Below are 144,179 nucleotides of genomic sequence, written 5' to 3' on the forward strand. Positions count from 1 at the left end.
TCTTCCCAATATTTTCCTTGAAGTGCTAACAGAGAAAAAATATTTAAGGTTAGCCCAAATGCTTTGCTTTGACTTTGAAAATTTTCAAGTGCTTGAATTAAAATATATTTTGAAATTAAAATAAAAATGTAACATCTTTAATTTGATCACATTATTTTTCACATTTTTCTTGTAATCAGATTTCAAAGCGTTAACATTTTCCATATAAAATTTTCCTGAAAAGTTCCTGACAGGCAGGGAAAATAACTGGGCACAAGTACCACAGAGTTTTTAAAATACACCCCACTGCAGCAGGTAGCTGCATGTACAGTAAGGCTTTGACTGTGCTGTTCTAACCTGCTCTCAGCACAGAGTTTCTTTACCTGCCTTTGTTGCTCCAAATGTTCTTTCAGACCACTGATCTGAAGGAAGGGTCCTTGTGGTCCTGTAATGATGCTCCTTTATTTATAAAGAGATGTCTACTGGGGGGAAAAAAACAACTAAAAAAAAAAAAAAAGGGTGACTTCAATGTCTCCCTGCAGTTGGGGGAAGCTGGAGATCAGAAGTTAGGTTTCCCATTTCAGTAACACATTGTACTAACTTACAGTGGCTCTTCTGTTAGCTGAGAGCATCACCCAGCTTCCAGCACGGCTACAGCTGCAGGAAAGGGCTGGCAGCTGACACAGTAATGAGTAAGGATCTATTGAGATTCACTCATTACTATTAATTTCCCCATTGCTTCCAACTGATTCAGGAGCTACTTATGGAAATTCTTCTTCTTCTGTCTCGCTGAAATCCAGCACTGTTACTGTCAAACCTGCCAACACGCGCAGCAATGCTACTGTGATAAAATAAGTCCAATTCTATCCCAATCTTGCTTTCCTAGGGAAGAACAGAACTCATTAAATAATTATCAACTGTGACAAGAAAGTAGCTGGCCAAACACTTGCTGCTAATCTAGGCATGACAGCAGGACTATACCTTTCAAAGAAGTAATTAGTTAGATGAACAACAACATAAGTACCAGACAATGACACGGAAAGGACTGTCCCTAAAGGACAGATCCATTATTCGTAGGGTTCAGTGTTTGTGTGACTTATGAATGTTATTTTGCAGTATAAAATTACATTTCTCCTCTGCTGCCTTTCTCTTTGTTTTCTGCACAGTTTATGGAAGGGGGCGAGAGAAAATCTGGAGCTGAAGCCATGAGAGAGCAGGTGGCAGAAGCTCTGCAAGACCTTCCTTACATGAAATGAGGGTGGCTGGATAGATCTCAGAGTAGAGCAACACCATCAGCCTGCACCCCCTGTCCTGCATGGATAAGAAATCTGGTAATTGCACCCTGCCCTTGTTTTATGCTTAGACTGATACTCACCCAGTGTAGATTTGTAGATTTGTAGATTAGATCTGGTGGTGCTCATGACTTTCCTTTCTCAACAGGTCAGATTCTTAGGCGGTGTAAATTGGTGTAACACAATTGAAGCCAGTGGAATAATACAGATTTATCCTCAGCACACACCAAAGCAGCAGTAAGTGCCAGAGGTGTTGTCCTACCAGCTAAAAGGAATCACAAGCCCAGACTGCTACCAGTGAATGTAGAAAGCAGGATTACGACTGCACGTAGAGTCGAAGCTGAAATTACACCCAGCCAAACTTGTTTTCAACGGGACTGTTCCAGTGCTTAAAGTTAAGTATACACATAAGTGTTTACAGGATTAAAGCCTTGGTTTGTAATGACAGAGCAAATCCAAATAGAGATGGATTAGCTGGCAGGGGGCAGGTGAGGTGGTCAAAGGCACGTGCAGTTCATCATATGGCTCTGTAATTTACTACGCGATTATCACAACTACGTATTTGGTGTGGGGATATAGATATACATGCACAAATGTATACACAGAGCCAAACTTTATTGGCACAGAGGCCCCACAGTCATTTCAAATTTAGACTCTGGGCTGCACTTGTTCCAGGACTGTGTGTCTATTGCCAACACGCTGAAGCGCCTCAGGCTTCAGTCTGATTCTTTGTTTGCTTGCCCATTAAAGTTCTTATCCCACACTCCCTTTTGGCAGAAAATTTTGTTATTTCTGCTTTATGCTGGCCTAGGCCCTTCTCTTGCCTCTGTTCCTATTAACCTATAGCAGTGACAGCCAGGAGCAAACTGAAGCAGCTGGTTGGAGATGCTACTATCAGACTGAGAAACAGCTGTTGTGCAGAGGGGCCACCCTGAAAAACTTCTATTGCAGCATTGCTGGGCTCTAGTTTGGCCATTGCAGTTGGGGAATTGGGGAAAGAGAGAGCTTTCATTTTCAGACATTTAATTGCTGAAAAATGTGGGGGTGTGTGCAGCATCTTTATTGGATGTCACACAGAAGTAATGTTTTCCAGGTATTTTTTGGCACTTCGCATCATTATCCTCTTACTGCCAGCATGGAATGGCCCCATGTTGCAACTCAGTGTGCAACCGACTTCCAATTTTTCTGTTTAAATTAATATTTACCAGTTGGTTATTTTTGGCAGACTTTTATTGATAGCACTGATTCAAAACAAATAGCCAAATTCTGCCCTTGGTTACAGCCCATGACATTTGGAGTTAACTCCACTTTTACCAATGCCACCACGGGCAGCCATGGTCTTTTTCCTGCCTTTTTGTAGCATGACCTTTGCTCTGTCCTTACCTTTAGATGAGAGTCAGGCTGCAGTTTGAATAAGCTGGGATACAGCATTGAGTAGAGCTCCAAAATGTATTGATTGGGCACTTCTCTAAGATATTTTATAGTCCCTGTATCTTACCCTTGAGAATACCATCATGTATGTGCAGAAGAAACTTGCAAAAGCACTATAAATTAGACCTTTGCTATCAGCCAAAAAACATTAATTACTGGAGTAGTTTTGTATCCAACCAAAATCAGGTGGATTAATCACTTCAGACTTATTTTAGTTATTTCTAAACTAAAGATGTAGCAGAATCATTGACCAGGGCATAGGACCCACACTTGAATAGACTCAGAGCAGGTGAGGTACTCAAAGAAGCTGCACAGAATTTTGTGCATGTCCTGCTGTATGTTTGCCTCCTGACTCCAGGATGTTGATACGAGTAAAAACCTCAGCTATGTCTCTGGAAAAGCTGTGAAATGGCACAGCAGTGCCTGTGTAGCTGGCCTGTGGGCCCAAGGGCTGTTGCACTGGGATCACATTAAGAGCTGTGCTTTGAACCACATTCCTGTTTGTCATCTCAAGGGTGGGAAATCGCCGAAAGAACAAAGTCAGCCACCAAGGCTGCCAAGCTAAGTTTGCTGTGACATTGATAAATATTCAAGCCAATGTCTTTCAAATGTTATTGTGAATCACCTTTCCCTCCTTCCTTCCCCTGCTTCAGTCATCTTGCTGGCTCAGAATATTCACCTTTGTCTCAGGCCTCAGCTGCCTTCACTTTATTGCATATGATTGCTATTGTCTTTGTCTCTTTTATCCGCTTCACTGTGTCTCATTTTCCTAAAGTATCTGGCACCCACTTTTCCATAACACTGTTCCTTTGTTTCAGGAAAACATAATTTCAGGAGGCAGCAGAAATACAGCTCCAAAGGCCACAGGGTGACATCCTCTCTCACCTGATCTTTATTCATATCGGGGTTTAATGGTACTTTTTTTTCCATTTCTCAAGCACCCTGCAACACCCTTCCTCCCTGACAGGAAGGCACATTTTAATTCTCATAAAAATGCTTTCCTACCAATCTTCTGTTCTTCAGAAGTTTCAGAGACCTCTCTGTTAAATGCTGGTTTTCTCATGTGGATGGACCTGTTGACCTGGTTGTGGTTTATTACTGTTTTCACATTTTATTCTCCTTCCTAGATTTGGAAGAACTTAGACCCTTTTGTCACTTCCAATTCCTGTCTTCCCAAATTCTGTTTTGAATACTGTGGTAGGAACAATTGAGAATTCCAAATATCTGACTTGTTTGGCTTTCTAAAAGTAATATTTTTAAGATAATACCACTAATCTTATGTTTGCGCCTCATACATAATCAACTTGCCCCGGATATCATCAACAACACCAAAAAAAAAAGTTTGTCTCATTTCTACCAACTCAGGCAAGGATGCTGTTATGCTGTCCTTTATGTACACTTTCTTAGCTCCCTAGTGCACTAAAAAAGGGCCCTCAGTCCATTGAAATAATACAAAACCTCAGTTGCTGATGGTAGTGGTATGTGATTTCCTGTGTACGTTTTACACCAGAAGGTACAGTGCCTATTGTACGTCCCCATTTAGAACTCAAACACAATGGCTCATGCAGCTGCATGGTGACCTGCCAACAAAGTTTAAGACAGCATAGACTTCCACATGAATCTGCAGATTAATGAGACAGAGAACTATCTTCTTTTTTCCCCACAAAAGGCTACTCGCGCATTCAGAATGTGCTGCAGACTAACACCAAAGTTCAGCTCGCCACAGGAGTAGAGAGAGAAGAAACACGCTCAGGATACACTCAGAAACAGCCCAGCCCTCATGAAAACTCCTGTGGAATCTAACACAAAACCATAACGATTTCTACAGCTTTTTTTTTTTTTTTCCCCTACCATCCTATAGCTCAGATACCTCTACTGTTAAATTCGATACAATGGCTCAAAAAACTTCATATAAAAGATATAATGCTCCATAGGTTTTAGAGTAATTTTATAATGTTCTGTTACATTTCTATAGGACCCCCTTGTTTCTATTCCAATTATGTTATCCAGAACTTTTCATAAAAGGCCTATCTTATAACAGGCCCTTTCCCTCTCTTTCTGTTTTCCTTTATCAAAATGTGTAGAGAGATATACATTACAAGGTGTGTTCTTACAACTCCATGATTTTAGGCATATTAAATTCCCATAGGTGGCAAAAGCATTATTTGTCTTTTGGCGAGGAAGCTTAGTAAATTAGTGAGAAAACTCTCAAAGCCAGACAAATACAAATTTACAACTAACTTCTCATCTTGATTAGGCCAATGAAACAACACTGGTGTGGAAGAGGGAGAAAAACATGAGCTCAATCTTTTTTTCCTATAATTTTGAAGCAAAGCCCAAACTATAAACACTTACAGAAACCTTTCTTGGCAACTGTCCTCTCAGGACTTTATGTTAAAAGGTGAAGTAAGTAGAGCAAGGGTAAATTTATCTCCCAGATAAAAGAAGTAAGGAAGTATGTGGCACATCACAGTCCTAAAATTATGATGCAATTTTTACATATCTGTCTTTTTGGAATATAGTGGTTTTGTCTTAACTGTTAATCCATTTCCATTTCCAAAATAATTTCCATGAATTTTAGGCTACTTAATATTTATCAGTGGACAAAACCAGCAGGTACTTCAATGGTGATCTGATACCTTCATAATCTGAAGGCACTAATCCACTGTGGAAAGATAGCTCAGAATATTGTTTGAGCTAATAATTAGAGGCCAGATTATTCCAAAATGGACTGGAAAAGTATAAATAGAGCAATATAAATAGAATTTTTTATTCAAAAGGTCACCAAGTTAACTGTGTTATAACAGCACTAGTCCCTGTTTGGCATGTCCATGGCTCCAGACACAAAATTATCTTCACATACATTGTTCAGAGATATAAGAAATAACTTTCATTACTCACTTTTTGCATTTATGGAGTTAGTGATCAAAAGAAGTAATTCCACATCTATGCAGGCAAATGCTGGCTATATTAAGAAATGTATAGAAGACTAAAAGTTAAGGTAATTGATCCAATGAAGGTCACATGGTCTATTATTTTTTTCTCTTCCATAAATTTCACAGAGTAACTGTGTTTTGATCCCAAAGAGGCAGGAGAGGGAAGCTTAAAGCAAAGTGGCAAGATTTAGCTTATCAATTTGAGACAAGTATTTTTAGTCACTGATCCTTGACACAAGGATACCCTTGCCAGTTTTTATGGCTTGAAGAGAAGGGACCCCAGAAAGGTTTGATAAAATGAGAATGTCTTTAAAAAGGACATGTAGAAAATATAAAAGTAAGAGCAATTCTCCTTGAGTTAACTTAATTTATTAAACAAAAATTTTGTGTCAGTTTTGACTCATCAAGAGCTTATTTTGTTCATAAGAATGCCTTTGATGGTATAAAAAGGTTTCTGAATACATGAATCACAATTCAATACCATCCAAAGCATCATCAGATGTCATAAAAAAGGGATAAGTTCAAATTCCCTAAGTGTTAATATGGATTGTGTATCCACTTATTTTTATTATGAAATCTTTATTTCATTCCTGAGATGGCTATATTATGTCTTACTGCTTTCATGATTGTTTCAATTCATCTAGTTCCTGCATACATTTCAGAACTTTTCCTTTTTTACATAACTCCCTTGACAAGCAGCTTTGCATCGACTCGTTTTCTTTCTTTTCCCTCTTTAAGAAAGTTTTGTCCCTGTGGATTTTCTCTGAAGATGCTTTAACTGATGAGCTGTGATTTCAACACTGTTTCCCAGACTGACTGAGCAGTGGAGTCTCATTCTCTTTGTGAGTGTGTTTGCTGAAGCTGGTACTGTGGTCCAGCTGAACACAGTTCTCAGGACTGCAGTCCCAATGCATCTCCTGTTCTCTGTCTTTCTTTTGTTCCTTAAGATATTTCTTGAAGTATGGAGAATCCCTGCTCCCCTTCTAGAACTGGAGGAAAAGTGTCATATTAATCTTTGGGAATGCAGACTTCTGTTCCTAGTTTTCCAGTGTTTGAAAAAATCCTGACTTTGTTAAGTCATTTTCTGGGACAGAATATTTTTGTCCATGAGTGCTGTTTTTATTTATTATTATTTTGATGAAACAGAGTAAAATAACATGTAAATACATCCACAAAGTTCAATGAGAGCAAGATCCTGCACATGGGTCAGGGTGATCCCAAGCACAAGTACAAGCTGGGGATGAAGGGATTGAGAGCAGTCCTTCAGAGGACATGGGGGTATTGGTGGGTGAGAAGCTCAACACAACCTGACAAAAAAATGCATCCTGGCAGCCCAGAAAGCCAGCTGTGCACTGGGCTGGATCAAAGCAATGTGGGCAGCAGGTCCAGGGGGGTGACTGCCCCACTGCTCTGCTCTGCTCTGCTCTGCTCTGGTGACACCCCACTGAGGTGTTGTGTCCAGGCCCCAACAGAGGAAGGACATGGATCTGCTGTAATGAGTCCACAGCAATGATCTCAGGGCTGGAGCACCTCTGTCATGCAAAGACAGACTGAGAGAACAACAATCTGGGTTGTTCATCTTGGAGAAGAGAAAGCTCCAGGGAGACCTTACAGAAGCCTTTATGGATCGAAAGGGACCTACAAGAGAGATGGAGAGCAACTTTGTGTAAGGGTAGGTAGAGATAGGACCATCTAACAGATTGGGATTCTCCAAATTGCTGTCTTAAAGAACATTTGCTTTTCCATCTGGTCAATCATATCTTTACATGCTTGGGCCCTGACGTTCATTTACAGGTGTTCCCACTGCATATGTAGATTCTGACAACTCCAAGTCCCACACAGCCTTTCTTTCTCACCCCATTGAGAGGCCTGTCAGTGATATAAACCTGCAAGGCAGTCACACAAGATAAAAGTTCTTAGAGTTTTATCACTATTTCTATTATTGCTGTTGCCATTCTCTTAACCCTGAAAGCTAATAGGCACTGACAATGGACAAGGGAGATGTATTTATCTAAAATGTACTTTTCTGTATCTAAAATAACTTTCACAGCACAATTCTCCATAGTGCTGAATACCTGAAATCCCTGATCAGTTCACACTTATACTGCCTCCACTCTGGATCTTTCCAAGAGCATCCCCAGAAGAGTGCAATGGCCATGTGACAGATGGTTTCCTCCAGAAAGCATTCCCAAAGGCAACACGGACAAGACTGCACCATATTATGGGGTGCACATACAACATCCAGCTCTTCAAGTATTCCCAGTGCCACATCCCTGAGCCCACAGAACTCTGCCCCATGGAACCACACCACAGGGGCTGCAGGGACACGTTATTCCATAAACATTGAGCAAACACCACAAATCAAGAGTGCTCTCCATGGGCCAAAGGCTCACTAGCCCAGGCCCAGAGCAAAACTCCCAAGTCTTTACTACATTTTTTTTCTCCCATCTGCTAAATGAGCTCCAAAAAATTTTTTTTCCAAGTAATGAGAATTCCCAAAGCCACTGATTGTAAGAAAAATACTCTATATTTGACTTAATTTCCAAATGCACTCTGGTACCTAATGCAGAGGTGGGAGAACACCACATTTCTGTATAAACACATCTGGAAGCTTCCAGCTGCTGCTGGTGTGATACTTCTCACCACAGTGTCCCTCTACAAATATTTAGTACTCTGCTGGACCAGGTTTCCTCTTTCAAGAAGTAGAAGTACCTGTCATCTGATGATGGATCGTGGCTCTTGTCTCAGCAAAATATGTGTGTTCTCTGCTGCTGTCCATGAAGAAAAGCAGGCACAGAAGGAAAAGCAGAAGAGGGGGTTGACAGAGAAAACACCTGTGGACACAAATCAGCCTGCTGGAAGATGGGCTCCTCAGACAACAGGGAATCACACCCTGAAAGAGGGAGCTGGTATACTCAAAGGATGCTCTTTGGTTTCCAGAATCCATCCACTCAATGCCTTTTTTTTTTTTTCATTCATGAAATTAAACCAGGACAGTGAGGGAGGAAGGTAAGAACAATATTAGTTACAGTTCTCCCTCCTTCCTGCTGTTACTTCATTTTGTTGGAGAAGAGATTAGAAGGAGGAGTAGTAGTCTGCAGTAAAAAGGAAGATAAAGGAAAATTATGACACAGAGGACACTGAAGATTAAGATAGCTGTATATGCAGCAGGGGGAGAAAACGAGTGTGTGAAGTACATGATACACAGAAGAAATCCCAGCAATGGAATTTGCCAGGAACTACATGAAGGCGGTAAAATCATTAATAATGAAGAAAGTCATATTCAGTAAACATGTCTCTCCTTGATTTGGAAAAAGCAGGATAACAGCAGTATCATATCAGGCAGCCAAAGCCTTTTTCAGTCCATTAGTAACCAAATAGGATGTTAAATATCTACTTGTGATAAAAACCTGTAATTCATCAGGCCCAGATAACTTGCACCTGAGGAGTCTCAAATAGTTGGGGGAGGAGATTCTTCCTTCCACATGTTAATTTTTAATGGGTCTTGAAATAACACAGAAATTCCAGAAGACTGGAAGAAGACTGATGTTTTGCCAGTGTTCAGCAAGGACGAACATGACGACCTTGGTAAATACAAGCCAGTGAACCTAACTTCAAACTGGAGAGGAGGTGAGGGGGGAGCAAAAGAATAGAATATGGGATTCAAGTGATAAAGAATGAAAGGACAGGAAGTAATTAATGCCAGTCAGCATGGTTTTATGGAAAATAGGTCTTGTCAGAAAAACCTGATTAGATTACAAATTTGGTTGAAAAGATAACTGCCTCAGTCATATACTGCCTCAGTGATATACTGAGACATTTGTAAGGCATTTGATTTAATTTTGCAAAACATTCTGATTTAAAAAAAATATTGTACAGCCCTGGTGGAATACCCCTTAGCAGAACAATGCTTTTATTAAGCAGCAAATCTCAAAAATGTTTTATCTCTGGGAAGTCATCACTGAATATAGATATTTTTAGCATGGCTGGGAAAGGGTCATTCTTAGGCATAGCATTTGAATACTTTTGTAGCTGAGTTATATATAAATTACTGTTGATTGTATTGCTAATGCAATCTTTGCAAAAACAAATAGAAAAGTAACCAATATGTACATAGATGTGATGTTACATCTTTATACAGCATTGGTGTGGCTACTGAAACACTTCACATTTTCAGTGATCCTATGTTCCACAATGCTGAAAAAAACCCCAGAGGTTTAAAGAATAGCTGCAAAAATCATTTTTAAAGCTGAAGAAAATGCCTTACCGTGAGAACTTTATAGAATATGGAGCTATTGCTTGGTTGCAGTGAGTAAATACCTCCATCAGCAGAAAAGCAGCTCACATACTTTCCTTTTTCAGCATCCCAGTGTGCTTGGAAAAAAGAGTTAGGCAGTGTTAGGACCCAGGTCACCCTGAAGGGCTTCTGTTTCCACATCAGTAGCAGAATAGGTTAAATACAGCCTGGTGGCAATGGGGTGTCCCTCATGTCAGGAGGGGTGCCTGACCTACTACACACGGCAGCACTCGTGTAGGTCGTCTGCATCTGTGAAGGCTCCAAGATTTTTCTCTTGCTTGTAATCCGTCTCCAAGTAAAAGGGCAAGATAAAATGACCCTGGATAATTCAGAAAGTGTCCTGGCCAATTATCCTAGGGAGCCTCAAGGAGTTATCAGAGGATCAAAGACCCTTCTCTAGTCTTCAACTCAGAAAAGTTGCAGCTAGACAACAAAAGGAGAGGCAGGGGAAGAATGTGACAACTTAATGATGCTACAGGAGCACTGGGTATGATCCTCAACTTGAGCAAGCAGGTGCTGCTCCTTCAAAGTCGGTGGAGAGATGCTAATTTACACCAATGGAGAATCTGACATAATATGTTTTTTTATTTGCTTGAGTCCTGCCGTGGCTCCATAAGCAAAGGTTAATGCAGGTTTGCCAGGGGCAGGCTGGAGTGAGCACAGAAAGGCAGTTGTGAGGTTGCTGATTCTGATAAAAGCAAATTGTGAACTGCAAGCATCTGAGTGTTGAGTGTCACATTCACACCTAACTGCTGCCCTTGCCTGTTCCCCACAGTCATCCAGCTCTGTCGTCATGATATGTTCCTGGAACCACATTTGTGCTGCTGTCACTTTTTTGTCTTTGGACATTTGTGTACAGGCTTTCTATAATGACATACTAAAAATGCTTGTTAACTTCAAATGAGTGGATTACAATATGTTTAACCCAGGAAAGTCACTTCCATATATTAGGCAGAAACTTGAGTCTTTACTTCTTCTAGTTCTGCACTTGCAGTAGGGATGTAATACTGATAAAACTGCAGGAGGCACCTGATAGGTGAGGGCAGTGAGGAGTTATTTTCAGAAAAAAAAAAAAAATAGGAACCTCTCTCTAGATCTCTGGGTCTTTAATCTCACAATGTCTCTAAAGAGAAATCAGCCATCTCCATAGGGCTGGGGTTGCCGATCTTCTCCACTTCCACCGGTCCTCTCTGACTGGGAACAGAGTTCTGACTATCAACAGATCAACGGCATCTCCGGAGTATTTTTGTTTGTGTTTCAGAAGTGGGCAATGTCAACACTGTCAACATGTCAACAATTAGTGGCACAGATGTAGAAGATAACATGAGGACAGATTTTGAATGTCACACCAGGCCCCTCCAGGGCTGGGAGCACATCTGCCTAGAGATGCATGGGTGATGTACCATCCTTGCAGCCCCACTGAATTCTGAACTCACTGCCATCCCTGAACTCCCTCCCACCTCGCAGGTTATTTCCTAAAAGTGATCAACTGCATTTTTCTTCTTTGAAAGGCAGCATTTCCCAGCTCCTGCTAGGTTTTTACATTCACACTGAATCTCTGATTCAAAACTAATAATGCACTCACTGGCTAAAAAGGTGCAAATCTGAACCCAAACTACCCATAAATTGCAAAAATACCAGAAACAGCTGCCTAGCTACAGCAGGACAGAGTTTAGGACAAGCCATGACATCTACCCACAAAACTTACTAAACCAGCTTATGCTGAGTTTTTCATTACTTATGCTGTACTGTGGGATAAGCTTCCAGCTGCCCCTGTTGTGAGTACCTGTACTGGTGAGCTGAAAGCAGCTAATGGTACCAAGAGGTTCAGGGGGAAAAAAATTACAAAGGATGAAAAAGACAAGGTTACTATACCAGATCTCTCTGGAAATAATTGTATTAAATATAGAAAAGGTTATGTACCATTTCCACTGTCCTTTCTCTCCCCATAGGCTGCTAGCCTATGATTGTTTCTTGTACCTACCCTGTAGCTGATTTTATTGTTTATTCCTAGCTCCCCCTCCAGTTTGCTCGGGGCCCTGTGTCTTAGCCAGTGACTCGGCGCTCCCTTTCCAAGTTCAGAACCTTTCTGGCTAAAGTCTGTGGTGACACGAACACAAAAAGACAGCTCTGGGCACGGGGCATGCAGCCGTTCCTGGAGAGAGCAGCCTGCGCTGCGGCCGTACCCTTTCTGCAAGATTAAGTGATTAAGCCTAACTAAAAGTGACTAACAGGGATACATCTTTCCCTGTCAAACACAGAAGGTTTTCCATAGAGCAGCTCCAAGGTTGTGAGTGAAGGTGAACAGCTCTGCTTCTAAAGACTCCTTAATTTTAAGAAATTCAAAGACCCGGCACGACACTTTGTTCTGTGACTTTCTTAAACCTACACCCTACTTCACATCCTTTCATGAGCCATTATCTTTCTTATTTAAAGCAGACACAACGGAAGTTGAAAAAAGACAGAAGAGATGAGAAGTACAAGTCTCTGCAGATGTAAGGAATAATTTAGCAAAGTATTTTATCATCCAATCCTGCCAGGTCTTCAACACATTCTGCAAGCACGGACTCCTCCACTCATCTTGTGAACAGTGGGGAGAGAGAGCACTCCAGCCTTTTTCTGGTTGCAGGAAACTCCCTGGTGTTGACTGTTCATTCAGCTTTTGCATGCATATTTATATGGCTAAAGCCTTGAGAGTCTTCATGGATTGATTACTAAATCTGTGTTTTGCAATAAAACATAATTTATTTACGCATTCATACTGATTCATAAAAACCCACGTTCAGATTTTCTGATGAACATGGTATAAAAACACATAAAATAGGGAGATCCAAAAGAATATGTTTTATTTACAGGTTTTGTATAAATACAGAAAACAGGGGATGGGATAAATAACAAAGTAGTCACCAAACTGTTTTCATTAATAACTTATCAAACCAGTTTTATTTTTGAAAACTTCCAAAGGAAGCAAAAAGCTATGCAGGCAGCTGGTTGAATTTCTCCTGGAGGGTTTGAATGGGACTGCAGGCCGGTGCTGAATTTCACTCTTGTGAATAAATCCAGGCATTATCTTTTGGAAAGCAATATCTTTCAGGGTGGAATAGAGCCTGTTTAGTAAATTATTATTATTGTTTTTAAAACTAAATGACTCTTTATTAAAAAAGAGACCTACTGAAATCTGAATTTTTCCTCATTACCTGAGGCATAATCAAATTGTCAGCTGTTTTACAAGGGTGATAATGTGGAACAGAAGTGTGATAACATTTGCCATCATTCCAGCTGGTTCCCCCCAAAAGACACCTTCTCACAACCTTCTCATCAGTGAACCCACACGATCTTAGAGAAGCACAAGTTATTGTTTAGAACTGGTCTGATAATGAACATCAGAGAACCATTAAAGTTGGGAAACACCTCCAAGATCATCGTGTTGATAGATACAAGTGGTTGTAGACCTGTTTTATTTGGACACAGTGTAATTTGAAACACAAATTAAATGCTGGCTTCCGGAAAAGGTAGGAATTTGTCACTGATTTCACACTGTCAGCGTGACCAGGATTTCACTACTGGAGTATATCATGCTGTTTTCAGATTTCAGAAGCAAATGCTCAACCATTTCATTTTACTGATGTACAGAGAAATTGAGAATATTTCAAAGTAGTTTATAATGCTATGACAAGATACACCAGGTAAAGGTGTGGCTTAAGGGTGAAAATAAAGTATATATTTTTACAAGGGTTTTGGGGTTTTTTTAGACCATTTATTAAGAACATTTAAAAATCAAGACTAGTTATTTCCTAGAAGTTTTGCTCTACTTTGACCAAGAATTAGTTCAAGGGATTTACTAGCTTGTGCAGTGTAAGTCAGAGTAGATGGGTTTAGGAGCTGCGACTCTATTAGTCTAACTACAATGGATCTATAAATTAATCAAACTGGATTGACCATAAGGGCAGTTTCCCAGTTAATGTTAATTCATTCTTTAAGTGCGTACATAATCAATCACTATTTTAAAATATACTTGGATATGGAATAGTCTGTAATTAAGAGTCCAGACCTTTGAGCTTGACATCCTCAATCTACATTGAACTGGGATGTAAATGGCAGTCCTCATGCACTAGCTGAGGTACTTGGTTAGATACTGCTCCTATTACTTTAGCTGCATACCCTAATTCCATCCCTGCAGGTCTGCAATTGGGCATGATCATCAACATCCAGCTGAGTTGTTGAGGGTGATAGGATGATTTTCAAGGACTGGGCCTATTTTCATTGCTTAGTCTTTCCTTGTGAAACAGTAATGTTTTAACTAATTCAAATAACAACGCTGGTCCAGGAAGATACATTATTTTTGCAGTGAATCCACTAATGTCATCATGTTACGATGGATAAGAATATCAGAGAAGTTAAAGATATGCAACTGGATATAAATGATTATATGGAATAGTGTAGTGGTAGGGCCCTAGGGCACAACTATACCTTAATCTTCCTGTCCAGTTTCCCTGGAGATTCCCACCCACCTTGTCTCCTGCTGCCCCTGGGACGTGGCTCATCCCTGAGCATGCCTGGGGCTCTCAATTAACCTGCAGGGAGAGCCTGGGCTTGCCATGTTCTCTCCCTGCCCTGGTTGTCTATCCAGGAGGCCTCAACACCTGAGCTCCCTGTGACCTGAGCTGCAAACCTGCTCATGACAGAGGTGCCTTGGTCTGGGAGGCCTTGCTGCTCCTCTCAGTGGCACTTCATCACCCTGGTGTGAAATAAGTTTCAGATTACCCCACTAACTATTCTGCTAATGCAGTCAGTATATTCTATGCTCCCTGTGTTCCTCCAGAGCTCCAAAGGAGAAGCTTGCATGGATAACAAGCAGCTGATCCTGAAGATACTTAAAAGCTATTTCCTGAGATAACTATGATTTTCACAATATTAGTGCATAGCAATGGGGCATGGAAGTATTCCTTGGTCTTCTGGCAGACAGAAATCTTCCGAATGTGATAAAACAAAACCAGCCACTTTCTATGGCACAAGAAAACTTGTGGTAAGGCATATAAGTTTTAAAAAAGCCCAAAACCTAAAAAGCAAAACCAACAGCAAATCTTAGAGGTTGGGAAAAGCCACAGATGTGCAGGAGGAGAGTGAAAACACCTCGGTTGTACCTTTCTTTACATGAATAGGACTCGCTTCACTGACTTCGCTGGGAGCTTTATAAGGGGCTAACATTAACGTGAGGCCAGCGGGAGAGGCCCCCTCTGCCCGAGATCCGGGTGGGTCCGCGGGCACCGCACACAGCGTGCCGTGGGCAGCGGAGCGGGCGGGCAGGGCTCGGGGCCGGAGCTGGGGCAGGGCGCGGGGCCGGAGACGGGGCAGGGCTCGGCGGGCAGGGGTCAGGGCCGGTGCCGGTTCCGGAGCAGGCCTCGGCGAGCAGCGCTCCCGGCGCCGGGGCAGGGCAGCGCTCCCGGTGCCGGGGCAGGGCTCAGCGGGCAGGGCTCGGTGCCGGAGCAGGGGCAGGGCAGCGCTCCCGGTGCGCAGCCGCCGGCGGGCCCAGCGCCGCCTGGAGGAGGCGCTTCCCGCGGCGGCGGCGGCGGCCCCGGCTCCCAGAGCAGCGCTGCGAGCCCGCCCGGCTCCCAGCCCTCGGCGGGATGCGCTCGGAGGCGGCGCCGCAGCTGGACGGGCTGGAGAGGTTCGCCAGCGCCGGCAAGGGCCGGGGGCTGCGGGCGCGGCGGCGCTTCGCCGTGGGCGAGCTGCTGCTGAGCTGCCCGGCCTACGCGGCCGTGCTGACGGTCAGCGAGCGCGGCAGCCACTGCGACGGCTGCTTCGCCAGGTAGGGCCCGGCCGAGCCCGGCTGCTGTGGGCGGCGGCACAGCTTTACCCCTGCTCGGCTCGTGTGCTGCCGTGGCAGCGCGGAGGTCTAAAGTCAAAGCTGGTTTTCCCTGCTCAGCAGCTCAGGAGAGAGAGAGGAAAAGGAAAAAAAAAAAAGTTTTGCTCTTCCCGTGCTCTGGCGGCCGCGTAGACACGTGCGTAACCATCCTCTGGCAGGAAGTTTCATTGATCCGTCTGGTTTTGTAAGAACTTGGTGTTAGCTGGTTTTAATGAAGGTTTGATGAGGGAGAACGGGTCTGCAATCGCCTAATTCACACCTCACATTCCCTAGTGCGGAGCGAATATCTGTGAATGAAATGTATATATCTCCGTATTGAAATATACACAAATACTTGTATGTTACCTCTGTCTGAAACCTTAGTCTGCAAATTACTTTTACTGGGGCGGAGCGCAGGCAACGCAAGAACTTGTTTGTGTCCTGGCTGGGAATAGTGGAACTGGAGTGCTGCCTGCTCCTGAGCGCTTCGGGATTCCTGGTGCTGGAGGGATGCGGGCGCTCGGGTTTGCCGGGGCCTCTGCAGCTCCTCCTCACCTGTGGGAAGGGTGAGGAGGTTTTCAGTGTTTGCCTCAAGCCTCTCAATGTGAGCTGCTGCAGGGTGTATTAAAAGGTGTATTGGGGTTAGCAAATTCAGCATGGATATGACACTCTGGCACGGCACACCACGCCATATTTTTAGAAAGTGTAGTACTTTTGTGGCTTCTGACAGCTTGCTGAGGAATTAAGTGCTTACCTGGTTATAACTCAGAGCAAATGTTAATAGTTGCCTCAGCAAAGAAAAACAACTGTTGCAATTGTGCTATTTTTATCCACACATCCCTTTTCTTTCCTCATTACCTTATCTGCCTATGACTTGGTCACTTGATTCACCCCGCTCTTTGCATATGAGCACCTAATATAGTTCTAGTGAAGCTGGTGAAGCGAGTTCCATTAATTTGAAGAAGGGTACAGCTGGGGTGATTTTCCTCACTCCCTTTACACCTTTTCCCAGCCTGTAAGGTTTGCATTGAAGTCATGTGTTTGGTTTAAGAATTTTTTGGTTGTTTTTTTTTTTTTTTTTTAAACTCTTGTACCTAACCACAAGTTTCCTTGTGCCAGAGAAGCTGTCTGGTTTTGTTTGTCATATTCAGATTTGTCTGCCAAAGGACCAGGGAATACTTCCATGCCTCACTGATGTGAAGTAATACTGTAAGGATAATAGTTATCTCATGGAATAGCTTTTAGTAGTTATCTTCGGGAGCAGCTGCTTGTTATCCATGCAGGCTTCTCCTTTGGAGCTCTGGGGGAGCACAGCAGTCAAGGAACCCTGACTGCAGCAGGACAGCAGTTAGTGCGGTAACCTGAGACTTATTTCACACCAGGGTGATGAAGTGCCACTAAGAGGAACGATGTCTGGGTGCGGTAAGCCGAGCCGGCAGTGCTCAGACATGTGTTCTGCGTCTGTGACTGTTGCATTAGCGCTGAACTAGCACGTACAGATTCCAGTCGGTGCTGCTGGGACTTCCAAAGAGCCCTAGCACGGAGGCTGTGGGCTCCACACCGGCCGTGGGAAGGGAAACTCGGCCAAGTTGTCCTGAGCGCTTTTGTGGCGACATGGGCAAAATGAGGCCGGGACATTGTATTTGCATGAGATAGTGGTTGTTACTTTAAATACGCGGTTGTAATGTCGCAAGAGGAGTCGTGGTGTTAGCTGGGCTCGCTCAGGTTGCACCTTGTGTGCCTTGCAGATACAATCAGAGGATGCCAGGCTCGCTGGGTTTTATGGGCTCCAAATGCCAATGATCACCCAAATGTTGTACACTGTCACATCACGTAAGGACCCTCGCCCTTGATTTGCTCCAGTGAGCTTACCTCAGTGTAAGGCTATTTATTTTATTTTTTCCTGCAGACATTTTAAAAGCATTCAGTACTGCTGAGAGATCCCTATTGCTGTCATACCAAAATGTCACTTGTTGGGTAACACATGTTCTATTTTTGGTGGGATCTCTTGCAACACATGCACTTTAAAGCAGAAAAGGACCTTCCTCGTGGCAGTTCCCTCTGGTGGGGTATATACAAATATAAAAAAGGAGAGTGTGAGCCCTAGGTCTGCTCAGAATACACAGATATCAGAGCAGACAGGGTGGGGCAGTAAGGGGCTCTCAGGTGACAGGAGGTCAAACAGTATATTTAATAACACAGTATTTTTTCTTGGCTTTTGGAGGCACTTATTCAACAAAGGTCATGCATTCTATAACCAAAGAAGCAGTACAGTTGTCAGAGCAGAACCAAAGGGTTAATATTGGTGAACAGAACAATTTTAAAGTTTGCAAAACACAATAACTTTCGCTCATTATTCTTTGTATGGTGGCAAAAAATGATGCTGTCTGTCAAAGAGCATAGAGTAACATGTCTTCAAACCCAGCAATTTATCAAGAAAGCAGAGTGCTTTTGCATCATGAGAGTTGCTTGGAAAAATGTGCTTTTGAAAGTCTAATACAGTTTTCATTGTGAAATGCAAAATAGTGTGCAAAAAGTGATCCACTATATGCTTTCATTTCATTCAGGTTTCTAGAACAGAATAACATCTGTTTTCTTTTTAAGGAAAGAAGGATTGTCCAAGTGTGGAAGATGCAAGCAGGCCTTTTATTGCAATGTGGAATGTCAGGTACGGGCATGCAATTTGTGAGGGTGGGAGAAGGAGGGTGGGGGTGCAGAACTCCAATTTTTGTTTGTGTGGCATTGATATGCTCTGATTGTAGCTCTGGTTAATAGCAGTCCAGTCAGTTCCAGTATCCCACAGATGCTGACCATGGAGTTGTGCATTGGACAATTACGGGATTTCGACATGGTCTGCATGAGTCTTTCAAGATCAGTAGCTTCAGGGCTTGGTACCACTGAGACTTTGATTAGAGCTGCCTGTCAACCCACTAATTATGTCTGTATTACTTCTTCCTTTAAGGACAGACCTGATAATTTAGCATTAGCTCACTAAACTGGTAAGAGATCCTGTGTCTAATGGACAAAAATCAAATCACTAAATAGCCGTCTAAGGAGAGAGAGAGAGTTCTTTTAGAATTTTTTTTTTTTTTTAGAATATTTGAAATATTTTGAGTATTGAGACTACCACAGCTGATGGTAGACATGACCATTTGAAACCTATCAGGCTTTCTCCTGAGCTTACTCAGTGTAGCAACTTTTATTCTATTTTGTTTTTAAAGGATGTAGAATGTAAGTTCATACTAATAAAGTACAGCAATACAAAGATGTCCAAAACATTTGCATGCAGTTTTAACTCTGTTTTTAATTCAAATTAGAATAAGCATCTTTAAAGAAAAGAGAGGAAAGAAAGACAGGATTAGACTATTAGAATCTAGCCTTTTTGGGCCCTCAGCCTGATGGGGAAGAATGATCCAGTTTCTGTGTGGAAAAACCCATCTGGGTTGCTGGTTGGATAACGTGAGCTGTGCCAGGTCTGTGCTGCTGGGCACAGAGTGTGGAACAATGCTTATGAGGGATTTGAGTGACCCAAGGCCTGGCATGCCACTGTGTGCTGGCTATAAATAATCCCAACCTTGTCCCACATGTTAACGTGCTCCTGGGTGCATGGGGCCGTGCCAAGTGGTCCCTGTTGTCATTACCTGGTCAGAGATGTCCTGGTTTGTGCTGCCCAGTTCCCAGGCACTTTGGACATGGCTGTTGCTTTTATTTCGAGGATGTCTCTTGTTCTCCTGTTGCACAAGTTTCAAAAGAAGCCTGATCTCTCCTCAGTTTTCCTTCTATTCCCTCCCCTACTTCCTGCTTTCCCACAGAATCCTAGTCAGTTGTGGGTGAATCAAATAGCCTTTTGGTTTTGAGGCACCCGGAGAACTCAAAAGGCTTAACAGAAATGAGGTTTTTACAAAACTTGCAGTAGTTCATAGAATTTCCAAAGTGCAAGCTTATTGTATGAGCATCTTTAAGGTTTTTGAGAGAAATCTGGATGAGCTTTAAAGTCAGTGTAGAGAAAGCCTGTGATTCGTTCATGAAAAATGCTTGTTTCTAAGAAATGTTTCTTCATGTCATTATTTCTTGCAAGCTTTTAACTAGATGAGGTAAGGAAATCCTTGAACAAAGCAGCTGTTTAGCAGCTTTTTTCTGAAACAGTTTTCTTCTCTTACTATGTAAAATGTACAACAGTTTATGAAACAGCTGTGCAAGATTTTCTGAAGTAGGAAAGCTCAGTAATTTGTGCTGGGAAAAACAGCAAATAGATGTCATGTTGGAAGTAGAAGAACTTATTTCTTCTCATCCATGATCCTTTGCTTTCATCACCAAGTGGCCCTTCCTCAGTGTCCTGACTTCCAGCCTTGACAAAGTTTATACTTTTATGTTTACAAACAAAGAAGGATTGATTGATTTTATTTTATTTTTTTTCCCTGTAAAGTTTTGTACATGTATTGCCTTTTTTTTAGATTGATTTTTTTTTTAGTCTTTATGTTTTGGTGGTCAGAATTCTCTTTCTCTAGAGGGACATGTTCCTAGAGTAAAAACCTGAACTGCTTGAACTGTGTCCTTAAGTCTGCTAAAGCTGATGCTCAGCAAAAGCTTGGCTGTCTGATAAGTTAGTGAATTAGAATTTTTCCTCCTGTTGCTGTGTGGTATGATTCTCTAGATATATTTTTTTAGATTTTGTTCATGTCTAAACTAGTATGACATGCACAGGTACTAGTACCTCATCCTTGCTGGTAATATACAAATGGCTTTTGATTCTCTAGTTTATATAACACTGTCTTCCATCTTTTGGGCCCTTCTGAGTCAGTCTGATGAAATTTATGAATGTTGCTGAGATTGAATTCTTTGACATTCTTTCAAAATTACCTTCAAGCACAATATTCTCTAGAAACTGGTCTCCACTGACTGTATGTGCTACACAGACAGCCTGCACTGCATCTTCATCCCTGTCTTGTTCAAAGGCACTTTTCAGCAGTTCAGCAATTCTTTGGGAAAGCTAAAAAGGATATCTGTGCCTTGATACTGAATTTGTAATGCTGGAATGTACAGGAAATGTGTCCCTTTTGCCTGCATGGATGTGAGACATCATGAGACACTCATAAAAGGCCAGGGCTGTACTTGAGAGCTGTCATGGTATTGTTAATTTCATTTTCATTTTATAAGTTAATTTTTCCCTGTAAATCCATTTTTTTTTTGTCAATTCAGCTAAAAATTGTATGCACCCAGCAAGGACACGGTATGATTTCATATGTTGGTTGGTACCTTGTTAGTCAGCACAATGCAGGTAAACAAATGTTTACCACATGAGGCATAGTGGGATAAAAACCCAAAGCTTTCGAGCTTGCTCTTTTCTTACATAAAGATGTCCTATAACACAACTCATTGGAATTCCTGCTCATTGTGGGGAGAGGTGGATCTAGAGGATTGGATCTGTGCACACACACACAGGCTTTGGCACAGCTCCTTAATGTTCCTGGTTTGGTCTCTTATTTTGCTTTTGGGATGGATAACCACATGTTTCACCGACATTAAGCTGCACGCTTGCATAGGTGTGGATTCAGGGCACATAAGAGTGGAAGTTGCCTTCACTGCCTGTCCTTGCTGCTCTTAATGTTTGGTGGGTGGAATCTAGTCTGGGTTTGCTGGGTCTTTCTCTCCCCAAGCCCTAATCCAGATCTCCTTTAAAAGGGATTGTGATTTCCAGCAGATTCACACCGTCCCACTCTCCAGTTTCACCTCCTTGGAGCACAGGCCTGTTATTATAATAGTGGCTTTCAGCCCCCATCTGCAGCTGTTTGGGTCTTGACTTCTTAAATCATAATAATTTTAGTCAAGCAGGAGGAGACTTGTGCTCATTTTTTCTCTTTAGTAATTAGCTGCTGGAACACCCTGAAGGGAAATGTTTTAAGAGGGTTGTGTGGTTGCAATTTTGGACCTGGTGAACATGAACCAGCTACTGGAACTCCTCTTGCTGTTATTTACACATGGCTAACATTTATCCCAAAGAGAGTGGAGATAGCTAGCCAGTGTGCAGAAGGAGATGTTTCTGTGGTGAATTTTAGCATTTGAAATATGTTTTGAACAAACCACTTATGGGTTTTTTTTAACATGTCACATTAAAGGCTGCTGTAGTTGGTATTGCTGGAGTGAGTGAAACAGGTATTTTTACCAGCTAGCAAGCCTCAAAATGTAGTTGCACACCTGTAATTAGGATTAAGCAGATGTGTTTTAAATGGGACCTTGTAGAAATTGCCTGCTCCTCTTTGTTAAGATGTAGAAAAAAATTCAAAATTTTTTGCTGTGATGATTCTGCACAAAAGGATTTTGACACTGCAAGATTGTGTTGGATGTTTGTCCCCCCTATAAAAAACTTTCCCAGTGTATTTTTCTTTGGTAAATATCTCTGTGAGCATGTTAAATGTTAGCCCATGAAAGTCAAATACCCTCTATAGCCCAGTGCTTGGGAAATGATGATGGGGAGGGATGGCTGTGAAGATATATAAAACTTCTGCCTTCACTGCTTGCTGAAAGGCTGTATCAGAGAACTTTACCAATTAATATCAGACCTCAGAAGTTGCCTCACTGAAATTCAGTTGAGGAGTTTGATGCCATTTGATCACAATTGGGCCTTAAGATTCTGAAGAAGTGAGTTAACCCCTGCACTGGCTTGTCCATCATTTCTCTCTGGTATTTATCTGTGTTTCTTTTTAATTGAGTGAAATCTAACAGAGTTCTTATTTAGTATTGAAAAAGCCCATGTGAAAAAGGAGATATGAGGACATTTGTTTGGACTTGTTTTTTTTTTTTTTAATATTACATTTTGTCACTTGTTGTTTTTCTCCTATGGTGAGATATAAGACAGTGTTCTGGGAATCAATCCAGTAGTCCTGGATGGCAGAATCTTTTTGAAGAACTTGGTGAAGAGGACTGTTCCCATGCTTTGATGTAAAAGGCATAAGCTTTAAAGAACTTCCCTTCCAAAAATGTTGTCACTCCTAAATGAAGGGGAAAATATTGTGGATGTAATGAAAATAGGAAGAAAATATCATTAATGTAGCATTAGGGATTCAGCTAGAACAATGCTACTTGTTATAATTCAAACTACCTGGAGGAAAACGTGGAAAAGAATGCAAAATACAGTCCTGCTGTGATCGCAGGGAAAGCTGCTGTCATGGTGCTTCTATCCCAGGTATTACTCAGTCATCAGAACTCCCTTTTTTTTGTGGTGTTTCAGGCTTTTATCTCATTTTGCACAATTCAGCCATATCTTGTCCCTTTAACCTCCCTACCAGTTCATATAACTCAGTGTGGTTCTGCCTGGGGAAAGATTTTAATTAACGATGTGTAAAGAATAAAGGGACAAATGGATTTTTTTAAAAAACACTGCTTCAAGACAGGCACGTGATTTTGCATTTTGATTTTTTATTTTATCAGGGAATTTCTCTTGTTTATTTAATGGGTGTGTATGGATGAGAGTCCTGCAAAGCTTCAGGTTCAGTGCCTTCACTTTTTGAACAAGCATGCTAAAGTTAGTGGATGTCCTGGGTAAGCAAGAAGAGGTGAGAAATGAGATTTCCCTCTGTGTCTTTTTAGCCTTTAGCCTGTAGATTCCTAAGCAAAGGCTGTCAGGAATTTTCCAGAAAAGATTTTGGGGCATACATGGGAAATGGGTCTCTCTGGGGTCATTTTGTAGTGTGACAGCTGTAGGAGAGTTGAGAGTGTAATTTCACATGACATGATTACAGTGTAATATACTATTTTGGTTCTGGTCTGTATTGCCCCATCCTCTTAGAATATTTACACTGGAGCTTATTTCAAGCAGGCTGTATGTAGGTTTTTTTGGAAGTACCATACAGGGATATTGAGGACAGCAAAGTTGACATTGTGAGGGCTTGAATACCCTTGCAGTGTTGCACTGCTTCAAACCCTACCCAAGGCCAGGGCAGGTGCTGACCTTTCTTTTCCTAATAAAATAACCTCCTAAAGCTGTCTGTGCCCAGCACACTTAAAATAACTGTTTTCAGTGGAAGAAATTTTCGTGTAGTAACTCTGAAATAAGTAATTTTGGCTTTTGTTTTGATCTGCAAAACCTGTAAATAAGCTGAGCAGCTGAGGCAGGAGGCGCTGAGGGTCCTGATTCCCCTGAGTATTCCCTGCTTTGGGATGCTGTGTGTAGTTCCCACAAGGAATCCATCTCCCAGCAGACCTGTGGTTAGGCAGATGAGGGAAATTGTTTCTTCTGTGTGACTCAGTCACTGTGATGAGCCGTATTGTTGGAATTTTTAAATGCCTATTAATTATCTAAAATAGTAATTATTTATTTATTATTTAATAAATTATTTAATTATTGTTGGGTTTTTTTAAAAACTGGGTCTGAGTGGGCCAACTCAGGGTCTGCCATACTGAGTGAATCGCAGTAATGGGATTTCAGAACATTCTGGTAGGTGCTAAAGTTTTTTCAAGTTTTCACTTACAGATTTGTAGGGTTTGTTGTGAGTATTTTTCTCTTCTCATGTTTTCCACCAGTTTGAATCTGGTATGAAAGCAAATTTTGATGCTTCCTAAGCAGACAGAAAACTGTAGGTCTGTTCTAATGTAGTGATATAAATGTGTGTTTGGGAGGAGACATAGCAGTAAATAACTGCATTGCTTGAATATTTCCATGTTTAAATGAATGAATAAAATGAAATTTGATGCAGTCTGAGGACAGCCTGGGCTAGTGCAGATTGTTTGTATGTGATTCTGTGCTGTTGTTTGGAAGATTCTGTGGCCTTGGGTGAAATTTGTTGAGTGACAAAAGCCAGGGAGTGCCTTTTGCCATCACTCCTGTGTGTTGTTACTGTCTGTTGAGCTAGAAATATGCTATGCATTACCTAAGTTATATTCTATACATTTAACTAAAATGTTTGTCTGTACTAGTGTTTTTCATTCTCTAGCTGTATTTTTATTCTTCTACATTTAAGGAAAAAAATCTGATAATTCCATCAGAATGTTTGTGTTTGACCTTACAGTCAAAGGATTGTTAGTGATTGTGAATCCATTGACTTCAGACACATTACTCCTGATTACAGCAGGGTCACCTCATAGTGAGGGGCCAAGGTATTAAATGGAAATGAACCCAATAAAGTCATCAAGCTCAGACCTACTGCGTCCTCACATGCTTGATCTGAACAATAAGAACTGGTGATTTATAAATCATGTTGTCTGTTTGCTCCTCTGTCATTTAATACTTTTTTTCCGTTGAGCAAATGAAGATGTTCTGACCTCAGCTCATCCCTTGTGGATTTGTTTGGGAAAAAGCAGGATAGCTCTGCCCCTTAAATGTGACTCAAGCTTTTGTTCCCATTTACTGAGCATCACCTTCTTTTTTAAAGGAAACACATTTCACTTGACCTCTAGGATCTGGCAGGACTTGCTTCATCCCCTTTTTCATAAGTTGATCTCCATGGCTCTTTTTTTTAAAATTATTTTTTCCTCTGTTTTTTCCTCAGAAGGAAGACTGGCCAATGCACAAGCTGGAATGTGCCTCCATGTGCACTTTTGGGCAGAACTGGCAACCCTCAGAGACTGTGAGGCTAACAGCAAGGATCCTTGCCAAACAGGTGAGCAGAAGGCAAGGCTTGGCTTGGGAGGTTTGCTCCTGCTCTGGGTGCCAGGGGAGGCAGGAAAATGAAAATTGACTGACAGTAACTGTCCCTGCAGAGCACATATGGACACACAGACACCAGTTTCCTGTGTACAGACAGTGTGACACAGAGCTCGAGCAGCTGAATGAGCTGACCAGCACACCACTGCAGCAGGGTCAGGGCCAGCATGGTCCAGCTGGAGACTTTTGTGGGGAGCTAGAGAAAGGCTAGTGAGGTCTTCAGCTGTAACCTGAGGCCAAGGTGCTGCTGAACAGAGCCTGGGAATCTTTACTGATGATTTCACATTGGTGTTTCAGCCTCTGTTCTGGTAGATTTGAGGTCTTGCTTACACATGTGGGCAAGCACCAAGACCACACTGATAAAAAGAAAGAATAAGATTTGCTATTTGGGTTTAATTCCAAGGAATGCTTCTGGAGTTATCTGGCTGCAGGCACTGATACCTTTATGAAGCAGTTGTCTGTTATAGTATTTTTGAGCTGCAGTTGTACAGCATTTTGTGACATATAACTCTCAGTACGTTTATTAGTCAAAACACCTCTGAGGTATTCAGGTATAAACATTTATGATTCTGAGTTAGCTGGTGAAAACCAGAGTTTGAGAGAGAAATCTCAGACCCTTTGTGTTTGGAAAAAAAATATTGTGAGTAAGGAAAGAAGATTGCAATGTCAGTCTCTATTTGAGTGTTCCTTAACTCTGGGGATAACACACATGCTTACAGGGATGGGATGGGATGGGATTCACGAGTTTCAAGGTTATTGTGCTGTGTATCTTTGTATAGCTCTAAACTCTCTCTGCAAAAACAAATCCTCTTTGAAGCATATTTTTATGATTGAGGTCTGCTTATGTGACAAGGGCAACCTGGATATTGTATGTAGGGAGGATTTTGGTGGCCTGCTGGGAAGGTAGCTGCATCCCTGCTGTGTGTGTAGATGTGTGTGCATGAATGTACACGTGTGTGACTTAATTAAAGCCATTTGGGGGTGATCCACAAACAAAATCCAATGTTTAATGACAAAAAGTCATTGGAGTAAATTTTTGCTTTCATCGCTTACAGGGAGGGGGGAGAACTCTACATGTCATATAAAAGCTAAATATGCAAACCATAGTCCCTGAACCTCAGCTGCTGGGCCACCTGCAAAGCCATATTTAATGGCCAAGATTACAAAGAAGTGGCCTTAGGCCAGCAGTGGAGCATTGCTTTTGAACTCTGTCAACAGTCAGTTTATTCACTTTCCTCAAAGCAAAGCCTGTCTTCTGCCTGCTTGCTATTGTTAGCAGCTTTCTGGGTGTCTAGAACAAAGCAAATGACATATTTAAAATACCGTTCAGTTTATGTATATAAATTTGAGAGGAGTTCATCTTTGGCTGCCTAATTTCGTGTGGAGAGAATATTTCTATGCCTTTACTTAGGGCAGTCAGTTTAACTCATTGCTGTTCATCAACTCTTATAAATTCCACAGACTGTGGGTAGGTAGGAGTTTCCAAATTCTGAATGAGTACACAAAACTGCTGAAGTGAAACATTAAAGTATTTTCTTTTTTTTTTTCCCCTTGTTCTTAGAAAACTCACCCTGAAAGAACACAGTCAGAGAAGCTGCTTGCTGTAAGAGAGTTTGAATCACGTAAGTAAAAAAGGCTTGCAGGTAAACAGAGGTTTTGACTTAACTATATTAATGAATTGTTTCCCCATGGCTCCCCTCCATCAACACCTTTCAGAACATGGTGCTCCTGAGGAAAGGAGTAAACAAAGAGAATGGAGGTTCTTCATTTTCTTCTTTCTTTTTTTTTTCTTGGCTGTTTGTGGGAGCTGTGAAACAAGGATGAAAACCTTGACAGAGTTAATTATGTAGTATACATCCATCTCTTGCTTCTCTGCTATTCTAGTGTCTTTTGAGAATTGTAATGTTGCAAAATTAAAATAGCTGGTATTTGTTACCAGGAGGCACAAAATCAGAGACAGCACACTTGCTTGATGGTGACAGTGACTAAGGGGCTAATTGCAGAACCCTCTGGACTGTGCTTCAGTATCTGTCACTGCCAGTCAAATCTGACATGTTATATATGATTCCATGTCCTAAATGCTCTAAAATAATCCAAAGAAGGAGATAAGGCAATGGCTTGTTTTAACTGGAAAGCTGCTGTTTACATCCAGTAAGGCCGAGTTAGAAACTGACCATTAGTGCCCATCCTGGCACAGTTTTCACCAGCCTGTTGTTTTCTGTCTTGGTGCTGAGCATGATATACACAGGGGCAATGGGTTGTGTGTTCACATTTCTCACTCTGGTGGCTTCCAAAACCATTTGCAAAATGTTGAATGAATGTACTCATTGCTAGGACTTGAGGTAGCAGGGTAACCAAGCACAGTTGTCTTCTTTGCTTCCTGAACAAAAGCTCCTGTCGTTGCTCTTGGGACAAGTGGGGGAACAAGGGGGAAAAATGCCAACATTTAACTTTGCCTATGGCAAGGATAGTTCTACAGGTGAGTTGGCAGGATTGGGGTTGAGGAGAATGGGCAAGTTTCTGTGTATTCTTCTGCATTGCAGCTTGTATTCAGTAATTTATTAATTTGAGAGATAAAAGGCTGAAATGTTTTTTTCTGTTGCGGTGTCCTATTTGTCCTCTAGAAGCCTTTGTTTTGTTAGCAAGCACCTCTGTTCCTGCTGCTTTTTGACTCACCTCACTGCTTAGCACACCTTCATCAGTTGTCTTATGCTTTGCAACACCATACACAGGACAGGAAAAGGCACCTGGCTCTCAGTTGGAAGCTCAGAGTTTCTTATTTCTGATTTGTCTTCATTCTCATCAAATGTCCCATTTCATTATTTCATTTTCTTTAGTGTTTTTGTGACTCCCCTATCATTCACATCTGCTCTTACAAATAATTTCCTCCTTCTTTGACTGTTGTGTGCAGCCTTTTCTCTCCATTATTATTTTGAGTTGGAGAGAGCAGGAGAGAATTAGTAAAACTGCCACTGTGAGAGAGTGGATTAGGAAAAAACTTCCAAACATTCTGCTCTTGAGAGGGGACCAGGAGTCTATGGCTGATCATCTAGCTTACTCTGCATGGACCAGGTAGGGAAAGGTTCAGTGGCCATGGCTTCGGCTAGAGCTTGTCGTGGGCCTGAGGGTTAATCTCTGGAGAAACCCATAATGGAATACAGTTGGCAGGTGTGTCAGGGCATTTCCACTGATGTTCCTGCTGTCTCCTGTCAGTAGATGTCTAAACACATCTCTGTTGGTGGTCACCCCCAGCCCAGGGGGATGTGGGCACTCTGAGGCACTGTTTGCTGCCTCCTGAGCAGGTACCTGCAGCAGGTCAGGTGGATTGCATTCCTGAGCAATCATCCTCATGTTATCCTGCTCTTGCTGCAAAGGAGCCCCTGTAGCCAGCCCCAGTGCTGTTGCTAGATCCCTACCACGTCTGGCTGCAGAGATTTGGGGCTTCTGTGCTAGGAAAGACCACATCTTTCAAAAGCAGCAGGGATAAACAGCTTTAGCAGCAGCTTGAGCTGGTTGTGCTGGTAAGGAATAGGTCTGGATGAGAAAGTTTCCTTACATAAAGCATGCTTCCAGGTGGGTGATGTTCAGTGTGAGCTCATGCCACAGTGGGTGGGACCATGTGTAGCTGGTGAGGTGGTGTCACACAGCTGAGGACAGCTGTCCCCAGCTGAGAGGCTTCCAGAGGGCCAGGGCTGCTGGGCTGACTGCTGGAGTGAACAAATGTGCTCTAAAGACTACAGCCCTTCTCCCAAGGAGGTGGTCTGTGTCCAATTATCTGCTAACCTAAAGATGTCAGAAAATGCTTTTTAATCCTTCATATTGTGCATGTGCTGGACTTGGTGATCTTGTAGGTCTCTTGCAACCTGGGGATTCTGTGATTTTGTGATTTTGTGTTCTTGTAGCGCACGTGTGGCTTTAGCAGAAGCAACATTATGTTTGTGGAAGAGCAGGCACTTCTTGCAGTATTTCCAAGCAGCTTGTCCCTCAGGGGTTTCTGTTAAAGTCTGGGCCTCTTCTAACCTAAGGCTACCTGGAGGGGTGTTCCTGTTACTGAAATGAAATGTATTTTTTGTCCACAGACCTTGACAAACTAGACAATGAAAAGAGAGAGCTGATTCAGAACGACATTGCTGCTCTGCATCACTTTTACTCAAAGCACTTGGACTACCCTGACAATGCTGCCCTTGTAGTTCTCTTTGCACAAGTAAGTTGGCTAGAACACAGCCTGCTTAGGTGGATGGTGCTTAGGAGTTTAGCCTTCCTGGAAGGGGGAGGATGTAAATGGCAATGGAAATGGTAGCTCTTTGCTCATCTTAGGGACAGATGGAGATCTGCTTCATTGTGCAGTAGTGGCTGGATGTGCCCCACTTCCATCCTGAGGGGAGAGACTTTTGCCTGCAGACTTTCCATGAGCTGCTTCTCAAACGCTGAAGAAAAGGGGAAACAGCCTTTAATAAACCCTGCCAAAGTGAAGCTTCTTGTGGGCCAAACATAGTGTGGCTGTTGTTGAACTAACATGGAAGGCTGCTGGCCTGAGACCCTGCAGAGGCAAATCCTTCATTCAGGCTTCAAACTTGTGGAAATCCTTGCTGGTCAGGTCATCATTGTGTTTGACCTTCACAGGGAGTAAACTTCAGAGACGTAGAAAGAGCTGCAGAAAGCGCAGCCTAAAACTTTTATCTGCTGTGTGGCTTTTAAATGTAGTCAGGTGGTTTGGCCATCTGGAGAGATGAAGGAAAGACAGGATGTCTTGTTAGATAACTTCTGATATGTCACTTCTTTTTTCTCACCTACTTTTCATATGCATCTGAATTGGATGTATTGTAGTGGATGGAATAATACACCAGTGGAATACTGAAAGATCCATTTTCTTCTTTTCCCTCTTTTGCTTCATGTGAACTACTTTTGTACTTAAAATTCTGAGTAAAATAATATCTTGAGATGGGGGCAAATGTTGACTTCTGTGATGACAATTGAGTTGAAAATATCCTGTTTTTAGAGCTGAGCATCTACCAACAAGGAGGCACAGTTACTATTTCCTTAGTACAGTGGTACTCTTATTCTGTAGGGGAATTATTCCTTAGGATGTTTAGCATCTGCTTATCATACCTGTGTTGTTTCTAATTACACATTTCCTTTCAATGATGAGGAGTTTTTTCTCTTTTGAAGACTTTAAAATTTATATTTGTCAGAGGGATGCTTTGAAGATGTTAGTACAACCAGTTTCTTGTGGTATTTCAGAATATTTTTTGTTAGAATGTAGCCAGAATTCTTCAAAGATTTCAGTATTTTGGCTATAATGACTTTTGTTTCATGTCCTGTCCAAGAGCAGCTCCACCGGATTGTGGTACTTTACCTGACTTCTGAGAGCTGCTGGCTCCCAGATCTCATATTCCATCCAGTCTTCTCTATGGATGTCATCTGTAGGTGTTATCTTGAGCTCATCCTGATCATCAGGTAACTATCTGCCACTGTGAACATTAGAATTTTTTGAACTAAAATCTCCAGAATTCATCTGGATGCTTCTCAGAAACGTCTTACAGGATGCAGCCTCCTGACGTGTTAGTCCCAGGATAAATCTTTCCAGAAGAATGGGAAGTATTCTTGTACCTGAGCTGTGCAAACATATTTCCTAATAATTAGTTCACTTGACCTGAAACCAGTAATATGGATATTCCTGTTGCTCCTTTGTTTCCTTCAACACTTACTTTGGCCTCACGTGGTCTGTTTTCCTTCTCCATTCCCCATTGTTTCTCCTGTGGTTCAGGCCAGTCATTGGGACTCAAACACCTCTGACTCCTCATTGCTTTTAGTGAACTTTGCCTGATGCTGTTCCCTACACAGCTAAAGTGTAAGTGCTTCTTTTGAGTGGAATAGAATTCTTTTGTCCAAAGTCCTTGCTGTGTTCACCAGCTGTTGGCATCATTCTGTTCTCTTTTATCCCTGTGGAATATAGCTCTTGAGGCTGGAGCTTTTCTTCCTCAGTCTCACCTTTCATACTCTTTGAACAGTTTCTGTCTTGCCTCGAGTTCCAGCATCTCAGCCTTTTCTTGAAGACGTTGCATTTTGTGCCTCCTTTTGAACATTCTCTTTTCCACCATTGGGAATAACCTTGAACTCCACTTTTATTGCTGTTGTCTCTTCACTCCCTCCACTTTGCCTGTTTTTAGTCATGCATTCATCTGGTGAAACCAGTGTTATCTCGTCCCTTCTAATCATTCCTCTTGTGTCATTTCTGATATACTTCCATGAAGTGTGTTGTCTCTGGCTCAGTGGAGGTGAGTTGATGATAACTCACTATGTATTTTTAAATATTTCCCTGTGATTCAGAACCATCAAGCTGTTCTTTGTCAGCCTTTGTATCCTTATGTTCTTACTTGCTGTTGATATTATCTTTCCCTTCTATTGTTTTAGCATTCAGCAATTACATTTTGGGTTCTGTTCTGGTATGCTCTTACATTGGCCAGTGCAGCAGCCTGCCCATCTTGAGAGACTGGGAAGCTTTGGGTGCTATATTGCTAAAAATAACAGGATAAAGATCAAGCAAAGATAGCAGAGGTACTGATGAGTGCATCAGGATACTTGCCTTAATTGTGAACTCACCCTGCACAGTTCTTACCTGAGGAGTGGAATAGAATTTTTTTGGTATTTGGTATTTGTGTGTTTCTAAAAGCCAGTCCAGGCTGCATTCCAGCTTGTAGGGCACATCACTTTGCCAGGTGAGCAGCCTGGTCTACTGGAAGGTGTCCCTGCCTCTGAGGATTGGAGAAAAAACAAGAGATTGGAACTTGATCTTTACAGTCCCTTCCAACCCAAACTATTCAATGGTTCTGTGATTATTGCTGGTAGTATTTTTTGTCAGCTCTTACCCTTTCCAAAACAAATTCTGTACTGCACTTGATTGACTGTTCTTGTGCCCTTTCTAGCTTTAACTGGACTTGGCCCTGTTGTTTTAGTGAGTAGTTGTTTCAGTGTGTTACTGGTGCTTTTTTCATGTTTGTGGGGAGATAATGGTGAATGTGGAGAGGGTTCTCTTTGTGTCAGTATGTGTGGGATTTGAAGTGGAAGTGGAATAAAGTACTTGACTGAGGTGCATTTTGGCCACTTAAAGTAATACAAACCACATGAAAAAGCTGAAACTTCTGTAAGATTCCTTTGACTTGGATGAGAACAAAAGTGAGAAGGTTTTAAAACCTGCTTGAATCTATTCTATAAGAGAGTTTTGTGAACAAGTTCTTTTGATCCTGTGTCTGCTTAAATTAGGAATACACTTCCTCTCATACTCTGTCCTTCTTCTGTCCCCTCCTATTCTATGTCTTTATGAGGTTCAAGTCTTTCTCAGTGCTTTTGTTGTTTTCAGATGTGCTTCAGCTGTAGCTGATATGTGCAGGCTTTGATGACAGGGCCATTGAGGCAGGTCCCTGTGACATGTGCTCCATCAAAGCTCTGCACTGCCCCAGTCTGGCTGAGTTGGCTGCCCTTTCTCCCACACTGCTCCTTGCACGTGTAGCTCTGCTTTGGCCCTTTCTTGTCATGGCCCAATGAAGTCTCCTTGGCCCATGCTGGGGTGAGGTTTTGTGTGCTCTTTTTGAGCCCTACTTCTCTTGGTTGGCCCTCCAAAGAGCAATTCAGTAAGTGTGTCCTGAGCAGGTGCAAGTGTTGGACTTTAGAACCAAAACCAAAATGTAATTGTTGAATGCAAAAAGTTCTTTAGTGTCATGCGCATTCCTTTGGAGTGAGACTTTGTCCTCACTTCACTTGCTGGGATGTCATGGAGCTCCCTGTGAGTCCTGGGGAGGTGGATGAAAATTGTCACCAAATTTCTGTAAGTGTGTTTGATGTGTGAGAATGTGATATGTAAGTACATAGGGAGTACTCAGCTGACCAGAAGCTGATCCATCACCTTTCTCTTTTTTCTTAGGTTAACTGTAATGGCTTCACAATTGAAGATGAAGAACTCTCTCATCTGGGGTCAGCCATATTTCCTGAGTAGGTTGATTTTAATATTTACAAATATAAAATTAATTTATTTAAAAACAAATAGAGGAAGTAGATATCTACCAAAATAATTCATTTATCTTGTTTTTAAGATCTTTTTTTGGCAAATAAAATGTGGCAAATTATTTGATGCAGTTTTTCTTTAAAATCCAGTAATTTTGGTAAAATTGCACATATAATTTGTTTTGAAACATAGATTGTGAACTATATTCAGGTTGGTAAAAAACATTTATTTGGGTAGCAGGTTCTGAACAGAGACAGTAATTAATAATCCAGTCCAAATGAAAAGGATTGCAGGTGACTTGCTCTGTTTTGGCTGGGTACAATCCTTCTCCTGGTGCTCTCTGAACAATATCCTTTTTACCTTTGTTCCTTGGCAAATAGTAAATCCCTTTCACAGCTTCTTTGAGCCTCCTTGCTATGACAGTGGGGAAAAAAATATGTACAAGCTTCTTAGCTTTACAAATAAACTGCACATGTTAAGTGTTAACTGCAGTTTGTGAATGGGGAACTACAGCTTTCTTCAGGGCCAAAAAACAATTCTTGCATTTTTAAATCTGTCCTTCCCATTTAATATTGTGGCAGAGGAGGGTATTTTCTGCCCCTGATCTTTGCACAGCCTGTATGAAGGTATTAGCACTGAGGCTTAGTTTGACTTCCTGGTAAGGCTTGGATTACTCGTAGCTTATCTGTGTCAAAGTAACCTGAAACTCACAGATGCCCACTCAAAGCTGGATGTGATTTTGCCAAGTGCTGCAGACAAGCAGGAGCAGCTAGTCCTTGCTCCACAGATTATTCTTCTTCTTCAGGCAGGTCTGTCTGATGTTCATATCCCTGATCTGCAGATTGGAAATTAATGCCTTGAAATGCCCAGGATCAGAGTCATTGTGGGGAGAGGAGAGCATTAAACCAGGATGTTCTGGAAAAATGTCCAGCACCGTCACTTTGTAAATGCTCAGTCAGATCTTTCCTACTTAACAGTTATGCCTGAGCTAAAAATACTGAAGAGACAGTTGTTATTTTGCTGGATTGGAAGACAAATAATTAAAATTTTAAAAAAATTATCTCAGATAAACAGGGAACTGCGCTTTTTCCAGACTTGGTAATAAAGGGTTTACTTTTCTCTATCCATCCAGGTTTTTGTCCAAGTCATGTGCTTGTATAACAGACAGAGATGTCCTCCCTCCCACTTCAAACATGGAGGCAGTTTACATTTGAATAGAAGCCAGCTCAAATTTTAAAACCTATGTCAACTTGCAGTGCAGTGAAGACTTTTGTTTTCCTGTATTTACTTGTTTCCTTTTAGGTTTAACATGTTTTTCTTTCTCCTCTGAGGAAAATAGTCTGTCTATCATGTTGATAGTGAAGCTGAATGAACATACCTGTCAGCTGTCCTGTAGCACTGTAAGAAGGGGAAAATAATAACTTGCCTAGTTCTGCAATAATAGGATTTAAAAAATGTAATGATTCATTAGCAGAGCCATTCTCCATATCATTAGAATAAATAACAGTACAAGAGATTTTCCCAAGGTTACCTTCATGTTAAGCCTCAGAATAAAAACAGCTTAGAGAGACAGACTGACTCAATCTTTCAGACTTATTTATTTTGTGAAGTGGTGCTTAACTTTTTACGTGTTGCTTGTGGTGATGGTTGGGGAAAACATTTACTTTTCTACTTTTACAGTGTTGCATTGATGAACCATAGCTGTTGCCCAAACGTGATTGTGACTTACAAGGGAACCTTGGCTGAAGTCAGAGCTGTCAGAGAGATTGAGCCTGGAGAGGAGGTAAATGTGGTGTTTGAATGTGCTCTGTTCCCCTGCAGCCCAACAGGATTCATTCTGCTTCTCAGGGATCATTTCAGTTAGGTGGCAATTTAACAACAGGAAGGAAGGATCTCTTGTTTCTCAGACAAATGCAAGATGATGCTTTGGAAAAATTAGGGTGGCTCTGGAGGACTGAAGGGGTTTTTGGAGGCAGTACCCTATTTTTTGCTAATGGGAAGGGCACCTGCAGCAGTCACTGTGTATCTGCCAGCCTCTCTCTCAGTTTACCCATCTGTAAAATGAGGCTGAGTTTACTGATGTTTGGCTGGTGCTTTGAAATTCCAAGATCAAAGCAAATTATTACTGCTATAATAGTTCCCAGTATAATAGTAATGTGTTGAAATTGAAGCCAGAATAAACAAGGTAAATGGGTACAGATAAATCCTCTGACTTCTGTTTGGACAGAGATCCACAAAATATGGGACTTGGTCATATCACCTCAGTGGCATTTGCTGGGAAATCACAGAAGAACAAATGTGTGGTTTTAGGTGGAGTGAAACTGAACAGAGAGGAATAAAAATCTGTGAAATTGAGTAAGGCTCTAGGTTTACTTTGAAACTTTCTCAGTCAAATAATGGATTTGGCAGGGAGTTTTAAACAGTAGAGCTGCACTTTACTAAAAAAAAAAAAAAAACCAAAAAAAAAACCAACCCAAAAAAAAAGTTAAATAGAGCTGGGGAGGATGTTCAAATACCTGTAGGGGATGAAGATACTGAACATCCTCTCTGGGGATGGAGTTTGCACAGAATTTCAATGGCTCGTTTGTAAATGTTTATTTAATCGGCAAAGTTCATACTGATAAGCTCAGATTTGATTTTTGATAACATCTGCTGTTTTCTGAGGTGTGTAATAGCAGCCTGGAAGAAAGATAGAGAGGTTATTTTTGTGGATTATACCTGATCCCCCTTGTGAACAAGATGAGTTTAGTTGCTGTAGCCAAGGATGAATGATTCAGGTGAGCAACTTGTTTTGGTACCATTTGGGAGCAATGATTTCTGTCTGTGATTTTGGCACTCACTGCAAATGCATTGTGGTAACCAACAGGACTGATTCTGGCTTCAGAATTTTGGTGTGGAATCCCAGACATTTTCAGCATTTTGGGGGAAGGTGTATCATTAGAGCTAGATGATGTTGCTCAGCATCATCTTCAGGTTGAATTCTGCCTTAGAATTTCATCAGCTCTCCAGGACCTCACAGGTTTTGCACATTTGCTTCTCTGACCCTTCAGAATTTTCCAAACGTGAGCTGTGCCTCTGTGTGGTCGCTGTGCAGTCTCCCAGCCTGTGTCTCCATCTTCAGGCTCCGTGTAGCCATTGCAGGGCAACGTTTTAAAGTTTTTTTTTGCTGTGAATGTGGTTCCTGCATTGCACATGCTTTGAAAATATCGAAGGGAGGAGAGGATTGTGAGGGAAAGTGTGAGATGACACACTCAACTTAAGAAGAAGGTGCACTGTATGAAATTACATGTAATTTTACATTTGAAGAAAAGAGAAACTTTAAGTATAAAGACTGAGCAAAGCATTTCAAATATCTGTAAATGAGGAAATGGAGCTAAAGCTGTTCCTTGGTCTGCAGAATGATCAACTGCACTGAGCATAGGACGTGTTTCTTGGGGGAGATCTCGTTTTAGAACACAGCATTAAAGCTACTTGCAGGGGTTCTTTTCTGAAGACCATTGAAATAGAGGAAAACTTAAGAATAGTGTATATGAAGGGCCTTGAAAATGTTCAAAAGCAGGTTTTCTTTGCTTTAAAATATTGCTGCTGAAGTAAATCTGATATTCATTCTCCTTGAACTGGAGCACTGGGCCTCTCTTCTTTTCAGAGATCTAAAGGTCTTGTCCTAAGTTTCTAAAGCTGCTAGTGACTGCTGTTGCCCCAATTTTTGTAGGTTTTCAGAAAGAAAAATTTGAGATTCCAGCCTCCAAAAAAACCAGGCCACTGTAATTTATCCTAGGCTGGATACCTGAAATCATTATTTTACTTCTGAAAAGGAAGCTTCTCTTTGTAGTCGGACAGGAGCCTGAGATTTATGCTGTAATAAGTTTCCTTATCCACACCTGAATCTTGCTGTCCTGGGTGCAGGCCAGGGTAATATTTGAGGGAAATTCCATAACGAATAGGAAAGGAACATTTCTCTGTCGGGTTGCTTTCACAAGTGACAGCTCCTGGTGCTGCCAAGGGGCTTGGAATGTGAGGCAGCAGGCAGGTGATGTGGCTGCAGGGGTCCACAAGCTGCAGGAATATGCAGTTGTCATGCTGCACATATCAGAACAAGTGTAATAAATATGTTTAGTGATGCTGCTTCTTGCTGACTGTTGTTTGTTTGGGTTTTTTTACCATTTTTAGATTTTTAGCAGCTATATTGACCTGCTGTATCCCACAGAAGACAGAAATGACCGGTTAAGAGACTCCTATTTCTTTAGCTGTGATTGCAGGGAGTGCACTACAAAAGAAAAGGTAATGGAATTGGTGGGAAATGTACTGCTGACTATCAAGGCACCTACCCATGTCCTGAGATGTAATATCCTGTGTGGCTTAATTACATTTTGGAAAATAGGATAATGGGGATGGGGGAATGTGGGTGTGTTTTTCTGTCTTTTCTGTCCAGAATGCTTTCTGATACTCATTCTTTCCACTGTAATCATGACACACCAGGAAATTTCCAGGTAGAGGCCTATTTAAAGCTGAGCTACAAAGCAAAGATGAAAACATTGTTAAAAGTAGATGATTATACTGTGTCTAAGCTATTTAGCCAAACAAATTTAGCTCAAAACTTTTTTCTTTTTTTTTTTTTTTTTTTTTAATTTCATGCTTTCTACCAACTCCTAGCAAATCTTGCTTGGGGCATTTCTGGGATAGAGTGCTGCTGCAATTCTTGGGTGGGACATTTCAGTCAGTTCTAGGGGACATTGTATGGCATGTCTGGATGGTTTGGGGACACAGCAGGATCTGAGGAATGATCTTTTCTACAACAGCCTCATACTGTTCTGCTCAGGGACAGTGTGGTCCTGGGTCACAGACCCTTGTGATGTGCAGGCCAGAGCTGTGGTCATTAAACATGAGCTGGTGCCCCTCAAAGGACAAAGGAAGGTCCAGTGTTCCCGACAACAAGGTGTTAGGTGTTTTAAAGAAAAGCACTTCTTGGAGGGAAGAGGTACCCAAACCCAACAGATACTGAGACAGCTATGCCTGTGCAGCCATTTGGACCTCTTTCACTGAAGATCCTACATGAATCGAGCTCTGTGTCATTTATTGTCATTCCAGACAACATCAGTGTGTCTGGCATAATCTAATCCTTAAGTTCCAGATAATTTTTCCTCCCATTTTCACCAGGTTTCCCAAAGTGACCAGACAACCATTTCCTTCCCCTAAATGGTGTAATTTTTTGTGATTTTTTTTTTCAAATAGTACCTAGTATTGTTGCTTGAGGCCCTTCTGTTGATACCATATCATTTCTGGTTTTCCCCTCAGTTACCTTGATAATTTTGCCACTGAATTTAATGAAGCCAGGATTTCATCTGTGATTTTCAGCAATGTGCTACTCTGGGAGTCCCCTGTCACTCAGCCTCCTTCAGTTTTGGAAGGAGTCCCTGTACCTCTCTCAGCTGGCAGATTAAATAATGAAATAAAAAAATCTTGCAACAATGTGAAGCTTAAACAGCAAAAAATTGTCTCTAGATTGTAGCTGGCTCCTCATGAAATATATATTAGATAGAGAGATAATAGAAAGTGGAGCTGTCCAGCAGAAAAAATATATGGAAATGTGGTTTTGTCTATAGATCTGAAGGATCCTTTTCTGTGTTTAAGATCATGTTGTTTTCCACAGAGATATCATTTGGTAGTCAGCCTAAGTTACTTGAGCTGATACAGCCTTAAAACTAAGCCTAAATTTATTTTAAACCCTAATCTTTTGGAAGCAGTGACATTTCTTATGTAAAACCACTTGCAACACAAAATCAAAAAGCTCTTCAATCTTTCAAAAGACACTTCATGGAAGTAGAGAATGGCAGATGAACTGGAAGGCCAGGGGATCCTAGGATTTCTAGCCAAGGCTTTGGAGAAAAATTGCAGGTGCACATTCTACCTTTGTTTTTTCATTCTTTGAAGAGCTTAAGTTCACATCTGCGTCTTTTTATTAGAGAAATTTTGTATAGCAGGTGCACTTTTATTTGTAGGGCTTGGAACCTGCCTTTGTAAGGTCCATTGTGTTTCCTTCAGGATAAAGAGAAACTGGAAATCTGCAAGCTGAATGATCCTCCGTCAGCAGAGACAGTAAAGGACATGATCAAATATGCCAGGAACGTGATTGAGGAATTCAGGCGAGCCAAACACTACAAATATATCCTTTGTCTTACCCTGACTCCACTGGTGTGTGACCTAAAAATCTTGCCTGCTGGGCTTCAGAAGTGCATGCAGGAGAAATACTGTGACCAGTAGAAATTAAACCTGTCTCTGTGTTCTCTGTGGCTGAAGGCATTATCAGCTAATTGTATAATGAGAGGCCATTGAGTTATTGCATTCCTTGACTTCTTCCTACCCCCCAGTGAATTACTGGAGATCTGTGAGCTCAGCCTGGACAAGATGGGTGCAGTGTTTGAGGACAGTAATGTTTATATGTTACATATGATGTACCAGGCCATGGGTGTCTGTCTTTACGTGCAGGACTGGGAAGGTGCGCTGTGTTACGGGCAAAAAATTATCAGACCCTACAGGTAAATATGACAGACTATTTTTTTAATGCTCTAATCAATAATCTGAACAATTAAGACAAGTTTATATATTGTATAAACATTCTACCCATGATACCACTACTCAGAAAGGAATATTTAAATGCCAGGACAGTGTCTGTTACTGTCAGAATGTGGTCTGCAATATACAGCAGGACTGACTTTGAAATCTTGCTTTGGGTTCTCAAAATAATTTTGTGCCACCTTGGGTTCCGTGATAATTCTGCTTAGCTGGATAAATGCTGGTTTCTAAAATAGCATCATTTTTTTCTAAGGAAAGGCTTCAAACTTCATCTGCAGCCAGTGTTTTGTACAAGGCAATGGAGGCACAGCCTGTGTTGCTGTCAGCTCCCTGCAGTCTCTCCCAGTGCTCTCTGTCTGCAGCAGCCCGGTATGCACGGCTGCAGGAGAGCAGAGCCGAGTCCCAGCGCTGGGGCTGAGCACCAGAGGGAGCTGGAGCAGAGCTCTGGAGCCAAGCTCAGAGCTCCAGGTTCCCCATATCCCTGATGCCACTCCTGAGCTCTGGGTGCCCCATGTCCCTGATCCCACTCCTGAGCACCAAGTGCCCCATGTCCCTGATCCCACTCCTGAGCTCCTGGTGCCCCATGTCCCTGATCCCACTCAGAGCTCCTGGTGCCCCATGTCCCTGATCCTACTCCTGAGCTCTGGGTGCCCCATGTCCCTGATCCCACTCCTGAGCTCCGGGTGCCCCATGTCCCTGATCCCGCTGCCCTAGAGGCGGGGGACAAGGCAGCACACAGCCCCTGCAGGAGCCATGAACACTGTTTCTGATCACATTCCCTGTTTTTGCAGTGGAAGCCCGTTGGTGAGAGCCAGGCAGTTACACTGGCTGTGTCTGGTCCTGCCGTGGATCTCCCAGAGTCTCGTCTTGAGACGTGACTCTCTTGCCAGCTGGGGGGAGCGCAAGAAAAGCTCTCCCTTTGGAACAGATGCCAACATAAAGTCACAGATCACTTGGCAGAGAGCAGTGATACAAAGAAGGAGCCAACATTCCCCCCCTGGGGGCTCAGTACTATTTATCTTCCCTGGGACTTGCCCAGCTCCTCTGGCTCTGAGCCTGGCATTCCAGGCCAGCTCTGCCGAGGCGGGCTGTGCCACTCAGTGTGTGTGAGCACAGGTTGCCATGTGTGCCCTGCACACTGCACAGGGCCCCTCGCTTTCCAGCCCACCAACCATTGTGGAACACACAGAGCCGCTGCTGCGGGTGCAGGGTGGCTCCAAAAACTCATCACAATGCAGGCTCTCTCTGTAGCTGGCTAGATTAAAACTAGTGGCAGAAAGTCATTGCCATCTGACAGCTGTTCAGAGGCATATGGTAGTTTCAGTCCAATTCCCAGCTGACAGGCGTCCCCATCCCAGACACAATTGGCACGGGCTCTTGGCAGTCACGGCAGAGAGGATGAGTGCTGAATGGGCAGGGGCACCGAGAGGCAGCTTCCTGCCCCATGAGAGGGGGACAGAACTGGGAAAATGCTGTGAAACTGCCAGAGTTGATGAAGCTGAATTTCTTTCTCTCTTGCAGTAAACATTATCCCTCCTACTCGCTGAATGTTGCCTCCATGTGGCTGAAGTTAGGGAGACTGTACATGACGCTGAAGAACAGGACGGCTGGAGTTAAAGCCCTGAAGAGGGTATTTACTGCCTGGTTTCTCCATTAATAACACCAGCCATTGAAACACTGTGTGCCTCTCTGTCAGTGAGCGGGCGTGGTAGGAAATGCACCATGTGTTAATATATTTGGTCACGGGAATTTTGGCTCAGATTTGGTTTTTCTAGAGATGGAGGATAGGTCTGCTCTTGGGTGCCTTTTCACAGTGGGCTCATACTGCAGCAGCTGGAGTGAGAATTATGCTTAAACATTTGCTCTGAGTTCTTCACTGAGCTAGAGCTGCACTAGTGTAAATGAAGCAGAACCCTATCTTCCCTTCATTTGCTGGGTAAGGACAGGAAAAATGTTTGGCTCTTCTAAAAGGCACATAGTGTTTCATTGAAGTCTGTGATTTCTATATCCAACTTAAACTAGGCACGCTTTTGATGGTTATTTGTTCTGGAACCAATCGATTTTTACATAGCTGAAGGGAATTCAGTGCATCTGGTAATGCTGAAATTGGCAAATACAGCATTTTGGTTTTATGTTTTTCTTCACCCCTTTTTTTTAGTCTTTAGTTTTTTATTCTGCTATTTTTTATTAGTCTATACTATGTTTCTTGACTGTTTTCCCCTATTGTTGTTGGATGCCAACTACTGAACTAAAAATTTATTTTAGTTTCTTAAGCATCAGTGACTATTGTAGCATATAATGACTCAGTGTGGAATGTCACGATGTATTTATTTCTTCTTGCATTTTAGATGCTGGCAAGTTTTAGCCAGCAAATAACAGCACCAGCCAACCATGGTGAAAGATGCTAAAAGAATATATGCTCTAAAATTTAACTGTTACCTAGTTTGAAGTTGGCATAGGTTTTCCTTCACTGTCATGTTAAACCCTTGAGTAGAAATGGGAATTGTGCCAGTAGGAGCATGGGATGGGGGGTAGGGAACTGTGAGGTAAATTTGTTGGCATAGTTAGTTTCCTTACACAAACATTTTCTAGTGACTCACTTCCAAAAGCTGTCTACAGGAACTGCCCAAAGTTATCCCAGCCTCTGATGTTTGGGATTTAGTGGAAAAGCAAGCCCATTGTTCCCTGTCAGTTTGTGAGCAGCTCATCCAGAAGGTCCTCCTTTCTTTTTCAGGCAGGAGGAGGGGTGGGGTCATTTCTCACTGCTGAGGTGGAACCAAAAGCCCTTGCTGTACTGGCTTAGCAAATACAAGAGCATAAAAGTTTCCCAAGGATGAAATGACCAAATGCTCAGAGGGCCAGGACACTGCAATTCCTTGCTCTGTCTTAGCTCTCTTGCTTTTTAACCATTCTCAGACTTACAGTGAACTTTCTTCTCAGTTCTGTCTAGTGTAGCCTTTTATCACTTCTTTTCTCAAGTGGAAACCTTGCCCTGGCACACACTCCAGGGCAGGAAAGGTGCCAGTCAGGGGTTTGGCTGCCTGCAGCATTCCCCCTCGGGCCTGGAGCAGGTGAAACACCAGGGAGTTGTTTGGCACAGCAGTGTCTGTCCGAATCTTACGGGAAATCACTTCTGCCTAAGTTGTTGCTTCCTGCCTAAAGCACTGGCAGCCCCTGGAAGGAGCAGAGGGTTTACAGACTCAAGTTTGAAATGCCTCAGCATTACTCCTGCACTAGGCCTGTATGTCTGGGACAGCTCAAGGATAAATTGGTAGGAGCAGAGCTGGCTCTGATACTGGCTAAGTCCTCTGCTGGAATATTACCCACCACACTTGCAGTTTTCTGTCCTGGAGCTGGTGGCATTCAAAGTAGTTTTGTCAGGAATATAATTTTGAAAGGTGCTTTGGGCTCCTTTAAGATCAAAGATGTATTCTCTGAATATAAAACCTTTATTACTTAGTTTTGAATTTCATTTTATTTCCTACTGGGTTTATGACTACAAGGGGACAAAAAGTAGCTAGAGGTGTCAGACTGCTTCAAACCTCTAAAGAGAGTATTTATAGCCTGGTGTTATATATGAATCAATTGTGTGAATATTTTTTTTTTTTCTTTTCATAGGCAATTGCTATCATGGAAGTAGCACATGGGAAGGATCATCCATACATTTCAGAGATCAAAAAGGAATTAGAGGACCACTGAGCCTTTGAATCTATGCAATCCTTCAAACCTTTATTTAAAAAGCCTTGTTATGGAAACCTTCAGGAGCGCTTTGAAAAGCGGTAGAGTATGAACACAGTTCTGTCCTATAATTGGAATGACAAACACACGTAGGCCTAGCTTCCACACATCTACAATTGCCTTTTTTTTTTTAAGGAAGCAGCCATGGTTTCTTGAAGGTTATGCCTTTTGATGGCTCATGTGTAGAAATGGCCATTTTTTTTCTTTAGGGGTATTGGTGTGGATCTTATTTGAGTAAAGTAAATAAAGTGGTCTTGGCCCCTCTTGATTCCTGTTGTACACTTAAATGGGTAGAATGGTTTTGTGATATGTACTTTTGCCCAAATAGTTTTGCTTAATCCAACAAAGCAAAAGCCCTGCTTTTTCTGTTGTGGTTTGGTACACCTTTCCTTTTTTTCTTGCATCATTTTTATTTGCAGTGGCTTAACTGAAAGAAAGGGGAAATGGGGTGATAAATTATGTACATTTTACAGCAATGCCACCAATATTCCCTCAGCCAGTTAATCTGCAGGTCCATCACTGCTCCTGGCAGGTGAGGATTCATCACACCAAAGACCTAGACAGAGCTCAATTTGTCTTGCTCAGAAAATACTGACACCTGTGTTGGAGCTTGAAGGCTTGCACAAGACATGAACTATGCAACTTCTGGCTTTTTACACTCCTTTACAAGTTAAAGTGAGTTATTGCAGAGGACAGCTCATATTTCCTTACAGCCATACCTTCACCTCCAGTGGATTACAACTATTGTAAATAACATGTTGGCAATTATTTTTAAGAGAGGGACAGGAACACTTTCTGAGGAAAAACTCCAGGACTTAACTTTCTCTACCCATATACTAAACAAAAGGATTTTTTACTCCTCCATTTAGATCAATGGCAAGAGTGTGCTTTTAAGGATGGGGAAAAAAGAGTGTAGCTATAAACTTCTAGCATCAAAATTGAAATATGGTGCACAATAAAATTACCTGCATCTTTTCACAGTTTATAAAGTATGATGAGAAAGAACACATCACCCTTAAGAACTTCATTGTATTTTCTTTCTTGTAAGCACTGCTCTGAAAATAAAACTGCTAGAACAAGGGGTTGTCAGCTCATTTTGCTGAAATCTTTCATTGCTCTCTAGCCAGCAGTTGTTGCTGGAGTATATAAAACTGCACCACATCTACAGTTCCAGAAAGCCAAAGCCTATTAACTACAGCCAAGCCTAGGAAGAGGGCACTAGCTGACGATTTTTGTCCTAACTTTGTCTTGTCAAATAAACTCTTGTCCTGGGAAATAATACCTTTATTTCAGCAAGTCTGTCCGGAGCCCATACCACACTTCAACACCAAAGAACTGGATTAGCTGAACATGAGGCACCAGTGGGAGCCTTGCCCCTGTGAAACTTGGATTACTATTTGCAGAGGTTATTCAAAGCTCACTGTGGCCCTGGCTGTGCCCATCAGTTTAACATGGGAAACCAACTCAAGCAGTGTAGGTGCAAATACAAAATCCTTAAGCTGATACAGAAAAGAACACAAACATTGTTTTCCTTGAAAAAAATGGTTTATTGTATACTGTGAATATGAGGGACAGCCTTACCAAAAAAACCTTAGTGACTGAAGACATTCTCACATTTGCAAAAGCATATAAGAAACTATTTACACAAAGGCAGTGAAAGGGGTAAAAAAATTATTGCAATCAATTAATGCTGATAGAACTTTTTATAATAAAAAGAGAAAGAAAAGAAACAGTGCAAAAATACTGTCAAAAGTAATCAGTTCTATACACAAGATAAAACTGACAAGCATAAGCTTATGTACTGATATGAATAATACATTAGAATATAAAATAGCATGCATAGATTTTTATTTTTTTAAAGGCTTTCAATAGCATAGAATAATTCTGCCATTCAGCCCTAACGGAGGGGTTGGGGACAGGAAGGGCACGTAACTGATGTCTCATTTTTCTACAAAATGTGTACATACAATGAGGTGGTGAGATCAGATCACTGTTTTGTGCTAAACTGTCAGGTACAGAATTACAGAAGAAATAAAAGCAGAGGCATCACAATACTGCAGTAAAACAGGACAGTAAAATCCAGTGACATAAAACTTAAACATGTTAACTCATTTACCACATTCCACACAATAACATATGGGAATTTTACAGTCATCTGCATGTGTAAACTTTTTCCTTTGTAAAATTACGAAAGAAAGGTACTTTACTAGTGAGGAAAAAATGTTATTTGTATGCAGCAACCTCAACAGGATAAACATCCTGTTACTAGTGTTTCTGGTACTACAGATTTGCTTTCTTTTAAAGACCAAGCAGAAGCAAGAAAATACTTTTATTTAACATACACAAAAAGGAACTTCTCATGCAATCAGTCTATAAGTTATGGAACTCACCAGCACAGGACATTGTGAAGGCCAGAGATGGCTTCTAAAGAGAAGGTAATGTGATTCAAGGAAGATGGATCCACCAGGAGGTACTACACAGGGAGCAGGATACAGCTTTGGCCTCAGGAAACCCATAAAGTTTGCTGCCAGGTGCACCAGAGGGGCTGAGCACCCTTTTCTAGACACATCCCTACTTCTTCCTCAACTACCAGCCACTGTCTAAGTCGGGAGTGCCCCACAGCCTGACATGGAAACAGTTTGTGGGAAGCATTGCTTTTCTGCCTGCCTAATCAAGGAGCACTACCCCTGAAATACCTGGAACTGACTGCCCAGCCACTGAGAATCAGTGGCAGTCCTTCCCTTGCTGCTATATAGTGCTGGAATTCTCCAGAGGAAGCTCCTATTTTCAGTGATTTCCAGTTCACTCTCTGCAGGCAAAGTCCTGTTGTTAAAGCATGTGGGAAACTCTCAGTGAGAGTGTACAGAAAGCACAGGCAACAAAACTTCAAAGAAATGCCAGCCAAAAAACAGCTGAGAGAAGCCAATGGAACTGTAATCTGAGATACTCCAAAAACACTAAATTTATTTACTTTAAATATTTATATAAACACTGCTATTTTTTGACCTGTGCACTGTTTTGTTTCACAATCTAACAATAGTTTATTTATGGTTAATACCTCTGTCTTGTTTTGCCCCACAGCAATCTGTTCCCTTCCTCAAATCCCCAATCCCTGGAAGCAGCTGCATGTATAATGTCCTTCTCTCTAAAGATGTAGACGGCATCTAAAGCTCCCTTAGCACCAGATCCTACAAGAAAACCACTCTAGAAGGCTAAGAGTGAGCTGGGGGCAACTGCTTTTGGGGTTTGGACTTGCAGCCTTTCTCTTACTGCCATCAAAACCTAGCCCAAACTCTATATGCCTTGAAGTACACATCAGCAGCTTTATATTCATTTTGCAGAAGGGTGGTCAAAGGCTGTTTTCATGCAGTCCTTCCTCTCATGGTCAGCTCAGGAATTTGCTCCTGCAATGTGATGCAGGCCTTTATTACCTGCAGTGGCTGCCACCTTAGCATTTTTTTACCCACTAAGACAAGCAGCAAAATTTAACTCAGACCTCCCCAGTGATGCACAAGAGCTGCTACAGCAGAGATCAGCCTGATGATTCCACTTTGTGAGCACACAGAGCACAAACTGTTAGCAAGGCTGACAACAGCTAATTCAGTCATCATCTCCTCCAAGGAGACCAGTGGGAAGTTGGCTGTTGGAAATGCAGCATTATCAGAGTTAGCTCTGCTGAATTTTCCCTACAGATTTCTGTGCTATATCCAAGTACAAGATTGCCCAGCAACATTTCTTTTAGAGTTGCTTGTGGACTACACAGACATAGCAGGTATTGGATCAAAAACTAACATCCTGGCTGACATGACAAGCACTATTGAAGCACTTAGGTTGGAAAAGAATGAGCAAGTCCATGTTTTGCCATTTGCATTTCTGTTTGTTTACAAGAAAGTAATTTTAAAACCCCCAGCTTTTGAAATCATGCAAATATTTACTAATATTTGTAGCTGAGGCAGGTGATTTAAATAAGTAGTACAGAAATGCACTTCAATATACTTCAAGGACTGTGCTGGCAATAGGTTGAGTAAGCTCTCAGAGATGTGTCTTTTGCCAGCTAAAATTAGTTTCAGGGACTTCTGATAAGACTGAGCATTTAGGATCCCTGTATGCCTACACAGGAAAATGTTTGTGGGCACAAGCTTCATCTTTCCTCAGGTAGTCAAGGACAAGAGGTGCCTAAACAAGCCTTTGTAGGACCTGAAACAAGTAGGACCTGAGCAGCTGATGTCCACCATCCTCCAGTGTGACTGATGGGGGACAGAAACAAGATCCCCAGAGCACTGAGCAGCGCTACAGCTCAGCTGTCTTCTCTCCCATCCCTGCTCTAACAATGGGAAGCATGAAATGCTCAGACCATAACTGTAACCAAAAAGCTGATGCCAGCACCTCAATACTATAGTTGATAAGAGTTTAAATTAAAAAGGCAAAGGTTGTTAAATACAGATGAAGAGTGTACTGAAAGAAAAACAGACACAATGGATGCCCAAGTCAGACTTACTCATCCGCTGCAAGTTCTCTCTGGGAAAGCATCAGGGAATGTAGGCTGAACATGCCAGACTGCAAGGTGGGTGCTCTGGGAGAAGACTGCCCGTGTCAAACTTCTGTTCATTGATGAATCATGGTGAGATTTTCAATCCAGACTTTACTCCAAATGGATGAAACTGGTCTCAAGCCACTGTCAGGCTTTGATGTTAAAAAACATGCAACACAACAAACAGCAACTCCAAACTGTCCTTTTCTCAAACTCAAGGGTTCTGCTGTTTGAAAGTCTGCAGGACAGAAACTTAGAGCACTGTTGCTTTAAGGCCCATGTGTTCATTCCTGCTATGACTAAGAAAACTGGATGCAAAATGCATTTTCCTGTCACTCCCTAAAGGTTAGGAAATACTGCCCAAGCAATTTTGGCCTGATAAAACTACAACAGGTTCAAAGTGAGAAGGTTCATTTTTTCCCTTACAAAACTGTACCACGTTTCAACCATAAAACATCAGCATGCTGAGGGCTGCTTGTAAGCTGGGGTGGAAAAGAACCTCTGAAGACATGCACCAGCCCAATTCACTTAGGATATTAACAGATCTAGTCAAGATAAAATCTAGCAGGGAAAAATACATTGAAGTCAGATGAAAGGAAAAGTTTAAAATTACCATTCTTTGACAATGAAAAGGAAAAAGTGACTCACATTGGCCTCTATCTACCATCCCAGCCACATTAGGAGTTAATTGGAAATGACTGCTTACCACATGGCCACTTATTTGGCTCATTAATAGGCACTGACTTAATTTGGAAAGGATTTTTAGTGCCTTTTTCTAATTAATGTTTTTCTAAGACACCTATGATGCATCTTTGCATAAAAAAACATTTGCTTAATTTTCTTCCCTTCAAACACAGTTCTTCACACTCTCTTATGCAATAACTTTCCTGTGCTCACTGTAGCAGCAGAAACACACATTGCAGCCAAGAGCAGCTGAATAATAAGACACAGGAACAGATTCTTTTCCCTCCTGATTTTCTACTTCTCACATCCAAGTGGTGCAATGGGACTTGACAGCTCTGAGTTCAAACTTAATTCATCATTAGGAAATTATTCAAAAAGTTATAACGAGATAACTAATTTAATACTCTTTGCTTCAAGGTTTATTCCTTGGCTTTTTTCCCAGATATAAAGCATCTCTCTGCAATTATCATGCAGATGCTGCTGAAAAGACTTTAAATGGTTGCTGCTAATTTAACAAGAGATATGTTGGCACTGGCAGAAAAAAAATTAGAGGAAAACTGAAGTTGACTGAAAGCTCAACTGATCCCTAAAAAGAACATGGTCAAGCTATTACAGCAAAATAATTCCTCTCCATTTGTTGATGGTTACAAGTCTTCACCAGAGACTTTGTCATCATGTTAGGCCTGTATTGCACAGCACCAATTCAACACAGTGCAGTTTTAAATACATTCAAGAAACATTCTGGTACAGAACCTTGGCTTAAGCTCCCATTAATTTTAGTTCCTTTAGTGCTGAAATTAAGAGTGCTTGCAGGCTCAGGCCCTTGTACATTGACCAGGGTTTGGAGGTGGGGATGCAACAGAAAAGCAACAGTAGGATTAAAATATTAGAAGCATCTGGGGAAGGGATACCAAGAAAGGTGATTTCACCACAACAAAGTAACTGCATTGCATCACATGCCCTGAGAGGCTTTGAAATCGTCACCCTTGAGAATTCTGAAACTGGATGTGACCCTGCACAAGCCTATCCAAGTTTCAAGTCAGCAGAGGGGTGAGTGTGGCTGGGTCCAGAGACCTCCAAGGCACCTCTCTAGCCTGACTCCTTCTCTAACCACCCAACAATAGTTTGCACGTGAAGACTAAGGCAACTGAGGATGCCTAATGTAAATGAGATTCCTTGTCTGCAGAGGGTGAGCCTCAAGGAAATAATACTTTCAATGTAATTTGTGAGTAGGTGCTTGATTTGGCTTTTTTTCCAGATGCGTTTGGTTGAAAATGCTCTGCTGTTAAACTTTCAGATCACCAGAGTTATTGGAAAGAGTCATTCACTGACTTCAGCCTGCTGGAGGTCACTGCACTTCACCCTACATTGCTTCTTATGATTCCCTTCAAGGGTTGCACACAGCCAGCAAAAAGCTTCCTTAAAAAGATACAATATTGATTTTTTTCAAGGACTAATCTAAAACCATAATTCTTGTGGAATTTGAAGAGTTCAGCACCCAAAAGTCTGTGTCCTCACAATGTCCTGTGCTCGAGCCCTCTGTAACATGCCCGGCTGCATGTGCAGAGCTCAGGTCTCCGTGCTGTGCACCCTCAGCTTCCACTCACACACAGCTGTAGCTGACATCTAGCAGGTCTTGCTTTCACCAGAGAAGCCACACACTGGGTCCAGAAGATCCTTACATGAAAAAAGCCCACTGCCAAATAACTGTGGGTTTCAGAAGCCATGTAGGAAAACAAAAGCCAGCAAACTACCTTTACAAAGGATTGCTTTCCTTACAGACATGTTACAATGCAGACCAGTCATGTCAAATGTGGTTCACTTTGAAGGTCACTATAAGTTTTATGAGTTATGAAAGTAATTCAAAAGTTATTCCAAGAAAAATAAATTATATCTTGTATAAAATAATCCATGGGAGACTAGTAAAGAACCATCATTCCTTACTTTCAAGACAACTTTTAAAAGTGCAATATATGCACACAGTGTTGTCAAGGCAGTTCCCCTTGTTCATCAGTAAGGTTCAGTCAGATCCACAATGCTGGGTCTGGGATGTTTGAAAAGATTAAATAAGTCTTGAGTTTTGCAGGAATTGTATGAGCACTTGGTAGACAAATTTGTACTGGGCTATGGTCTGGATCATAAACACCCTCTGCTCCCGCAGGTGTCTCAGCATCACAGGAACGTCCATTTTCTGTAAAGCAAAGGGGGAAAAAAAAGCAGAAGAATGTGTATTCATTAAATCAAACAATCACAAATATCAGTTATCTGACACAGGGAAATATACTATAGTTATAGAAGACAAAGTTTCTGTGGACAAAATTAAATGTGCAGGCAAAGATACAGATCCTTTCACTGAAGGGCAAGGGAACTCATTGCCACCAAGAGATCCAGAAACTCCAACGTCTGGTTTGCCACAGCCAAGTGTATGTTAGCAAATAATGCTCAAGGAGAAATAGGTCTGTGAAGTGAAACAAGGACCCAATATCCACAATGTGTGTTTTGCACACTCCAGGCCAGCATCAGTTTGTTGCCATCTACTGAATATCCACTGAGACATATTAAGGTATAGTCCAGCTTCGTTTCACCCAAAAGAAACTCATGTGTGTGCCCTGAAAATGCTCTGCAGCAGGAAGTAAAGTCCAGTAAGTAGGCACAGATAAGGAAATCCACTGGGAAGGCACAGCACCCATTAAGCAGGCACAGGCAGCCTATAATGGTCTGAACTCAAAACCAAATGTGAAACAGAGGCCCATGAGCTGAAGCGTTAGAAATCACTGCACATTTCATTAGGATGCTATCATCAGATTTCTGTCATTTAGGAAGCCAAAAACCTATGATGCTGCTGTGTTTTATCTGTTACAACAGGTACACAAGGAGCTATTGAGAAGTTGTTGAGCCATGAAGCTCAGCCTGGCAGGCTCAAATTCAAGCAGCATGTAATGTGAGCCAAGCTGAGGAACACAAACCTTCTATGGCAGCAGTAAACGTGAGCACTGAGACACACAACTGGTTTTGGGGAAGTTCTTAAGGAGTTCAAGATACAAAACTGAAGAGCGGCGAGCCTATCAGGCAACATAAACTGCACTTTGTAATGCCTGCTTGCAGAAACACCAAGAGGAGCTTAGCAAGTCTTTTGACTGAGATTGCTGCTAAGCCTTGGAGGCCCAAATGAGCATGGAATCTGCTTCCAGGCACATCTGAAGTTTCCTGGAAAGTTTAAAATAAAAGTCACGCTGCATATCCATTTCTGTCCATGTATATAAAACTCAGAATCTCCATTCCATGTAAACAAGTATTAACTCATAGGCTATCACTTTCTGAAAACAAGGCCAAATATTCTGCCACATACCCCAACAAGCTGTTATAAAAGGACATCTCTAGAGAGTTAACGAGTGTAAATATTTGAGATGAGTAATATCATATTATTATCAAACAGGTGCAAAGAAAAATGGAAGCCTTTCCAGTTAACTTGGCTAACTTGGAGAAGGCCTCCCTGTGAACTCTGATGCTTATGAAATGGTCTTTGCTGATCAGAGTCATGTGGAACCTGATCTCACCTGAACAACTATAACAAAAATGCAGGCCAGCCTTGACCTGCACATAATGTTCTTCTCTCAGGTTTTCATTAGCTTTTAGTGGGCACACAGTGTTCCTGCATCTCCTCAAAATGGAGATGGCTTTGCCTTACCTCAGAAATGGAAGAAAACCCCATCCTGCCTATTTAGTGTCACTATTTATAGCCAGCTTAGTATTTGCTGATTCCAGGTAAGGAGAATCCCTAAATTCACCTTCATTACCATGTACATGTCAAAAAAAAAAAAAAAAAATACACCTAATACTTTGCTAAGCTGGGACTTGCAAACAGAACTAAAATGCTCCTTATTTCTGCCTCCCAAACCAAAGCTCTCCCATGTGAAAGCATGCTGCAGATGCACTCATGAGTTAATGTCCCAGTGCCAAGTCTGGACTAAAAGTTGATAGAGCAGGTTCTCAATTACTTTCTCGTACTATGTGTCTACAGCAGTAAGGATGTAATGATGTGACATTTACTTGCCATGCAGCAGTTACTGAAACTCTATCCCTGCAATGAGATACAGCTTTAGACTCAACCAGCCATTGCCCAGAAGCCACAGTGACTGAAGCTGGACAGAATTTGATTAAACATGGCATTTTACCTGAACCTGAAACCTCAGGCTCAAGAGTTCTGGTTTCTGTTCCAGGACTGCTGCAGGCTTTCCAAAATGCTCTTCTTCAAAATTTTCAAACTCCCTCATGGTTTTTCTTCACTTCACTAAAATGTTAATGAATTTACTTGCTAGGACTCTTCTGTGAAAACCAGTTCCTAAGACTAAAACATTATAAGTGATAAGTAATTTTATTTCAGAAAAAACCCCAACAAATTCTAGTAAAAAAATAAACAAATGAAAAGGAAGTCCTCTGTGCAAAATCTGTCAGAAACTGAAAACATATTGTCAAAATTAGGTTTTAACAAACCAAAAGCATTAACTTGGTACAATCTAGAGAAACAAGGCCCTTAATAAAAATTGTATTTATTGTTAATGATGATTTTCATTATTAATCAAGACAAAAGAATGCTTTAATTAAGGGACATCAGAGAAATGCCTTATTATTGAGCACTACCATCAGGTCCTAGTGAAGTTGATGAAAGCTCATATGAACGATGAGCTTAGATGCTGAGGTGCCAGAGCTACTCTTTGCCTAAGGGGTGACTTCTGTAAACCAGAGATTCACTTCTGTAAACAGAGGTGGCCAGACCCTGTTGCACAGCCCTTAGAGTTTGCTTCTGTGCACATGCAGAGGGTGCTGTAAAGCTACACTGATGCTCACAAATAATCCAGTATGGCTCTTTTAACTCTCCAGCTTTCCTCTGGAGAAGAAAGCAGAAATTTTGTGGCTGCCATGTGAACAACAGAAGCAGTCACTTCCATGTGTCAGTGCATAAGGAAAAGTCAAGCAGGATCAAGAGCTGGAGCCATTGCCCCACTCTGGAGCAGCTACTGAGCAGCAGTCAGCACTGGAAGGCTGCTGGATTCCCAAAACACATCCCCATGGGCCCTTTCTTGGCCAGGATACCTCCTCTTTTCCCTTTCTTCCACAAATAAAAAGCAAAAGAACAAAGTGTCACCTGTGACACATATCTACAGGACAGCTTCACCTTCAGTGGGGCCCAAGCAGAGTTGGAGATTTGTCCCAGCTGATCTGAGCCCAGGATCTGTGGGGATCTTGTAACTCCAGAATGATGAGCTGCTGTAGTCCTCAGTCTTTCCTGAACTCACCAGTGGCTGATTATTGGAAGGGGCAGATGATACATGTCTTTTTGTCACTCTTGCTGCATTCTTATCTCTACAAGCAGCTTTGGTCTTTGAGCATTTTCTTTGGCAAGAGAAACCCCTGGATTCCACAGTTGTCATGCAAACTGTGTGGCACATTGCTAGTAAAGATGTGACATTCCTCCTAGACAGTTTCCCAGTGACAGATGAAAATTAGGTTGTTACTCATGGCTGCTCTACTGGGGCACTTGTTCCTAACTCCAGACTGTGTTACTCATAATGCTGGCTGCAACCCTAAAGCCCTATTCCCCACAGGAATACATAAATACACTTATTCTTAAAACACAGCTAAATTTCATTCCAGGTGAGATTACAAGAGAGTGGAAAGAGCCCAAGGAGAGAATTTAGAGAGCAGAAAACTTCAGTTAAAAGAGCAAGGACATTATTCTCTAGCCTCTCTCAGGTAGTGCTCATAAACACACTGTATTTAATTAAATACAGGTATGGATTAGACTAAATTCTCAAAAGAGGGAAGAAGGTCCTAACTTTGAACATATTAAAATAATAAAAAAATAATAGCAACTATACAGAAAACTACAGCAAGTAATCTGCCATGGGGATCTTTGCCCATCACATTTAAAGTCCTTGTCTTGCTCACAGAGGTAATAGAAAGAAATCACTTCAATGCCTTTTAATTTCAACCTGAGGAACGCAGCCAGTTAGCCAAGGGATAAGCTGGGGGTTTGCAAAGGAAGCTGACTTACCTCATTATGCTCCAAGCAGCCAATCATGAGCTCTGTGAGGATGACCACGCCAGTCCTGCCCACGCCTGCACTGCAGTGCACCACGATGGGAGGGTTGCAGGTGTTGCTGCTGTCCAGCACGCTGTTGGTGTGCCGACGCACCGACTGGATCTCCTCCAGGTAAGCTGCAAGGGGAAAAGCAGGCAAGGCTGCAAACATCTACATCTCTACATGGCAAAATTAGGAGGGGAGGGGGAAAGAGTGTGGAAGCATCATTCTCTGTCAAAGTGGCAATAACTTACGTTTTTTACAACATAATAATTATCTTGGCCAGAGTGCGGTGAGCAGCACTGAATCCAGCAAGTACCAGCTGGGTGTCAATTATTACCTGGGAGTCTGCTCCTTTAAATTAAATAGTTCTTTTAAAAAATTAAATTCTGTTTTCCCCCTTGGAAATCTCCAGGTCCCATAAGCAGATGATTCTAGACATTACTTACAGCAATTCCTGCTATTAACAGGCTGGGATCAAAACAACAGCTAAGTCCCATTGAAAGTACTGCCTGTCAAAGCCAGTATCACATGGGAAGCAAGCATCCATCTGCCCTGTTTCCTGTCTTCCTTCTCCCTTCTAGACTCTGACAGAATCTCCCCCCCTCCCTCTCTGCTCAGGGTTTGTTCCTCAATAGCTACAAGCCCTTCTGGGAGATCACTGCTTTGTTTTCCCTGAAGCCATTTGTAGAAAGCTAGGGGCTCAGGAACAGCTGCCTTTTGTGGCTGTCCTAGCATCGTTCAACACATCCTGCTGTCACACCATGCTGAGAACCTCCCATGCTGAAAGCTCACTTGGCTTCCCAGCCCTCCAAGTGGGAAGTGAGACCTGAGCCGAGCTCTCCTGCTCTGGGATCAGGGCACTGCAGCCCCAGCTGTCCTCTCCCCACAGGCAGGATGGGGCTACCAACATCAGAAAAGCTGCATTTCAGCGCACACAGGGAAATGGGACTCTAAGTGGTGGCAAACAATGGGCGAGAGGAAATGGGGACAATCAGGTTCCAATTACTGCCATGCCCAAACACAGCTACAGGGTATGAGAAACAAAGTGAAAAACAAAGTATGATACAAACGAGGAATTGGGCAATAGCTTTTTCTTGAAGACAGATTCCCTGGTACTCCTTTGCTGAAGCTGAAATGTCATTTTTTATTTTTTGCTTTGGTGACAGACCTGGGGAAAGGAGGATGCACTATTTACATGCAGTGTGTACCATGCAAAGGAGAATGCATCACTAAAGGACTGGAGCTGTGGCAAGACTGAAGAAGAAATAATGGATCTTCCTGAGAGAGGACTTAGCTGCCACAGAGCGACACTGCAGCTGCAAAGCTTTCAGGAGCTAAGGTGACAGGCATCTCCAACACATCAGTACACCATGTACAGATGTCCTTTAGTGGTAATTTAAAGATTTCTGCATCATTCCCCACTGCACTGCCAGAGATGTGTCTTAAGTTAAATAATGGTTGAATTCCTATTACTTAATATGGGAGTGCTTATTACTTGGTAAGAATCAGGAAGTGTTATTGACACATTACAGATGAATATAATTGCTGTATTTTCAGAAAAGCACAAGCCATATGTAATTGGGGAGGCCCTTGAGCATTGCCTGGGTACCTGCAGTTACAAGGGTGGCACTGCATGTGGGATAGAGCCCTCTGCTCTTTTGCAAAACGTAAAACTGAAGGAGATGCACTTTATTTCAATAGCAACTGATCCTCTCACCCAGACCTTTCTAATCACATTTGTGTACAGGCTATTATCTCCTGAATCATTAAATAGTTGGGAAATGTCAGTCAGTTACACCAACAGATCAGCCAACTGAAGTACCCTATTAATTAAAATCTCCTGAGTTTTTGGCACTGCTGCTGCCTTGGATTTTTCCTCCTGCTAATCACTTTAGCTCCTACCTCTGGAATGCCACCTTTTTTTTTTTCCTCCAAATTGCAGCAAAGTATAACCTAATTGAGGCCTGTGTACACCACAGCAACCACCTGATATCAGTCCCAGCTGTAAGTAGGTACAGTGAACTGAATCCAGTGTGAGCAATCTTTTTCTTGATTTATCATGCAAAATAAAAGAATCTTACATAAAAAGCCTTGGACTTCTTCTGGACACCCATGGTCTGGCCAGTCAGTGTACTGCAAATGCCACACTGTCCTCTCCTGCCCAGAGAGAAGATGCTTGACCTTCAGACCAGTAGTTGCAAAGCAGCCAGAGTCCGTGCGGAACTTGGTTGTCACCTTGAACTTCCCGTAGGTGGCTGAGCTGTGCTTAGAGCCCAGCTTAGGCCAGTAACGATGGCTCTTGCTTCTTCCTCCCTCCTTGACAACAAAACAAGACAAAAAGCCATTAGTTTCTGCAATTCTCTACAAAGGGCATAAATCTCTCTGGATAAGCCAAGTTTTCTTATTTTAAAGCATTGGAAGAGTAAGGAGCATCCCACAAAGTTAAGGAAATAACCATTAAAACTTAAACTTCTCAGCCATATAGTATGTTTAAGTGTAAAACTACTTGAAGACTCTTGTCTCGTGACAAAAGACAGCTACTGCCTAAAACACCTTGGTAAGTATTCTCCTCCTGGGGAAGACTCTCCTTTAATTAGAAGAATCTCTCCAGCAGCTTGTAAGTGTCTGTTCTTGATCAGCCTTGGGAACTGGACAGTGACTTGATGTGCTCTGCTACTCCCTGTATTTGTTGAAAGCAGCCAGGCACGGAGCCGAATTCGGTGTTAGTTAACAACATGTGCCAGTTTTTACAACATAGCACATAGTTCTTGGATTACAATAGGAATAACTGCTTTGCTTGGCATAAGAATAAAAACTTGTGGAGTGCTTTTATTTGGGGGTTTTTGCCTTTTTTTATGGACACTTCTATGGAAACAACAGCTTCTGGTCTCTTTTCAGTTGATAAGAGTGATGGTATACAGAATTGGCTTTGGATGGTGTGGAAATCTCTGTCATTTTAACCAGGAGCAAGTTCAGAGCTCTCACATTCCAATGGAAACATCTTTGTTTGGCTTGGCCCGAGCAGAGGGAAGGAGGGCTCCTGCTTGTTTCACTTCAGCATTTGCCAAACTGAGTGTCAGGAAGTTGGGAAGTATAGTATGAGAGCAGTGCAGGCATATGTTCAAACAGAGCCAGAGGAAAAGGGGATGTTGATAGGAAAAACAGGTTACTGGAGTGGGAAGTGATGATAACAGGAGATTGGCTCACATCAGAAAGAACTATTCTGTGATTTCACATACCTCCTCAGCTGTGACCATGGCTATAACATTCACCCCCTGTTCCCACACCATCTGCCAGAAGTCATGGCATGTGTGTGGCAGGGGCCCTTGGGTAGCAATGTAGTGCCACTCCTCTCCACCTACAGTCACCTGGGAGAAAGGCAAAAAGAAACAACCAGTCAGTGCCTGAGTTCTCAGCAGTGTCTGTGCCAGAACTGCCTTTTAAACAAAAGGAACTACACTGAAATCTTTGTTCTTCTACTTTTGGTTAAAATTGTGAACAAAAATCCTCCTTTTGATAAGAGCAATTCTGACAAAACATAACCTTCAGTGCTAACATGTCCTGTCTTGATAATCATAACCATAAAGCTTTGGTCTAAATGCCCTCTTTCTTGCTATTGCATCTGGATCATACAGGCAAAAAAAACCCCAATAATCAACCAAATAAAACACCAATGGATTTTACTCACCTTGGGTTTTTCAGTTCAGAACCTGAAAACTACCACAGAGTAAATGCAGCACATCAAATGGCTTTCAAACACCATGAGAAATTTAAAATTACCCAAAGCTGTAGCCATGTAAATCTATTTCCCAATACACAACGGGTTTACCAACCACATCTTACAGAAGTATTTGTGTATTTGCATGACAGGTAATGAAATTCTTTTCAAAGCATTAACATACAGATTTAGACTGTAAATTCTGAATTGCCCTGAACAGAGCCAGCATTACTTGCAGTTAACCAGTATAAAACACTGCTTCATTTAACTGACAGAGGCAGTTAAAAAAAAATCACTTGTGTATTAAAAAATCGTAATTTTATGACACATTTGCTATACATCAGAAAAAGCTTAGGGAATCTTTTTTCAAACATTTTAGGTAAAAAAACAAAGTGTTTTTAGAACTACTACATATCATTTCAAAAATATGCTTACCAGAAGAACCAGCCAAACTCATTATTTGGAAAGTTGAAATATTTTTCCTTCTCAGGCTAAGGTCTCCTAATTCTGCTTATTAGCCCAGAGCCACTTCTCCCAAAGTTATACATCCCAGAGAAGAAGATTTACAACAAAAATGCTGACACATCCATAAATATCAATGTACTGGCAGACAACGCTATGAGGAACAATCAATAACTCTGACAGGTTCAACCACATACTGTGTTTGAGGTACAAGCCTTTGAATACATTCTCAGAAATAAAATCAATTTATTTATTAGTCAAACAACTGTTTATTAATCTGAGATGCTTGGGGGTTTACACCTGTAAATAACATTGGTTTTGTATGATAACAAGTTTCTCAATTCACTGAAAACTGTTTGACCCTGTACAACAGCTCCTTTTCTTTATTTCATACTCTGCAGCATTTTCTTTTTTGAACAATGGTTAAAAACACCAAGACCAAGGCTGGTAGACTTTTTAAGTTCTTGTACTAGAGCAGAATTAATACAGACTGCACAGCCCCAAGGAGCATCCTGCACTTGGACTGATGGTCTGCAGCCATGAGTGCTGGTACAGCCCTACTGAGCTCTTTAAGTCAATACTGACCTGACACAGTCTGATGAAGTGCTCTGAAGAACCTTTGTGCTTAATCTTCATAAATTTAATTACAATTTTTCTCTTTGGTATAGATTATGATCTTTGTATCTTAACAGCAATGATGCATGGTAAATCTGCAGAGAATTATTGTTAAACTGTGGGGCTTGCAGACCAAGCAGTGGGAGCTGGAATCCTCCAGGCATGGATCTTATCAGGATGACAGAGGAGTTTTCTTTGTCTACTGACTCCTGGTCCAAGCCTCCTGGCACATGACATGAAAGGCCCATAAATAGTCTGAAGGGAATGGGATGCCTGGAATGTTTACTGCATTCTAATGTCCTAACTGCAGGAAATTAAAAATTAAATATTGGGCTGAAAACACAGGCACACACTGTGCTGCTGAGGTAAATTTCACAGATGCAATTTCACCTTCGAAAAGCACATCTGCTTGGCTTCTGAAAGCGCTGCTCCAAGTGCAGGAGGGAAACCCTGCCAAGGCCCTGCGTCTGTCAGGCACCAAAGCACTGCTGCCTGGTCCTGGGTGCTCCAAGATGTGTCTGTGTCCAACAGCGACACACAACAGGAAATGTGGGCTCAAAGCTAGCCAGGGAAAATAGCATCCTTTAGGAATTTCTTCTTTTTCTCCACCTACTTCGTAGGTAGAAAATTTGGGGCTCAGAAATTCATCATCATAGCAATGTCTGATTATGCAAAAACTCAGTATTTGGTTCCTACCAGGCTATGCAGAGAAGTGACAAACTGCCAGGATCCTGGTTCAGAAATTATTCAGATAAAAAATTCAGAGTTGAATCATCAGGATTTAACACAGTAAATCACAGCCAAGGCCAGCAAGTCTCTTTAAACTTTTAAAACACTTTTACTCCAGGAAAATATTAATTTAACGGGATGTTTTATTCATTATTTTTGAATTATTTCTTTTTAATTTGGATTTTGACAATGAGAAAACGAAGAAAATCCTCTCTAACAACAATATCTGTCATCTGATGCAAAGGATTTATGTTACTTCTCTCAGGGTACAGTAAAAGCCAACATAGGGCTTTGCAAATACTGCTGGAAGCTTAAAGAAAAACTAGCATCTGCAGTCACTGGAGCATAGTTCACTGTTAAAACTGACCATGCTTGTAAAAACAGTCAGGTTGTATCTTTAATTATTTCTACACTGAATTAACAAGAAATCTGAAGTTTCTCGTCAAAACATAATCTGAAACATGAAGTTCAATGCAGTTACCAGTCAGAGATGCAGGGACCTTGTTGGTAAGGTGGTAAGGTCAGTATGGTCACCATACCTTAAAACATTGCTTTATCACACTGCAGGTACTGGGGCTGATCTAATGCATTCTCATGATGGTTGAGAAACATGGCACCTCTTTCTACACTAACCAGTAGAATCATTCCACAACAAGCTGGCAGAGGTGGGCACAAAAAAGCCAGGATGCCTCTCTAAAATAACTTCCCAGTCTCCAGCAATTAAATCAACTTATGCATGTTAGTTGATAGCAGACTTTAGAGATGCCCACGGTGACACAAAAAGGCATAACAATGCACCCTAAACCTTTTCAGAAACTCCTGAGGTACAGAAGATGCTGCTGTGCAGCCAGAAATGCAAACAAAGCTTTAGCACACCTTCATTTGGCAATCAAGACTCAAGCAAGCCTTCACCTTTATGTGTGAAGCATTGATGTAGCCTGTGTTGTTTTCTTTGGTCGGCACCAGCTCCACGCGGTTCTCCTCGTAAGGAACGACCTCCCTGATGCGGTTGCGCTCCGTGTTCTCCGGCAGGGCAGCTGTGGTGAAGGTCCCATCTGCCTTCTTCTTTGGAATCTGCTCGTATTCTGTAAACACCATCCCCTCCTCCAGCTTCCTCCTCAGGATTTTGCACTAGGATTTAACAGAAAGGAGAACCGACCCATTAATGCTTCTGGGAGCAACATTCACCACTAGACCCATCCATCCATTCTTTGAATTCCAATACACAGCCATAGCATCCTCTCACTCACTCCTCCTGCAGTTATTTGAGGAAATATGGCACACTTATTTCTACCAAGTGCAACCACTGGCAAATTTTACAGTTTTACGTTCCACCTCCACATTTTTGAAGACTGAGAGCATAAAAGGCAAACCTGTGCTAAATAATCTTGGTTCAGTAAGAATTTCGGTATGAATATACGATTTCAACATAATAGATATTTTAATTTTTTTCCATGAAGAATATCATACTACAAGAAGTGTGATGTGGCCCACATTTTCAAAATACTGCCTAACTCACAAGGATGCAATGCCTGTGGTTGAACACAATCCCACATACAGACAAGGTGGAGGTGAAGTTCTGCTCCCTGGGTGCCAGAAAACACAAGGCTGCAAATTTACATCCAGAAAACCAGAAAGGTTCTTTGCAAATTTGCTTCTCAAATCTTAACAGCAGCAACTGCTTTTAATATCTGAAATTCCATACACACACACACCCGTGTGTGCAAACATCAGGAGGCAAACAACTTCATTTTTTAAAATTTAATCCCATTAGAGACATTAACCAAAATCCTTATCAGTATCAGAACATGAAAGACAGTTTCTGTGAGTGAGCACTGCAGAACTTTGCCCGATCAAGTGAAAAATGTGCAGTGTTTAGATTTACAGATTGATCTTGTATGACATTGTATAGTCAGGTGAAACACAACAGACTCCATTTTCACGGACTTCACTAAATGCTCAAGACATTTGATTCTTTGCCTGCATTCAAAGACATACAGTATTAGCCACAGACCTTTTGCATTAATCTGAAAACTTAAAAGAGAAATTTGTTTTTCACATTTTAAATCAGATTTTAGTATTTTAGATACTTCATGCTGCTGGGAACAAAGAACAAGCAACATTTCGTGAGGCTCCATCTTACCCTCTCATCCATTGGCACCTTGGTGACTTCATCCTGGCTGTCCTCCGGCACTGGAACCCTAGCAACTGAGAGTCCGTTCAGTGCTGCCAACATCAAGGGCCTCTTCTGGGCCTCCAGGCCTGCCATCTTCTGCTTTTCTAGATTCTTTTGGCAAGAAAAGGCACGTTTTCATCTCTGTGTGATTATTTATAATGCCAGTAAAATGCTGGAATGTTTTTTTAATCTCCAAAATCTGCAACTCTCTGGCCAAGGAATGCAGATGATCACCATTAGCATCGTAAATTCAAATACAACCTCTATTCTTCCTGTTATTCCTCAAAGGCCTGCTCCTACATGAGCACCGAATTTTAATTTCAAAGAAGCAATCCCAGCATGTAACACAGTTTACATGCCATCAAAAGACACACAAATACAATCTCAAGCATTTTCCTGCAGACATTTTGCTGGATGCAGGACATACAAAGCATCACCCTGTTACGTTAAAGTAGCACTACCAAAGCCAAGATACCTGGGGCATCTTTTGAAAAGCAATAATTTCAATCTATAACAACAAACACTAAAGCACAGGCCATTGTTGCTCTTCTGTGATGATAATGCCCAAAATGAGAAGTCTTCTGATGCACTTAGCTTTTATGGTGATTCAAACAGCACCCATGATAAATTCTGCACTAAAAACTGAGCTCGCATGTCCCAGAAACTGAACGTAATAGCAGCCAGGGAGGGATATTATTTATCATATTCATGAATTATATTATGGTATGACATGGAGAACCAGAGCATGAATTTTAAATTCATCCTGCTGCCTCCTCCTTATGCCACTGGGAGTTGAAGCATCAAAAAAGACAGAGCATCCCCAGAAGTGCCCAAATTAGGAATATTTTATTCCATTTCCTTAACAGCTCTTTCTGTTGGATTTGGAAGGAGGAATAAGCAGAAGGGGTGCCTGGTTCTCAGCACACATGTGGAAGCTGTGGTCACCAGATGAGCCAAGCTCAGCTCCTAGAAACACACAATGAAACCTGCATGCTCTCCTGCATGCTCTCCTTGACTTTTCAAAAGCTTGTGAGCTTTTTCCTCACCACTGGGTTCCTCCAGAGCACTAAGCAAAAAAACAAACACCCAAACCCACTCTAGCTTCTTTTTATGCTTTGTGAAAGCAGGGAAATGCAAGTATTTTCCCTTTGCTTGGGAACTTGATTTAATTTTTACTACTTCAAAGGTGAAACGGAAGAAATCTGTGCTGAACAGATCAAGGTCACCAAATTACCATTAATATCACACCTGATTCCTGTGACAGAAGGAATGTCCACACTTGTCAAGATTCCTGATCTAGGCTGAAAACACCTTAAAAGCTTAATGCCGAGGCTGCCCCTTTACTTCCCTTTTTTCCTTTTTACTTTCTGTTTTACATTTAGGAGTTGTCAAGGGCTAAATTCAGTCTCCGTATTGCAATTTAGTTGCTCAGGTTGTATTGCTAACAGTTACATCAGCATAAGGATTCCCAATGGACAAGAACAGCAATGGATATGTTTAGAAAATGTCTTTGAATACACAGTAGTATTTAAATATAGCAAGTTATTGATCTAGTAAACTACAAACTCTTTTCTGCTTTGGACTATTTAGGTGCTTTACTAATTTGTTTCAGAAATTGTTTTGTTTCAGACTTCGGTGCTGAAAATGAGAGCTACAGCATATGCTTGGGTTTCAGTGACTGCAGTTGCACTGCTTATAGCAGTACACCAGGTATATGTGTAGGTAACTAAGGGAAAAGCACCCCTCATATTGCTGTCATTGCCTTGAAATAGTTCTTATTTTAAATTTGGTGCAAGTTTAACAGAGCCCTACTTCTCATACTTGAGTGCACTTTTAACAAAATAAACAATCCAGATGCTCAACCACACAGCCTCTACATCTGCTGCTTCTCTATTTAGATATCCGGTTCCTCAGTTATGGGCAAAACCAACAATCCATATTCTTGGGCTACCAGGGTTTTATTCAGAGAACTATGTTACATAAATTGGCAGGAAGGGAATTAAAGATCATTTGAAAAAAATCCTGAGTTGCCATTATGTTATGTGATACTTCACCTGACACGCTTGCAAAGGAGGAATAAAACACCAGCGCCAAAAACACAACCTCCCACCCATCTCAGCAAACACATTCCAGACTCGCCCTGCCCTCAAATCCTAAAGGGAAGCAGGCATCAAGGAGGGATTTGCCATCAGTCTCCTCATCCCCAGATGCCTGCACTGCCATCCACCCATCTCCAGCCAGCACTGCTGCCAGGGCAGTGGCATCCTCAGCTGGGTCAGACACAGGTCTGGCCACCAGCCAAAGAGCCACAGCTGAGACAACACACAAGCCCAAGCAGGGCATGGGATCAACTCCCTTGACAGCCCACAAAACCAAATTGTATGTGGCACTTAATATCACATTTCCCAACTTTAAGCAAATCCACAGCTTCCCACCCACACATTCCCTACAGTTTACTGACCCAACAGATTTCTGGGATGGAAGTTGACCTGTGTGATTACTAATTTCCAAGAAGCCACCGCAACAGAGGAAGGCACTTACCCTCATCATGATCTCTCTTTCTATAATGCTGTCCTCGATAGAAAACATTTCAGACACAGGCCTCTCCTTGACCGGCTCTTTCTTGACCCGCTCCTTCACACTGGTAAGGTCAGGCTCCGAGATAGAGGGCCCCAGTGAAGACCCATTTATTGCCACTTGATCAGTTCGAGAGACACTGACGGCTTTGGAAGGCCCCGGCCTCATGGCCTTGGCCCTGGCCACAGCCACAGAAATGCTAACGTGGTCCTGCCTCAGCGCTCCGTTGCTGACACTTTTACGAGGGCCAGGGTACTCTGGAGGAGGTTTATTTGGTATTCTAGCCAAGGCAGCTTGCAGCTGAGCACTGTACTCCATGTTCTCGTGCAGGGCTGCTATCCGGGACACAGATTCCTGCGTTTCCTCTTCCTCTTCGCTTTCACTGCTGTGTATCAGCATTGTGGCATCGGAAAACGTCTTTTTGTGGTGGTAGTGAGGGACCTGCTGAACTTCATGGCCCATCTGAACCGCCTCTTCCGGCTGCACCTGCTCCCGCAGTGTGTTCCTGCGCGGCAGAGGGGCGTTCAAAGTCTTCAGGGCCATGGCTTCTATGCCACGCACCATATTGCTGATGACCTCCAGGCTGTGGCGCTTGTTGACGGCCGCGTGGTGCTTCACGGCCATGAGGGGCTCGCTGACCTCCTGCAGCGACTGGCGCACCACGGGCGAGCTGTCCTCCTGGAAGGTCTTCACCGAGAGCTGCACCTTGCGGGTGACCAGGTCGGGGCTGCTGCCGCTGACGTACTTGTGCCGGTGGCTGGCCAGGTCGGGCGTGCTGGTGGCGGGGCGCGGGCGCGGGTACGGAGGCGGGGGCCTGAAGAGATAGTTCTTGAGCATGTGCGTGGTGTTGTAGCTCTGGCCGCTCTGCAGCTGCACGTTGGCCAGCTCTGGGGTGCTGACCGTGTGGGATATGGCACTGGCTGCCGTCTTGTTCTGGGCAGCGTTGTTGGGGTTCATTTGGTCAGACGGGGCCACGGGCTTGTTATAGGCACCCCCCTGGGGCCCGTAGGTGATCGTGTAAGGGTGCCTCTCTCGAATCTCAGGCTGGCTGTAAACTAGGTCCTCTGGCTGGTTGTAAGCATGTGTGTTTCCAATATTGAGATTCCTCAAGGACTGGCTTTGGCTGTCCATCTGGATCACCCCTCTCTTCATTTGCCTCATGACGGTTTCGTAATCTGGAGTTGGCCTGTAAGATGGGACGATGATTGCACTGTGTCTGTGGCTGGGGATATAGTCTGCTCTCATGATGTCACTGCCCGGGATGCTCAGATTTGAGGACATTGGAGATGCCTGGATGAAGTTCTGTGAGCGATTGAGGGAGTTCATGCTGTGGGCACTGCATACACTCCCATTGGGTCCATTACCATTCAAGTAGCTGAAGTCCATTGGACACCTATCCAAACTGGTCTGAGACCTACAGTAGAAAGTTTCTTCATTTCCATGGAAAATACTATCTGTGTAGAGCAGAGAGAGAAATGTTCATAATTTTAACCCACGAGGATTTATTCACTGCTAGAAAAGCTTCAAATGCAGTCTGCACCAGTGAGTACAGAGACAGTTGTGCTTAGTGCACAAACGCAGGGAATGTTTGGTCTTGGGAGCATCCTTGAACCATCAAAACATAACTAAAGCAAAGCTACCAACGCAAACATTCCCAACACTTAGCAAAACATGGTAGTAGTTCAGATCCTTGTGGGAAACATGAAAGGGGAAAGAGAGGAAGTGTTTTTGCCTGAGGTGGCAAGGAGGAATAAAGGGGCATCTCCTCCCTTAGCACTGTGAAAGGGTTCACTGATGCTGGCACCTTAAAACTCCAGCACTGCAGGCATATGGTTAACCTGAAAAATTCTCTTGTCTCTTCTGTTGATACATGGCTGTCTGAGATTTAGAGTAGCAGAGGACTGTGAAATTGGAAATCCTACTTTAGACCAATCAACAGTTTTGAGGATCTGAAGAAAGACACATTTGGGTGATCAAAGCTCAGTGAACAAAAAAATAGGGAAAAAAAACCCAAACAACAAACCACCCTGCAGATGCACTATAGAATGATAAATGCTTCAGCAAAGCCCTGAGAGGAAATCAAGACAATAAAGACCATATCACAACTTTACTGCCTGTCTGTCCCTGTTGAAAATCTTGTAAGAGAAGGGTAGAACTCCCAAACTCTGAAATCAGCTAGTTCTTTGAAAATGTAGAAAAGTCTGTAGTAAAACTAAAAGAATTTTACAATTTTTCTAAAATTGATATTACTCTTCACAGCCTCATCTCCACAGCAGAACAGCAGTAGCCACTAAGTCAAATATACTGTATGCAAGGAACTCTACTAAATGGCTCTTTTCAAAACTTACCAAATTCTGCCTTAAAAATAGTCAGACCCCACAATCCAAAACACTAACAGGTATGATTACAGTTCCTCTGCTGCTGAGAGTACTTCAGGTGTACCTCTCATGAATTGCAAAGAACAGCAGCCTAACAGACCTGGCTACGTGTATTCCAAAAGGCGGGGCGGTTAAGGGTGTGAGACTCAAGCTGTTTAGGGGCTGGGCTCCATTCCCAGACTTGATCAAAGTAACCTGGCACAACCTCTTAAAGAATTTATTTGTCAAATATGGGCGTGAAAACAGTTAACCCTCCTTGTGTCTGTAAGGCTAACAATGCAGGCAGATGGTGGTGAAAAATCAGCAGAAAAGGTTGTGCACAGATACAGTTTCATGGACAGGACAGCATGATTTCTCCTACAGCAAAAGCTTTTTGCTGTCGCCTTTTCCCTCACTCGGTTTCTCTCCCTGGCCCCAGCTGGCACTGCCTTTGAGTACAGCCATCATACTCCCTTTAGAAATTATTTTTGCAGTTCACTGAACTGGAATACCAAGTTTAAGGTCCATACAATCACACGCAGATATTTTAGGGAAATTTGAAAACTGGAATTGGACTTCAAACAGAAGACTTACTGCAACATTAACTATAAAACTGCTAGTTCTCCTGCAGCAGCAGCTCCCATCTGACCATGATGGCATTATAAATCTGGATATAAAGCTTAGGAGCTTCTTTGCATACACATAAAATTGAAGTACATTAAAGGGAACATATATGCTCTGAGTACCTTGTGAATTATGTGTTTCAGTGTAGTGTTCTCCACACTGGACATGCATAGGAGGCAGTATAAAAGGATGTTGTCTTGGCTGAAATAAAAGCACAAGGAAATAAAAAAGCATTAGCCACAATTTTTGCAACTGAAACAGGAAAAATGGTTCTGTGCCCTTTCCACTGAATACTGCTCCTTCTTACCCAGCCAAAAGCACATCTTGGCAGCTCCTTATAGAACAGAGAATAACTTTTTGTAAATTGCTTACAAAATTTTGTTACAGAGTCCAAAACTGACCAGTTTATATTCTTTTAAGCTCAACAACTTCAGAAAACAACATCCCCAATTTCAGTTCTTTTAAAATTCTTCATATTTTTATTAAAAGCCCTTGCCCTTGAAGAATTAAACCCAAACAAAACAGACACCTAATCAGGACAAAAGCAGACATGGAACAAATTCAAGGACTTAGGACAATGTTATACATGCAATTAGACCACATATGGACTTAAAATAACTCTGTAAATTACACAAACATTGAATTCCTTAGATAATGAATTCAAGTTTACTCCAGTAACCTGCACTGAAAGAATTTTTTTAATGCAAATCTTAGAGGGGGCAATTCAGCATTAAATCAGCAGGATCATTTACAGAAAATAAATCAGAACTGATGCCGTATTCCCCAGGTTTGTCCCTTGGTAAACCAACGTGTTTTGCAATTCTACTTTGCCACCTGCACTGCAATGTCCTGTCTGGTGTCACTGAGCAAAGTTTATGAAAACATATTTCAATATATGAAGTAAGCAGAAGGACAAGGAAGACACTCCTGTCTCATGAATGTGTCCTCCTCAGCAGCAGAATAAGGGCTTTTCATCCAGGCTGATTCATGTAGCTCAAACTATTAAGGAATACTGTGGATGCCCAAGGCAAAAAACCCCACATAATCTGCCTTTGTGTGCACATGCACCAAATAAGCACCCTGCAAGTTTGCTAGCAAAGAGGGGGTGGGGAAGGGGTAAGATTTACATTTTCCATGTAAATGGTGAGAAGGAATAAGAATCAAAGATACTGAGCTCGGTATGAATTCTTGCATACAAAATAGGTGTGTTAAGCCAGAGCTGGAAAACAGCAAGAAGTATTTTTGCCACAAGAACTACTTCCAAAGGTACAAAACCCTAGTTTCACTGAACAACCTGGGCCAAGGAGACTGCTGTTGACAATTTTAGTAGAGGAACTGAGGCTGGAGCTGATGCTGGAAAGCCTAACAAATGGAGGGCAGAGGAAAGAGAAGTGACTTTTGCTAAGAATGCATACATCTGCAGCAGACAGTTTTCTTTGTGATAGATGTTATGAAAGCTATCTGCAAGAAATCTGGAATTTTTATTTCTAAGGTCCATCTGCCTCTTCTGAAAAAAAGAGAACCCTGGGGCCTGTAGAACAACAATAGCCAAATTAATGATGACTTGGATTTTTTTTAAAATCAGGTAATTAAACATACCATTATATTAAGATCTCCTACACTGAGGGTTTTTTTTCTGGAAAACCAACATTGCTGGGTGGTCTGACAGGAAAAAGAGACAGCAGAAACCATGCCAAAACCATATAAAGGGTCTTGATCTGAAAGCAAAGAACATGATCCCTAGTGAAGTGGCAGAGCCTCACCCCAAAGATTCCACTTCACTTCCCATTTCTGCCTACTGATTTATTGCTACACAAGACAAATGAATAGGTAGGTGTATGAAGGTATGTGCAGTTCAGACAACAGTCAGGAGGGCTTTTTTTTCCTCCCGAAGAGAACTGTTCCAACAAGTTAGCAGAACAATTATGAAAAAGGCAGCTGAAAGTTCACTGTGAGCAGTCAGCAGCCCAGTGCACTTTTTTCAGTTGATGAGCCCACATTCTTCCTCTTGATCTTCCTGAGATTCTGGGGATTTAAAGCTTGTTGTATGCTTATGCTTAAAAAAAAAAGTGTGAGCACATTTGTTTTTTCTTTTGAAAGAGCAGATTTCCATTTTTCATATATAATTTAGAAAGGAGCTCACTTTTCCCCCTCATGATATTACAGAGGCTGTAGCATAAAAATGCAAAGCACCATTCATTTTTTCACCTTCAGTTTTTCATAGTCATTTCCAGGGTTCTAACTCATAAATACCAAAAATATTGTAAATATGCTACAGAGAATGCAATACACAGCCTGTATATTGCATCGTGACACCTTAGAAACACCTTGACAAAGGAAAGACAAAGAAATTTGGAGGCAGCTACAGCAGCTTTCCTGCCAGCCCCTGGGACACAAAGAGTGCAACTTTTAGATCTAATGGATTCTATACACTCACACAGGAAAATAACCTGTGTTGAAATCTGCAAGGATAAAGCTATCTTAAAATCAGTACCTGCTTAAGCCTAGTTTTGGAACATTTTCACAAACTGTAACCACACTGTGGGGAAATGTCAAGAAAACCCTTGCCCACATCACCTTTCTGCCAGGCAGCAACGGGGTAATGGACTTTTCACTCTGGAAAGGTCTACAAAGTAGATATAACCTATACCACACATGAAAACTGCACAGAGATAATATTGCCCTCTGTCCAAGGAACCAGCAGTGCAACTGTTACAGAAATTCAGAATCTGTTAAATAAGATTAAAAAATACTGACATGCTAGATGTTAAAATTTATTCCAAAAAGAGTTTCTTTAGAACAGACAGGAGAAAAGAAAAAAAAAGACTAACAAATGATATTTTTTGGTAAATATTTCAGGAAAAAACACCCAGTTTTGTCACTTTGAGTGTTTCTTGGGATTAGTTAAATAGAAATAAAAACTATTTAAGAAAAACTCTGAATCACAATCCTGACTGATTCTAATAGTTTAACTTCAATTAATGGTAACTTCAGACATAAAATAGGGTCCTAACCCAAGAAGCTGCTAAATTGTAAGTAGTCTTTATACAAAACCATGAGGATTGAAAAACTGCGAAATGTAACATTTTGTAATGACTAGATTTGATGCACAGAGAACAAGATGCTTCAAATCCTTTCTAGAGGATTATTTTCTCTACATATTGAAATAACCTCAATGCAGCAGAAAAGATGCTCAATTTCTGCAGAGCAAATAAATATATAATGCCTTGAAGACTGTAATTTTTACTACTCAGTGGTGATATTATCCAGTTAATCAATCTGGGCAGTCACACCCTTGAAACTCATTCCAATCATATTGCCAACAAGAAATGAGTTAATGGGCTTAGTTGAAATTTAGAGAGTCGTTCATCTTACACAATGCCTCATCCCATCAGAAATGGTATAGATACTCATAAAGACCTCACAGTGGCACGTACCAAAGATGACCTACTCCAGGTTGGCCGCCGTCGGATAGGGGGAGGAGAATTTGATTGTCTGTGGAAGAAAAAGAGAAATTATAGAAACCACAATATCTCAATTCTGAGTCAAGAATGAATGGGAAAAACAAGATGTGAAGAATCTGTTCATATTGCTCATTACTGAGATTTTCAGATATATGAATAAATGAAAATAATTCAGGTTCTCCTTTAAATACAGGAAATGTTCCCATTCCAAACTATACATGCCTTTTGATCATTATCCTATTTGGCTCATTTGGAAACACAAGAAAGAAAAATTCTGGTTCAAAATGAATTCAACATGTCTCTTAAGTAAAAAAAAACCTGAACATGGCAGACAGGTACAGTCTCAGGTGACTTAATGTGAACATAAACACAAGGACAATGTTATGAATCTGATAGCAATCACTCCAAAGCAATGCACACAGATCAGGAAGAAAAGGAAAAAAACCATCTGGTTAGACAATACTAGCAGAGCCACATACAATATTAGCGTAGCCAGGTGCAGTGGAAGGAACAAGGAGTGGAGATAAAAAAAATACGAGAAAGAGAAAGAAACGAGTTGAAAGGAGGTAGAAATATAGTGCTTACGTGAAGAGAGGAAAGGTGGAATTTGTCCTCTTACAGTTTCTGATCTGGTGAATGATGTTATGTGCAATTAGAGGAAAGGCACACAGGAAAACAAACAATTATCACTTTAACACAGAGGGCAGGAAAATTATTTGGCTAGAAAACACACACTGGCATATGCTGTCATCAATATCTGAAGCTCTAGCACACAAGCTTGTAGCACATGAGACCATGGTCAGGAGAGCAGTTCTAATGACCAAAATACATTGAAACTTGTTATTTCACTCTTTGACTTCATGACATCCCCTACCTTTATTAGTCCAAATATCTGCAAGTGGCCTGTGAATCTGCTACATACAACACTTTCATAGGACCCACATACTTATGGTTCAGTGTTTAGGAAGAAACATGATCAAAAGCTATGGCTTCTGCAGTCTGGATTGTGAATGGTAACAGAAAGTTTCTCTCTGTTGACCCCAACACAGATTCAAAGGGGAAATATCCCAAGGTGACACACTATGGTATTTTGTTTTCTTTCTAGACTGTCACAGGGAAAACAATCAGGAGCTCCCTTTGAATTCAATTCCTCTGGAACCTTTAAAATTGAATTTAGTATTGGACTATTGAAATCCATTACATGCTGCTAAGAAATGTCTTTTCCAGTCTTTCATTCACTTCCCAGGAACTGTAAGCAAATGTAAAGTCTAACCAACATCCCTTTTCTGTAAGTGAAAAGATCACTCAAAGCAGTTCACCTCTCTGGACTCTCCTGTGCTCTAACTCACCATATGTCAATATAATGTGTGCACACGTGAAAGACCTTCCAATCTTCCCCTCACCATTTTGGCTTTATTTTCCAACAGATGGCATTACCCAGCTGAACAGATGGGATGTCCAGCTCTAACTAGAGTTGTTGATAGAGAGGAGACTTCTTCATGGTAAGTTTTGCAAGAATTTAATGTTCTCTGTTATACACGCCCAGCACACCACGAAGATGTCTCAAAACTCTAACCTTTTGAAAGGCAAATTTATCTCAATCTGAAAATGTGTGCTGGTGTAAATCAAACATCTCAGCTAGGAAACAGACTTTTGAATTAAAGCTAAAGCCTAATGAATTCCTCCTTCAGTTAGAAGGAATCCACCTGTGCGAGAGGACTAGCTCAAGGCCAGTTTCTAAGAAAGTGCTCAAACCAGAGCCTAAAGGAGACTTCAGGTTTAGATTTACAGTCTCTGCTGTGTTGTGGCAGCACAGCGACGCAGATTAACACACCCAGGTGTCCTCCCTCGTTCAGCATGCATAAGAGGCAGATAAATTATCCTGCCCAAACTAGAAGATGACAGCCTCCACTCTCCAGCACCTTTAGCTGCTGCATGGGCAGTGCATCTGCTGCTACAGCTCACATTTTGACATGCTGACCTATGTCACCTTTCACTCCAGTTTAGGATAATACTCTGGGCTATCAGCAGCAGACACCAAGACCTTCAATTCAAGACTCCCTGTAGGATTTGGCCTCATGGGGAGCACCAAAGCTCAGAAGGCTCAGAATGAAATTGCATTCTCAACTGTCTGTTCTTGCTGTTGATTAAAACAAAACCAGAAAAAAGGGAAAGAGGAGAAGAATAACTGACAAACATGACTAGAAAAAAACAAAAAAACACCAGACCAACTCCCCCCACCCCAAAAAAAAAAAATCCCAAAAACCAAACCAAACCAGTCATGGCAAAACTCAGATCAATTCCAAAGCAAGGCGTCAGAAAGCAAATGTGAATCAAAAGTACTCACTCTGTGCAGATTTTGTTCTGTTTGTAGAACTTGTGTCTTGATGCAAAGAGACGTGAAATATATTTAGCATTTTCAAGATCATCCTTTAAAAATGAGAAAAAAATAGGAAAAATAATTATTTTGTTATTTTTACTGAGAAGTGACAAAAGTTTTTTAAAAATCCAGTTGCAGGAATGCTGGGTGAGGTCTCCCATGGGCTATTCCATGGTCTACCATGGAATTTGGCTCCCAAGAGCACATCTAGTGGTCTCAAGAGCACTGAAGGCATAGGATTACTGAAACCCAGTGGTGTGCATTGCCACTTCACTGCTAAGGCACAGTAGGGGGGGACTGCAGCAATAAAATGGCTCAAGCTTGCTGGTCCAGTTTCTGTACAGGCCTTGGTTCAGGGAGATGTGAAGTGATTTTAAACAGCACAGAACAGCACCGTGGCCCTCTGAGTTCCAGTATGTGCCCACAGGGTAGCTCATGCCCAGTTTCTACTTATGCTGCTGTATTTATGCCATTCTAAAGGCACTTCAGTTTTTTTGCAGACTTCCCAGCATAGGACATTTCAGGATGCTGGGAAGAAAACACAGAAATTAGCAGCCAAATGAAGTTAATTTCTCTTTTTGCATGAAGCACAACAGGAATGTGAGGGGGGTGGTGTTATGCAAGTGAGCTTCTCTGGGAAAAAAGAATTTTAAAGGTTTATTTTTACATAAGTAGCTTTCATGATGACACTGATCAGATCTTTTTCTTACTGTGTGAAAGAGTACATTCTCTTCTTTGTTGATCAACTCTAGAACAATTGAAGACTTGTTATGAGCAATATTCCCAATGTCATTCCACCTGCAGAGTAAAAAAATGCATTGGAGTTTGCCAACACATACATTCAAACATTTCACAAACACAGTAAGAATCCTTTAGTCAACATCAGTCTCATTTTATGGGAAAGGTTTTCAGTAACTCTTTGGTGAAGAAACCTGGTCAGGAAAGCAAGGAAATCGGGTTCTGATTAAACAGCTCTTAACCCAAAGCAGGAGAGTTAAAAGTTCTCTTTAAAAACACGAATTTGAAGACCCACAATAGAAGACACACTGAAAACACAGTAATGATAACCATTTTACTGAACTGTGGCATTTTGGAACTGATTGATTTTAGTGACATGTAACAGAATTATTTTAAGTGTCATTCCTGCCCAAATGCTGTTTCCACCTTTCATTCAGTGCTAATTCTTGCTAAAGAAGGTTGAGTTGACAACATGGTTATGTAGGCTATGCATACCATGTTAATACTCTGGCCTTATGTTTGCAATCTTTTTATTTTTTTTTCCCCAAGTAATTGTCAGGTTGCCCAAGATCTGAGTTATAATCTCCTTACAAATAGCTGACATTTGCGTACATTGCATGCAATCCACGGGTATGGAAGGGACTTGTTTGTTCTGTTTGCAGCATGCATTCCTCTTCATGTCATGGCAGGATGCTTGCAGTGCATATTTCCAGAGAGTTAGAATCCCAGCACTAACTCTCATTTCTACATGTAAAGAAACTTGTTGCTTTTGTCACCTGGCCCAATTAAAGGATTATCTAATTCCTTCTCAAAATTACATATGCAAAACCAGAGCTAGGGGAAAAGGGAGCACTACCATTTTTTAAGCTGACTAATGAAAGCTCTTTTAAGGCAACCCTCCCCCCAGAATTCCAGCTGAAGTCTGATATAAGCCTTAGCTACTGACTGAAAATCAGTGCACCTCAAACCCACAACTTTTAGGCTGCACAAAATTCCTACTCTAATCACAGGGCTTAGTAAAAATCCACTTCAAGTAAACAGCAACATTAATAAAAATACCCAGTAGAAGAGTAGCAAAGAAGAGCAAAACTATCCTCCCCGGAACCATGGAGATTTCTAGCAACATTTTCATACAAAACAAAGCCACAAAACAAAGTTAATGGATAAGTCATTCTTATTAACCAAAATAAACTGCAGAAGAAACAATAGCGTGACACAGCCATGATTTTCAAAATCACAGAATAAGAAAGTTGAAAATTTTTTTAGTGGGGCACCTAAATGTGGCAACCAGGTTTTCAGAAGTGTTGAGCTCCCAGGCTGCCAGCTGTGAGGTTTAACAGATTTGCATTCAGAAGCATCAAAGAAGAAGACATAAAGACAAGAGAAGAAAAGGGATCAAAGCCTTGTAAACTAGAACAAGATACATGACAGGCTACTGCAACTTTCTTGCCATCCAACCCATTCACAGACATCAGAAATTATTCTTTATCTCTCTTTGGGCCACGAGACCAATCCTGAAAACAGCAATGTTACTACTCCTTAGTTAGAGGATTGACACTGTTACAGTCACATATGCAAGCAAGGTAAAAATCCCACACATACAGCTCTGGATAATAACATAAAAGACCCTCATTTTTACCTATAGATCACAGTTGTCCTTCCAATTCTGTTTTTTATGAAGATGCCCATGAAGAAAATACCAAGGTGTATGTCATTTCCATGGTTATCCTGCAGAGAAAGGAAAATTTAATAAATGCTCTGGTCAATAGGTTTACAGGAATGCATGCTGAAGTACCAAAGAGAAGCCCTTCATTGTGGATGCAGGACCAACCTACATTTTGCAGCTTGACAGGACTCTGATTTTCATTATTTAAGAGCAGTTAGCACTTAAGTGGATTCATTGTGCTGATTAGTGAGAGCAGAAAAAGGATAAATGACCTCCAAGTTCTCCTCTCCCAAAGAGCATGCAGACCACAAACTGGCATTCACTGTATAATACCCCACATGCCCTGTCTTTGTGATTGCAACTATCTAGAGCCTGTAGGAATACCAAAAGCAATAGCTCTCTTTCACAGCCATGGTGTTTCTCCAGACATCTGTTAAAACATGTACAGATTTCAGAACACCACACCTGGAGATGGAATCCCTCTCAAAAGCTCTACCCTTCACACTTCCTCCTTTAAGTCCTCCATGTAGAAATTCACAGCATGTCACCCCAAAAAGTACTTTCATCTCTATGCAGCTACATCTTCTATCGATTTTCAATAGTTGGGTTAAATATTCAACTGCAAATGCCACATAAAAACAATGCAAAACCAGTGGACTCTAAGAAGTCCTATTGCTTTTGCACCTACCCATGTCTCCTTGCAGGCTCCTGTTTGAAAAACCACATGCTCCCAATCCATTTTGCAATCTGTTTTCTTAAAAAAGCCTTTTCCTTTTTTGTTTTTTTTTTTTTTTTTTTTTTTTGCTACAAAAGCTTAATACTGTTGACAAAGAGGTTTTTCTACATTTATCAACAAGCAAGAACAGTTCCCCCTCAGCTGCATATATAGTAATTGAGTCACACTTTAAAGTGGTAAACAGAAATCACTCTAACACCCTGAGTGTGGTTAGAAAGCATGGCTAGAAGAAAGGATATGAGAGAAGTTAATGAACTATGCCTGCACACACTGTACAAACCATCAGAGGCCCCTGCATTTTAATAGACCAGGCTATTCTCCTGGTCTAGAACCAGAGCTGTTCTCCTGGCCTTGCTGTGCTTGATCCCCAGAAGGCAACGAGGGAGTCTCTGCACCTGTTTAACTACTGAGTGCTGGGCCTTTTGCTAACTAACCATGGCTGGCAATTCATCCACAAGCTGAGAGTCAGCAGTTTAGTCTGATTAGAGGAGAACACATTCTTCTGCCTTGTGCCACAGGGAGTTTAACAAAGCAAAAAGATTGGGAATAGTGGGGGAAAATGTATGTATTTGTTAACATTCAAGTAATATATCTTCGTGTGAGTGTGTATACACACAAATAGCTGCATGGAAAGAAAGACACATAATTGTAATAACATTTTCTACCTGGGAAGAAAGAGAAATCTTTTGTTTTCCCCTTTGAATGCAGTTCTGTTTGTGTCCATGGCCAGCATGCTGCTCCTGAATGCAAGGCTAACACCTTCCTGCTATTTTGAAGAGCACCCAGTCCACTGTTCATACTTACCTTACAGACACATGCAATAATATCTAATGGCACCTCCAACAGAGGAATCTGTTGCAGTAGTGTGCAGCAAATTCCAAATGAATTTGAGGAGAGCTTTCAATTCATTCATTGGCAATAAACATTCCAAAAATTTTTTGGTGGGTTGAAAGTTTTTTGCCATTCAGCTCCCCCTCTCCAGGCCAATTCTAAGATTGGTGCCAAAGGATCAATTTTGACTTCAAAACAAGCAGGAAGCTTGTTTTGTTTGGTGTGCATTCGGGTTTGGTTTTAAATTCCAAGTTATCTTTAACTAGCAGGAAAACCACTCACAATTCACCACTTATGGTGTCTGGGCAGGTTAGCAGAAAGAAATGGGTCATGTTGGGAACAGTGGTGTTCAGTTTCTCAGCACAACTTTACTATGGCAGCATGTGCTCCATAAGGCCACACATCCAGACAATCCATGGCAGGATAGGACTTCCAGTGAAGGGAAAATGACTGCAAATGCAAAATAATCCCTGAAGTTCTCCCTCATTAAAAATGCATGGAGGACCTGTGTGCACACACAGGAAACTAAGGAAAAGTGAAGTTAATGCTTTCTCAGTAGCAACTTAGAAAGACATGAAGAGGTCTCCTTTTCCTATCCTGTTAAAGATTACCAGAGCTGAGATTCATTTGCCCTGGCCACTCTCCCATAGACAGCATGTGAAAGAAAGGCAAGGAGCATCTCTTATTCTGTAACAAGGATTTTCATGGAAGAGAAGCAGCACTCTAGGCCTAAGTAACCCTCATGCTGCAATGTCCATTCAAAATACCAGCAGTCATTTCACCCTCTGAAGCAGACTTAAACAAGTCCTGTCTCTTTTGGACAAACATGACTTGCATGCAGACCAAAGGTTGCTGCAGAGTTCTGCATCGCTTGATTCAGAGGTTCCTTTATAATATACACTGACATACCTTCACAGGGAAAATTTCCTGTCCAAACCCATCCAGACGTTCCACTTCATTGATGTACATTAACTCAGCCTCTGCTGCTGTAATGCCACTGCAATTACATTAACAAAAGGCAGTGAATAGTTCAATATTACACACACACACAAAATACTAGCAAAAAAAATGTGAGTTTCACAAACCACTTGAGAAGACACTTTGGAAACGCTGGCTAGAAATGCACAACACAAAGATAACTTTCAACATTAGGATCACTTTCAGCAAGGGGGGAAATTTTAGTAAATGTCAGTAAGCTAAGGTACAAAGCGCAGTCCAAATGACAGGAGGAACAAACAGAACTGATCACGTTATTCAGCTTCTTCCACACATAAAATCTTCTCCAGGCTTTATTAAACCACCAGGTTGTGGATAGTTTTGGATAGACAACTTGAACCATAGGGGTGCTAATCTGCCTGAATGTTATACAAGGCCACTGGAGCTTCCTAAAATGACTTAAAAGGAAAGACCTACATTTTCAAGTTGGCTGTTCAAAAACACAGGCACTAAATCCAAAAGTTGAACAGATTCTCTTTCATAAGAGAGAACAAACCAGCCGAAAACTTTTACACACGTGTCTACACACGCTCCTGTCACAGCTCAGGAATTCAAACAGATTTCAATTCTCAAAAGCAGGTCAGAATAGATTGCAGGTTGCCCCCAAAAAAGCCACTATTAATTTTTCTCCTCTTTACTCCTCCTTACCACAGCTTACAAACAGAAATATAGGAACCAAATACCTGAGAGAAGGGAGGTGGAATACGATCTACCTGCTGAAGTGAGAGGAAGTATATGCTCTTTGTGTTGCAGAAATAGCACTATAGAGCACAGCAGGTGGGAAATCTTTCCTTTCAAGCCTGTGAGTTAACCAAGATCACACAAGCAGCCCATGGCAGGGAGAGAACAGAACCAGGCCTGTTCATGGCCAGCTTGGAAGCTATTCCTTTGGTTGCATCAAAGGCCCAGGCTTGCATTGAAACTCAAAACTGAGAATGGCCCTAGACTCAGAGATTGATATTTGTCCTTTTACAACCACTTTCTCTCATGTAATGGGGAATGCAGCATCCTTCACATAATATTCCTATTGCATATGACATGTGGGCACTGCCATTTTTTCCCGTAACAGCACTCTGGAGGTTTGAACACTTCCACCACTGAAACACCCAGACAACATGAAAGACACTTGCTCACAAAGAAGGTTTTTTTTACAGAAGCACTAATGCACACACTCCTGGCTCATTAACTAGTTACACTATACTGTGTCCTCTTCTTGAGACTTCAAACCCAGTTCCTGTTATTTTCATTTCCATTACACTGAGAGCATTTGTATCCCCCTCCTCTTGTAAGAGGCTCTCGGATCACCACTGATCAAGTCACAGGGTCTTTCACATCAGGATTTAAATGAAATCAGAGAGAGGAGTCTACTGCATAGCACCATAGGGTTACACGTGCTCATTAAACTCAAGGGTGTAAATGCTCGTTTATTTGGGATTAAGCTCCTCAGCCATTTTGTGTTTACAAGAGGCAGATAATCTTCTGTGATAGACTAATTAAAAATCCAGTGACACAAAGCATAATAGCAACATGAAGATAAGCTAGTTAAACACTGCCAGGAATGCATGGGGAGGCAGGGAAGTGCTAGAACGATGATAACATTTTTTTTAAAAAATAGCACAAACTTTATCATGTCAAGCTCACCTGTGAGTTCGGTGCTCCTGGGCAACCTTCTGAGTCAGGTCCTCCAGGACAGCTTCATCCTGGGTCCAATCCTGTAAGAACATGAAGCAGCATCAAAAACTAGTCAGCCAAAGAGAGAGAGGATAATATGGCAGACAGAAATTATGACAGCAGACAGTTCAAGACTTGTAGTTACAGAGAGAGGACCTTTCACTGACCGCACTGAAAATTCAAAGCATGGGATGCTGCAAATATGTGAGAAGAACATAAAACTCTGATTTATTTTTTTTTTACCTTCTTTTGAGACAGTAAAGAAATACTGTTAAAAATAGAGGTAAAGTCCTTATTATTCCAAAATAGAGAACAGAATACAAAGTACAGACATTGTCCTGGATAAGTACTGAACAAATCCTTAAAAAATTTGGAATTCTACAAAATAATATATACCTTTTAAAAACAATACAATACACAGACCATGGAAAAATGGAAAAAGAATTCATGAGTATTTTTTGAAAATTAAAAAAATTGAACATGAATTAATAAGTATTTTTTGTCCTGCAACATACAGACATTCCCTTCCTCATGTTAACGGGATTGAGTTTTGCTACTTCTTCCAAGATGCATTAAAACCTACTTTATGCTTGCAACACATTTCTGAGCAGAAATTTTTATACTCTCCAAATTTAATAATGTGAGGTAGAAACAATTCTGAAATAATTGGGAGCAAGTTAATAAAGGAAGTCTACTCATAAATTCAAGGCCAAAAAAAGGAAGCTGAAAAACTTTCTTGCGAAACCTCAAAGTTCTTACTTTTATTGAAGAAAGCCTTAAGGCTGCATGTGATGTACTTAAATACACTGCTTCTTGCTCAATGGGGCCCTCCCCTCTGATATTTGCTTCTGCCACAAAAAAATGTGAAAGTGGTAGCGTGCTAATGAAAAATGGCATGGTACATGCCTATGCACAGCCACACACCTGTGGGGTGTACTGTGTACATAACTTTGTTCTTTTCACTGCTGAAGAAATGCCATTTGACACACATTGTAGCCTCACAAGATCAAACAGCACGAACGCAGCTGCCCCTCCCTCATCCACAAGCTCACTTCACTAATGAATTTACAGCAATGTTCTCAGTGGAGGCTTTTTCTATGCCCCAAATTCACTCAAATCCCCCAACTTGCTTAGGGACTCATTTGTATCTGCAGCACTTAGCCACTGTTACTGAACTTGCAGTGAAATATTTACTTTTAGGTTATCCATCCTCCCCAAAGAGCAAAGAGAAGTAGTTAAAGAAATGTCTAGAGAAATAGTTGATTTAAGAGTAGGCTTCTGAAGGTGTAGGAAGCAGACACTCTGCTGACCTTCTTAAATTTAGCAATAGTTGCATGGATGAAAGGCAAAATACCACAAAGCAATGGTAAACATGCAAAGCAGAAGAGAGCTGACCACACTACTGTGGAGGCAGCTGACACAAAAATAGACGGTCTGAGATGGGCCCAAAGAGTGAATTGCTGAACCACAGAGAAATTAACCACCTGAAAACTTATCTAGAGACCTAAAACCTTCCCTATTTTTTTTCTGAACAGAAAAATAGTACAGAAAAAATCCCTGGCAGTGTTCAAGAACAGGCTGGATGGGACATTGAGCAGCCCGGTCACTAGAGGAGGTGTCCCTCCTCACAGCAGGGCGCTTGAAACTCTGATCCTTAGGGTCTCTTCCAACTCAAACCACTCTGTGATTCATTTTGTATTGAAAGAACTTTGCAGAAGTTCATTTACTAAATTACTCCCTGACAACAACACTTTTCTCCATATATATTTTCAGCCATCTTCTATCCCATTTAGGCTACCATACATGACTTCATAAGCCTTCAACTATACACAAGGTCATCAATTATTTATCAACAGATAAGATGGCTAACCAAAGAAATTCTGCTCCACAGAGAAGATAACAGAAGTTTATTAGTGAAAGGTTAATACTGAAGCCACGTTTTACAGGTATAATCTACATAAAGCATATTCAGATCTCTGTGCATTCCCATCTTCCTTCTGCTTTTTTCAGGTTGTGTTGAACTATCTAGTGGCTCAAAATCACACTTTCACTTCAAGACACCAGGCAGATGTCACCTTTTTGGACTTAAGATGAACTGTCTACTGCAGTTCCTGTGCAAAGAGCATGGGTAAGTGGGATGAAATGCTTCTCAAGCCTTCAAATTACAGTGAGATGAATCATTCTCCCTCTACTGCTCCACTAATTGCAGAGGGAAACCAGATGCCTTAACTTCCAGGCAGCTACACTCAGGGCATGGGAACCCCACCCTGCTTCCAGATATTTTTTCCAGTTAGAAAGAATTCCATAATCTTTTATATTTATGAAGATTACACTAAATACTCACGCTGATGGACTTGTTAATCTAAGACAAAGCCAGCCTTAACTTCAAAAGGCATTTGTTTTAGGTTTTTTCTTCTCTAATTCATCCTCCCAAAGAATCTCAATGTCACAGACTGCAAGTGCTTGGCATTTGCCACCAAATTTCCAACATCATTAGTGACCTAAGCTTCCCTAAACATTCAAGTTATTTGCTAGTTTCCAAATGTAAACTGAATTTACAGCAAATGTTCCCTGGAGAACATTTTGAGAAGACCTGATTCAGGCTTCACTTGAGTGCAACAGTCAGCTGGTGTAAATCCACACTCTCTTCAGGAGTGGCTGCACGGCTTCTCCTGTGACACAACATTTACTACAGCAGCAGCCCTTACATCCCATTGAGTTGCCAGTTGCTAATATCACAGTACTGCTATTATACACCTTCTAAAACAGCTGCAAATTCTTTTTTTATACAAAGATGTCTGTTTCTTTTGTGGGCACCAGTTCGTAGTGGAGGCTCAACAGGAAGGGAAAATGGGCTGACATTCCACAGCATAGAATAATTCAGCTGCAATCAAGTTTTGGGTGAGAAAATTTTGCTTTCACTAGTCCAGTGCTGGTGCTTATACTCTGTTATCAACAAAGCCATCTCTGAATCATGGAGAAATTCTTCACAAAAGACCACAAAAGAGAGGGATAAGGAACTCACCATAGGAAACAAGACATATTCTCGGAGGAAGTCATGAGATTCAAACTGATTATAGTCTCCAAAATCCGCTGGAAAAAAAACAACACACTTACTCATTTTGGCACTTTCCACACATGTCAAGACCACACTCAACCTTTGCACAGACGCTTAATTTCAAGTGGGCAAGTTCTCTCTGAAGCCACAGCCCAGCACAAAGACTTTTGCTTGTACTTTAGCTTTTAACATGGAGGTCTGAAAATAAGTGTTATTACCAGAGATCAAGTGACAGCCAACAAGTAATTTCTTTCTTTCATCCCTAATATAATGACTATTTGCAATGCTTAACCATCAGGAGTTCAAGAGCTTGTTTTTCTGTAGCCTTCTTAAAATCATACCCCCACTAAAAAAATGCTGGGATTACTCAGCCTCCTTAAAAATCATGCACACTTTTGCTTCTGCACCATTTCCAATCCTGACCAGGCAAAAAAATAGAAAATTTAACCTAACTCTGCTACAATTCTACACAGTTGAACAAAAGATTAATTTTACAGCCTATAAAGGTTAAAAACCTATAAAGGTCTAAAAGGTTAAAGGTCAGTTTTATTAAAAATTGTCAATAGCCAGCATAGGGGAAGGCTTATTCTTCTGCAGCCAACCTAGCAGTGCAGGCACTGTGTTGGTCTAACTGACTGGCCCACACCTTTCTCCTCACTTCTCTGCTTCTTCTACATCTCTCCAAAAGATACTCATCTCCATGCTCACATTCACTCATCTGTCAGGCTGCGAATGCTTGTCCAAATATCCTTGAGACTGGAGTTTTGGAAATGCTTACTAAAGGCTAAACTACAATTTAAAACCCCAAACAATGCCTACATTTATCTATCTGTTAAATATACAACAGCTTATATCAAAAGAGTATCTTGCCAGGAGGTTTTTATTTTATAATAATTGAACAGGATCAAAAGCCATCTACAAGATTCTCATATTATAGGAGCTGGAAATCCCCACCATAAATCATTTTATCTAAACATTCTTTCAAAGCTACTAGACAATTTCACATATTGCAGGATGCCAAAAATGCAGTTTCATTTTGTTTCTACCTCAGAGTTATGTTTTAATATAAACAGAAAGAAATCAAAATGGGCATAAAACAGAGTCTGCAAGTTTAAAAGAAATAAGTATTTCAAATACCTTTGGTTGCATCACATGCAAAGGACAAAGGAAGTAATACAGTAGGATTGACTCACTCTCAAAATTAGGAAAAAGCTCCAAAAACATATTCAGTATCTATTGAGGCCTAACTTACACACTAGAAAATCTTCATTTACCTATATTAAATGATTCATTATGGAATAATCTTATACACATATTTCCCTTTATTAGACAAACATTTCAAGATTTGACAAGAAACATTTTCCCTTCAATTTTTAGCAAAGATTTAAGATACATACACAGCATTTCTACTGCTTTAAAAAAAGACCATAAAAGCATTTCTCTCCATTGAACCTTTAATTGTCAAGAATCAGATCCTCACGTTTGCTATTTATGTACATACTTCCCCCTTCCCACTCATCAGAGAGCATGCAGAGAACATCACTGCTGAAACTCTGCCTCAAGTTCTCATAGTCAGCTGTGGATAGACTGGAACATACTTCATCCAAATACAGGGCTTCTTCCTCTGCACATACACATTTTATGCTCCTACTTTTATTGATGTCCTTAGGAGTCTCAGAATAAAAATCTTATTGTAAGAAGTAGTTTATTATTAACTTATAACTCACATAACAATTATGGTCATGTGTTCTTTCATACTTCATATAGCACTATACAGCAAAATGAGATTTTAATTAAAGGCAAAATTAAAGCTGCTGCCATGCTTTTTGATGTAATTTGCATTTGAAACCGGAGAACGTGAAGCAAATTCATTACTGCAAAGTACTCCGCGGTCAGGGCTGGAAGAACTGGTGTTTTGTTGAGATCTGCTTGCATGAATTTTAGAAATAGGAAAGTTGAGCACTGTGATGTGGTCCCTCATTCCCACCCTGAGGCTGTGAGTGTTTCATCCACAGCAGTCCACCCCTGCACTTTGGAAACAATTGGAAACCCAGCTGCTGTGAGCAGGAGTCACACAGGGCCTCAGTGCCCAGTCAAGATGAAGGACAAACCACAAGAGCCATTCCTGGACAGAGGCCATGGGGGTCACACCATCCTACCTTGCACTGCCAGACCAGCCAGTCGAATCCCCTGCTCGAAGGAGGATATTAATCGCCCATCAAGAACATCCTTTTTCACCTGTAGGTAATACTGATATCTACAAAAAAAGAAAAAAGGAGCACAAATGAGCACAAATTATAGTATCTATACGCTTGCACATTTCTTATAGGGAAAAAAAGACTGTGTAAAGGAAGGAAAAAATCACCCCAAACAGGTCAGGTCACCTGTTGAACAGCAGGTCTGTACCCAGCTTCAGAAGCTCCTCGTTACCATAACAAACCAATATGAACCCTACCTGTGCAATGCTTCCAGATGGGTGAAACAGAAAATAAAAGGTTCTAGTTTGGGTTCCCCAGATCACATAGAAAAGGGACATCTGTGAAGGTTACCTCTTTTGTAAATTTTATAGGGACCATGCAATCCCCAATGCAAAAAGTGGCTTTTCCACGTTTCTTCTCTTGTTTTTGATCCATTGTCACCATTTGGATTGAAGAAATATAATTTTAGCTATACATTTTGGTCTGCTGATTTACCTTAAACTATGGCGCAAAACAAAAAGTTTTTTAATTGGCATTTTTCATGTGTAAGGATGACTAAGACACAGAAACCAAGCAAACACAGCTTCTAGCACAGTCCATGTGTGCACTCAGCCTCATGCTTCCACCCCCTGGGTACACTTGGATGATCCAAATCAAGAACCTCACAACCCAACAAATAGCCTTTTTCCGGCTGTGAGCAGACACAGCAGCACAGAGGTTACTGCACCCTACAGCTGCATGCCCGCTCTCCCTCCGAAACTGAAAGCGGAGGGCATCCACTTAAAATGCCATGGATTTAAGAAATAATTGCTTGAGATAAACTGGGAATTGGCACACAGGCACGCCAGCCAGTTCCAGAGACTGCAAGCTCTGCAAGGCAGACAGTGAAGAGCAGTCAAAGTCTGTGGGCAGCAAACTCCTACCTGTGCTCAGCTACAACCACATCCGACCTTCCCTCCGAACCTCTCCACAGGGAAGCTGTTCTGGCCTTGCTTTAGAGTGTAAGTGACCTTCCCAGCTCCAGCAGAAGAGAGAACCACTGCAACATCACCCACAGAACATGAACTGTGCTGCTTTTAACTATGCTTGCAAGTGCTACTGTTTGTGTTGAGGTACAAGAAAAATATAATCTCATTTAAAATGCTCAAATTTGGCTTTCCCACAGCCTAATAAAGATTAAAACTGATGAGGATTTTGAAATTTGATTGAGAGAAGCAGGCTGAAAAGCACATGGCTTCTCAGCCTGGGCCCTGTGCCTCAGCCCCAGGTTTCACACTTGCTCAGTCCAAGAGACAAATCAGCTTCTTTCCACTCCTTTGCAGTGACCAAATCCTAACTCTGAAAACATGCATGCTTTCATAGAAGCTTGACATAAGCTGCTTTATCAACCACACAGGTAAACAAGAGTTGGATGAATTTGGTCTTTAACACTTGCAATCCCAAAAGCAGCTATTGGGTCCACACTACATCTACACACGAGTTATGTATTCTAGTCTGACAAGGAGAGTAAAATCTGGATCTGCCATAAAAATAAGGCTATTGTTAAAACAGAGTGGTAAGAGGCTATGTGAGACTCAAATCAATGTCAAATCTTATAGTGACATCCTAGCAGTACAGAAGTGAATAATGTCACCAGCTGCAGAGGAACCATGATTTCAACCACAGTGTCCACACAACTACAGACAAATCACAGGAAGGATTGCTTAGGCAAGCATCAACAAAATACAGTGCCTGTATGCAGTTACTGTAGCATCAAATATTATGACCTAGGCTTTCAAAAGAAACATTGCTGTGGGGTTTGAGTTGCCTTTTGACTTGCCATAGGAATGTGATGAAAGCAAGGAGGAAACATTGCGTAGTGTCTGCCTTGGACAATGTGGAATTCTCAAGAGCTGTCTTCACAAACTTCCCCCAACACTGATGTTAGAAATGTTAGGGCAATTAAAGAGCACATACACTGTTACACACAGAGTTTCACATTCATTCACACAGTTACACATTCACAGACAGCTGACAGCACCCACAATCTGAGAAAGATGTCTATTTACAGGTGTTTCACTTGATCATCAGGAAGGGGTCACATTTAAAAATCTTATTAGGAAGATATTATATAGATAGAATATAGGAATATTCTATAACTTTATTCAATCATAGAATGTGTTGGGCTGGAATGGACCTTAAATATCATCTAGTGAGTTTAGGACTTATTATATATTATAGATTAGCATGCAGTAAGAGTTTAAGGGATGTACACAATTAGTGCTCTGACATTAACTGGTGTATCTGTCAGGAAAAAATCTCATGGAGAAAGTTGCCACTTCTCACAGGCAAACTCACTGAAATGCAATCACTTGCTGTGGTTCTGGCACCTGTTTCAGTGGAATTGCCAAGATAATCTGAAGAAGACTGAGGCAGAAACCTGTGGTTGGTGCCTGCTTCCCCTTTAACCCTGGACTGATAGTGACAAGTGACATCCACCATCCCCTGACATGTCTTTTCATGGTGTCCAAATACAGCATGAACTGGGACATCTGTCCCCAGGCACGGACTGGGGTGGCTAATTCCAGTGTCAGGGCAGAGGAGGAGGCTACCCTGGAGGAAGCTCCACTAGAAGGCTCTAATAACTCCACCAGCCACAGATTCATGGCTCAGCCATGCTGCAAAACTGTGGTCAGGCTCCCTGCCCAGCCAACAGAGAGGAGCGACTGGCCCAAGTTCTGTCAGGGATTTGAGGCTCCTCCCTCTGAAATTAAATTAAATGCTGTTATTATACCACTATGCCAACTGAGACTGCTCTTTGTTCGCTTGGATTGCAAAAGTAGATCTATAATTTGAGGGAAATTGAACATTTTAAAAATGTTTCAGCTATAGATTCACTGAGGAAAGTTGTTCCAGGACAGCAGATAAAAACATGCATTTCAGAAGCCTTCTATTAGGTGGTTTAGTTGGGAAAGCCTATGAAAAGTGAACAAAAAGAGAAGTTTGCAATCTGCATCCCCAAATAATAAAAGACAAAAAATTCAAAGTTAAGATTTCTGAAGGTTTAATCACAAAGCCATTCTAGCATACCAGAGGAGTGCAGGGCAGCACACACCACCACAGCTGAGTCAGCCTAGGGCTGAAATCTCTCACCTTCATTGCTCTCTCTGGGTTAAACTTTACTACCAGAGCCATTGTGCATTTAATATAATAAAGGCTACTGCAGTTTGCCAGCCTGTAGCTAATTCCAAGGGGAATGGGAGTGGACAACAAGTCTGAACAAAGCCATCATTATAAGGATATCATTTCCCACAACTCTATTTAGCCAACACACAAAACATTGGAAGCATATTTGCATGCATGGCATCAAAAAGCACATTTTTATAGAGTAAAGAAGCTGCAACTGCATGACTATGAGACAACATCTCAACTCCAGAATCTGTATTTTGGCAATCCATACCATTAAAGGAAAAAAAGCCCACCAAAACCCAATAGTATCAGTGAGCAGGAGATAAGGGTACTATTTTAAAATTTAATTGCAACACCCAGATTCAAACTCTGCTAGAGGTGTAGGGAAATAAATAAATAAATGTAGGGAAATTCCATTTTCTCAAACAATTCTGCATGGACCAGGGTCCACATTTGCTCTCAGGTCACTTCAAAAAAGAATGTGGGTGTTTGCATAATGTCACTGAAGTCATTGCATCCTTCCATCACCACTGTTTACATAATGTAAAATCCCTGTTGCTATTTGATACACACAGAAAATAACTCAATTTCACTGATTTCTATTCTCCTCAACAACCAACATTTCATATATCACAAGCCACACAGAACCTGGCCTGACCAACACAAGAAGTGAGGTTTTTGTAGAGAAATTAAAGGATGATTTACAAAAGTAAGAATATGGGTTAAGTTTGCAGAGTAATTGCACTGAATCTTCTGGATTTTCTTACTAGTGACTTCCACAAAGAACCACAAGGCAAATACTTCCTCACCTTAATCATTACTCAGTATTATCAGACCCACTAGCCTTAGTAATCAAGCAGCATCAAACTCTGCTAGGAAGTGTAAAGAAACAGAACAAAAAATTCTTTTTGTCCCAGGGATTTACAATCTAAATGTATATTTTATACAAAAAGGTGACAGTATTGTGTTAATAAGGTTTAATACGGTTTGAATACTGCAATGTGACCTGTCTGGATTTTTGTTATTTTTCACAGGTTTTACTTTCCTTCTCTGTACATCAGGGAGGGTTTGCACCTCCAAAGCAGCAGGAAACACTTAGAAACCTTTCCTTTTTTTTTTTTTTTTTTAATCAGTTTGTTTTATTTGGAAATTTCAAGCCAGTATAAATACAACACAGTTTCAATACCAATAAATATTTACCTTGAGTGTATCTGAAAATAAACAAAGCACTACAAAATATGTATTAGTTACCCAAGAGGTAGAACTCCTTTACAATCGTTACTAATGATGCTATTACTGGCATGACTAACTTTTTTATAACTCATTAGGTACCATTTTGGCACCAAGCCTATCTATTGGATAACTACATAGCTATGTAATTTAACTTCTCTGGAGGAAAAGAGAACTGCTCTACCATTTCATACCTCCAAAAGAAGAAACCTTTAAGACTCAATGGAGAAAGAGATTGGTCCACCAGTGGTTTAGCTCAAGAACTTCAGCTCTTTTCCAACTTCAAAAAAAATTACAATTAGAGTACAACACGACCTTCTAAAATTAGGAACACAATAAAAGTCTCATTGAGTCACAACAGTCCAAGTCAGCTCATTTGAGATTATCTTGGTATGGTAATATATTTCTGAGGACAGACGCTGCAATGTACACTTATGCAATAATGTGCCCACAGGGGAAGCGGTTTCTCCAGAACAGAAGTCTTTTAACATTTACTAAAATTATTTTAAGCACCAGCTTTGATATGGATGTGTCTATTGTTCACCTGACACCTTAAAACCTGCCATGATTTTGGCTTTTTTACTATTTAGCAACAGGATTCCATAGATACCTATATGCTACATTTGAAATAGAAGCCCATTTTTTATTTTGAGGATATATTTTCTCAGCCTTTGAGGTAGAAGAGCCAATGACTTGGCTATTCAGGGCAACCAAAGGAACTCCCTAATAATGACCAAGAAGTGATTTCTATTTATTTATTACATATTTAAGAGAATTGTATTACTATTTGACTCTTACTGGTAGCTTTTCTGAGAAAAACATGCTTTAATGTATTAATGATCATTAGCCTAATTTCATAGACTATCTGAGGTTGCTGAAGCTACTCATGTAAACTTGAGCAGGAACCCAAGGCAGATTTGGGAGATCTAAGGTTTTGTTCCTAAGTGTCAATCCAGAGCACTACTTGCTGGATGCTGCTTATTTCACATGGACCATTCTGCAACAAATCTGACTTGCAAACTTGGACTGGATTTTATATGGTAAGGAAGGCAGACAGGCAGACAAGACTGGTCTTTTCAAATGCAACATCAGGATATTGGCAAAGATGGTGTTATGGTTTCTGAGCCTGAGCATGCTGAAACACATTTTGGAGGCAAGGATTCAATCAGCACATCTTAATCTAAAGGCACTTAAAAAAAAAAAAGAGAGATACATAGAACCATGATGTCATTTTCAGTAACACAGAGCTAATGCCTCGTCTTTGCCACTTAAAAAACTTAGATGGTGTTGATAAACACCATCTCTAGTTCATTCCTTTGGAATTTCATCAACTTCTCTCCCAGCAAAAGCCTGGTGTTTCACAGTCCTAGACAACAGCCATTTACCTGGGATTTGTGTTAGAATATAAAAAGCAATGACAGTGTTTCCACTAATAGAAGGGTAATATTTTTGGAAGGGTATTGTTGAGAATGAGTCTACCACACCCTGTCACAGACCTTCGGGAAGATCAGCAGACTCGCCAGAAAAAGAGAGCAAAGGAGACGAAAGAGCTTTTGTCACACACGCAGGAGGAAATTCCTTCAGAAGCTCAAACTGTCAATGCCAACAGTAAAAACAGAGTCATAACATCTTGCAGGGTAAGAGCTCTTTGATCATAGCAACCTTAGAGGGTAGGTCAAGGCTAGCTTCAGGTAACTGAGAAATGACTCTCCAAAAGCAGCATCCAACTGCCGACATCCTGGCTTCCTCCAGCAGCTGGATGGAAAATATGACTGACACTAAAACCAAAATAAATACATGGAAAGATTTGTGTCATTCCCCTTCCTAATGAAACAGAACAATGCTGGGATAGCATCATATTAACACATTTAAATGAAAAAAAAAGGAGAACAGATCAAAACACAGTTCCTATCACCTACTTCCAGATCACTCCATCTCTCTCTTTAAAAGCAACACATTATAATTGAAGGGGAAAAGAGGGGACTTGGCTACAACAGACCAACTTCACAGTGATGGTCACTTTCCATTTATTATGATGTGCAGGTTGTGAGATAAGGACAAATGATGCAGAGCCTGGATGCCTGGCTTGATGGTGAGCTGCACTGAGGCACACAGTGAAAAGCCAGCTACCACAGGTGACCAGCGAGGTTCCTACCAAGGGCTCCTGCCTTCCAAAGGTTGAGGGCCAGCTCACAGTCAGCTCCTGGCTAAGGATACTAGAACAGGAAAACCTTTGCACAGCTGAAGACAACATGATGAGAATTGTGCATTGCTTAGTTGTTGTTTATCACCTCCATTTCAACAGCTGACTACTGAAAGGTTGTTAATTGGCATGCATTCCCCAAAAGACAATTAAAATTCAAAGTCTTCACCTCCTCCAGTTCTTTACACAGCTGGCACATGATTTCAGAAGTAAATGCAAAGTGTTTTAAGAGCAATAAGGTTTGTATTTTGGCATGAATTAGTCAATAACACCAAATTTCTGCAGAAAAATAGCTTAAAGAAAAGTTTATGTTTATATTATAAATGGACATTGACTGTTTAGGAAAGTAACACAGACGTGTAACCTGTCCCACACAAGCAGTACATGCTCCCAGCAGTACATATCCCACTGATATCAAACTGCTGCGGCTCTGTTGCCCAGAGTTCAAGGGACCCCAGCAAAGCCCCCAGCAATGAGCCAGGGCACAACAGAGTCACACTGTGCATTCTCACAGCAGCAAGAAACAGAGCACACACAGCAAAGAAGGGCTCTGCCCGTGCTTTTCTCTTCCTGCCATTTCTGATGGGCCACAAGCACAGACATGCAGCAGCCCTGCGCAGCCTGCAGACATGACACAAGCCTTCCAAAACACGCACTCCCTCCATGAGAGGCTTAGCCACCAGATGCAGCTCCACAGTACCCACCAATTTCTCTGCATTTAAACAGAATCCCCCCCAACCACAGCAGGTCCATCCTCTGTATTTGTACTTTTTTTTTTAAAGAACGTATTATGCATTTTTCATTCTCCAAGTTCAAATAAACCCACAAGCACAAAGTGAAACTTTAAATAAAAAGGCCAGTAATGGCATGCTTTTGCAAGAAAGGAAGGCATGCCACAACCTGATCTTGATTTTCTGCTCTTGAACTATTGAATTAATTATAACAAATTACAGGGAGCCCCACTACAATTTATAAGCACAATAAACTCCCTTACAACCACCTATAATTTTATCAGAGTTAATCCAAATACCTAAAGAATTATACAGCACAAAACTTCGACATGCCTTTTAGAGTAAAAAAAAAACCACCAGGGAAGCCATATTCTCTTGTCTTCTGAACCTTTTCATTTAGAAAAGGCTACATTTGGTCACTGCAAATTGGAGTCCAGCAAACCCTGGTGACCCCACCATAGAATTCATCTTTATAAAAGCGGGAGTGAGATTGAAAAAGTAAAGCAAAACAAAATCATATAATGCAAAGAAATATGTATTTTAGCATTTCTAACTGGAAAAAAAAAAAAACCAAAATGTTCAATGCAAGTATAAATATTACATAAAGACACTAGAATAAAAAAATTGAGAGCAAAGAGTTTGTTATCTATATCTTTGAAAAAAGCCATGTATCCATGTGGTTTGGGTTTTAAACACATGCTAAAAGTCTTATTGCTCAGCCTAGGCTTGAAAACATGCTCAGCTATGTGCTCATATCTCCTGAACTGAGCAGAACACTTGCATTTGGCTACAGATCCAAAGGCTACAGCTCAGGAAACTGTTTTTTCTTTTTAGCTTCACATTCTTTTTTGATCACAAAAAGAAAAAAAAGGTAGGAGTCTGGTTGGTGAATGACAGCAATGCCACATACCACTTTTCACAGCATGGTTGGGTTTTTTGAGTGCAAACCCACAACATCTCCCACAGCTGCTGCCTCCACCTTCATCTTCCTCCCAACACAATCTTCCCCGTTCCCATACAGGGTCCCAGGGCTCTTCCTCCTCAGGAAGCTGTGTGTCCCAGAGGCAGCTACTGCTTTGATGCAGGATTTTGGATAATAGACCAATTCTCCCAGGTGTCAGGCACCTGTCCTTTGGTGCCTGACACACAGCATGGGCTCCAGCTGAGAACAGGAGCCACAAGCACACACAGAGACCCCCACCTACACACAGGTGCTCACTAAGGTGCCGCGGCATGCAGCCTGTGTGCCACTGCCCTCTTGGTTAGTCACATCCTCACAACAGCAGGGCCCACACACACACAGCAACTCATGGCCCCAGATGTCCAGATGGAATAAAACAAAAAAAAAAAATCCTGAAATGGCAGCTGCAAAGATTCATCCTCACAAAGAAGCAAAAGTGCAAAGATAAGCCATGGCTACATGGACTGAAGAGTGCTTAACCTCCTGGGGAAGAGGAGCACAAAAAATCCCTGTTGGTCTTCCCTGAATTGGAACGAGATTTTGGCAAAAATGAGATTAGACCCCAAAAAGTTAATAATAGCTCATATTTACTTCCTTTATTCATATGTGTTGACTCACAAAATATGCTTCTCCCTGCCCTGAAAAACAAGGCAGCTAACCCTCAAGCTGTATCTACTGTGGGGAAAGGTGGTTTAAGCTACATATGGAAGCAATATGAGTCAACAGTTTGAAAATTCTCCTGGTAGCCAGCCAGGTTAATGGCCAAGCAGGTTAGAATATCATGCTAAAAAAATGTGGTGAGTTAACTAGAACAAATGTATATACTCAAGCTCATACTATGCAATACTGAAAATAAATAGATAACATTTTTTTTAAGTGGTGCTTAAGTACAGACATAACTATTCTTTGGAACCAAAACAAACATGAAGAGTTCTCATTGCTCCATTCTCTTCCCCACATTGTGTCAGTTGTAACAATAAAATATAATGTATATACCCCATAAACCCCATTTTATTTTTCAATATATATTTTAAAGATTCTCCATCCATACTGCTCTAAACTCTGGAATTACTCAAGTCCACCATGTTTGTCTGGCTAAATGTAGTGTGTTCTGCTGTGCACTGATGCAGAAGCTGAACTGAGTGAGCACATATACCAGTGAACAACTGGCATGCCTATGTAAGTATCCAGAAGCACATCACAAAATAATTGCTTTGTGGGTGCAGAGCAGCATGCAAGTGTATTCAGGTGTTACTTTATTCAAAGAGCAAGCGAACACGTTCAGACTTACAGAAGAATGTGTGCTTAGCCTGAACTTAACAAAACAAACCAAAAAAAAGGCTCTGGTGAGCCTGCAGTGAATCCTTGTTCATGAATTTATAGAGCTCATTTACAAAACCCTGTCAATGAAACCTTTATGTAGCACCCAAACTCACACAATCAATGTCTGAGAAAGCTCTACTGATTTAGTGGAATTTTACCTGGTGTGGGGTTAAAATCCAATCCATTGGCTACTGCCTTTTACAGTAATCTGTCCTGGCAAAAAGAAAACACTGCTTGAAATGTGACACAATGAAGTTGCTGCCTATCTATAGGTCGTCAGTACAACACCTTATATTCCTGTGAAAAGATTGTTGGAACACCTACATTAGCATCACTGCCAGCAGAAAACAGGAAAACTCAGGTTGCTTCCACCTCCCAGACACCCCAGTGACCCTAGTGTTTCCAAAGGAATAATTGAAAACAGTCACCCCACACCTCAGTAAATCGTGCAACCAAACCACGGCCCAGGAAGTTGTAACATCCCAGCGAACGCAATCCTGCAAAAGTGAACGCAGCTCTGATAACGACGGGATGTTGCCAGGGAAATATGTGAATCAGTGCCCTGTTGGGTGGGTAAAATAGATCCATTTCATGAGATGAATAATTATTCTTTGTAAAAGCTTCAAAAACAGCTGAAGATATCAAGTGCAAAAGCAGCTGCCAAAGATAAAACAGTGAACCAGTAAACATCTCACTGCACAGGAATCTGCCATCTTCCAACACTGAGATTTCTGCCAAATTCTTGTTGAGATTCTCAGCTGTATAAGGGCCTCCACACAAATGATTCTTTTAAACACATTTGGAGACTTGAGGGTTGTACTGACCTCCAATTGCAGGTCCTTGAGTGCTATACCCCGCCAGTAAGGCAAAAAAAATTAAAATTATTCAGATCACTGAAAAAGGTAAGTTTAGAACTAAGTTTTCATGATCTGTGTCTCAGCTACAGGAGAAGGTAAAAAGTTTGATCCAGGCTGCAGTACAAACTTCAACAGTGAATAAACTTAATTAAGATTGGCAGTGCTACCCTAACCAAGATTTCCATTGCCTGTTGAATTCTCAAAATTTAAAAAGCTGATAGAAATTCCAATCAAAACCCACACATCTGTTTGCTCTCATGTTGCGGCTAATAGTGGCTTGACCCTCTACCTGATCCAGCAGAAAAATTTCAGATATCTATCTGGGACTTCTATTTAGAAGACCAATGATCCACAGTTCCCTTTTCAAAACACACAGTAGGAAAGAGAAAATGAATCACCTGCAGAAAGTGATGCACAACAGAGGAATCCTGAATCACACTGTGGAAATGCCCATTTCTTCTCACTGATTACACAGGAAGTCAAGAGCAACCCTCACTCTGTAAGGCTTTATCAGGAGTAGCAACACGACTGAGGCAGGAGTGGCGTGTGTCACAAAGAGTGTAAGGAGTACATCCCCCAGCAGTCTGCACTTCCCTGAGGAGAAAATGCCAAGTCCCTGTTACTGCATCATGTGGAGGACACACAGGAGAGTACCAGCCCCAGGTAATGCAGTCATCTGTCCAAACCAGTGCCTTAAACTACCCTGGCAGACAAGTCCGAAGCACATGGCAGTGTGTGAGGTGCACCAGAACACCCAACCCGTGCACAGCGCTCCCCAATGAGTGGGAAACCTCCCTCTGCAGTGACACACATTGCTGCTACACCTGGAGGGGAAAAAAGGGCAGCCAAGCAGTTTGCAACAGTCCAAATGACAAAGGCAGTGAGCAGCTCAGTTCCGAAACTAGAGGAGGAATTATCCTTTTCATCTTCATTTGAGGGCATGCAAAAATGCTGATGGGCACTTCCATGACTCAAGTAGCTAGGGATGACAAGTGTTTTTCCTTTTTCCACGTTTTTTATTCTTTCTCCTTTAAACCAAAACACTGAAGCTGTCATCTTTTTTTCTAAAACTCTCTATTTGCTTTTAGTTGCATCTGTCTGGGTTTAAGGAGACAACCATACACTAAGAATCTTCAGGGAGCAAACTCTATCATGACTGATTCTATTGAGAGTCATTCCAGCAGCCCGGACTTTTTCATTAAGTTTACAGAAACCTCCCAATTTATGGGAGGGAACTCCCTGTCCATCATGATGATGGCAGCATGCTCTCACCAGTCAGGAAACATTAGACTCAATTTTCCAGTCTACAGAATATTATTTCTATTTAGAAATAAAACTATTATGAAACAAATCCCATTCTTTGTTTCTCTGCACTTTGTATCTCTGCATCCTGCCTTAGGCCTGACACAGTCCTCAAGAGTAAATACCTAGGTGAAGGTTTCCTGTAGAGTTTACAGGTGTAAGCAGATGTAGCAAGGCCATGCTGTTAAGTACCATTTTTAACACATCCTCCAGCTGCGTAAGCAGAAGCTGACTATCCATGCACTCATGGTCACGCCTTATGACACTGCAGGTCGGAGAAAGCAGGACACAATTCCCCACTTCGTTCCAAAAAGTAGGCTAAGTCACAGCTTTCATGAGGTTCTGGAGCCAATTACAGCAAGACTAAAAATCTCCTTTCAGCAGTATTTAAGATAACTGGCTACTAATACAAACCAAGAAAAAGGGACATGTATGCACATACACATGGAATGGGTACTGCTAGCAGTACAGCTACAGATATGCAACCATGTGTCTGTGTGGCACTGGGAAATCTAACAGGAGAAAACCAAGGAGCAAGAAAAGCTGGATTTAAATGGAAGACAATTCCAGGTTATCCTTGTGATCCTCCTAACACAAGTGCTTATCACTAAGCAGCGGTGAGGAGAGTTTCCTCAGAGGCTGAGAAACAAAAAGCAGTCAGTGTGACTCATCCAAACACAGCTCCATACACAAAGCAAGCTCTTCGCTGATGAAAGCAGAAGCTTAGATTTCTAGCCTCAGCACCATTCCACCTGTCAGATATCACAAAATAAATATATAGGCCACTCAAATTGGTTTTTGTTTCCATGCAGGAAGCCAGAAGAACTTTTTTTCAGAAAAAGAAAACAGAACAACAGAAGCTGGTCAGACCTTCAAAGCAAGTTTCAAAATGCTTAATCTATTTCCATCTCTTTAAGGATTATAAAATGTCTCAAGTACTAGGTTCAGTCTCATGGACCCTCAGCTCTTCTTTCTGGAATTAAGGTTCAATCCTGGCAGTCTATATAATTGAGACACATTTTTAGGACAGTGGTTTGCAGCTGAGTCCTAGTTATAAACAGCCACTTCCTCTAATGGCCAGGAACAGGACACAAGGAAATGGGATGAAGCTGCTTTAAGGGAAGTACTTACACTGGGATTGTAAAACAGGGACAAAGCAGGGGCTGTTACGATAAGACAAGAGGCAATGCCTTTAAACTAAACAAGAGTAGATTTAGTCTACACATAATGAAGAAATTATTTACAGTGAGAGTGGTGAAGCCCTGGAAGAGGTTGCCCAGAGAGGTGATGGCTACCCCATCCCTGAAAACACTGAAGATCAGGTTGGATGGAGCTCTAGGCACCCTTACCTAGTCCCTACTCATTGTAGGTGGGTTGGACTAGAAATGACCTCTAAAGGTCCTTCTAACCCAAAGTATTCTATAAGTCTTCTGTAATTCCAAGTTCAGAATGGATCTGAGGAAAAGATTCTTCACCTGTAGGGTGGTCAGTCACTAGAACAGGCTCTCCAGGGAAATTACTACAGTACCAGCCTGATGGTGTTCAAGGAGCATGTGAATGATGCTTTAAATCATATGATCTAGTTTTAGGTAGTCCTGCCAGGAGCAGGGAGTTGGGCTCAGTGATTGTTATAGGCGCCTTGCAACTTGAGAGGTTCTGTGACTCAGTGAACCTTCTTCTGTTCTGCTGCACATATCCACATTTTCTATTAATCTGGTTCTTTATATACTTTTGAAAAGGATGCATGATTAATGTACTGTCATCTTTGAAGTTTCACAGGCCACACATCAACCTCCTCAAAGCCATACCATTACTGAAGAATGATATTTCTTTCTTTGGTAAAGCTAGGTATTCTTTTTCCTTCTGGTTTTTGAGAGCTATAAAATATTTTGACTCATACCTTTCATGCCCTTCTTCACTGGCCCTTTACTAATCTAGTCTGAGTTCTGTTCTGAACATGTAAAAAAATCACAGACTGAAATTCATATCACTACCTCATTCCAAGATCTTCTGGGGAAAACCCTAACATAATAAAAATCACAAGCATGGACAATAAAATTGCTACATTGTACCCAGCTGTGGAATTGTTTTTTAAAAATCTCAATCATTTATGGCTGTCAGCCATGGTAAAAGCCATCCATATTGCTCATCCAGGCTCAGCCAGTGTCTCCAACGGCACACGTGCCCAGGTGGACACGAAAAGGAGATCCAAAGCACTTTTTCCCAATTGCAAACGTCTCCACTACCATAACTGCATGGAAGGGTTCAACCTGGGCTATCTAAGACCAGAGAGGAAGCTCTCACAACTTCTGTAAATGATGTATCACTAGTCTACAAGAAGAGCAGAACCTCAGAATGTAATCTTTGCTTCCTTTTAAAAGTGTCCAATAAGAAGGGCTAGATTACTCCAAAAGTATTTGTTCTACCAGAATTGAATGTAGAAACAGCTCCCATCAGGAAAGCAATATGTTAGAACACGTGACTAAGCCCTAGAGCATAAAATTAGTATTATTTCCTTATGATCAGATATAAATGTGAATCTGCCCAATGCCAAGACATTCCTGTTGCAACATTTCTAACCACCACAGCCATTGCCTTCAAAACACAGTAAAGCAAGAATGCAGGCTGAAAGTATCCTACACTGTATTTATAGTTATGCAACACTATTTTTCAGAGTTGCTACATATGTACTGCCCAACCACACACATGAAAACACATTCACTTTCTGGTCTAAAAGCACAGTATAATGTAACAGATTAGATCTAAGCGTCAACAGTTTCTTAAAATATCTGGCACAAAGAGCTCAGCTTTCAATAACCAACACACAGAGAACAAGCTCCCCATTCACTGAAGAAAGTCAGCTGGGAGAAGGGTTTGCCCTCCTCAGCAAATATTTTATAAACAGGGAATTAATGCTGAATCTTAGGTCTGCCTTGAAGGAGTTCTTACTTTTAAGTCAAAGTTTAAACATCCACTAAAATACACATTCAAAAAGAACCGACTGAAAAATATTACTGAAAAGAGAAACAACACATACACTGCAATAATATGAACACAACAAGACTCAGGTAAATACTGCACATTATTTGTTGTTGCTGTTCTCTAAATACAATATGAAAGCTAATTAAGTATCAGGGTGTTTACAACAAGGCAAGTACAACCCTAATGTGTGCGTTTCGTGCTGCAGTAGCCACTAATATTAAAAAAGTCTAGTAATTAAAACAAAACAATAAAACCATCAAAGGAGCACCAAAATGCAAATATCCCAGACTGTCTAAGCCTGGGTGGCCACCCAGGGCTTTGAGGACTCATCCAGCTTGCACACAGTTCCAGAACTGCTCCCTTGCCTGGACAACATGAGCCCAAATTCCAGCAGCTAGGAGGAAGAGAAAAGAAAAGAAAAAGTAAGAAAGAAAAAAAAAAGGCAAAAGAAAAAAAAAAGAAAAAAAAAAGGCCACCGACATTTCCAAGTTACTTCACGACCCACCCCCAATCTTGTTCAACAGAAGAGAGCTGGGATCCCTGAGGACTCAGGACTCCCTGGCTGCACTCAGCAGTGGATCCCAGAGCTTGCCTTTCTCCCAGCTTTGGGAGATGGGCTGCAGTTTCAGGTGTAAGACGAACGACTTAAGGGCCCTGAACAGGACTGGGGCTTGTATGGTCATGCAGGCTCTCAAGAGCCATCTAAAACCAAGGGAATTCTGTTCCAGCAAAAATTTATGTGCCTCATGTCAATTTATAAAATTTCAGCTCTAGAGTTCCTACTGCTTCCTCTGGGAGATCTCACCATGATATCCCAGAAATACTCTAATGAATAAGACACTTAGATTAGTACTAGTCCCAACTCTTTTGCTGTGTTTCAATACTCATCACATATTCACAGCACCCTCTATTAGTTCTTCTAGTTAAACAGGAAAGAAACAGTACCACCACATATGGGGCAGCTGACACCCCATGCCCTTTCACTGTTGTTTCACAGCATTCCTCTGCAAAAACTTACCCAGTAATTTGACTCCCCAAATCATTTAGCTGAGAACACAAGCTTCGACGAGATTCACAGGATTAAATTATCCTCCATTTCTAAGGTCTGCCATTCTTATACACTCTTACCCTGTCCTTTTCTGTTCATTTGATACAGCTTCCATGTATAGCAGCAACTGTTTTAATTCATGTAAATCATTTAACATTGCAGTCCGTGGATCCAAAGCCTTCTATAAAATAGAAATTATATATATATATATATAGGTGTATATATGTGTATATATATACATATGTATATATATATATATGTATATATATATATTAAAAAAAAATATATATATATAATTATAAAGTTGGAAATATTCTAGAAGCAAGAAGCTACACTGGTCTATGCTACACAAGGGTAGCTCAAGCTAAGAAACAAAGGGAACTGACAAACTTTATAAATGGAAATAGCTAAAAACACAGGACTCTTCTGACCATTAATGTCATATTTATGTTGGAGACAACACCACAGTGAAGAGGAGGTGCATCATCCTTCCAGCTGGGCAAGGCACAAGGCACAGGGCTGTTTCTGGTGCCAAGGGGAGGGCTGTGTGTCAGGGCCTTTCCTGTGTGGTGTGAGTAGAGCTCATCAGCACGAGCACCATGACACTTCCCAGAAAAGCAGCAATGAGTGCAATCATTTTTCTGGAAACTGCCTTCAGATAAGATCTTTCCAAGACAGCAGGCATGCTCCTAAAACATGGGCTGGTACGTACACCATAAACACGAACTGACAAAGGCTCCTAGGAGGAGACAAAGCAAGACAAAGCAGTGAGACTTCTGCAGCCTGAAAACTAAACTTTTTTCCACTCTGTTACACACCAGTAGCACTGAAGGGTTAAATACTGACCTAAATCTCCAGGTGTAAGGGACCAAACTCTGGACTTTTTTTTAATCATTCCACCTTCCCATTTGCCATGTATCACTCAGTTCTCTCTCATTTACCAATCCACTCATGCAATCCAAAACATGCATCTCTCTTCTCCTCCCATCCTGCATGCTGTTTTTCTGTACTTTCATAGAAAATTTGTTAAATGTCAGTACATTTTTGAGGTCCATTGGCATTTAAAAAAATCCTGTAGGTCTATCTGTGGTGTAGCAACAAGCACGGCCACACAATCAGTCACAATCCTCGCTTCAGACAAGCACAGTCCAGAATGTCTGGAACAAATCTGATTGTACACATTGTGCTGTTTTTTCCAGCACAGTGTGATATTCAAAATAATTATTTTGGACAATGAAGCCAAACCAACTACCACGAGCTCAAAAGTACACACAGAGACTTCTGCAGCCACAAGCTGCAGGTGTGACCAACCATGAAAAGCAAAGCAGCCTCATGGACTTGTCACATGTAAATGTTACGTACTTAACAGCCAAAAGAGTTCCACTTCACTGAGCTTGCCACAAAACCAGGCTGGCACAGGACAATATGTGACATCCAGCCTTAACACAGAAATTAAAAGCACAGTGTAAGGAGCAGTAACTAGCAGAAAAGACTGCAGTGACTGGTAGAAATCTGCAGCTTGTCTTAAAAGCTAGCTACACAGGAGGATGTGAAACTTTAGCTTTTTGAAAAAAAAAAAAGAAAAGCACAGCAGACTAAAAGCAAAGATAAGCTCAAGTAGGCAAGACATCTAACAAGGACTTTTTTGAAGGAAGGCAAAAACTCCAGCATTTGTTAAAACAGATCTGCAAAATCATTTTTCCCTGTAAATATGAAGCACTCAAACACTGATTTTCCCCCTCTACTTTATACTCATATAATTTTAAAATTCATACAGTCCTAGGAGTCTGTACCTCTTTATGCTTTAAAAGAACTTCTGCTTAAAATGTCTTCGCCTAACACTGACAGAAATACAAAAAGAGGGAAAGGCCAGGAACAGTGAAGAAGAAATATTTCCTTAAAAGACAAACAAAAAAACAGCTACAAGAAATGGTGAAGAAAAGGGTATGGCAGCAAAATATCAGGGAAAATAAATTTTCACTTAGTTAAAAGAGGCTAAGTTTGAGGCTGAATTTTCCTAGACCATCCAGAAAAGAGGCCTGGGAGGGAGCCACGGGCTCTAATTTTCCACCTGCAAACACATTCATTCCCACACTTCACAGGTGCAGCCATCCCATTCCAAACACTGTTTCCTTTCAGAGGAAAGCTGTACAGCACGTTCTTCTGGGGAAACGCAGCGCTGACAGCTGAACCTGGGGCAGGAGCCCAGCGCAGCACAGTGCAGGGGCTGGAACACGTCCCTCCCTGCAGAGCCGTGCATGCCAGACCCACCATGCAGAGCTCCACAGGGCCCAGCTCCATGGGGCACCCACATGGGAACTGCTCTCACTTCCAGAACTGTGTCCCACTCTGCAACAGCACACAAGCCGCTGGATACTACTGAGTACAGAGCACCTAGTAAGATACTGAAAACTTCTTCCAGGAAAGAAAAAAGCAAAGCAGAGCAAAGCACACCTTTATTCCTTCACAGGAGGCACAGCAGTATCACACGCCAAGAAAGAGATACTGTGGGGAGTAAAATGTGACTTCAGTATTTCCTTAGAACTGTGGGAAGGGGAGAAAAGAAAAAGGCCCTGGATTGTCTGATAATTGTGCAGAAAGCAGCATCGCACCCACATTTTCAGAAAGCCACAAGAGTGTGTGGGTTCTCTTGTTTTTGGAACAAGAGCACAGTGAAAGCAAGCTTGTTTACTTTAGACACTGTACAAAGACTTTTTTTTTTTAAATAAATGCTTGAAAGGATGCCTCCTCTCTGAGGAGTTAGCAGAAAATAAAAGGCAGATTTATATGTCTAATCTATGCAAATATCTACTCTACAGGGCATCACAAAGACTGCTTTATATCAGACAGTATGCAGATCCCAGGTGCTTTAAACATGCCAAAAGCACAGGCAGCATCTCCATCTGCGATGGCTGCTCACTGAGAACAGCTGGATGACTAAAAAGAGGTTGTCTAAGTAGCCTTCCATGAAAAATGCTTTTTGCTAATGTGCCAATCCCCATACTCCCACCCAAATTACTCCTGCTATAACTGCCATCGAGTCTGAAGAGTTGGTTTTTTTGTTGTTGTTTGCTTGTTTTGGGTTTTTTTATTCTGTTTATCACAAATTCTTCTAGAAATTTTCAAATTGTAGAAATAATAACATGGTGAAAACTTCTACTGACAACTTAAGGAATTAGCATGGAGTTTTAATTAATCTGTAAAAATGGAAAACATCTGTGGGACTGGGGACCAGTAGAATGCCATGACCAGTGGGCAGGGAGATGCTGGAGTCACTGAGATGTTGGAAGAGACAGGATTAAGAACAAGGAATATATACAGATGGGAGCCTCAATTCAAGAGAAAAGAAAAAGAATAGAAAGGGTAGAGAAATAAGAGGCCTAGAAGGTGGGAAATAGCTTTCCTAGGAGGCAGCAGAAGGCTTAATGCCAAGAGTACAATGCTCTGAAAGCAAGGCATAGCAATATTTATGTCATGGCCACTACCAGAAACAAAAACCAGGTACTCTACAACTGGTGTCTGCTTTCTGTATGTTTCCCTGGGACATCCTTGGGAAGCATCCATCACAGGTCAGGAAATATGACAGCCCTGAGTAGCCCCAGCATTTGCATTCAAAACCACAAATTGAACAAGGCTGACAATGTCCTGCAGGTGCTTCTTATCCTGTCCCAGTGATTAACTTCATCCAAAGAGAAAAAACCTCTACACCACAACATTTTCATCTTCAAGCATCAGTCTTGTATCAAAGAAGGAAAGAACTGCAAGCCAGAGTCAGATGTGACCTACTAAAACAATCAATGTGCTCCCCAGAATACTCTTCGCTTCATCCCTTCTTGCAGATCTCAGAAGTTGGCGTCTAAGAGCTTAAAACCTAAATAAACTGCTCTGGCACTCTTGTCTTTTCATTTTCTTTACCACAGTCTCTCATATTATCAGAAACACCTCTGACAAATTAACTACAGGCATCCATCCCACATGAAGACATGGCAGTACTTGTGTTTATATGGCAGGCGCCTGCAGCTCTACAGGCCCTAAATAACCAGATACATGGCCGGCCCAGGTAGCCCACTCACCCACCCAGCATCAATCCACAATTATGGGGTCATTTGGGCACAAACTGAAATACATGGCACACCTTCTAGCCATAAACCTCCTTCTTTATTTCAAGGGTGACTGAAAAGATTTCCCAGAGTAAGTGTGGAATCTCTCCTTCCATGACTATATTCCATACCCAATGGGAAATGGTCCTAGAGCAATCTCCTCTAGCTGACCTTGCTCTGAGCAGACAATCTCTTATCTCCAGAGATACCTTCCAACCTCAACCATTCTGCAACTGCTGCTTGCATTTGACTTCAGTAAATCACCTGTCCTTCCCACGCTGTGACTCCCTGTGAGGGACAGCGCTGACTCCTCACGACACTGCTGTTCCACTCCTCTCCCAGCATGGCACACGTGGACAGGTTTCCATCAAGTCTGTCCAGCACTGGGACACAGTTCTTGGAGCAATGTTACTCACCCTTACTTGTGCTTCCACACTTGGCTTGTCAATACAGGAAGGTACCAGAGAAACCATGAAGAGCTCCTGACCACTACCAACACCTGCAGGCAGTTAAAATCCATGGGCCTGGAGGCATAATTAGCATTTTCTACTTCTGGCAGTCATGATAAGATGAAAAAGAGTTATAATTTTATAAATACTGTAGTGATGGTACCAGGATTCTTACCATTGGTCCCAACCACTGAACAACAGCCAAACACAAAATGGTTCACATATTGTCTTCAAAAGATCTTTCAGGTGATATTTCACATAAAATTATTAAGGAACACTACCTCAGAGCCAGTGACCAACACCCTAAGTAACGCTCCTCTCAACCAACAGAGCCTAAAAGACTTGCATCATTTTCCCTTTTTGCAATGACAGTGTATGAGACACAGGAGGTCGCAGCCACTGGAAACAGGAAGGAATATTCAATTTGGAGACAAATTTCTCAAAACCAGCTATCAAGTCTATAATCCTACAGATCACAGGCAGAGCAAAGCAGCTCAGGAAACCAACTCCCTAGTGTTTGAATACTTGTGCATTATGTCAGTGTTTGCTGAAGCATTCTCAGAAGACTTCATCATCTTCAGAGAATATTAATCAACCTTGGAAACCCTGGAGTCTACAATTAACTGAAAGCTTGCTGCTGAGAGATGGGATTCACCTTCAACTCCAAACACAGCCAGGCAAGCTCAGGGCTGGAGGTGTTTCCACTTGGAGAGGGTTACAAAGGTGACGGGTCCACTGCTGTCAGTATGGTCACCACCTCTGCACCTTTGGCCTTTGGTGGTGGTTGTGTTTTGGGGTTGGGTTTGTTTGTGGTGGATCTGCAGCCTCCCAGAAGGGGATGAAGTGTCTCATCACAAGTTCTGCATTTCAGACAGATTTGTCATTTGTACCTAAATATAAATCAAATACACAGGCACTGAGTGGGCGAGTCCAGTGCCTACCTCAACATCACATGTAATCATATCATGATCAAGTCTAATCCTAGAAGCAGACACCAACAAAATAAAAGCAAATGTTGAATTAATTTACCAAGAGCCAAAAAAAACCCCTATAAGCCTACATCCATCTGTGCATCTAATCAGGTTTTAAACTAAGCCTTTCTCTGCCAGTTGTTTCAGAAGAATCCTCCAGGTCCCCACCGTTGCCTCCAACATGAATCTACCTATTGCTGAAGGTTTGCTGCCATCACACCATCTCCAGTGCAGCAATTTCACTCCATGAAACAAACAAACAAATCTTAACAGGCTATTCTATATCTGAAATCCTCTAGTAAACTGCTACACACCTTTAAAAAAACATAAAAGGCACTTAAAAGACTCTACAGCTTATGCTATCAATCACTTCAGAAAGAAAAACAATTCAGCAGCAGCCACTCCAATTGAGAGTGCTGTGAAGTTCAATTGTCACTGAAATGCTTTGTTATTACCAGCCTGGGCAGAATGAGCAAATATACCTCTGCAGGTGAGCTATGAATGAGCAATCAGCACTGCAGGCTGCAGCTTGAAGAGATAATAGCATCCAAGCAGCCACAATGCTTCCTTGCACACAACCAGGCCAGGATGGGGCTGACAAATTGAGCAACACAACATTTCAGACATTCCGTCTGCACGTTAAAATAATTCTGAAGGAAAAGGTACTGAGGCTTCCCTCTCCCAGTGCCTACAAAGCAGGAACACACAGATACAGACAAGCATCAGTGTTTGGTCTGTTCTCAGAGAAATTGCAGTTTTATGATGCTTTTATCCCACTCTTTGGCAAGAATTCAGCACACACAGTTGTCAAGGGATGGCTTGATAGCTGCCATTTCAAGACACAACTTTTTCACATCCTAACAACACCAATTCCCCAGTTCAGTCAAATAAAGATTCTTTAAAATATGAAATCTGCAATATAAAAAAAATGCTTAATGTCTTGGATGCCTTCTAAAATTAAGGCCATTCTTTCTTCACTATTTATATATCTTTTCCTAGCTACCATGACCATGTGGTGAATTCCAGCAACAGCAGGTTTTTTTCAGTGGCAAGGCCTCTGCCATCCTGAAGCCTTCATCCACTTATTCCAGGCTTTACCTTTAGTTGTGCTGATACAACCTTGCTCAGAGAAGATAAATTAAATAATTTTGGTTAAAAAGAAAACAATTCCACCCCTTTTTAGGTGAGGTGGGCTTTTTTCTCCTCACTCTCTTTTTTGTATTATTAAATTTCAATACAGCACAGATGTTGAAAAACCACCCAGTGATGTGGTTTACAAAAATAGCCCCTCAAAACAGTTGTATTGTTACAACTGCAGCACAGGGCTCTGAATAAAAGAGCAATTCCCACTGAAGTTGTTTGCAAAGGTACGCCCTGATCATAATTAAAGGACTAATGCCCTCTTAACAGTTTTAATCTTCTTGTGAAGCATAAGGGAAAATCAAGAGTGGGATGAGCAAAACCTGGGAAAAAAAATGCCGAAGTTCACTTTCACCAAAGCACACGTAGGCTTAAGAATAAAAAACTAAAACTCTATGTAGAGTTCCTTTGTGGCTTCCTTTTCACCAGGAGAAAGTTACAGAAGAAAATCCATGGTCACCATGGTCCTTTCTAAAATTTATGTCAGATTTATAGTCATATAACTATGACTCCCATTTTTTCCCCTGCAGTTAGTCAGGCACAATCATCCAGTGAGACAGTTTTGTTTTTTTTTTTCTTCTTCCCAAGTAGAAATAATCAAGTGGTGACTTCTCCCATTTTTTCCCATTTGGGCAATCATCAGGAAAGGAAATAAGCAGATGATACCTGAGCAAATACTGAATGCCAGAAACAGAGCAAGTGTTTCTCTCAGATGCTCTGTCACAGGCCCATTCTCTCCCAGCTCTATCCCAACACTGTGAACAGAGGGAAGCACATACCTTGTCACCTCCTGCTGCAGTCGGGAAACACTGGGCACATAGAACATCACCCCAAAGAAAAGCAAAGGCTCATTGGCAAATTTGTCCAGCTGCTTCTTCAGAGGCTTTTCCAGTTCAACCCAGCGGTCCTGCTGGTTCTTGCTGAGAAACCAAAGGCCAAAGTAGTGAGTCTAGACAGAGAAAACACATGAGTGTCAGTTTACCTTTGTCAGCTAGATCACTCACACGATGTCACAAATGCAAATAAGAACAGATGGCACTGTGTACATTTTTCCATATGCAAAGTCAGAGTAATTTCTTTTTTACTGCCCGTTTTAGTGGGACATTTTGAAAACAATGACAAATTAATATTGCAATATACTTCACAGTGCACTATCTGCCTTCTACCATCTCTCCCAAATGCATATTGAAGAGCTCTACATGACATTGTGGCATAGGTGACATAAATGATTTACAGAAAGTGCCTGAGTGTTTTCTCAAGGGACACCTGTGCTTTGTGAACAGACAGCAAACGCCAAGCCTGAATTAAAGCGCAAAGGCTTCATGAGGCTTTGAATCAGGCCCACTTCACACAAAGGACAAGGACTCCTCCAACTAGAAAAAAAAAGAATGCAAACCCACATGCATATGTCAAAATATATCTACCAATACCAGAACCATTTACCCAACACAGAATTGTTCACTCTTTTTTTTTTTTAAACTCACTCACAAGGTTTTATGATGAACAAGTATACAGTTAGAACGTGCACATCTCACAAGTTGTTTGCTCTAGGCTCCACAGAAACACCAGGTTGGAAACCTCAGCTGTTTCCTGCCCAGTGCAAATCTCAATGGCTGTGGCAGCTCCTGTATGAGCCACGTGGGACTGCTGCTGGTGAAGAGGAATTAACACAGAACAGCACTCAGAACTACAGCTACAAAGTGGCAATAAAGCTGCTGAAGGAATAGCCAATCCATCGTGAAGGATTTTATTGAAAAGCACTTAAACAGCAAGTACTATGGCTGCAGATCTGAAGAAAAAGTGAAAAACATTGTAGCAGACAAATTGCAGAAGTTAAACTTTGCAAAATCCACCATGAACAGCCTATTTCATGCTGGTATGGATGTTTCTATAAAAACCATTGCACACATCATGACTTAGCACACAACACAAGGACAAGTAATACAGCACCAAAAATTTTAAATGCTTACAAATGGCAACAAACCAGTAGGGAAGCACTGCTCCAACTACTTTATAGCTGAAGGCATGCAAGAGACAAACATGCAAGACTCTGAATGGGAGCACAGGTGTACTTACTTTAGGGTCTCATTACATGCATATTTTCAACTTTGGACAACATCCAGACTAGCATTTAACTAAGGTGATAACTAATTCAACTTGATTCCTCATTTAAGCCTGACAAACAGCATGAGCACTGCTCAGTCTGGTACAGTGAAGCAAACTTGTTCTTTTGTAGTATTTCCTCCTAGAAATTAAAGGTATCTTCAATAAATCAGTCAATCAATCAATCTACCTAAGGCACAAATAAATCAAGAAATCAGCATCTCCCACAGGATAAACTTCAAACAAAACTAACCTCACAAATGTTCCCTGATATATTTCTACTCTCCCTTTGTAGTCACCAGTGGATAAAAAGTTCTTTCTGATGAGTTCACCATGGTAGTAATTAGATTAAAATGAAGGAGGGAGGGACAGTGGAGGCAGCAAAGAAAAGGAATTAATGTGAAGGCAGAAAAAAGCAGTGATGTTACCACCTCTAAAGGGAAACCCTTTAACACACTTGAAAATCACTGCAAGGCAGCTCATCCTCAGCAAGAAACAGTGCCGAGATGCAAAAACAGAGCTTCCATATTACTTGAAAAAGTAAACATACACAACAGCTAGAACCCCAAATTTGAAGTGTGAAGTACTTCTAAAACATCTACCAAAGAAGAAGATTTGGACTCTGAAGCCTAGAAGAGTTATTCAAGGAATTCAGGGATTGCAATTAAACAGCTCGAATGAGCACAGTCCCTCCCCTCTGAGTGGGGGCTGGGAGACAGCGCCAGTTTAGATTTGCTGCAGTAGAAAGGCTCTTCAAGTACCAAATCTAGAAGCAATCCCAAGGAACAAGAAGTAAATAAAACACAGTGCTGTTGAAGCTTCTGGGTTACAGCAGGTACTGTGGAGCAAACAGGGCAGCATGCATTTTGCACAATTAGAAGACAACTGTTTTCCTGGAAAGCAGCCTGGAGAGGATCAAGCTACTGCAGCTGAAGCACAGGAACTGATAGCAGAGCAGAACCCATGTCTCAAATTCACGCACTTTGGAGAGACACAGTTATTTGAAAATCAGGTCCCTGTTGCCAGCAACTTTACTTCTTGAAAATGTCATGTGTTTTTTAAGAACCTACAGTGGAGGATTCCTGTAGCCACTGCAGTACACACCTGAAGAGACCCTCCCCACTCTGAGTATCAGTGATCCCCAAAAAGGAACAGAAGAACGTGGGACTGGAAAGGGATGGACCACCAAGTTCAGCATGCTATGAGAAGGCATTTGGCTCTCCAGAAGGTGAGTCATGCCATGCTGTCCAGTCCACAAAGCAACCCAAAAATTAGATGAGGTTTTAAAAAAATGGGATCTTCTATCTATAAGCAGCTGATTAAAAACTAGGTTGATTCCAAAAGCTGGTCTGTTTGTCCATCAGCACAAAGGGAACCACTGACTTCACTCAGATTTCCAGGGAATCAATATCTATACCTACAGCTGTCTGAAGCAACACAAATTACCCTTGAGGTTTTAAAATTTGTCTCACCTACCACACATGACTTCATATGTGGTACCAGGAAATTGGTTCACACTCCTCCAGGAGCTGCAGTCCTCTGCTGAAGCAGCAAACAAGAACCAGAGCACTTGGGTGCCAGAATGAAAAGGTGATTCTCAAAATACAGTGCATCCCAACACCAGACTTACAAAAACTGCACTGGGAAGTCTTAAAACAGTTGACATTATAGCTGCCAGTTCAGAAGGCAACATCATTTGTTTTGGACTTGGCCTTAGCTTTCCTCCCAAGTCCAGAACCACTCCAGCATTTACGCTGGGCCAAACAAGTAGAATGGTCACCCTTAGGAGATGACAGAAAATCACTAAACCAGCAAATGTCATTCTAAAAGATTCATCAAGCCCAGCTCAGTGTTTGTTAAAGAATCTGGTTAGTCGGCCAACTAAATATTTATCCTTGAGAAAGAGATGGAGTTCCAGCTTCTCCAGGCAAAAAACCTTAAGCCTTGCTATCCCAGGGCACTTGAACAGAGGGGAAGGTGCCATTTACAGCAGCCATTTATTGCTTTATTCATAGAAGGCCAAAGTTTTATTCACAGAAGGTCTTTTGTCCAAGCACTGCCTGAACCCCATCTCGGCTTTGCTGGCAAGACGAGTTAAACCAAGCCACATTTGGTGGCAATCGGGCTGCAAAACCCCAGGTTTCAGCTGTGCCCTGAAAGAAAGGAGCACCTTCTGGGCCACTAAAGGTCAGAGCAGCAGCAAAAGGCCAGCTCTGCACAGTGCACAGCACTTGCCTGTGGTGCTCAGCTCACCAACCTCCTGCTTTGGTTTGGGGCTTATAGGGTGACAGTGATGGACATACCATTGTGAAATTTGGCTCACAAGAACAATTTTGGTTGGAAAGAACCTTCTTGCCCTCTCTCCCACCTACAATACATCAGAGCATACCACCTTTAAACATTTTAGCATTTTAGAAAGTGAATTAAAAAGAAGAAAAAGGATAAGGAAACGCGAAGACTCCCAACAGATTTGTACAGATTACTATGCTACTTCAAGTAGGTTCACTTAGTCTGGAAGTGGAATGGAAAAATGACATTACATTGGGGAAAAATCCTTTTCATAAACTGTGCACATACATACATGATTATAAAATTACATTTTTGGCCTTGTCTTTCCTCTCCCTTCCTCCCCTCTTCTTGTCTTTACCTTTTACCTAATGCTGGAATAAGATCACATTTTACTGGAACCAGTAACTGTTCAAGTAGAAGACCTGATGCTTTGTCAAAAGCTTTGCTGAAAAGGATAAAACCAGATTTTACAGTAGTTACATGGCTCCACTTTCTGCTGACCTACTCCTGAACCCTGAGTCAGTCAGGCAGGGAGTTGCATTCCCCAGAGATCAAACAGAAATATGCATAATCCACCAGATACTGTTTTTCAGTCATGTGTGGTATGATCGACAGTCCCTCACAACAAGGCATAATCTCAAAAGAGTTTTGCGTTTCAGCAGGAAGGGTTTGGACAGTTTTTTGTTCATTTCTAAGAATTGGATTGAGTGAGACATGGATGCATTCCTAACTTGAAGGTAAAAGCTGTTGTACACCTGGGATTTACTTTAACATAAAACCAAACTGAGGTATTACCTGAGACTGCAAGGAGGAGACAAACAGGATTTTAGCACTGTTTTGTTAGCATGGGACTTAATGAGGGTTGGCTTATCCTTACTTGTACATCACAGCTTGCAAATCAGGATTTCTAAGAAAAGGCATATGCCAGCTGCAGGTTTTGCTGCATTCAGGGAATTTTAAAACTCTCTCTGTGATATGAATGCTTGCAAGGATTTTTGCCTCAGGTACACTTAACAGGCTTCTCTACTCAGCTATCCAGTTGCACAAATCTTGTAGAAATTTGAGCTTTGTGAAAATATTTTTGACCCTTCAATAGAATTTGGGTGGACAGTGAGGTCAAAAATGATGGTAAACCTAGAGAGGAAAGGGGACAGTCATCAAATTACCTCATCATCCTTACAAACAGTGGCAGGAAGACTACGGGGCAGAAGAAGAATTGAATTTGGGGTCTGAAAGAAAGAACAGCACCAGGCACCTCCAAGCTTGCCAGCTCCAATTATTCCTCATCCAAGCAGCAAAAGAAGACACAGGGAGACCCTCTCAGAGTTGAAGGAGCTAGGTGATTCTCTCCTTTAAAAAAAAAAACACCCAAAACACCCACTTCTGTCAAAAAACGCTGCACTGTTGAAATCTGAACTTTACAAAACCAGTTCAACGTTGCCAAAGCCTTGTTTAGAAAAAAAAGCAGGGAGGGTGATGAAAGAAGGGGAATGCGTTCCAACAACATCAAAGCATTCTCTTCTATGTTGTTAAAATATTTTTTTATCTTGAAACACAAACTTTTTGTGCTGACATATTTCTTTTTGCATGACAGAAATAATTTTGAAAATTAAAAAAACCCAAAGCAATAGAAAACCCCCATGGAACTGAACATGGACCTAAACAGCTTCCTTTGCTACTCTACTGTCTGTAATTTCATTTCTCTGGAAAATTTTGGAACTTCCAAAGTGGAACAAAACACGTTCTGAGATCACAAAATTCTTTGTGGAAAAGAACACTGACCCGCTGACAGAGCTATTGTTTGCAAATGCAGGTGGACCTCCAGAGAGAATCAGGAGGCCCCAGACTTCTCCTGCACCAACTAGATAAGCTCACAGGGAACATGAGGAGAATCACTTCATTCATTTCAATGCTTTCTGCATTGGAAGGAAAGAGAGAACCTTGGTTCTTCCCTAAGGACACCCTAGGGCATCACAACAGAAAGGAAAAAAAAATGGAAAAATGATGTATTGATAAATCTTCATCTCTGTAAGTAAAGGGAGGAGGGGGAGATGATTCTACTAAAATTCATATTTAAAACCAAACAAACAAACCAATCAACCACCCAAGCATGAAAAACACTATGCAGTATTCCCTCTGCCCTGTTCCTGCCTGCACATTTTCCAGCCTATTCTGGAGACACACACAGAGTTCTCCCATTCTTTATCATTATAAAAAAAAGGGGGGAAAAAGAATTTTTGTTTAGTTTTCAGATATTGGAGTTATTTGTATGCTACCTTCCCACTGCCCCCCCTACCATGGGCAAACTGAATAAAACACTGCAAGATTTTTAATTTCCCCAGCTGTGCTTACAGAAAGTATCAGCCAGGACAGCCAGATGATAACACAGCAACTTCCAGGCAATGGTTTTTCACTTATGATCTGCAGAAGTGTAGAAGCATGTAGGATACACACAGGGAGCCCACAGAAGGTAAGAAGAGTCAGTCAGTTCACTTGTGCCATGCACGCTGGAGAGGTATTTCTATAAAGGATTCAACACTTAAATACTAAACACTTCAACACAGCAAGAAGTAGAAAAGTAAGGATTTCAGTCTTGAATAAAGGCCGGTTTCTTCGACATTTCCAGAAGCATTGGGAATGTGAAAGAAGACTTTTAGGATTTCAGATGTGAAATATTAAACAAAACCAAAAGGCAGAAAAACCCCACAAGTAAAACACAACTGTTAGTGTTACTATTGCCCTCTTCTGTTTTATAGTAACAAGAGTATTTACATAAAGACAGAGGTTTTAAAGCCAGTAGTCACCTTCCTATTTGCATAATTCAGCCAGCAGTGCAGTGAAACCAGGGCTACATTCAGAAAAAAGTTACTGTAACTTGTCCTTTGGCATCCCAGCTCAACAAGTAACACTCGCGGCTTTCTAAGAAAAGAAACTCGGTGTTAGAGAGAGCTCCCAAAGCCAGGACGGATGAGCAGCGGCCCAAAGCCCCGAGCGCCGTTCCGTGCAATCAGAGCGAGTTTGTCCAAGCTCCAGCTGCTGATCGTATCTGGCCAGCCCTGAGAACATCATGACTCAAACGCACAGACTGCCCGAGCTAAAATCGCGTCCAATTACCCAGCGACAGATGGCGCTTCCCGAGCCGCCCTTACCTCGCGCAATTCCAGCCTCTGGGCGACAGCCTCCAGGCACTCCTGGCCCGTGCTCTCCACGGACAGGGTGCACTCGATCACGTTGCTGTCCAGCAGACGGATCCTGGTCACGAAGCAGTTCTTGCTGAGCACGTTGTAGCGCCGGGTGCGCCGCAGCTTGAGCCCGAAGGGCATGGCTGCGGGCCGGCGGGATGGGCCCTGCCCCGGCTCGCTCTGCCCGCGCTACCAGCGCCGCTGCCCGCCCGCCGCCGGGGCCGCCTCAGCCGGCACCGCTCTCCTCCGCAGACGGAGGGAGCTGTCCATTCCTGGGGCGAGCTCCACGGGACTCCTGCAAAACACACACGCACAAGTAAGGAGACCCAAGTGCGAAACAAGACGTTCCTGAAGTTCAGCGGGAAAGAACTTCACGTTTTAAAACCATGAAATAAACACCTCCACACACAGGATTGCCAGGTACTCGCTACATATCCCAAATGAATACCTTATACAACAAATCTTCCACAATACTGCGTTGGCGCTGAATTTAAAGCACGGATTTAATTGCAAAGCCGTTCTTTGAGAGGCTCAGTACAAACAGCAACTCTACAGGGCACTCATCCAAAGGTGCTAACTCTCCCACCATTACCCCCACCACAGGGGTCTATAACATAATCTTCGAGTTTTCATGCCCTCGGGCCAGCTTTGAAAACTAGTTTTAAAACCTAAGGAATAGAGGCTTTGAAAAGAGGCGCGATCTTGAAAGAAGAAAGGCTGGCTGCGGGTCCGCAGGAAATGCAGGCACTCAGCACCTCCGAAAAAATCAAACCTAAAACATGCATGTGAAAAGCAAGAAGCATCCGAGCCATTTCAGAGGAGCCTCCTCCGAGGCGATCCCTCGCGTTTTGCTGGCTTCCAGCTCCAAACCCTCCTAGGTGCAATGAGTAATGGCAGGAACGCGGTTGCCAGAGACCGGGGCAACACCGAGTGGGAGGAAGAGAACACATATTCTAGATACTCATTCTAACTAGCACTCCTAACATTTATCAGGGACACATGCAAGTGCTGAGCCAAAACACAAAGTAGACAGAAGAACCAGAGATACAGAAGTAATGACATTTAAGATGTATGATCCTCACTTGAAAGAAACATTTCCTTCAAAGTGAAACAAACCAAAAGAGTTTAGCTAAAACCAGGTTCAAGCTGAACTAAAACAAAGCATTTGCACTGACATAACCAGCTCTAAAATGCCATTTTCCATGTGCCGAAATGAATGAAGCAAATAGAAAATTACTTGCTACCCAGTCTTCCTGGTTTTGTTTGAATATTCTGGAGCAAAAAGTAGAGGAACACTAATGGTGACATTTAAGAGTCCATTTCTCTTAACCAATAGTACTGCAAATGAAAAATTAGATCCCATTTCCTCATTTCTTAAGAGAAGCGAGGGAAGGCAGTGCCAGCAGAGTATGCATCATTTGAATGCGCCAGCTGAGTGTGACATTTCAAACAGATAGTACATTGCCCACACGTATCCCTTGGCACAGAACTGCATGAATCAGTTATTTTCAGTTTTTACTGAATTTAGTTGCTATAGAGATAATTAGAAGCTGCCCAATGGACTACAGTGGTTATCATTACACTAGAAAAATAACTATCACAATTTTACATGAAGTGTATTTTCCAAAGCCAGTATAACTTGACATTTATTAGGGAGTTAGAGCAACACAAACAGAACAGGAAAAAAAAATAAACACACAAACAGAAAACCACTGGTTAGGTGTGTGACTAGCATGGTAGTCTACCAGCATCACCAGACAAAAGCCTAGAGACTGAGAGGGAGCACTGCTATTTGACTGAAGTGCAAACAAACCTATCAAATTAGCTGCTGTGGTTTAATCTCCCATTTTTAGCTTTCATGGGTACAGACATAATGTATTATTTTCAGGTAATTGCATGAGAGGGCTGTTATACCTTGCATTGCTCTAACATCAGAAGCCATCAAAGACATAAATACATCCTCACAACAATCTGATGAGGCAGGGACATGTTACCCAAGACTCACACAAAAGGAATTGAAACAAACATTGACCAGCTCGTTCAGCACTGCTCAGAACAGTGGCTGCAGATCTCACCATCACCATGCAGGACAGGCTACTGCTTCAACCCCTGGCCAACTACTCACCAACTGCCCAGCTGACCAACCTATCTGAAACTACTGCCTGAATCTGAAAAGTGGGAAGAATGAAAGGAAATTACAGAGAGGAAAGGGTGGGGAGGACTACATCTTATCAAGGACAGCATTTTTGTTCAGTCTCTGGCTTCACAGACTATTTTAAGTGGGACGCAAGGAGAGTTTTAGCTAAATAATTCAATTTCAAAAAACACTTTTCTCTTTCATTACTGTTAGTTGCACACATTTCCTTGCAGAGCATGAGCCATTCCCTGTATAGTAATTGTACAGTTAGCAGTAGCCTAAGAATGAAATCAATGTTAATTAAAAAACCCCAAGTGTCTGGCCTTGCTGTCCAGGTAGAGCTACAGCTGGACAAGCCATCCCAGAAGGATTGTGTGCAAACACCCTATTCTGGAACAAACCCATCAGCTCCTGTATGCCAAAAATGTCAACATGGATTGGACATTAACTGCTCTAAGTTGTATCATACACTCAGGAAAACAAGGCCAATATCTCCCCTGCTTTTCAAAAGCAGTAAAGGAACAGGAGTTTTCCCTTAATTCTGCTGAGGGCAATCAGCTGGCACCATTTTCTCAAGGTGCAGATGTACAAATGGTTTAATGGATGCACTCTGTGTAATACAGACTGGGTTACTTTTCCATTTAGCTTAAATATATATATGAATGCCCAATGACATCTCACTCACGTAAAAGCTCACACTTAACCTAGCTTCCAGTTAAAGAATTAAATGGAATGGCAAGGCTGGAAATGCTTAAAAACCACTCAGATTGCCCCAGCTTGTAAAAGCTGTTAATTCTCAAATCAATGCACGTGTCTGAGTTTTTTGTTTACACATATTCTGGATGTCTGACCAATTTCTCACTGGGTTTTCTGTTAAGGTTACTAAATAAGATCTCAAAGATGAGTCATTTACAGGCACCTAAAGGTAAACTAGGTTCTTCAGTGTTTGCATCATCTTAAAACCATCGGGAACATTCATTTTTATTCACAGCTATTCTGTAGATGACTGAAAAAAAATGTCATTGAGAGACAGGAATGTTTTGGTCTTCCAAATGAAGGATTATTCCATTACTGGATCTCCTTTCCCCATTTACAGGTTGCCTGGGAGAAGCAATGTCCCTAACAAAGTCATCCCAACTGTGCAGGCATTCACAACACTCCCCTCCTCAAACTCACTCTTCCACTTAAAACAAAACCAAACCAGTGAAACTAATGCAAGCCTATAAACAGCTAATCAGATAACCATGAACTTGTTCTGATGTTAACAAAGGATTTCTATTAAGAAATCCTTTCTATTTCAGGTGTGAAAGGGAGACATAACGTCTCAAACTAACATTTTCTATTAAGAATTTATTTTTCTGAAGAGAAATTACACTGAGCTCCTTTGGGAACTTTTTTTCTTTTTTCTGTATCAATTGCTCTTTGCAAATTAAGCTCATTCTAAGAAGTATGCTGAATTAAACAAGGTTCTTAGTTAAGAGCATAAGCTTTGGAATTTAAACATTCTGCTAAGTGGAAATTCCTTATGTTTAAAGTACATACTCTGTAGGCCTACAAAACACACACAAAACCTTAAAGTCCTTCAACCATTTCTCAGAAAACAGCTACGGGGAAAAAAGGTATCCTAAATACAGTTTGAAGACAGATACAATATCTTTATAGATTCAATATCTTTGTAGATTCTTGGTAGAAATTTGTATTCCCCTACTTCAATGGACCAAGAGAAAACTGAACAAGACAGTTCCTTTGCTATCACATACATCGGAATCAGACTTTTTATGGTATTTACTTGAAAAAGCCATGTGGATAAAATCACTGGCTGTGGAATGGGGAAGACAAAACTGGGAAAACACAATAAAGAATGAAAACAAATTTCAAATTTGACACAGAATAAAACTAAACCTTCAATTCACTATCTCATGCCAAGCACAACACAAGTTCCGCTAAGAGCCTTCACTAGCAAACAGCTTAAAGAAAACCACATAAGTCTCAGCTCAAGACACTCTCACCTATCTCTTTCTCTGTGTGTGACTGAAGGGAAACATCTCGCTTGGTCTGGAAGCCTTGCCAGCACACTGCAAAGGCAGCAGACACAGAGGTATGGATCTCTCCAACAGTATTTGATTTCTCCACAGCACCACTGCATCTTGCAAGGGGAGAAAGAAGGTCTCCTTGGTCATTCTTGCAAAAATCCTTCTCAGTAGAAGAGGTTTCAAGAGGTATCATTTCCCCACTGTTCAATCATAGAATACTGCTGTTCACGTACCAAAAGGTAGAGGGAAAAGGCATAACTCATACAACCAAGCATATCTTGCAAGCACAATGCTGGGGACCGAAGAAACATCTTCAGGATGACACAGCTATAATGGTTTAGGCAGGAAAAGGCTAATCCATTAGTGCTGTTAGTGACCTTAGCAACTACTCTTCTTCACTGGCCACTCCTGCATGAAGAACTAGGTCAGATTCACACTGTGATATACAGCACAGAATGGCTTCTGATTTTTAAGAAAACTTTGTTCGTTTCTGCATAGAATAGAAATTCTCCTTATGAATTTAAATTATCTGATACAGATAAAAATTTGTGCTTTTCCAAACCAGTAGTTTTCTTGTTGTCTTTTATTTTTAATGAGACATTACAGTGAAACCAGATCAAACCACTACTACTCAAAAAGCAAATGAAGTAATATTTTACAGGTTTTCCAAACCTAAAATGAAAAGAAGCCAGAAATACAAAAAATTCTTCCTCAGTTCTCCCAAAGTCAGCTGGGGCTGGCAATATTTTTGTTTGCTAGTAATTTTAAAAGACAGACTGAAGGTATCAAGGGAAGCCAGGTTGCTTGGTGGTTCAAGCAGAGGAAGAGGCCATCAGGCAGAAGCTGCTTTGCGAGGTGAAGGGCACTGCTCCAGTCGCTGGGCATTCTCCCACTTAGTTAGATTTATTTGAAGGCCAGAAGTGAAGAAAAGCTTATAAATAATTAGGGGCAATGTAACTCTCAGGACATTTCCAAGTACGTGACTCTCTCCTCTCTTACAGACAACAGGTACAAACTGTACTACATTCAAAGGAGCATAAAAAAAAGAATAAATATCATCTGATACAAAACGCACTGAGTGCAGAACGCTTTCCTGCACTTCGTTTGCTTTTGTACGTAATTTCTGAGACTCCAGGAAGAAAGCAATTATGTCAAACTGCAGCCTGTATTTACCAACAGCACCTGGCAGCCCTCCAGCATTCCTGGCACTGCAGGAGCAGCAGCACACCTCAGGGAAGTATGTAACCCTGGGCTGGGCAGAGACCGCAGCACGGCAGGGCAGCTGCGAGCGGTGCGCTGGCCTGCAGTTGTAGGGAAGAGTAAAAATAACAGGGCATGGGAGATGAGGTCTGACACAACCCATCTCCATCCAGCTGAGCTGTGTCTAGAGGAGGAGATCTCTCTCCCGTGAAACAGCTTTCTCTCCCTTGAGTGCTCTCATGGCAGAGTCTCATGCAGGTAGAGCACAGCAAGGAGCATTTCTGTGCCTAACAAGGTGTTTGTATCCCACCCAGTTATGGGTGGGAGTCCCATACAGCCTCTCAGGAGTCTAAATCATCTCTGGACAGATGAAAGGGGTATTTAACCCTTACATAATAATAAGTCTTCTGCCACAAGGCCACTGTCTTCAACTACTTGTTTATACAGTCCCTGGTCAGACACAGGCCTCATCCTCAAGCATTTAAATCTCCTTAAAATTCTTGCAGACAGGAATTTAAATATTTCTCTAATCCAAACAGTAATAAAATTATTAACACTCTCACCTCTACATTGTGGAAGAGGAGTCAAATTACAATTTAATTTAATTTTTATAACTAATATTCTGTGCAGAACTTTAAGAGTTTGTAAGCATCCAGAGATGCCATACCTGTGTGCATGGACAGATGCCAAGGCTTCCCTGGGACACTGAACTCAGAGGACAACTGTTACTGTTACCACTACTGTGAGTCATCAGACAACCGAGATCAAAAAACCATCTCAGTTAGCATTTCTACTTTCCCAGTCCAATCACAGCTTTCCCTTTCCAGGAAAACTTATTTTCTCCATCAGATCCACCTCTGCTGTAACAGATGGTTTTTGATCTAAGTTGTTGTGTGTTTTCATTGTATCCAGCTTGGGTCAGTATCTCATTTCAGTCTAGAGAGGTTTAAATAACATCAAAATAACAATTTCAATTCAAAGTTAGAATTCTGCCCTTTCCTCTCCTTTGTGGCAGTACCCAAGAGAGTACATACTCAATAATTCTGAAGCACATAAAGATTAGTTATTCCATCACTTGTTATTCCCTTCTGGTCTCCCATGTGAAAGTACCACACTTTTAGTGTAAAGACACTTTTTTGTGCACCACAGAACTATGCAGTTTTGTGGGTACAAATCTGTCAGGCAGCACCTAAGTCCTCTTCTGTGACAAGGTCCACAGGGACCAAGTATTTCTATGAGTTCTAGCAGGTCTGTGTCCAACAAAGTTTCCATTGCAGACAAGATGTGAACTTACCAAACTGCGAATTAGCACTTTATCCATTACTTCCTTACTTATCACTCCAGAATACCACAGCAATTCAACAGGTCTTTCTAAGGCAACTACTGATGGAGGGCTCTTTTTGAGGTAGTCTAAGCATTCAAGTTAGGAGTAACATCTGCATGAAGTGGCATACCTACATGACATTTGCACTGCCATCATGATCAGTTTTAATCCACATCAGTAATGAATGCAGAATTACCACTCCCCTTGTAGAACGTTGTGTTCTAAAGTTTAAAAAATAAAACAAAAACAACCTACCAAACCCAAAATGCCAGACTCCAGTACTTTTCCCTTCCAAATAGGAAATGCTGCCTGTCCATGCCAGGTGTCTGCAGCAGCTCCACCTCCCTGTCACGGCAGGGTTTACGTCTGCAGGGTACAGCAGTTAACCATTTACAACCCTCTCACACCTTGGCTATGTCATTGCAAGACCTCAAATTAGACACAGCCAAGAGCCTGGATGGCACCTGTCCAAGGATGCAGTTTGGTACCTGAGGCCATCTCATTTAAGAGCTCACTGCTGCCAGGAACAGAGAGGTCCTGATCTCTTCTCCCTCCCTCAATGCCAGAGCACATTACAACTTGTCTTGTGCCAGCTCTGAAAATCTGCTGGAACCTCCTCCTGGTTTAGCCACTTCATTCCTCTAACTCAGTAAGAGAACGTGATCCTTTTCAGCTTGGTTAGTGAGTTTAGATAGCTCACAGCAGAGCCCAGAGTGAGTAGTGCATCTGGCAGAGGGAAGAACAGAACCACAGAGCTCAGAGAAGGATAAATAAGAGCAATTCTGCCTTAATGGAAGCAGCTGGTCAGGTCTGGAGAGCAGTTTGTGAAATCACAGCCCAAGGAAAGCTCCTGGTCTCAGCAAGCAGAGGAGCTCCCCAGAACATATCCCCATTATTCCTGTATTGCAAAGCTATGTTGGAACCAAAATTGCTTTATCTGAAAATAAACTGAAAATAAAACTGAAATAACCAGTTGATTCAAATTGCACTAATTTTTTTGTTCCCTCCCTCCAAAATAGAGCATTCTGTAATTAATGTCTTTAAGAGGAGTTAATATTGCAACATCTCTATGTGTTATGTTTTCTGCATGGGACAAGCCATTCAGAAGAGGAAAGGCAAGACCAAGACCAGCTTTCTGGTATTCTGGCACATCTTTCTTTTAGACCTTGTACAATAACTGGTCTTTAAGTGCCAGCCTTCAGGAAAGGCACAAGTTCCTGCAGCCTAAATTTTCACTGAACACTTCATAGTAATGAAAGATCAGGAAAGCCTAACCATTATTGTAAGGGTCAACCATTTAAAACCCATTATAATCCCATTAAAAAAAACATTATAAAACCCATTATTTGAGTGACTTAAAAATGTCTGAGTATATTTGACAGGATTCTTTACCTTTTGTCCTTATTTTACCCCTACTGGCTACAATCAGTAGCAACATAGTAGTGGTGCCATTTACTTTTCCACATAGTTAGTTAACTTTCTAAAGGTTTTCAACTTCTTCAGACTTGCTGGAGCTACAGTGATTTTTAAGAGGTTAAATTTCCTGCTAAATGTGATTGATGGGCATGCAAAAACATTACAAAAACAATGAATGATATGCTTAGTAAAAACCACAGAAAAACTTCTTACAGCATGTTTCATTATTCTCTCATGTTACAAAGAAAGACATGAGTAAAACTAAGACGTTCTAAACACAGGATAACATTTAGAGCGGAATCAATAGCTCCAACAGATCCAAGTATCAGATAGGAGGTAAAATTATATACCCCAGAGCATTCTCACTAGTTAAACATCCACTAGTACAAACTGGCGCCAGTTGGTGTATAATTTTAAATAATGCAATAAAAACTTTTTAAAAATAAGGACACAAAAGTTCAAACATCACCTATCTTGCTTTAATGAAAATATATCTATCCTCAAGATGTGGCCTGCAGTTTCACTTCTGCAGTGAGTTTTTGCAATGGAGCAGTAACAAGAGAGCACTTGGAGATTAGGAAGCAAATAGCCACACTGCTCATGAGACTGAAAGATGTGCCTGCAGCTCCTTACATGGCTCTGGTGTCAGATGGAGACTGGAAGCTGCTTACCTGGACTCACACGATGCTGCTCTCAGCTGAGATCCTGCTGAAAAGGTGTGTAACTGCAGCAAAATATGGTCCCATGCATTTAATTAAGGTGTTGTATTTCAGCTTCTGCCTTTCTTCTGGTTTTGAAATGGCGTATACAATGAATTTTTACAATTTCTGCTTAGTGATATTCTTGCATACTTTCCATTCTTACTTTTTTTAATATCTATCTATCTATGGAATATAGTAATGTCTTTCAAATAAACAGAAACTGGGAAAACCTGGGTTATAACTATGGATTTCCAAAATGTATCACATTACCTCCAACTCTTGCAAAAGCCAAAAAGGTATTTGTTTCATATAAGGAGGTTGCAACATACATGAATTCCTTGGCCCACCAGCAAAGAAAATGTTTTCTTAGTATGTACAGATGGGGGAGAGGGGAAAGATCAACAAGAAGCACTGAATTTGCAACATCTCAAATGTTAACAATAAACTCTAAACTGCCAACCTGACCTTCTCCTTACAGGAACAACATCCAGTGCTGCTCCCACTGATGTCAGTAAGAAGATTGGCAGCAAGTGAAGCAAGACCCATGCCTGAGGACTTGCAGTAAGAATAAAACTTATACCACTTCTTGAAGTTTAGAACAATGGTCTACTCTCCTGGAGAGGCTCAATTAATCCTATTCACATATTAGGCAATGAACAGAGCTAATGCAATGGAGGAAAAGTGGCTGCAGGTAAGCAATGAGAGCCAAGCACGATAGGGTGAAGAAAAAAGAGAAGAGGGGGAGAGAGAAGAAAAATAAAGTTAAAAAAGCATGCACACTGTCAATCCCAAACCACAACCAGGCACATTGAGTACACAAGTAGATACTTCACACAAGATCATAACATGAACTTTTGAACTTGCATGGGAAAAAGCCTCTCCACTACTTAATGCATTAAAACATCAATGCTACAAAATGCTGAAAAAAATTCCTTCAAGTTGCATCAAAGGAGGATTATATTGTGGGCACATGCACGAAGAAAGCAAATCTGTTATCTTTACTGAATATAGGCCTTGATGTAAATCACAGAGCCACAGTGAATAACTGCATTTGTTTCGACAGCAAAACACCTCATCTGAAATACAGAATAGCTGCCGGAAATGAGCTAATGGCACTTTTCTTTCTGTATTAAAGGATTATTTTCCAGTGCCCACTGTGTGGGCTTAAACACTAGACTGAAACAGTCAAAATACTTGGAAGTAAGATTTATGGCTAAAAAGGGGGAGGCTGGGGGGAACCTGCTTTGAAGTTGACTGACTTCTTTGACCGGTGTCTCAGAATTACAAGGCTACAAAAGAACCCCTCTCTGTGAGCAGCCCCCTGCATTCTTCCTTCATCTCTGTGGCAGATCATATTGATAAACAAGATTTGAAAACAATTACCTGAGAATCACAGCGCTGGATAGCACACAGTGGCTGAGATATTATGAACAACAAATGTTTTTTTATTTTCTAATACTTTTAAATAGATATCTTAAACTTTTAACTTATACCTCAAACACTACTTCAGGCATCAACATTAATACTTCAGCAGTATGCTTTCAAATGGTTTCAAATGAGCTTGAGAGAAAAATCAGGAGTTTACTTCCAAAGTATTCTAAAAGGTGTTTCTAACTACATTGATAGAGGAAGAAATTGCACTAACTGGAACCCCATATTCTTTCATTATTCAAAAGTAAAATTATCCTTTTTAGTTGCAGCAGACCTATAAAAGATTGGTTTAGAATGGCTGATTATTTCCTCTAACACATTATTTGTCATTAATTCTATTCAAGAGAACAGCTTTGCAGTGAAGGCTAGTAAAACTAATAGCTCTGGAGTGCAAAATACATGCTGTAGCTTTATACATAAACCCACTGTAATAAATTCTAAAAACTGTGGCATGCCATTCTTTGTTCACCTTTCCAAACAGTACTTTGATAACCACTTTACAACCTTTCACCATAAGTCTGCACAAAATACTCACCCTTTAACATATGGTGATAGCTTTATTTGGAATCATATCTGAGGTTATCAGCTTTTAATGAGATTATAGCCTGATTCTTTTTATCTCCCCTGTTAGAGAAAGTAGTTGTGTTGTAAGGCTTCAGAGTAAAACACTGCTTTGCAGAAAATTTGACTTTGTCATGAGCTGAAAATTCTTCTTTAAAATAAACCATCTCTACTTCTTGTTCATATTAATCCATTTTTAAGTTAATATTTTAGCATACGATTGGAGCAATAAACGTCAAAATTTACTTGCAAGCTTGTAACCCTCTGTAGCTCCTGTAGTAGACCTTGTATATGAAAATGAATTAAAATGGAGAGAGACAAAAACCATCAAAACAGAACATTAATATTTTCTTGTTTTGCTGTTCTTTACAAGCAACTCAGCTTTGAAACACAAGAGTTAGTCTGACTTCTAGTTCTCAAATGAAAAGCAGCAAGGTCACTCTAAATTTAAATTGCGCAATTTAATAAAATAGCCTGGATCTAAGCAGAACTTGCACAAAATCAAAACACCTTCTATACAACCACAGGTAGGTGTATTTATTGTATGTTTGTATCAAAGTGGCACAAATAGGCCTTTGATCCACTGGATCCACTGCAGTGGCCATTGAAGTTCTGCAGGCAAAGAAAAATACTATATATAGGTTATGTACGTTTATTTTCTTCTAAGCACAAAACCCAAACACCAAAACAGAAGAAGATGGAGTAAAATAAATAATAATTAAACAGCCTCTCTGTATGCATCAGGTTATCTCAGCTGTTATCACATAACTGGACTTGCTGAAGCCTAAGGGGACGAAGGATCCCTAAGACTTACACTCAGTTTAACTGCAACGCAGAGAGAAGCAAGAGAAGAAACAAGGAACAAAAATAAAAAGTGGAGAAAGCCCATATGGTACAGCCCTCCCTGTAATTCTGTCTCTGGTTAGCAAGTTGGAAGCATTTCATTTCTCTGACTTGAAGCCTGATATTCACATTCCTCTGTGGCTTAATGTGGACATGGACTACAGACTGCACTCATGTCTTAAAGGAGCTAAATGATTAGCACAGCAAGCCCACAGACTCCAAGAGCGATAGCAAGAAACCTTACATTCCCATCCATTTGAAAAAAAAGGAAATTAAATTTCTTCATTCCTAGTTTTGTTGCACAGTAGGCAATGCTGCGTGGATGTAGTGATTGCCTTTACCAAAAGTAAGTAAAATCTATCCTTGGCAGTAGTGAAGACACTCAAGCCTCCTGAAGTGCTGTTAAGTGTGACCCCACTTCTGGAAAATCAAACACCCTGTACCAACACAGCCAAGTCTCCAAGTTCAGCCTTTCTAAAACCAGTGCAGAGTGGCAACAGGCTGAACAGAAATGAAACAGCAAAGATGTGACACCAGCATGCATTTCATTCAACAATTTACCACAAAGACACGCCTGTGCTAACACAAATTCCTATAATCACAGAAGAGCAAGTTTCTGTTTGTGATGAATAAAATAGAGCAGACCAAGCCATGCCTGATGCTGTCTCACAGCAACATCTACTGCACACAAGACAAGTCAGTGGGCAGGGAAATGGAAATGCTCCCCACCAAGCAGCCACAGCTCTGCAATTCCACCCAAGCTATTTATTTATTGCTGCTAAAGTTCAGCCTTCCCATTTGCAAATGCGAAGTTATGGGACAAACCTGCCAAGAATTAACTGGCCTGCCTTTTTTAAAATGGTTAGCTGTACTTTTGAAAGAGTTACTAAGGACCAAAGGGTCACAGGGTAATTATTTACAGAATGGATGCCAGGGATGAAGTGACAGATAAAGCCATTACAAAGATCATGCAGAGTAAGGAATGAGAAATTCCTGCAATTAATTGTCTATCACTGTGAAGTGTGATTCTGAGATAGCACCAGCTCTGCTCTTTCCTCTTTATAGTCATAGACTACAATGACTCAAGACCTTTAGTTCTCCATTTCCTACTTCATACTGGATCTATTCAAGAAGCTAAAAAAGAAGAAATCCAGCCCGTCACACAGCAGATAGACATCATGAAGAGGTGATGTTGCCTTGCTTTGGTTTGGAAGGTATCCAGCCCAATTGTGACAGAAATTAAGTGTTGCCTTTCAGCTAAATAAAAGCCGTGGTTGCAGTACAAACCACTGCCCTGCACTTCAGCATGAGCAGGGTTTACAACCTGCTCTTGTGGGAGGGTGACTGGAGGCAGCACGGTTCAGCCATGACTCTCTAAGAGGGAACAGGATCACTGGAAAAGTTTTAAAAATCCTTCTGAAAGACAGAACAGCTCATATCTTCCCCAGCCACTCCCCCACTGCAGAATACAGGACACTCAGTCCAGAAGCATTTTCAGTGCCTAAATATAACACAGGCATTCACATAGCATAAATAGGAGAATCCTTCTGAAATGCTGTCTTCAAAACAACCTCCACTTTTCAGTAGGGCCAGAATTCAAAGTCATGTACTGGCATGTCAAATTCCGGATATCCTCCTAAGAAAAATGAATTTATTGTTATTATACCTGGCTATTTTTATAAATTTTCTGGAAACAAGAAGCATTAACTGTGTTTAATTCATACTTGTACACCTTCATGTTTCTCTTTGGTCACAAGCCAAGAAGAAGATTTGATGGAATATGATCATATCCTTATGGTATTTCATCACATCAGTTTTCATTGGCAACCAGATTATATACCACAAAGGAAGCTGCTAGATTTTTTCAGTCTTTTTCCTAAGCTATGATATATAAACTTATCAAAGTAAAAAGTACCTGACCCTTAATATAACAGTTCATGCCAAAAATAATATGAAACTATTAGAATCACAAAACCTAGAATTCAATTAGAAAATGAATACTGCAAAATATCCAAGCATAAGCATTATGATTATATCAAGAAAGAGTAAGCAAAATGAAGTGGAGCTTTGAAGAAAAGCTAACCTGCTACTCATGATGGACAAATTTCAAAACCCTTTGTTTCTATCTCTAAACTCTCCAGTAAACCAAACATTTTAGTTGGCAGTAGAGTGTATGTACTGGCAGAAATATGTCTTCTGACAGTGACAAGGACAGCACCAAATCTGCTACCCTGTTTTCACAATGGAAATTCAAAAAATAAACTAGTAGAGCCAAAAGACCACATTGATATTGCTGGAACCCTCTTCAGGTCACTGGGCTATATAAGCAAGAGTCAAATAGCATCCCCTCACTACTATGACTTATGAAAGTACTCAGTCTGACACTAGGAAAAAAACAGACACTATTTATTTTGTTAGTTTTAAGTTAGAGTGGGAATTTAATTTGCAGAGTGGGGAAAAACATCACTTTGGCATAAAGTGGAGAGAAGAGGTAGAAAAAGAAAAAAGACTGGCAAAGATAAGCAAAGAACATAGAGAAAAATTTTTTACAGGGCAGATAGAAAAGGAAAAGACTTTCCAGCTGTTGGACAATTTTTATAAGTTTTGAAAGTGTTCAAAGGAAGTAAAACAGTAAGTGGCATGAATTTCATGTAACATACATAATTCAGGAAACTTCTAAACTCCTTTGCTGATTCAGATTGCACTTTTTCCCACTGCAATCAAAGTTTATTTTTTTTTTCCTCTTGCGGAGAGCCAGTAGAAAGCAACTCTAATTCACCTAACTTGTGTTCTAAACAAAAAATGCACAAAACCTGGGTCTCATATTACTGATGAAAAAGAAATCTAGGAACCACCTCAATCCTAATTTATGTTTAGCTCCTTCAATAGAGAGGTCCAACATAACTACTCACCACTCATTCCTTGAGTCAGGCTCATGTGTGTTACTACTCAAGACAACAGATGAGAGAAATTACTCCATTCCATGAAAAAAAAATTCACATTTGCATATTGCTATCATCTTGTACCTCACAGATGTGAGAATTATACATTTTTCTCATCTCTACACAAATATTACAGCAGTTTCAATAAGTCAGAAAGATGAATTATCCCATTCTGGACTCAAGCCTGCCTGCAACCCTAGATGTCAAATAGCCTCCCGATTTCTCACCTTGCTTTTCCTAGGAACAGTCTTTGTGCATCTTAAGGGGTTCTAGAAAACAAAATTAACTATTTTCATAGACAAGAAAAGTAATAATGTACTACATAATTTTCTTCCACTACTACAGCTACCTGTGGAATCTTGGGAAATTGCAAACGAGACAAGTTTATCTGCGATCTTCAGAAAAGGAGGGAGAGGTTGAAGCAAGAACACCTAAATTGAATGGTCCACACAGCTGAGGAGGTTTCAACACCTTCTTTCAGCTGGAGAAATAAGACAGTAACAACATAAAAGCTCTCAAGTGGTATAAAAATGATGTGCCTTAACTGTATCCCATATATAGTTAGCTTCCCTTCACAGGGTGGTACCCTGAATACCACACAATGAAACAAGAGGAAGAGTCTGGCTATAGACATCAGTATAAATGTGCTTTTATAAGACTTGTTCTCCTTCTACAGATGTAAGAGTAAAATACCCCATATGACATTTTATTCTCCTGTAAATGAAGAACATAACATGCAGATTTCCTGTAATGGAACACACTTTTCTTTTCCATGTGCAATTTGAACTGCCAAGTTTAAACAGAGAAAAATATTATATGTATCCATGGATATCTAATTTTAGAAAGACAAACAATTCTCCTGCTCCAGCACCAGGTTGGAAAAATGGTAAGAAAGAAACAGTTATTACAAGTCTTATGGAAAAGAGCTGTGACAAAAAGTGACGTGCACAAAACGTAGTAAGGACTGGGCTGGGCAACTGCCCATGAGGAAAACAAAACTTTTGTGGGCTCTGCATCTGAAATGGACAGGTTACAGTTAAAGCAAAATCATCATACTGACAGCTTGATACACTAATTCTTCTCCAGTGGAAAAGCTTTGGGAAGGTTGATACCTTTAGGGCCCTTGCAGCCATTGTCAAGCCCTGTGTCACGTTAGCAAGCACAGATTCCACAAAAGAAACTGTAATGTCTGCTTGTCATTTATAAACTTTATTTTTCAAAGTCACTGTGGTTTTGGCTTACAGAATTTGGCCAAAACTCTTCAGAAACTCAGCTGGGCAATTTTTCTTCCTATAATCTGAAGTAGATAGAGATGGAGATATAGATAGTTTTCTTGCATGCAAGCACATACTCATCACATACTATTGTTCCTGCTACTACAAAGCAGTAAAAGTCAGTAGGCGAAATGTAAAAAAATTAAAGAAAAATATAAAGAAAAATATTTATGTTCATACAGAACCAGTGTGCTCTAATGAAGAGGCAAACAACAAAGACAAGCATCTAAATAGAGAAAATGGATAAACCCCGTGGATGTTACGGGTTCTGGAACAAAAGGCCAGACTCTCTTTAGAAATGGAGTGCCAGTGCTGGAAAATTCCTGCTAAAACCAAGACATGGCAAAGTCCTTGTACTTACCTTAGGTAGCTGCTAAAGGCAGCAGCAGTCTCCAAGGTAAAACTCACTTGTTTCCAGTACCAGAAAAAATTATTCCTCAGAATTACAAACTGTCTAATTAGCAACTGAGTTAGCTAGCTAGTTTCAATTATGAACAAGCACTGTAATGCAGATATACCTTCATGCAATTTATAAAACACTTCCATTCTTTAAATATACTGTTAATTAAGATCCATGAAAACAAGTATTGCTATCTCACCTTCAGAATTGAAGCCTGCCTTGCATTTCTGATTCTTTTGTCCAAAATGAGTGGACAGAAGTTACAGAAGTTTACCAGACCTCAAGGCACACTGAATCCTATTTAAACTTTCCAGGTCAGCTGAGCTTAAAAATTACATTTGTTTTCTTTCCCCAGCTTTAGCTAGCAGAAAATCCCCACAAGATTGTACCAATCAGAAATCAAATTTGCAATCTTGGGATGATCCTAGATGCTTGGTTTTGGTTTGTTAACTATATCATTTACAAAAGATAAAAGAATATTATCCAGAAGGACAGAGAAAGAAAAAATAACTGAATTATCATGATGTCAAAAGTATGACAGGGCTTGTGACTTTCTAAAGACAAAAACAAAAAATACATTGTTCAAACTGAGACATTGCTAATGCTAAATCCTAAAAAATACATCTCCCTGGCATTAAATTCAATAAAATATTGTCCAGAAATGCACCTCCTGTTTAATCCAATTTGCAGTTCAATTATCTTGGTTAAGAAAACAAACATTAAAATACACATAACTAAAATTAGCCTCATTGTTCATTAATACTAAACTTTACGTAGATGGTCTAAGGACAAAGTAACCACCCAAGGCCAACAAAAAAACAAAAGGCCAGAAAAAAAAGTAACAGCGCATTTTTTAAAGGGCAGTTTTGAAATTTACACTAATGTCTAGAAATAGCCACTGAACAATTACAGTTACAAATTTAGCTGGCCAAATTACCATTGCACTGCATAAATCCAGCTAGTTATTCTGGATCCCATGCAGGGCACTAGCACCCCTTCTCAAAGTCCTACTAAGCTCTTTTAAAATACAGACCAATTGATGTCCCTCCTTTAAGTCCCTCTGCGGTTCTTTGTTAGTGCTTGACTCAATTTTCTTTTTCCTTATTTTTATCACACATGAGAACGCTGGGATATTTAGACTACTTAAAATGTTCAAAATGCTTTTGAATTAAAATAGCCAAAATAATCCAAATAAAATTAATCACGAGAACACAGAGATACACAACATATTTCCCTCTTTTAAAACCTTGTTTTTTACCTCAAATTTTATCTGCTAAAAGTTTACCAGCCAGACTTCCTCCCCCTGCTCCAGCCACTCAGGCACTGCGAAGAGGCTGAATTTCTCTCCCAGCAGCCAGCCAGGAATTCCCTAATTTCCGACCCAAGCAGTGACCCATGCTGAGCCAGGGCTGCCCTGACAGCCAGGTACTCCTTGCTTCCCACTCCCTGTGCTGGCAAACCTCAACACAAATTCTTCTTTTCAAACAATATGACTCGAAAACAAACCAGGCAAAAGTTCCTAAAAATCTCCATTATGCGGAGTTGAAACTTGTCCGTGGATGCACACACAGACTAAAAATACCTCAAGCAGATGTAACACTGCTTGGGAAGCCTGAGCATGGGAAGTCCTGAGCCTGCTGGTGTGCTCAGGACCTGACAGAGTGGTTTGAAACACGAGACAGGCCCTTTGATACAGCTCACGAGTTTAGAAGTGGAGGGGCTGTATCCTATTAAAAATAACAGGAAATTGGCCACAGCAATAAATCTAAAGCTTTGGCTGTTGCAATTTCTTATCTGCCATGAGCAGCTGGTGGTGTGCAAAAAAGTCATGCAACTTTTCCTTCTCAGAAAAAGAAAACAAACAAACAATTAAAAAAAATCATTCCAAAACTGCAGCTTCCATTTGGTGATAGCTTGCATCAATCAGTTGACAGCCTTGGGAGACCTAGATCCCCAGGATCTTTTCCTGTCACACCAGGATATTGATGATTTACTGTTGCCTCCAGGCAAAACCAAGACACTGACAAAGTGAAGATGGTACACTAAGGTTCACAAGTCCCAAGGAACCTCATCAGAGGCTTTGGCATTCCTGACAGTACTTTTCTCATGTAATTTCTGCCTCCAAGTGATCCCTCTCTCTTCTCTGATAGCATTTTTCTCTTTACCTACTGAAACAAATGAAGATCCAAGATGACAGTAGCTGCTTCTAATGGCTTACCAACACTTAAAAGGGACTGCACCAGGCAGTGTTACCTCTGCAATTCCCACTAGTGGAGAAACAGCTTCTGCTGGGCTGGAAAAAAAAAGGATGAGGGGGCAGGGAAGAGGTAGCCAAGGCTCTTCCTCGAATGGAATAAAATACAAACGTCAGAGGATTTCATTCAACTGGCAGGGACTACACTGAGCTTTTTGCCAGCATAACTGCGTCTGCTGTGGGTATGACTTGTTTTCCCACTCATAAAAGGAACTTTGCCAACAAAACTTTAAAGACTAAGACCAACAACGTGGGTGTGGGGTTCAGTGTGTTTTCAGCACACATGGGTGAAGCTAACTATGGTCCAGTTTCCTGCCAATCTAATCCAGACATCATGTAGTGCCAGTATTTTCTTTCTTTATTTATTCTGATTAGGTCCTGCGAGCATTTCTGGGGCAGACGTTTCAGACAATCCTCCTCTGAAGCAATTCTTTTTTTTTAATCCTAGTGTAAGATCCCAAAGGTGGAAAAAACTTAAGGGCCAAGTGGTTCAATACAAAGGGCAGATGTCTACTTTAAGAGCTAAAAGCACTTCTAAAACATGTCTCTTTTGCCTGCATTTAGACAACCTCAATATGTTAGTTGTATGAGATACAATGGAAAGATGAAACCACTGCACCTGCTAAAAAAAACCCCAATCATCATCAACAACAACAAAAAAACATTCTTCCAGCCCTAGAGACTTAAAAACCAGAAGAAACTAATTATACCAGAATAGTTACAATGTGCTTAGAGATCACCTCACCTGTGAGTATGTGCCAAAACCAGGGCTCAGTTCTCTCCTGTTCCCTGAGGAAGGTGGAAGGGAATTAAGTTCTAGTTTGGACACTGCAGGACCCCAAGAACTATGTCCCCTTGAAAAAAATATACGTATATAAAAAAACAGATTGAAAAAATTTCCTCTCCCTTGCATACAGCAACTCTGTAAAGCTGTTTCTTTGCTGGAAAAGCTGTGCTAGAGCTGGGCCTGCTATGTGCATCTTCTCACCTCAGTTATTCAATCTTGTATTTCTTCAACTAGCTCCCGATCCCAAGCCTGAGGAAGGCTCCACATATTTTTCAGCAGCCTCCAAGCACAAAATGTTGTGAGCCAAAAAGTTCCATTCCTTGATATTACTCCTTGATAGTCTCTTCTCTAGCACCAAAAAGCCTAACAAAGAAGTCCATAGAATGCATGGTGATCCCACTGGAAAAAAAACTAACATCGGCAAAGGAATTACTAGGCTACCAAAATGACTTTCCACTAGCATATTAGAAGGGAGAGTTAGGGGTATGGAATTTCTTCCTGCTTGAGAGCTAACTCTCGCCAACACTAACCCATCTGTCATACACTGTTTCATGTCTGCTTTAATTTCTTTTCTTCTTGCTGCAAAAAAGAAATGCACATCAGAAATGTTACAGACCACCAGATTTGTTTCATATATTATCAAAGCTAAACATTCAAGAATTTTATGGAGATTAAGAGATTAGAGTCCGAGAGGTTTTATTCTTCTCTGTGTAAGGCTCTCTCTTTCAATCAATTTAAAAAGTGAAGTTCAAGGTACGTTGTTAATTCCTGAGGGGAAATGATACATAACCCACATGCACAAAGAAGTTGGCTTGCAAGCAGTTGTTTTTACAGCACGGAATCTGTTTCAATCTATGTTTGTTTAACAAGATGCAAGTCTAACAATGGTAATTTACTAAAAGCTTGTGCACTAAGTATGTACAATACCAGAAACAATGGTCATAACTCCTTCCAAAGATACAAAAGCATCTACAAAACTATCAAAACAGGCACTGCCCTGGATTAGTTGTTTCAAAACCCAACATTCCAAACAGCTTCATCATCTCAATAATCCCTCTATAAACATTTAACTAATTTTGGACTACTGTTTTGCATTCCAGCAATGAGTTACTGCCAGTCAGTCCAAGACAAAATTTCACTATTTGTATTTTCACCGATTTTTTTTAAGCCATAGTATCATTACTGTTTGCTCAGACAGCTTTTTCAACAGTAAATCGTGGCTCAAGTATTGAACTAGGAACACCAATCATTCAAACAGCTATTTAGAATTAAGTTCCTCAATCTATATCTAAGCACTTGAATAACCACCTGCTTGTACAGCTAATGGCCAGTGACCACACAGCTGCAGAAGGGCACTCTGCCTCTCCAACAAGCCTGTTTGTCAGTGCTCAGCCCAACCTGCATCCTGCAGCATCACAACCATAATCACATTTTGAAATGATTCATTATTTACAATGTTACTTGAGGCTTACTAGAGGATATTCTGCTCTCCCTGAGAACCCAACAGAGTTAAATGAATCTTCATGATGAACAACAGCCTATGCCTTTAGCTATTGCATCAGATGGTCCAAGCTTCTTCAGTCCTTACCTACCCTGTGTGCTCCCAACACCTGTATTTTACAGAACATATCTCACCATGTTTTGTACCTGCTCACTGTCTGCACCAGAAGACTGAATCTCTCTTTGTCATGCTGAACATGTGGACCATAAAAAAATTTTGGTTCAGCATTTGCATTTTGCCCCCAGACACAGGTTTACCCTAAGATAGCATAGAAACTTCTAAATGGGCAGGTCACTTCATTAGAAAAGAATCAACCAGAAAACAACCAGGTGTAGCAATTCCCCTTGAGCCTTAGAAAACAAATAACAACAACATCTACAAAGGGCATTAAAAACCTTAGAAATACTTGCTTGGCAACAACAAACAATGCACAAACCTGCTCCTGAGGACAACTGGGGAGTGGGTTGCAGACAGTTATATTGTAGTAAAGTCTGTAAACTATGGGTGCACTTCTTCCTACCTTCAAAAATACAGTGTCCCACATTTCAGACACATTTGATCTTAGTTAACTGTGGCAATCAGTTAACCATCATTCAATCACACACACTTGGAAGATGCCTCACCAGATGTCAGGTGTTTAAACCTGCACGTTCCCCAAGTAATATCTAGTTGCTGACATTTTTTTCTCCCCTGCCTCCAAAGCACTGTGATCACAGTAGTGGGATCTTGCATCATAGGATTAATATCATTAGTTATCATGGTTAGGATTAATATCATTAGGAGAAATATGCAATGCCATAACCACTCTGAATCTTGTAACAACCATGAGATAAGCTGCAAGTGTGTCTGTAATGAAAGTAATCATGGGAATGAAATTTTCAAGATTCTCTGAAAATTGGTTTTTTTTGATACTGCTCTACTTCTGAATTCTTCAGCCACTACAATGTAGGCACCATCATTCTTTTATTTCTTTAAAGAAATATGAATTCAATGGCGCTACCTATTTGAAATAGACCTGGCATTTTAATTAAGCATATTTTGAAACAGTACCAAGTCATACACCTCACTCTTTTTCCCTTACTGGCAGGCGTCAATGTATTCAGCACTCATAGAGCATCTAGTTAGCAAGATGTGGCAGCCTTCAAATTTTGGAATTCCTTTCAGTGTTCCTCTAAAAGAGGATTGTTTTGATCCCCAAGTTGGTCCAGATGGTATCTCAGAATTGTCTAACTCCTCCTTTCAAGATAGCTGCCACTATTGTTCCAGAGGGCCAAGCAAACAGGCTTTTCAAAGCAAGCCATCACTACTGGAGATAGTCTATCTAAGGAAGTTCACAACATCTAAATTCTCTGATAAGCACTTACAGGAGAGTTTCTGTAAATCAAAACTATTTCCCCAGTGTGTCAGGATAGAGTTTTGAAGTCTCCTGCAGCTGCTGGGCTGGTAGCACCAGGTGACAGATTTCCTCAGAAACCTCTGAGTGTTGATCCTAAAACTGCAACAAAACAGCCTTTAGGGTTGGCTTGGACAGAGAGCCTGATCCTACAGGTAGCAAAATGTCAGAGCTTGCATGAAAAAAATCAACATACTGAAAACACTTGTCAGCAACACAAGGAGGCAAGAAGAGCAATTCCCATTAGAAGAGAAGATTCTGATTCCTAAAGCAGCTTGTGCACTGCCTTATGTGCCCAGCAGACCTCTGGGAACCACAGAGTCATTAAGGTCGGAAAAGACCTCTAAAATTATCAAATACAATCTTTCACTGAACACTGCCATGCCAACTTAGTGCCACGTCAAGATGTTTCCCACTTCTAGGGTTGGTCACTCCACCACCCCCCAGGCCTGCCCATCCCAATGCTTACCCAACCTTTTAGTGAAGAATTTTTTCTTGATGTTCAACCTGAACTTCCCCTGGTCCAGCTTGAGACCATTTCCACTGGCTACTTTGCAAAGGCAATAACTTAATGCAAGTCATCACATAATCAAATAAATAAAACAGTTACTTGATCCTTCAATTGGAAAAAGTACATGTACATGTATTTGTGGAGAGGTTCATTCACAACAAAGCACAGCAGACTAAAGCCAGGCTTTTTGTACCAAAAAATTTTACAAAGTAATTATAAGGGCATCCTCAACCTCTTGCAATGTAACACCAATTTTTCTGCAAATTGCATAAAAACACTGGCATTGAACACACCAGAAGCACTCTGTTTCTGCAAGATCCAGGAAATTTAATACAAAAATGTTCCTTTTACAAAAAAAACCCTGCATTTTTAGCAGTTTAATAAGTGAGAAAATAAATGCCAGTACACATCTCAGTCTCTACAATTTAATCCTTTTTACTTGCTCAGAATCTTCATCTACTATGCACAGTTACCAGGAATCACATTTTGCAGCTACTAAGCCAATTTATAAAAGGAAAAGGGAAGCACTTATTTTCACCTTTTGTGGGGTGACGCTTCAAGGGAAAAGTTAACAAATGTAACTTGAGAAATACCTTGGAGTATATAGAAAAAAATATTTCACAGAATGCAGGGGACAGGGAGAATAGAAACCAGATATTATTATCATCATTACTATTAACCCTTTATAACAGATAAAACAACCAAGAGGTATAAGAAAATGAGGTGCTTAAAGTTTCTTAATAAGCCCAACCAGAGAAACCAACACTCCTCAATGCTTTGGAGAATTCCTTTGTTTAATCCAATCTAGAAGTGAAATTATCCTTTTTGAAGTACAAAACAAAAAAGCTGTGCAGAGAAAGTGACTGTATCACTATGATTAAGGAAATCCTCTTCCTCCAGATGGGTTTCCCCACCACAACACTACAAATTCAACAAGCCACATTTGGTAGAAGTCTTTAACAGCTACATACATTTTAGGAGGTCTTTTAGCCAGCAAATATAACATCGCCCTTAAGCTACCAAGGAAAGAGCGTCACCATTCCAGGAAATGCTCAAGAAATAAATCCAAATGAATAAAAAATTACAAATCACCTACAACTATTTATTACAGTCCTACAGTATCTGAATTAACAAATACATAATGTGACTTGGATAAATGCTTTTCAACAAAGAGCCAGACAAAGCACCAAAAAACATTCTCAGGTTTGTAAACAACAAATATTAACTCCATTAAAAGGTATGAAAAACATACTCATGTGAAAGTTACTTTTATTTTTTAATGGAAGAGTGGCCTTTGCCAATACTTGTTCATTTTCTTTAAAAAGTGTGTTTTCCATTCAGCCCAATACTGAAAATATTGTCTCCAAGTATGACTGATAAGGCATATATTTCAAATATGTCACCTTTTTATTTTTGTTTGTGCTCCAAACCAATAGAATGTATTTCTTCAATGTAAATCTTTGTTCTTAAAATTGTTAAAACAGATTTTGTGCAAAGGCTGTTTAATGAAAACTTGCTACTTTCTCCATCAGCCTGAGCAATATGAAGAACAAGAAAAGGGTGCTAAAAACAGAGGTGTTTGAGGAGGAGGAGCTCTAGATACTAAGCTGACCCCTGGTGAAAAAGGAAAATTTAGCAAAGGGGCAAAGAGACTGTGCCAAAGGAAGAGGTTTTACATCTCTTCTACCCAGACATGTAACATTCACACACAGATAATTCATTTCTAATTGCTGAAATGGATTTTTGGAAGGTAATGCTGAAATCCTTCAGAAAGACATTTCACAGCAGAACCCTCTGCTACAGCAAGCTCCTCTTACACTGGCATTGTCCAGTTTCTTTACATGGTGCAAACTACTGGACCCTTAATGCACATCACCATTCAGAGAGTACTGAAGCAAAATATTGACCTCAGCTAATAAAGTGCAACAACCAAATCACAAAACTGCAGGTACACCTTGCACAAATCTTGAACAATGATGCACTTCAGAAGCCCAGCCCTGGGGCTTATGAATGCACTCACACACTGAAATACAGATGCAATCTATTTTTCTGTATGCATGTGCAGTACAGACAGGGTCTTAAACTCATAGTGGTGTCTGGTTTCATAACATATGCCCTTCCTTATCAAATGTCATTTGTATTGCCATCCCTGCATCTGTCTCCACAGATGTCATCCCATGTAATGAAGCATATGGGCTTAAGCTGACATTGTTTGCAAACAGGAAGAGCTTTTGGCAAGAGGAATAGAACATAAAGTGTTCTGCGGGCTGCCTCTCTTAACCCATCTTTGGTTGGCTCCTCTGCTCAGCTGAAACTGGTCGGCTACTTTCTGAGAGGGCAGAGTGCCAACCTAACAGATGGGCAGAAGTAAAGTCATGCCAAAGAACCAGAATGTGCATCTAATTTGATAATTAGGGGCTGAATTTCCCCTTAGAAATATTGCAGTGGCAGTGCACACAAAGTTTTCAAGCTTAAGGGTAAAAGAATATCCTTCAGCCTATCCAGTTGAGGGTTAATTCTGAAAATGACAAAAAAAAAAAAAACAAAAAAAACCAAAACAACAACAACAGAAGTGAGCCAAGGAGGAGGGAGGAGACCAGCCACCAGCCATGGGCCCTCCTATCATTCAGGATTAGTATTCTTCAAGGAGAGAAGAAATGAGAGAAGGGGAGGAAAGACCCAGCAAGATTAAGCCTTTATCCTGAAACAGCTCTCCACAAGGGGCACCTGCAAATCTTGGCCAGAACGTTTCTGTGGCCTTGCTGAAAATAATTTATGCTGAATAGAGATAAAAGCAAGGAACTGATGGCCACTTTACAAAGCATTAAACACAGCTTTCCTGTCCACAAGGAATAGCCAAGCCAATAGCTAGTAATAGGCAAAGGACAAAGAGTGTTTATAGCTCGGTGGAAATCAAACATAATAATGTACACACGTACTTGGAACTGTTGACAATTATTGTCTTGGTCTTGATATACAATGATACAGAGCTGTGGCATTAAAGAAGAAGTTAACAGTAAAAGAGAGAGAGAGAGCTGGGGACTCAATTGAAATTTTCTTTTCATACATTTTAAAAGTTTTCATGCGGTGAGGCAGTGGACCTGTGACTATCTTAGAGTCCTGTCAAAGCAGGCTCTTCTGGGTCATTTTTCTCTTCATCTTGTGTGTTCCTTCCCCTTTCTCAAGACACTTTACTCAGCAGTATGAATGCCAACAGCCATGCACAGCTCAGTTTGGAAAAACATGGTTCTAATTAATTCTTCTTTTTCCAGTTCTAAAGTGGCTCTTCCAATTTACAGCTTCTGAAACAAAAATATTAAGAGCAATAACTACAATAGCTTCAGTTAAGTGGGATTTGCAGGCTTATATTTCGGATAAACAAAGAAAATTTTTAATCCTGTCTTTTTATCATAAGCCCTATGTTGAAAAATACTCCAAGAAGCTAAGAGGTTACTTGCTCTCACTGTGCTTGCTTTGGAAATATGATGTTTCAAGAGGGCTTTCACATTGTCAGCGGATGGAAATTAGCTCTCTAGCACAAGTAGTGTTCTGAGTCACATCTTTGGAACAGAGCAGAAGGCTCAGCCATGGATTTAAAATAATTTTAAAATGATAGCTATAAAGTGTCTAAAATCACATGTGCTGCTTTCCAGACCTCCACTGAGATTTCCTTCTGAAGAAATTGGTCACTGAAATGTCCTTTGTTGTACTGTCAAATTCTGGCAAGCTGCTTCCCAGTATAGCGGGAGACTTAATTGGGCTTTTGTTTAATTACCACCAAGACAATGATGCTCAAATGAAGAGCACAACATCAGCAAATCAGTGAAAGTAATCAATTAGGATGAGCCAGAAACTATCGTTCAAGAGAAAGGAAAGGGCTACTCATTACTGCAGTCATAGGCCAGAAATTCAAAATATAAACATGCCATTTACTAAAATAGCACATAGCTTTTAGAAGCAAATAAATTAAATGACAGTTACTATAAAGGAGAAGCTTCATCATTATGAAGCAAGATCAAGATTTTATTGCACAAAACTGCTGCTAAGCTTAGGAAAAAAGAGACTTGAGTTAGTGAATTAATGTGAATGCTGGTATTATGTTGGGCAAAACTCTCCCAAATGCACTACAGGTACATATTTAGCAACAGCCTAGATAAATTAATCAAGGAGCACAGAAAGAAACTCTTATGGAACATTTTAGGTATCTATTAGCTTGCAATGAATCAAGAAAGTAGTTGGCACCCCCAAAAACAGAATATGACAAAAATCTAAATATTAACCTAGTAACTCCCAAAATCAGTAATACAATTGAAGGTAAAGACACAAAAGGATCTAGTGTATATTCTACAGCAGTAACACAAGACTTGAGGTGCAATCCATAAAGACACATCAATTGGCAAGACAACAGCTGCACTTGCAAAGCCAAAAAAAGTTTTATCAAAGGGAAAAAGCAAAAGACAAGCCTAAACACTTTCACATCCAATGTTCATCTACACTAAAAAGTGCAATTGTACCCAACAGTACAGGCAAACATACACCCTAGCAAGCCAATGGTATCTCTTAGTGGGAAATGAGACTTAACCATGAGGGACATGCAGAAGGTCGAGCAGGGTTCCCAGCAATGGCAAAATGTTTGCCCATGATCTAACTAAGGTTGAACCAACCTGAGGAAGTTCTACCTCACCATTCTGAAAATTCAGCTCCACTTTTTGCTTTAAAAAACCTCAGGTTGAGTGTTACCTTTTAATTTGATAAGTAAATGAGCACATGTAAAATTCCAAAACTCCATTCTTTTCAGTGGCCACAGTTTTCACGCCTAATGGTAAGAGAATATACTAAAGATTATGTATTTCCAGACTTGTGTATTCAATTTCTACACTAGAAGAGCCAAACATGACACTGTCCATCTCAGTTACTTATTTTCTCAGCCAGAGTTCACAATTTCAGGGTCACCTATTTAAACAACAGCATTTTCTTCACAAGAGCAAGACTAAGTGGCAATACATCTAAACAGGTGATTGAGCTTTTTCTACCATTTATGTAAGCACACCAATTTCAGACAGAAGTTCTATTATGTTTTCTTGGCCTGCATGTTATTACAATAGCATCTGCCATTAAATTATATAAAAAAAAAACAAACATGTTTAAGTATCAGAGTTGAGAAGATATTTCAGAAAAAGTAAGGAAAGTGGATAGAGAAAAAATTTTAAAAAACAACGGGAAAAAAAACCCCCAACGCATAATTTAAGTGAAACCTTTATTACAGAAACATGATACTAGTATCTCCTGAAAGAGATTGTAAAAATAATGGAAAAAACCCTGGTGAGACAGGAAGCTTAAACACAGCTAATCTAATGATAACTTCCACAATACAGGAAGCAAGCACGCTACCAAAGAGATGAC

General features: G+C 41.0%; 2 protein-coding genes across 4 annotated transcripts; one reads left to right on the plus strand and one right to left on the minus strand.

Annotated features, from left to right (window-relative positions):
- Positions 1–15,562: 15,562 nt before the first annotated feature.
- On the plus strand, positions 15,563–44,812 carry SMYD2 (SET and MYND domain containing 2). 2 transcript variants are annotated; one of them, XM_063152171.1, is made up of 12 exons: positions 15,563–15,744; positions 18,385–18,448; positions 25,266–25,376; positions 26,982–27,042; positions 29,500–29,624; positions 33,342–33,409; positions 35,103–35,205; positions 37,593–37,703; positions 39,465–39,585; positions 39,784–39,958; positions 41,517–41,625; positions 43,614–44,812. In XM_063152171.1, the coding sequence occupies exons 1-12, from the start codon at positions 15,563–15,565 to the stop codon at positions 43,692–43,694; spliced, it is 1,311 nt and encodes a 436-aa protein (XP_063008241.1). In that variant the 3' UTR covers positions 43,695–44,812. The 2 variants fall into 2 exon arrangements, with proteins under 2 accessions (XP_063008241.1, XP_063008242.1); XM_063152172.1 differs by lacking the exon at positions 18,385–18,448 and having other exon boundaries at positions 15,721–15,744.
- Positions 44,813–45,256: 444 nt separating this feature from the next.
- Positions 45,257–116,236, minus strand: PTPN14 (protein tyrosine phosphatase non-receptor type 14). Of its 2 annotated transcripts, none has more exons than XM_063152173.1 (18): positions 116,036–116,236; positions 109,274–109,443; positions 85,991–86,088; positions 83,799–83,866; positions 80,744–80,814; positions 79,016–79,103; positions 76,513–76,601; positions 74,846–74,933; positions 74,103–74,185; positions 71,729–71,786; positions 68,414–68,492; positions 65,275–66,764; positions 62,701–62,844; positions 61,470–61,688; positions 58,273–58,401; positions 57,115–57,349; positions 55,004–55,167; positions 45,257–51,139 (listed from the first exon to the last, which is right to left on the minus strand). In XM_063152173.1, the coding sequence occupies exons 1-18, from the start codon at positions 116,207–116,209 to the stop codon at positions 51,011–51,013; spliced, it is 3,576 nt and encodes a 1,191-aa protein (XP_063008243.1). In that variant the 5' UTR covers positions 116,210–116,236; the 3' UTR covers positions 45,257–51,010. The 2 variants fall into 2 exon arrangements, with proteins under 2 accessions (XP_063008243.1, XP_063008246.1); XM_063152176.1 differs by lacking the exon at positions 45,257–51,139 and adding an exon at positions 53,653–54,423.
- Positions 116,237–144,179: the final 27,943 nt, after the last annotated feature.

The sequence above is a fragment of the Melospiza melodia genome, chromosome 3 (assembly GCF_035770615.1).
Source record: "Melospiza melodia melodia isolate bMelMel2 chromosome 3, bMelMel2.pri, whole genome shotgun sequence".
In the NCBI taxonomy this organism is placed as follows: Eukaryota; Metazoa; Chordata; class Aves; order Passeriformes; family Passerellidae; genus Melospiza; species Melospiza melodia.

What these genes read in the sequence shown, in the direction of transcription:
- SMYD2 (XM_063152171.1), top strand. Translation starts at nt 15,563, where the DNA reads ATGCGCTCGGAGGCGGCGCCGCAGCTGGACGGGCTGGAGAGGTTCGCC. An exon ending in TGTAAGAGAGTTTGAATCAC is followed by an intron (nt 27,043 to 29,499) that starts GTAAGTAAAAAA and finishes TTTTGTCCACAG; the next exon opens with ACCTTGACAAACTAGACAAT. An exon ending in GAGTTAAAGCCCTGAAGAGG is followed by an intron (nt 41,626 to 43,613) that starts GTATTTACTGCC and finishes TTCTTTTCATAG; the next exon opens with GCAATTGCTATCATGGAAGT.
- PTPN14 (XM_063152173.1), bottom strand. Translation starts at nt 116,209, where the DNA reads ATGCCCTTCGGGCTCAAGCTGCGGCGCACCCGGCGCTACAACGTGCTC. An exon ending in CTGCAGCAGGAGGTGACAAG is followed by an intron (nt 86,089 to 109,273) that starts GTATGTGCTTCC and finishes CTTTTTTTGTAG; the next exon opens with ATATCAGTATTACCTACAGG. An exon ending in AGGAAATTTTCCCTGTGAAG is followed by an intron (nt 76,602 to 79,015) that starts GTATGTCAGTGT and finishes CTTTCTCTGCAG; the next exon opens with GATAACCATGGAAATGACAT.